At 41.1% G+C, this 103531-nt stretch overlaps 1 protein-coding gene across 3 annotated transcripts; it reads left to right on the forward strand.

The window, feature by feature from the left end:
* The first annotated feature begins 23795 nt into the window (after positions 1–23795).
* LOC124290232 (neuronal acetylcholine receptor subunit alpha-7-like) lies at positions 23796–69502 on the forward strand. Of its 3 annotated transcripts, none has more exons than XM_046726946.1 (8): positions 23796–23932; positions 43904–43979; positions 46837–47051; positions 55554–55663; positions 56635–57089; positions 60611–60697; positions 64872–64987; positions 66730–69502. In XM_046726946.1, the coding sequence occupies exons 2-8, from the start codon at positions 43925–43927 to the stop codon at positions 67174–67176; spliced, it is 1485 nt and encodes a 494-aa protein (XP_046582902.1). In that variant the 5' UTR covers positions 23796–23932; positions 43904–43924; the 3' UTR covers positions 67177–69502. The 3 variants fall into 3 exon arrangements, with proteins under 3 accessions (XP_046582902.1, XP_046582901.1, XP_046582900.1); XM_046726945.1 differs by lacking the exon at positions 23796–23932 and adding an exon at positions 31002–31384; XM_046726944.1 differs by lacking the exon at positions 23796–23932 and adding an exon at positions 37243–37631.
* The last annotated feature ends 34029 nt before the right edge of the window (positions 69503–103531 follow it).

Below are 103531 nucleotides of genomic sequence, written 5' to 3' on the forward strand. Positions count from 1 at the left end.
CCATACATTGGCACTTGCGGTGCCATGGTCTCTTTGACTTTCACCATGGCGATCACGCTGGGCCTTGTCGAGTCGGATTTGGCTTTAATTAGGAGACAAACATTACGTTTTTTGATTGGCAGGTGCTGCTGAGTATTCGTATGTAGCTGATGGTGTTGGCTGGGGGTTTCAAATGTTTTCATTTCAGGTCGTACTGGATAACGTTCGTAAGTCTGATAACAGGCAATGCCTCGACATAGTTAAAAATATAAAAACAAAAAAGAAACATTAAATTTTCTAAGCACACGCCGTCTCTCCGTGAGCCCTCACAGCTCTGAGGCTTTCATAGACTGAGTAAATAAGAAGGTGGAATGTCCTGACGTCATGATGTCATATACTGCTATGATACCTTGAGCTACAAACTCATTGTTAAAAATATACAGTTAGTACTTTATTCGTCATGGATTCATTTCGGCAATCTTAATTGCTCGTTTTTTTCAAGATGTTTCTCAAGACAATTGTTCCTGCTCAACATTTTGATGCATTTCCTTCCTGGATCTGGGTGCGAGTATCAACCAGACTTCAGAACTTACTTATAGTCGTTTCATAATTAACACCTTCTTTAGTTTTCCCGTTGCATCAGTAAAATCTGTAACAGTATTTTAACTGATAAAACCCCCTTAAACCGGACGTGAGTCACCATATGTGTCTACTGACACACGTTATTTAGACAAGTCTGGCACTTAATCCCGTTACATCTTCCTAATTTTACATCATTTACTGCTGATAACATACACATATCGATAAGAAAGGAAATAAATAACAAGTAAAGAAGACAGAAATTAGATAACAGAAGCATGCCACTTATTAAATGGCTAAATCGCAGTGATCTCATATAAACTATATCGGTATTCCGTTTTGCTCCGATGTGATTATACTGGGTCAGTTAGCGGATCCTCTACACATGCCAGTGTACTAAATTCAAACCGTCAACCTCCGAGAATTATCCCTAACTCGAATATCTGCCTCAACGAATTCCATATTATGAATATGGATGAAAGAATTACTGAAAGTCATTGATGAATCCAAGTGTTCTCGAAATGTGTAAGAACCTGTATCACCCGCATTTCACACAATATTGATTAACAAAGTATCTTTAAGTGCCAGTGAAAAACACTCAGTTTGAATGTCATGGCACTGAATACAATCACGCATCACGTTGACATGCAATATGTCACATTTTGTAACATCACCCGAATATCCACTATAATTGTTTTTAAATGACTTAACAAGTCCTTTGATTGTTTACCAAACCCTAATCCACAGCCCGGGCACTGTGAAACCTCAATTATTACTCCTCAATAATTACTGTCCTCTTCCATGTCTGAGGATAGGCAAATTAGCCGGCTCCTTCCTTCAATTCGTGCACATCCACCGCCACCTGGACAGCTTCAAGAAACATGAGATGTCTTTGTCTCTATACACGCTGAGTAAAAAGTAGGCTAACAAAGTGACCTCATTGCTGAGAAAGCCACTGTTCCCATTTAACACACTAGATTTACGATAGTCGGACATCGCTTTGTTGAAGGATGCACACATAACATTTTCCACGCCCGTCCCCAGACAGGAATTGTTCATATCACCGTACTGGAATCTAAGACATAAAGACTGATAAAAGACCATTAAGTGGCAAGTGTGAAGGAAGAGTAGACAATTGACCCCCCGGTTCCTATTTGTCTGCCTTCTGCTCAGATTGGCAGGATCGTTGTGGTTTCGTCGGTTGGCTCAAGTTGTTTTTACACACATATGTGATTTGATGCTTTGGTCACTAATTAAAACCCTTTCTTACGCAAGTTACAGCGAAACAAACTTCTCACAGAGATGTTTTATAATGTTCAAACCTTTTACAAAATGCCAACAGCGACAGCTGAAAAACATTTGAATATACTGAACCTCAGTCCGAGATATCTTTCTGTGCAGAATATGGAGAATGAATGACCGGAATACGAATATAACAATGTTCTACCATAGTAATCCAATTATATAGAAACGCGTTAAATATATTCCAACTTAGTGTCAATGGATGAAGTCTGACTTTAAATCAGTCCTCCTGAACTACACCCAAGACAATTTACAAGCCATTATTGTTTTACATAATTCCCAACGTCACCTCGTTTAAACGGCACCAATTTGTCAAATGCATGACAAGCTACCGGGGCTGTATAATCAACCTTGATGTCCTTATATGAAACTCACAAGAACAGAAGACATGCATGGACAATTTACTATATGAACCCCATGTCAGTTTGTGAACTCTTCACAACCAATGCTGACAACATGTGAGAGGGGATGAATAATTAATAATATTTATTACCTTCCTGAGAGTACTACAAAGCGATTGCCTTATCTCTGTAATGACACGTATGAAGAAGTGACGTGTGCGTTATATTGCTGCATTGATGGTGTCCACAGATTGGCCCTCACTCGAACGAGCGAAAAACCAAAAAACAAAACAAAAGTCCATTGTGAAGTTTATGACGACATAAGCCAGGGTTACTGTTCGAGGTTGAAAAAGGCACACATGATAACAATAATGGGAATCCTGTTACAGCACGTACAGCAGCAACCTGCTCTGTCACTCATGCACACACAAAAAGGCGGGCGACGTTTCTTTACCGTCTACGTAGTCGCTGGCGACGTGGCGGCAATAACAAATCCCACCACTGGCCGTACAATCCGTCCGCTGCTGTTGACTATCGAGGTAAGTCTGTTTACTTGACCATGTCGGTCAGAATTTGTTGGTAGAAGTCTTACATAACTTGGTGCAAACCTCCTTTCGGCTATGCACGCCATTTGTGACTCACTCCAATTTCCCCCGTTGTCAGACAAGGGACATGGTGATCAGTTAAGACAATGCTTACAGTTTAATGGAATAATCAAACTTACATCTAATTTGGCCAGTCTGCAGGAGATGTAATGCGACCTTCAGTCACGGTTTAGACAACTGGTCCAAACAGGAAAATACTATGCAAATTATACTAAAACATAGCTGAGATCCTAACATTCTCCATACAAGATCAGTTGGACGCACATCAAAAAGGTCCCCGAGTGCTGCAGTGCATAGGATGCAGGGCTTGCTCTACTTTCCCTGGACTCGTTCCAAGATGTGTGGACTGAACCTATGGACTCTTGCTCTATGGTGTCAACCATGAGACCAACTTCACCTATGGAAACAATTACTAGACAAATGACCCACGCATGAAACATCAACCTTGAAGGCTTCCACAACACAATGATCCATCATTTACATCGTCATCCCAAATTGTACAAATTCATCGAGGCCATACAAGGTCGAAAAACTCGACTCATATCAGGCAGGTTAATTACCAGTTCCAGTAGGGAACAAAACACCAAAGCATTACTTGGATGCCATTCTCACCTGCTAGAACTTGGTTAAGAACGAAAACAATGCTGTATGTCACTGTATAGTACTTAAGATTATCTGATGTAAGGAAGTGCTGAATTGTAACAAATTCGTCTGTCTGGACCACTCTTTTCTAACAGTCGTGTGAGAGGTAGGGGACTGGAGGTGCAGTAAACCCGGCCCTGCGTAACAAATGGGACCGTGGCATCCGTCTGAATCCTGTACGGGGTTGCCCTTGATTAGACAGCATGTATCAAATGTTGGCAGGTCATGTTAATAAAGGAAGACAAAGGAGACAGTGCACTTTGGGAGCATTGAAATAACTATGTATTTTGGACAATGAACTGGTTTCCACTATGACGAAAGTCCTGTCCTGAAACAGACTGAATGGGAGATGCACGGACATGGCAGATTTTACGTGTGTATCCAACAGTCGGTGAAGACGACAGTCACCAACATTTGTTCCAACAGTTGCAAATTCAAATTCTGGCTTTCGATTGCTTTCCCACATTTCATGATTATTATTTTTAAAGTGTATTTAGGTGTATATCAAAATATGATTCAACGTCTGAGTTGATGATATTTGATGATCACTTCATTTCAGAAATTATTATTACATTATTAAGAAATGAATACATAATGCAACACATGTTACATTTAGGATTGAATGGGCGGTTGAGTAGGTTAGACGGCTGACTTTGTGTGCTGGCAATTAGGTGCCTAATTCTGAAAGTGAGGGTTCGAATCCCCCAAGGGACTCAATGCAACAAAAGTACCAGAATCTTTACTGGGAAAGCGTAATCCCAAACATAAAATGTGTTACATTTGACCACTTTCCAAAGATGTCACATCAGCGCGACATGTACAATGCCGAACATATATGTGATGATGTTCATGTAGGTAAACACTTTCTGCAACTGTGAGTGACTATCTCGAAAAATATGATGTTCTATCACGGCAGATTTGCTTTCACGTGATGTACGTACCATAGAGATATTTCACTTACTACTCAACCATCTCCAGGTGTACTATACATTTCGTTGTGCATCGCATAAATAAAATGTTCAGTTGCTACGTGTTAAACGTTTGAAAGATCATAACCAACTGTTATGCTCGAAGTGTAATTTAGGATCTGTTGAAAATGAATTTCATTTCCTTCTGTTATGTCCTCATTATAAGACATGTAGAGAACTGTTTGCACCACCATAGTATTATAACAATCCATCCCAAGATAAATTTGTCTCATGAACGTCAACAACATATTTTGTACTTATAAAGAAGATATCATTGTTAATATAAAATATAATAATATTGGTAATATCAAATGTATTACGTTAAGTAGTCTTGCATTGTATATCAATATATCTTGCACACTGTATGATTTTTGTATCTTAGCACTATAGGCCATGAGGCCTCAAAATGAAAAAAACACACCCAAAAACTTGTCACTAAACTTGTCACTTGTCATCTCCAGGTGTGTCTAATATTGACATACTACATTATTGTATTCTTGATATCAAGAATCCAAAGACATGCTATGTTATTAAAATCGTCTGGCAAGATATCCGAACTGTATGCAAAAGGGAGGAATTAGTCAGACATCATTGAAAACACACCTCCGTTTCCGCCACGGTTACACCACCACGGACACTATTCATATACTGGAAGCCATTAGAAACGCATCACTGATAAATTAGCATATTTCTTAGGTGCGTTTTGGCATCCAATAATTTTTTAGAGAACTATGTGATAAGTGACCATTTAAGAAGAGAACGAAATGCGTTATGAAGTTGCACGCTGCATTTATTGACCAAGGCAACGTGGGTTAAACAGAGACGGGGTTAAATCAAAAGTTCACACAGGTAAACAACAAGAAGGAAGACAACGTCAGTATCGTGTGTGTCCACCATCAGCATCAATAACAGCCACAAACCTCCTCTTGAGAGAAAAGATGACCCTCCTGAAGAAATCCTGAGGGATCTGTTGCCATATCCAGCGGAGAGACGCTTCCAGCTGCTGCAAGTTGAGAGGTGGCGCCATATTGGCAATTTTCCTCCCCATCTCATCCCAGACATGGTCGATGGGTGCCAAATGTCAGGGGACATGGTTAGTTGATTCATACAACAGTTTGGGTTCGAACCATTCACGTCACTACAACTTATATCATCAGAATGGGTGATGCGTTTCTAATGGCTTTCAGTATATAATGTTGTCTTCAATGATTATTGCTTGTCAACGCCCGTGCTCACCTTGTTTTCTCTCATCTGTCTTACTCTTCAAGATAAATGGAAATTTTACTGTTCATGCAACGCACTCACACCGAGGATAATTTGAACGTACATGTCGAAATTCGAGTTTTTACTTCGATTTGACATCTGAGTGCAGATCCTTCATACCAGTGGTTCGTGACAGGACTAGTTGGTCACAAACTGTGAACATTCCTATACAACAGAGTTGCACGTAGTTTTCCTTTCGAAGAAGACGTTGAATCACTTTATTTTAACAGATATTTTCGTAAATATGGAAATACAGATCAAAGTCAATTTACAGTTTACAGTAATACGCGTGCATACCGGCTGTTATTGTGCTCTTCAAATAAGCGAATAGAAAATATTCAAACGAAAACGAGTAGGACATTAACGTTTTAATCTATGCATGGAACATACAAGAAGGTAATTGGAAAGAGAGAATTTATGGTTTCAGTTAACATATTTGGTAATTTTGTTCACTTCGATTTTTACTGAAATTATATTTTCAAATTGTGCTAAAAACGTGCGCATACATAATCAAGCATTATCCTACACTAGCAATGTCGTCAAATTTAAACGATTAAACAGCGTTGATTTTGTGTTTAAAAGCGCTGGGTTTAGTTCATTTGCATGACATTTCCTCAGTGAATGTAAATACACATTCATGAGCATCTGATGCTGAAGGTACTGTTATCTTGTTATGTCGATATGACGTCAAGGTGATGGCCTGAAGGTACTGATGTCTCACTGTGTGAATATGGCGTTGAGGTGATGGTGTGAAGGTACGGATGTCTCGGTATGTGGATATGGCGTTGAGGTGATGGTGTGAAGGTACGGATGTCTCGGTATGTGGATATGGCGTTGAGGTGGTGGTGTGAAGGTACTGATGTCTCACTATGTGGATATCGCGTTGAGGTGGTGGTGTAAAGGTACTGATGTCTCACTATGTGGATATGACGTTAAGATGATGGTGTGAAGGTACTGATGTCTCACTATGTGGATATCGCGTTGAGGTGGTGGTGTAAAGGTACTGATGTCTCACTATGTGGATATGACGTTAAGGTGGTGGTGTGAAGGTACTGATGTCTCGTTATGAGGATATGACGTTGAGGTGGTGGTGTAAAGGTACTGATGTCTCGTTATGAGGATATGACGTTGAGGTGATGGTGTGAAGGTACTGATGTCTCGTTATGAGGATATGACGTTGAGGTGATGGTGTGAAGGTACGGATGTCTCGTTATGAGGATATGACGTTGAGGTGATGGTGTGAAGGTACTGATGTCTCGTTATGAGGATATGACGTTGAGGTGGTGGTGTAAAGGTACTGATGTCTCGTTATGAGGATATGACGTTGAGGTGATGGTGTGAAGGTACTGATGTCTCACTATGTGGATATGACGTTAAGATGATGGTGTGAAGGTACTGATGTCTCACTATGTGGATATGACGTTAAGGTGGTGGTGTGAAGGTACTGATGTCTCGTTATGAGGATATGACGTTGAGGTGGTGGTGTAAAGGTACTGATGTCTCGTTATGAGGATATGACGTTGAGGTGATGGTGTAAAGGTACTGATGTCTCGGTATGTGGATATGGCGTTGAGGTGATGGTGTAAAGGTACTGATGTCTCGTTATGAGGATATGACGTTGAGGTGATGGTGTGAAGGTACTGATGTCTCGTTATGAGGATATGACGTTGAGGTGGTGGTGTAAAGGTACTGATGTCTCGTTATGAGGATATGACGTTGAGGTGATGGTGTGAAGGTACTGATGTCTCACTTTGTGGATATGACGTTAAGGTGATGGTGTGAAGGTACTGATGTCTCACTATGTGGATATGACGTTAAGGTGATGGTGTGAAGGTACTGATGTCTCGTTATGTCGATATGTCTTATTGTGTTCAGCATAAATACTTAAATGCAAAGGATATTGTGACACACAAACAGAATCAGTGCTGAACGTTACTTCCGCGACAGAAATATTATCACCTGGAAAGACGAATGTTTGAAGGTATGTTAACGATCGTTTAGAACAATGCCCCCCAACACATGCAGATGAACACATGAGGGGGATCACAGGCAAGGAGGTTCAAGCTATTGTGTGCAGTTTGCCACCGCTGAGGCCACTAAATGTTGAATAAAGTCCAAGGCAAGACCATTCCATGCCACCATATGGCTGGAATATGGTAGAATTGGCGGAGTGGAAGGCGCAGCCTTGTTGGAGGATTCGGATGACGTCGCAATCGTCGCTCCTTTTCATTCCCAACAAATCAGGGAAATCCTGCGGTCTTGGGTAGAAAATGTGACTCTTAGGTGAAGAGAACTCTTCTCAACTCACGTGTTTTCCATTCCACTTGAGACATCGCCGTTGATGTTCTTGGTCGGGCTGGGGCTGCCGTAGATGCGTAAAGGTCGACAAACTGTTCTTGCAGATACACCTCACCTCTGTTGCCAGGTATTGTACAGGCTTCAGGAGCTGGCTGGAACATGTGTCGGAGGTGCCTTGTCCGAATCCAGCGGTCCTGGCTGTCATTACCACTAGACGGCCATTACGGGTCCGGTCTATAACTTGACTGTTTTGCTGAAAACGTCGCCTTAAGTGCCAAATGGTGTTTTTATGGACGATGAATCGACCGTCACCGTCCATCTATAGCACTCCATCTGTCATTTTACCCGAGGTGTATCATGTCGAATTTGTTCCCGAACGATGAATAGAAATGTTTTTTCTAGCTTCTGCGCTCCTTACGACTGCATTGAGTGGGCAGAATAAGCTTCTGGTTATCTGGACTTTACAAGTGAACATTGCCGACCCTTTCCTCGAATATGTCATGATGCTTCTTGCAAATATCGAAAGAATTGAGATGCGTTTCTTCCACCATTTTAACAAACTGTTTCTCTGGTTTAAATTTAAAGACCTCATGCACATATTACCAATGAAAGAGTTCATGCCACAATACCTTTCGCGTCTGAGTATATCTGAATGTGATTTTTATTTTATGAACAGCTTAGAACTAAATTTCTATGAAATAAAGGCGCATCTTCAAGTCCATACATTTCATATAAAAGCCGTATAAGGTTCGTCCCCAACCTACTTAACCGCATGTACAGTTTAACATTTCATCGTAAAAGAAGACATTAGACAGAAATTGTCAGCATGATGAAAGAGAAATTGAAAATGATTGACAGATGTTGCTCCCTTATATGATGATAGTCTGTGTAGTATTCGAATCCATTTCCTTCAACCTGTCATAAGTTCCTAGGACTAATGATTTAACTAAACTTACATTATTATGCTAATTGCAACGTACTTTAAAAGCATAGTAGTGATTAGAATCTATGCTTGAGTATCATAAATTTGATTTGCTACAAATCTCAACATCCCTGAAACGTGAAACACGTTCGGCGATACTTACAGTTATATTTACTCCTAATACATCTGCCAACATTTACTCATCACTGTGAGCTTGTTTAACATTTTGTTTACCCAGGCATAATGGAAAATGACACGTAGTTATCAGCTTATGAAGCATGTAATCATACTGAAGCACAACAAAGGCTTTGAGATAGCTTAGTGGCAAAATCCAGAGCTTAATTATCAGCATGGGTACTGTTTGGGACCAAGCGTACCTAGCCTTGAATTGAAAATAGCTAATATTGGCATAAAACTCCCATAATTCAGTTATAAAAAAAGTAAAAGTAAAATATAAATGTAAACACGTAAATATAGGTTCCATTACCGGAAAAAACAATATCCGTTAATTGTGAAAATAGTTAATGTTTAACGCGCCTCGCTGGAAAGCGAACGTAAAATCTTAAGTGGCGCTTCAAGTTTGTACTACCACACTTATCTCCCTTCCACTGCTGTCGGCCCCTGCTGGTTCATCCTCTGGCAGACAGCCTCCTCTGTATTGCATCACATGGTAAGAGCATGCACATGGTGTCAAGGGTCGGGCGCTCCGACAGCAACAGGCTTAGATGTAAACAAACAGAGGGTTATCATATTATCTCGGCATTACAAACAGATGATCGAGCAATAACATGCCTCAACAGTTAACAAACAGCGTTAGAGGCTCATCGTAGTCTGCACACCCATGCTGCACGATGTCTTATTGAGGCACCAGCATGGGGTATTTGCCGTGGTGTAGAAATACCAACAGCTCAGCTGCACGCCGTGTTACTGAGACACCAATATAGGGTACATCCCAGTGTAGGGTACATCCCAATATAGGGTACATCCCAGTATAGGGTACGTCCCAATATAGGGTACATCCGAATACTAGTATAGGGTACGGCCTAATCTAGGGTACGTCCCAATACAGCCTCAATCCTAATATAGGGTGCATCCCAATATAGGGTGCATCCCGATGTAGGGTACATCCCAGTGTAGGGTACATCCCCGTGTAGGGTACATCCTAATATAGGGTACATCCCAGTATAGGGTACGTCCTAATATAGGGTACGTTCCAATTCAGGGTACATCCCAATATAGGGTGCACCCCAATATATAGGTACATCCCAGTATAGGGTACATCCCAACATAGGTTGCATCCCAATATAGGGAACAAATGATGAATAGACAATGTCATTTAGGTAGTGCTCAAATTTATCACGTTATATTAGGGATTACACTTTTCTTTCACTTCACCCAACAAAAGTACTAAAATCTGTACTTAGCCGAGAACGTGTAATCCCCAAAATAACAAGTGTTAAGTCACAAATGAGATCCGGCACGTGGTTAGGTTGGTTCCCCAGTACGGAATACACGACAGTTACACATGGTAAAGGACTTTGCGTAAACGTAAAAAAATGTTTTCTTACACTTACACTTGGGGCACTTCAATGAAACAGACGCATACACAACCGTAACAGATATCATCTTACATGTAGTTAGGGCACTTTCATAGTATCTAAATACACACAGAGGAATCACATGAAATATTGTACGTGGTTAATAGGAACTTTAAATTCGTCTGGATACAAATGATAAAACTGTTTTCTTACATGTGTCTGTTTGGTATACCTGCAATCGCCAGTCTACACGTAGTTCGGGTGGGTTGGCATGGTTTTTAGCAATACTCAATCAATATCACGGCGGGAGACAAGAAATAAATTGGCCTCACACATTGCACCCATGTGGGAAATAGAACACTGGCCTTTGGCGCTACGAGCGAACGCTTTAACCACTAGGCTACCCCACCGTCCCTTAACAGTAAAATTAATATTCAGCTTGTGATGTGCCAATGATTAGCCAGTGATTAGCTGGTGATAATCCACAAAATCTCAGGGGTATATTTAAATTTGCATTGTTTTTGTACTTGGATTGATTTTTATGAGGGTGGTTTAAGTAATGGTGGATGAATAAGTGTGAGTATCACACACAAAAGTAGCAGTACTTGTTACAACAGAAACTACACTGGTACTAAAAGTAACAGAGTTCGTTAACTATCAGTATCAGTGGGAGGAGTATAAACCGAGGTTGTAGAAGTAGCAGTATTGGCCTTGGAAGTAGCAATCGTGATCTTATATACTGATGGTAAAAGTAGCAGTTTTTTGTGGTTGTATTGGCATTATCCGTTATAAGTCAGTCGTGGTTGTTGAAGTAGCAGTACTGATGGTAAAAGTAGCATTTTGTGTGGTTGTATTGGCATTATACGTTATAAGTCAGTCGTGGTTGTTGAAGTAGCAGTACTGATTGTAAATGTAGCAGTTTTGGTTGTAGAAGTAGCAGTCGTGGTAGTTGAAGTAGCAATACTGACTGTAAATGTAGCAGTTTTGGTTGTAGATGTAGCAGTCGTGGTTGTTGAAGTAGCAGTTTGGGCTGCCCTACGAGCTGTAAGAGTGTTTGTGTTTTACTGTATCAGAACAGTCACCATCATTGTTGTTATAATCTCCCCTAAAAAGTAGTGGATTGTGAATAAAAAGAAATGTTGTGAACGGTCGGCAGAAATATGACTGCAAAAGACTAAAGTCTTTGTTACCCTCTAAAAGCCCGAGACCTTGCAGACTATGCAGTTCCTCCCTGCACTGCAGTAGGAGGTCGTTCCCGATGTCTGTCGTAGATCGTCAAATCGCCCTGAGCCATTGTTTCAGTATAGTGGTACCTACAACATGATGACAGGTTCAAAGGGTACTGGTGAGCTTCAAACTAGTAGAACTACGAGCGGTAGCAAATATGGTTAATATGTCTCAGTCTGTGATTTGCAGACTTTTGAAGAGTTTCTGCAGACACAAAATAGTCGGCCCGGCACAGGTCAGCAACAGATCCAGACGAACAAAGGCTTGAGCCCAAAACAGCCAATCAAATCGCTGTACACTCTTGTCATGCCATCGGCAGGTAACTGACCAGGCGTATGTCTTAGGGCAATTTGATGTGTACCATTATCACATCGACGCTCACTTGCAAGTTGGGTAATCGGGTAATATTTTCAGATTCGGGTAAGAGTCCAGATTGGACGTGTGGGTTAGGCCTAGACGTGTCGTGAGGTGTGCTAATGAACGAGATGCGAAGGTCAACGAAGGTCAACAGGACATACTTCGGGATTGGTTTGTAACGCTTGTTGCTGTATCGCCATGACTGTTTGGTCATGGAAGAGACAGTGGGCATTACGAGTACTCCGACGTCAAAGTGCACTGGCTACTTTAGCCGAATTGGGTCAGGTGCTGCTGAGTGGACAAGACTCCCTAACATTGTCTTTGGGAGATTCATACGGACCATGTCATCTTATCAACAACTGTTTGTAAAACTAGGCGACATGACCTTTTAATAATCAAGTCAACTTAAAAGTTTTGACGACACGCCCTTTTTCACCCGTGTCGGTGTTTTTCACCCTTACAATACCCCGCCGTTATGAGTATTGTCAATTCATTCCAATCATCAAACACACGAACGAATATCTGTGATCATCTGTTATTTCCAAATATTCCCTTCTTTTTTAGAGTACTGATATTAATATCAAAAATTCATTGCGATGATCCAGATCTTTGTTATCGACATTTGCACCAGTGCCTGTGTGAACAATGGTCAAATCAATTACAGCCTCACATTTTACGCCGCGGTATACTGCTCGGTTAATGATAATAAAGAACAGGGATACAATAATATACAGGTAACCAGGACCGCAGCGTGCGTCAAGTTGACTTAGCATGCAGGTGGCCAAACAAAAGCAGATATTCCGGTGTGGAGGTATGCTTCAACAGACCTTTCAAATGTGTCTCTAATGTCGGCTTCCAAACTACAGGTGTTGCTGTTTATGTACTTTCACAGGTTCCGCTAGTCTCGGGACCCTACACATATAGAAACAGTCTCCGCCCATATCTCTATGGATACAACAGCTCATGTCCATGTTTATATAAAACATTTACAGCTAATCATTTAAAAAGAAATATGTGGTGGTGGTGTTGGGTGTTGTGGAGAAAGTTTTAGTGATGGTGGTTGGTTTGGTCTTAACAGTTTTAGTGGCGGTGGTATTGGGTTTGGTGGAGGCAGTTTTAGTGTTGACGGTGGTGTGTTTGGTGAAGACAGTTTTAGTGTTGGCGATGGTGGGTGTGATGGAGACAGTTTTAGTGTTGGCAATGGCGGGTGTGGTGGTGAGAGATTTAGTGTTGGCGATGGTGGGTGTGATGGAGACAGATTTAGTGTTGGCGATGGTGGGTGTGATGGAGACAGTATTAGTGTTGGCGATTGTGGGTGTGATGGAGACAGTGTTAGTGTTAGTTTTAGTGGTGGTGGTGGTGGTTGGTATGGTGGAGACAGTTTTGGTGTTGAAGTGGGTGGGTGTGGTGGAAACAGTTTTAGTGGTGGTGGTGGTGGTTGGTATGGTGGAGACAGTTTTGGTGTTGAAGTTGGTGGGTGTGGTGGAAACAGTTTTAGTGGCGGTGGTGGTGGTTGGTGTGGAGACAGTTTTAGTGGTGGTGGTGGTGGTTGGTGTGGTGGAGACAGTTTAGTGGTGGTGGTGGTGGTGGTTGGTGTGGTGGAGACAGTTTTAGTGGTGGTGGTGGTGGTGGTTGGTGTGGTGGAGACAGTTTTAGTGGTGGTGGTGGTGGTGGTTGGTATGGTGGAGACAGTTTTAGTGGTGGTGGTGGTGGTGGTGGTTGGTGTGGTGGAGACAGTTTTAGTGGTAGTGGTGGTGGTGGTGGTTGGTATGGTGGAGACAGTTTTAGTGGTGGTGGTGGTGGTTGGTATGGTGGAGACAGTTTTAGTGGTGGTGGTGGTGGTTGGTATGGTGGAGACAGTTTTGGTGGTGGTGGTGGGTATGGTGGAGACAGTTTTAGTGGTGGTGGTGGGTATGGTGGAGACAGTTTTAGTGGTGGTGGTGGTTGGTATGGTGGAGACAGTTTTAGTGGTGGTGGTGGTGGTGGTAGTGGTATGGTGGTGGTGAGTGGAGTGTGAGAGACAGTTTTAGTGGTGGTGGTGGTGGTGGAGACAGTTTTGGGTGGTGGTGGTTGGACAGTTTAGTGGTGGTGGTGGTGGTGGAGGGTGTGGTGGGAGACAGTTTTGGTGTTGAAGTTGGAGAGACAGTTTTAGTGGTGGTGGTGGTGGAGGGTGTGGTGGAGACAGTTTTGGTGTTGAAGTTGGAGGGTGTGGTGGAGACAGTTTTAGTGGTGGTGGTGGTGGAGGGTGTGGTGGAGACAGTTTTGGTGTTGAAGTTGGAGGGTGTGGTGGAGACAGTTTTAGTGGTGGTGGTGGTGGTGGTTGGTGTGGTGGAGACAGTTTTGGTGTTGAAGTTGGAGGGTGTGGTGGAGACAGTTTTAGTGGTGGTGGTGGTGGTAGGTGTGGTGGAGACAATTTAAGTGGTGGTGGTGGTGGTGGGTATGGTGGAGACAGTTTTAGTGGCGGTGGTGGTGGTGGGTATGGTGGAGACAGTTTTAGTGGTGGTGGTGGTGGTGGGTATGGTGGAGACAGTTTTAGTGGCGGTGGTGGTGGTGGGTGTGGTGGAGACAGTTTTAGTGGCGGTGGTGGTGGTGGGTATGGTGGAGACAGTTTTAGTGGTGGTGGTGGGTATGGTGGAGACAGTTTTAGTGGTGGTGGTGGTGGTGGGTATGGTGGAGACAGTTTTAGTGGCGGTGGTGGTGGTGGGTATGGTGGAGACAGTTTTAGTGGTGGTGGTGGTGGTTGGTATGGTGGAGACAGTTTTAGTGGCGGTGGTAGCAGTTGTCACAGTTGTATTTTGTTTCTCACCCTGTTACAAAGTTACCGTTATCTACATTAATTAATATAATTAATACGCACGTCATCGTCTATTTATGTATCAAGTTACAGTGCGCTTTGTAATATTTCATGCAACAAGATATGTACATTTAGGTGAATAGCTGACGTTTATATTGAAAAAAAAGAAGCTTTGTAATCTGAGTCTAGTAATCTTGCTTCTTATCTATACATACGTTCCATCTACATTTACCAAACAGTGATAGAGAAGCATGTGGTTTCTGCCATATTCACCGGCTGGCAGTAAACTACATTTTGTCCGAACTAACACTCAGTGTGAATTTCTTACACTTTCCACGTATCACGAACACACTAGATGTACAATTCTTTCATCCAAACCTCTTCGCAGATGGAACAGCATTTTAAATGATTTTAGTTTCTTGTAATACATAATTGAGCATGACAAAAGTCGCTAAATAGATTATTCTAGCGTGACTTTGAAGAATGCGTGGTTCTGATTGGTTAAAAAGACTAATCTTTTTTCCTACGGATACCTGTTTTGAATCAAGCCTATTTCACGCAAGAAAAAGAAAACGTGCGTATGAAAACGATCCATCTATCGACATCCAACGCGTTGGAGCATGTAACAATGGTTGCCAATAACCCATTGTGATGTTGTATACGTTCAATAACAGGAGAAAACAGCTCATCAAACATGGTGGAATCTATATTTCATAACACACTCAATCAAATAAAGCACACCCTAAGCTCTGTGACGGGGTCATGCAAATCATCGGTCACAAACATGAACAGTGTCTCTCGTCTTTGTCCCATGTCGCTGCGGTAAACGTCGGTGATAATAATTTTAAAATAATCTGCTGGGTAAAGTTAAATCCGTGTTTGAGGGTTGCTAAGAATGACATAAAGAAGAAAATGTCATTCGATCGTGGTGTATTTGATGCGGGTATGATACGTGTGTTTTGACCTTAAGTTGTCAAGAATGACATCAACAAGAAACTGTTATACGATCGTTGTGTATTTGATGCGGGTATGATACTTGTGTTTTGACCTTAAGTTGTCAAGAATGACATCAACAAGAAACTGTTAAACAATCGTTGTGTATTTGATGAGGGTATGATACGTGTGTTTTGACCTTAAGTTGTCAAGAATGACATCAACAAGAAACTGTTAAACAATCGTTGTGTATTTGATGAGGGTATGATACGTGTGTTTTGACCTTAAGGTGTCAAGAATGACGTCAACAAGAAACTGTTAAACAATCGTTGTGTATTTGATGAGGGTATGATACGTGTGTTTTGACCTTAAGTTGTCAAGAATGACATCAACAAGAAACTGTTAAACAATCGTTGTGTATTTGATGAGGGTATGATACGTGTGTTTTGACCTTAAGTTGTCAAGAATGACATCAACAAGAAACTGTTATACGATCGTGATGTATTTGATGAGGGTATGATACGTGTGTTTTGGGCTTTAAGTTGTCAACGTGCGAGCCATCCTTTTCAGTCTATTAACATTTCCAAATTTTCGACCACATTTGTAAGTGTACATTTTCTTTTGCCGTCAGTTTGATCAATGTGAGTAATGAACAGTGCTAACGTTGGGAATCAGCTAACAGTACGTCGAGTCATATTATCGACTTAGATTTGATTTGGATAGGGATGAAGAGTTTGTCGATGAATAATTCACTCGAAACAAAAAAAAAGAAGATTTACACTTTTTCGGTTGTAAATAGCAATATATCAACATCAAAAAGATGTGTTACATTATGACTGTTAATTCTTCTCTTTATTCTTTGTTTTCACTCTGTTCATTAATTTCCCTTGTTTTGTATGATGCTAATTGCACTACTTGTAAATAAATTCTGACTCTCGCTGAAGGTGTGAAGACCGACCCCTTTCACGTAATGTGAATAAAATATGTTTAAAGTAATTAAAGAGTAATTTAGTGACTATACTTGGCCATAATGCTGTTGTTGCGTGTTCATCCTGCAACACATGCCCAACTCTTCAGGGCCGATGATGGCTGCAGATAGGCCCTGCACGATTCACACTTGCATCCTGCTGCTCTTACAGTGATTCAATTAAAGCTGATGTCAATAAGTGAAAAGCGAACGTCAGACGCGCAACTCCAACGTCACCAGTACTCCCCTGGCTTCTTGATGCAAGTATAGGTTTGCATATACTTTGACATATGTCACCAGGAATTACTTTCATGAACCATAACGAGTCGTGGTGTAGTGCTTGTGTGTATATGTGGAGCTGTGTAGTGCTTGTGTGTATGTGTGGAGCTGTGTAGTGCTTGTGTGTATGTGTGGAGTCGTGTAGTGTGTATATGTGAAGCGGTGTAGTGTGTACAGGTAGGGTCGTGTAGTGTGTATATGTGGAGCAATGTAGTGTGTATATGTAGAGTCGTGTAGTGTGTATATGTGGAGCGGTGTAGTGTGTATGTGTGGAGCGGTGTAGTGTGTATATGTGGAGCAGTGTAGTATGTATATGTGTGGATCTGGGCAGTGTGTATATGTTGAGAAGTGAAGCGTGTATGTGTGGAGCGGTGTAGTGTGTATATGTGGAGCAGTGTAGTGTGTATATGTAGAGTCGTGTAGTGTGTATATGTGGAGCGGTGTAGTGTGTATGTGTGGAGCGGTGTAGTGTGTATATGTGGAGCAGCGTAGTGTGTATATGTGTGGATCTGGGCAGTGTGTATATGTTGAGAAGTGAAGCGTGTATGTGTGGAGCGGTGTAGTGTATATGTGGAGCAGTGTAGTGTGTATATGTGTGGATCTGGATAGTGTGTATATGTTGAGCAGTGTGGCGTGTATGTGTGGAGCAGTGTAGTGTGGATGTGTGGAGCAGTTAAGTGTGTATATGTGGAACCGTGTAGTATGTATATATGGAGCGGTGTAGTGTATGGGGAGAGGTGTAGTGTATATGTGTGAAGCATGAAGAGTGTATAAATTGAGCGGTGTAGTGTGTATGTGTGGAGCGGTGTAGTGAGTATGTTTGGAGCAGTGTAGTGTGTATGTGTGGAGCAGTGTAGTGTGTATGTGTGGAGCAGTGTAGTGTGTATGTGTGAAGCATGTAGTGTGTATGTGTGGAGCAGTGTAGTGTGTATGTGTGGAGCAGTGTAGTGTGTATGTGTGAAGCATGTAGTGTGTATGTATATGTGGAGCAGTGTGGAGCAGTGTAGTGTGTATGTGTGGAGCAGTGTAGTGTGTATGTGTGAAGCATGTAGTGTGTATATGTGGAGCAGTGTAGTGTGTATGTGTGGAGCAGTGTAGTGTGTATGTGTGGAGCAGTGTAGTGTGTATGTGTTAAGCATGTAGTGTGTATATGTGGAGCAGTGTAGTGTGTATATGTGGAGCCGTGTAGTATGTATATGTGGAGCGGTGTAGTGTGTATGGGGAGCGGTGTAGTGTGTATGTGTGGAGCAATGTAGTGTGTATATGTGGAGCAGTGTAGTGTATATGTGTGGAGCGGTGTAGTGTGTATGTGTGGAGCGTTGTAGTGTGTATGTGTGGAGTAGTGTAGTGTGTATATGTGGAGCGGTGTAGTGTGTATGTGTGGAGCAGTGTACTGTGTATGTGTGGAGCAGTGTAGTTTGTTTTTTTGGAGCAGTATAGTGTGTATGATTGCAACAGTGTAATGTGGAGATGTAGAGCAGTGTAGTGTGTCTGTTTGGAGCAGTGTAGTGTGTATGTGTGGTGTCGTGTAGTGTGTATGTGTGGAACGATGTAGTGTGTATGTGTTGAGTAGTATAGTTTGTATATGTGGAGGAGTGTTGTTTGTATGTTTGGATCAGTGTAGTGTGTATGTGTGGTGGAGTGGAGTGTGTATATGTGGAGCAGTGTAGTGTGTATGTTTGGAGCAGTGCAGTGTGTATGAATGAATGAATGAATGTGGAGCGGTATATTGTATATATGTGGAGTCGTGTAGTGCATATATGTGGAGCGGTGTAGTGTATATATGAGGAGTCGTGTAGTGTATATATGTGGAGTCGTGTAGTGTATATATGTGGAGTCGTGTAGTGGATATGTGTGGAGTCGTTTTGTGTATATGTATAGTCGTGTATTGTATATATGTGGAGCGGTGTAGTGTATATATTCGGAGCGTTGTAAGGTATATATGTGGAGCGGTGTAGTGTATATATGTGGAGCAGTGTAGTGTATATATGTGGAGTCGTGTAGTGGAGTCGTATATGTAGCGTAGTGTATAGATGTGGAGCAGTGTAGTGTATATATGTGGAGCAGTGTAGTGTGTATATGTGGAGCAGTGTAGTGTTTATATGTGGAGCTGTGTAGTGTGTATATGTGGAGCCGTGTAGTGTGTATATGTGGAGCGGTGTAATGTATGTATGTGGAGCAGTGTAGTCTATATATGTGGAGCAGTGTAGTGTATATATGTGGAGCAGTGTAGTGTATATATGTGGAGCGTTGTAAGGTATATATGTGGAGCGTTGTAGGGTATATATGTGGAGCAGTGTAGTAAGGGTGAAACGGTACGCTCTTACCACGGTGCTGTACGTATTGCGGTACAAGGTCTTCGGTTCTGTCCGTTTCGGTTCTGTATATGAGATATGATCATAATTCAAAAATGGACAATAAGAGGTAAACCTTACATTGTTTAATGACATGGAAATAATAATCATAATCTTTGCTATTTTGAATGAACAAAACTGTCATTTCATGACTAAATTGAAAAAGTAAAGTATCACTGGAACCTTATAGCTCACAGCAGTGTGGCAAAATAGCAAGTAGCCAAGTATGATTAAAAGTCACTAACATCACATCAGCATTTGCTGCAATGAAATCACCACTATGTTCCAGAAAAGTTAACGTTTTAAAATCATGATACACAAATCAGAGGTTGCAGAATGTGACTCTGTTGACGATATATCACAGATAAATACATTGAAGAAATTAACACTACACATGTACAGTTGTCATAAGACAGTGACTGTTTATACATGACTGATCATTCTCACTGTTCTAAGTCATTGTCTATCTCTCGTTTCAGCTTGTTAAACATTTAGAGACTTTCCACAGTCCTTGGGAAGTACTGCTACACAATCTTGGAACATTCCAGAATGTTGTTTTATTAAATTTTCAAATTCATTCAAAGGCCAAGTAAAATCGTATTTTCCATGGATATAACAGAACTGCTATTTCGTGTATTGTGCCCATTCAAAACTATATCGTATCGTCGGAGGTGAAGAAACAAACTTTGCAAATGAAAATAGATATGTGTATAGGAAACCTGCAATCAAACATCACAACACATGATAATTCAGTTTTATTTCCTGTTATGCTACCTGTTATTCAGCTAAGCCGGAAATGTTTTGCTCCAATCTACCGGTGATTCAGTTAAAAACGAACTGAAAATATAACATCAAAGAATTTTTTCATTGTTTTCATTACCAGAATAATTATATCTCAAGCAGTTATTTTAACAGAGATAATATATACATATTGCTATCGTATTAGTATTACGCATGTTATTCAAAATAATAATTAACATAGGCTCAACACTTACGTGGCTGGATACATTTTACGTCTGAGACAGTTTCATAAGTCACCGTTGACTTCCCACGGAGCATGCCACTTTAATTGTAAAAACAAAATGTTGGCAATTAATTGTCTAATATGACTTCAGTGAGTCAGTAACGCTGGTCTAGGGGCCCATGGATGATGAGGCGGTGATCGGTTAGTGATTGCTGAGAATAAGATGAAATTGGTGCGATCGCCTTAGGCGCGAAAAGTGGACCCTCATGAACATGGTAAGCGGAAGTGGCACGCGTATAGAATGAGGTGATATGCATTTGCTATCGAGGAAGTTTTATTATGAGTTTTTACATCATACGTTTTCTGATGTCATGTTTACTCGCTCTATATGACGCTGTGTGTTGCATCAGAGCAAACACGGTGAGTACTCGGCTGATAGTATGTCTTTATGATAAAGTTGTCTTTTATAAGTTATTACAATGTTCCCATGTTCGTCTGATTTGAAATAACTGAAAAAGAATCAGAACCCAGCTACTGATCTGGTATCTGCATTTGCTGTCATGCTGACTTTGTAAGTTGACGACTTGAGGCGATCTCGAACTTACTTCCAGGAAAATAGCGGCCGTCCAGCAAAGAAATGCACAGATTTTGATGTAATGATTCGATTTCAAGACGTTTTAGAAAAGGTTTAAAGAGGTGAATAAATACAGTGTTGAATTGTGTATGTGATAAGTGGTGTAGTGTATATATACATACAGTGTTGAAGTGTATATGTGATAAGTGTTGTAGTGTATATATATAGTGTTGAGGTGTATATGTGATAAGTGGTGTAGTGTATATATGCATACAGTGTTGAAGTGTATATGTGATAAGTGGTGTAGTGTATATATATATATATATATATATATATATATATATATATATATATATATATATACAGTGTTGAGATGTATATGTGATATAGTGGTGTAGTGTATATATACATACAGTATTGCAGTGTATATGTGATAAGTGGTGTAGTGTATTTATACATAAGTGTTGAAGTGTATATGTGATAAGTGGTGTAGTGTATATATACATACAGTGTTGAAGTGTATATTTGATAAGTGGTGTAGTGTATATATACATACAGTGTTGAAGTGAATATGTGATAAGTGGTGTAGTGTATATATATATATATATATATATATATACATATACAGTGTTGAAGTGTATATGTGATAAGTGGTGTAGTGTATATATACATACAGTGTTGAAGTGTATATGTGATAAGTGGTGTAGTGTATATATACATACAGTGTTGAAGTGTATATTTGATAAGTGGTGTAGTGTATATATACATACAGTGTTGAAGTGAATATGTGATAAGTGGTGTAGTGTATATATATATATATATATATATATATACATACAGTGTTGAAGTGTATATGTGATAAGTGGTGTAGTGTATATATACATACAGTGTTGAAGTGTATATGTGATACGTGGTGTAGTGTATTTATGTACAGTATTGCAGTGTATATGTGATAAGTGGTGTAGTGTATATATACATACAGTGTTGAAGTGTATATTTGATAAGTGGTGTAGTGTATATATATATAGTGTTGAGGTGTATATTTGATAAGTGGTGTAGTGTATATATACATACAGTGTTGAAGTGAATATGTGATAAGTGGTGTAGTGTATATATATATATATATATATATATATATATATACATACAGTGTTGAAGTGTATATGTGATAAGTGGTGTAGTGTATATATGTACAGTATTGCAGTGTATATGTGATAAGTGGTGTAGTGTATATATACATACAGTATTGCAGTGTATATGTGATAAGTGGTGTAGTGTATATATACATACAGTGTTGAAGTGTATATGTGATACGTGGTGTAGTGTATATATGTAGTGTTGCAGTGTATACAAGTATAGCATTGTAATGTATATGTGATAAATTGCGTTGTATATATATGTATCGTATTGTATACGTGGTGTAATGTGAATATGTGGAGTGGTGTAGTGTATACATGTGGTGTAGTGTATTGCTGATAGGTAGAGAGGTTTTGTGTATGTATGTAGAATGGTGTAGTGTTTATATTTGAAGCTGTGCTGTGTATATGCGTGGATTAGAGTTACGCTTATATGTATAGTGGCATATTGCTGATCAATAGAGCAGTGCTGTGTATATGTGTAGAATGTCTGGTGTAGCTTGTTTTTGTTTGTGTGTATACATGTAAAACATGCATATCGTTGTTTCAGTGTTTATGACGTTTATGAAATGTGACACACACGTTAATGTGTAGAGTGCTCTAATGTGTATGACATATTCAAAGTGAGGTACATATGTTTAAGTGTTGAGAACATAAGTGCTCTTCTTCGACGTAGCATAATATTTTTGCAGAGTGAACAAGTTTAAACTTAATGAATGAAAATAAGTTAATACTCCTTTCCAGATACATTAGCGGTTGACAACATTGGAAACGATTCATGTCGTCAGATAACAAGAACAGATTAACAACCTACACACTATGCCAGGAAGCTTGTATGCCTGGTATCCCCACGGGAAGGTGCGATAAATAGATTATATGATCAAGACACTGGTAAGTCATGTCAACTCAGTTGGCTGGTCTGACGATGGATGACATACACTATCAACCCTACAGCAAACTACTAATGCACTCGCGAAACAGAACCTATTTCATATTTTACGTGAAACTGTCCCAGAGGTATTTCATGGTACAATAGATCATGTCCTCGAGTGGGTGACTGAATCGTATTTTGTCCCTGCAGTCTTCAAGGTTCCAGCTATGTCACAGCGGCCTGTTAACAATTCAACCAGGATACGGAACCAAGGTGGCTTCATATTTTAATTAAAGTATTGTTTCATGGCTACATTTGTACATACGGAAATGCTGGTAATGAAAACAGTGTGTACCCGTTGTCTACGTGGGAGCTGCCTGCCTTGGCCACACTACAATCAGTTAGAGAGGGTTTAAATCCAGATTTGCTCTAGTTCAGTTTTTTTCTGGTCTGAGTGCTCTGCGTGCATTTTCCTTCCGGATGAGGGTAACTGAATCATTTCTCGAAACCTAACTTACTCATTCACTTGAATATATCACAGCCCCCAGACCTCATGCTTTAATCGTTGAAGTGATTAATATAAACCCTCGGGCCTGGAATCTTCATTTGGACGATTAGATCAGGGGTTCACGGGCTCTAACATATATACTTAACATGTACTTACTTAAATCGAGAGTAATGGTGTATCCCCAGTCTGCCTTGTGCTTATTATATTAAGTGTCTAGGAATCAGAACAATGTATTCACGGTCGTAGGTTGAAGAGACCCCTGGAGCCTATGCGCAGTGTATGTAACTTGCAAGGTGTCGGTTGTCTGCCTTAGTGTGTCATGAAAGGGACGATGACAAAGAGGCGGTTAGCTGTGCAACATTTCTTCAACACTCGACAGTCCCGGCCGACGTCAGGCTGTTACTAGGCACAACGTGTATTGGCGAAGAAGCCCGTCCTGGACGAGCGGTAGAAAAGGAAGTTTAAAGAAACGATTTATTGACACATTTGTACTTTGCTGAAGTTTGGTTGAACCTGGAGCCAACAACGTAGGTAAGATCTAAAAATTGGTAGTTCCCGTTCTACAGAAATGTTCTTCGCACTTACGTCGTCATTACCACTCGTAGCATTTAACTAACCTCCGCTACCTATGCACCTATTCACTTCTTGCTTTATTGTTTCTGTATTATTTCCCCCAAGGGATGTCTGTATCTTAGGAGTTTCCTCAGTTGACGTGAAACATAAGACGAAACTGTCCCGTTGACCTCCGCCTTGGGCTGACTTTTCACTTTCAACTTCCTTCTTGGACTGCTCCACACAAAGACGCTAGGACGTATGTCATACTGACCACCTTCACCTAGGGAAATATGCTTACCAGTCGTGTTCATTTAATAGATGTATAGTCTCCCAACTGACCTTCACCAAGGGAGGTCTGTTTCCAGTTAACTTTCTCCAACGGATATGTTTCTTAGAACCGTCTCCAGGGAAAGCATTCCTTTCATTCGAACCTCCATTAGGAAAGCATGTCTCTCAGTCGCCCGTCCCGTAATAAGGTAGGCCTCTCAGTAGACTCCCTATTAGGCAGGTACGTCTTTCATGAGGCTCTTTATCTTGAAGATATAGCTCATGTGGACGGTATGCCCCTCAGTCGTTCGTCTAGTACGCAGGTATTTCTCTTAGTCGTCCGTCCAATAGGCAGGTATGTCTTTCACTCGACGCTGCATTAAGAAGGTATGTGTCTCAGCCTTGGGAGGTATGTTACCTCCATGTCTGTAGGCCTGCCAGTCGAACTTCACCGGGACTGAACTGATCTATGTGTTGAGAGGGCCATTAACGAACTGTTTCGTTTCTTGACCACGATTGTGAATTAAGGCATGATAATAAATAGGATGTCTGGGTAGTAGAAAAACATATACGCTGCGCGATGAAATCGATGGCTTTGTATTTGTGACGGTTGGTGCGAGCGAGAACCAGTCTTCCAATCGCCTTCAGCAGGGAGTTATGTCCCAAGTACTATTCTCGTTGACTGGAGAGCTTTGAATCTTGAATGATCTTCGAATACAATATTAAAGAAGGACTACGCAATCAATCCACCGTGTTAGTCCTATTAGTAAAAGAAATCAATAATTAAAGGCTCCTGGTGGCCTGTTTGACTATCCATCTCAGCACGTCTGTAGAACGTCCACAGGAATGTTGCAATGTCATCAATAATAAAAGAGGTTCTGCTGGAGCTTATGGGTTAAATCGTCCCCTCGTCACGCCGAAGTCAAAGGTTCGATTCCACACATAGACACATTGTATGAAGACTGCTGCCATTGGTTCCCTGTTTGCTGTTCCTTGCAATGTGCGAAGCAGATTTTTGGTGTCCCTTGTCTTGATATTGCTGGAATATTGCTAAAAGCGGCGTAAAACTAAACTCAATCAGTTACTATTTGCTGTTGCTGGAGTATTACGTACACCAGCGTAAAGATCAACTTACACACCCACTGTTAGGATAGAACATGATACACAGGGAGTCCAATGGGTAGACAATGATAGGAGAGTGTTAATGATATATGACTCAGTTGAATATTATATTGAATTGTGTCTATAATGTTGCATGCCACTTCAATAACACTTCCACTGATGGTGGAAACTGCGCAGTATGTACATTACAACCGTAACAGTTTACATGCATCATGCTCAATACTTTCCATGAGTATGTGCTGCACAACCAGGAAGCAGTCCAATGGCTTATCAGTTGGTATCAAAATGACTATGTGCTCTCTGATGAAAGCGAACAAAGTTAGCTGTCATGAAGTATCAGGCTCCAAATGCTCCAACCTTAGGGGACGCCGCTACTTCCTTTACCACTTTGAAAAGGTGCAAGTTGAGTTCAAGAGGGGAAGAAGAGGGGTTCGAAGACGATCCAAGATCAAGAAGACCTTCAACTGCCGCAACTAAGGGCTTTATGATGGCAGCGGAGTTCAGAACAGCAAGCTCCAATCTGAGGAATGTTCTGGACATGCCAAATGTTTCAGCATGCTATCGTCTCACTAGAATTCAGGTCGCACACTCAGCCGATTTCGTTGAATTCTTTGGAACAATATTACAGTTGTTTCCCCACCACCCGGCAAGGACTAAACAACAATCAAAACTGTGGAAAGGTCTAACCTCTAAGAAAAAGTTTCATCGTTTTCTAAATGAATAATGCTGGTGGACTCCCATAGAAAAGACCGAATTACGCGAATAAGTCCTGGCAACTGCGTGAGAACATCAAATGTTTCATCAGGACGATGCACCTGTCTATTGTCGTCATGGCAGGGCGTCTTGAGTATTGCTTCGACCTTGTTAAACAGCCAGATTTGGCACCCTCAGATGTCCAGCTCTTTCCAAACCTGAAGGAAGAGCTGTCTGAAAAACATTCTATATATTGGGTTTGGGGACCACGGATTGGATAATGCTGGAAAACAGTTACCACCAATGTTACGTAGTCCATCATAGTAAGACCCACAGTTAGAAATGTTCAGCCACCCTCGTGTAATTACGTAATTAGTTCAACCAACCATGTGACAATGGTTCCTTCTACAGGACCAAAGCGTGTCAGTCGTGTGTCCTGCAGGAACGACATGTATCGATGGTCCATCCTGCAGAAAACGTAATGGTTGTCGTTCCTGCTGCAGGAACATCTTCTATCAGTGATTTATCCCACAGGAACAAATTATGGCAAGGATTCATCACACAGGAACACTTTGTGTTTATGGTTCATCCATCCTACATGAAAAGAGTCGTCAAGTTTTTCCTCCTATAGGAGGACAATGTGTTAGTGGTACGCCCTTCAGGAACACGTTCTGTCATCAGTTAATCAAACGGGAACACTTGTCTCATGGCTTAATCCTACAAAAATACTTTGTGTTACTGGTTCATTTTACAGGTACAAATTCTGTCCGACATTCATCCCACAGATATACTTCGTGTTACTGGTATATTCTACAGAGTTATCAGTGGTTATTCTTACTTGAACACTTTCTGTCACTGATACACCATTCCGGAAAACTGTGGGTCGGCGGTTATGGGACACTATATATCGGTAGTTCATTCTACAGAAACAATTTGTGCTCGGATTCATCCTACAGGAACTTATTGCGGCAGTATATAATCCTACAGAAAGAAAGTATGTTGGCATGACAGCATCTTGGGAACACAACGCTTGTTTTTCTGAAACACAGCGTGTCTCTAGCTATTTCTGTAACTCCACATCAAAAGCTGAGTTGCAAAACAAATTAGTATAATTGCTTGGACAATCTAACATGAGTATTACAGGACATTAAACGTATAACCAGGTGAAAAAACATTCTTCTTTGAAATTTTCTGTTGGCACGATGTGTGAAGTCGAAATGTGATGCATACGTCTTCAAAGGCAGACTAAAACTCATTAAGTTTCTAACGGAGTAATGCGCCGACCGGCATCCCATAGGATCCTGACTTCACAAAGGGTCTTTTCAAATACATGTACAACAGTTTTCTATTAAAAACAATTACATAAATGATAATCGATGCGTAAATGGATGCACTGTCATCTCACCAAAATATTCAAATAAACAGAACCAAATACAAAATATCTTTGTTTACGTTATCCGTAAACATTTCCTACAGCCACGTGGTAATGTTAGTTCTACAGCACTCCAGGAACAAGAGTACCTGCCGCCATGTAAACAGTCTGTCAGTTAACCCAAAGCAAATGTCCGACTGAATGATATGTTTGGAACTTGGGACCCTTTTGAGTTCGCGTTTATTTCTTCTGGTGATCTGGTCGACACGGGTGACCTCAATCAAAACCAACCCAATATATGTGTTTATATGAATGTGTATTCTACTGATACACAGACTGGTTCGCCCAGCAGCTAGAGAATCGGATACGCATATACCTATACCGGAAGTGAAAGTTGCGTAGCAACAGCACGATAGTTCTAACGGTAAGCCAACTATCCAACTATGTATAGGAACGCCATGGAACCTAATTTAAAACCACATAAGAAATACAGCACTTCTGCTAAACATGTTAGAACTATATAGAGGAGAAAAAAGAATAAAGATCCTCTTTCTCTTCCTAAAAATAAACAAAACGAACATCAAAACCGATGAAAAAGATAACGTAAACTCAAGCAGTGCATACAAAACTGATTGCTGGTGTGTAGACAGTGAAGAAACGACCCAACTGAGGAATAATTTACACTGATGAACAGTTATTAGCACTACTCACAGTGTGTTGGAGACAGCACAGATATCGTACACCAGAGTTTCGCCTACCTAAAAAAGAAGAGAAGCTTACACAAGAATGACGGCACTGTCTAGTGATGATGTTAACCCATCTCTCAGTTCTCTGGCATTTAAGGGTAATTAAATATGGAATAGTGCGGTTCTGTCCTTAGTTAGCAGTGTTGAGTGGGCTCGAATCTCGGATGGGACTCAACCCAATGAAAAGAAGTAGAATATGTACTTCCTGAGAAAATGTAATCCCAAATGTGTTAGATTTCTAATCCCATATAGAGCTGGCGCGTCGTGATATTACAGAAATACTATTCGAAACGTCATTAAATCCATACACTCACTCACTTGCCCCTATGGTTTCGAAATAGAAAAGAGTGAGTGTGAACTTTCATTGCAGCATCACCTAGATATTTCATTATAGTGTACTAGGCATATGGACAGGAACACCTAACCGAGACATACCTCTGTCAGACTGACTTATATTGGAAATGCATTTGACGTGCGTTATGTGTTAGTGTCGCAAATATAACCTTGAGGTATACCTGTAACAGGGTTATGTATATCGACCTCATTCTGCCTATCCGATGATGTGTTGCTACACGCAAAGTTCTCTTTAAAGCTGTTACTTCTAACATCCACACAGATTTATATAGTCCGTCTAAGGTCCCATAATTCCGGTCCTCCATTAGAAAAAAGGAAAACTTTTGTAGCCTGATACATCACGCTCTATGTAACAGCAGTAAATAAACACATCGCAGATGTTGGAGTAATCATATACACATCCCCAACTCACGTAAAGAATACAAAAAGTAACGCGGAATAATGCATAAACAAACGAATCATTGTTGACTAGGTAATTGCGAAACAAATGAGCATGTCCAACTGTTGCAGTGGAAAGTAAAGGTCGAGGTCTCTGAACTGTTGAAATTCAGTCCGGGAAGTAATTAGTGGGTGTCGACTTTCTGAAAGTTTCTAACTTAAATTGGCAGGTACATCCTCGGGCTGTCTGTGATAGGCAGCTCTTCAGAGCAGCGATAGCTTGGAAATGTCACCGGCACACTTTAGGCACCAATAAATGGAACACGCATTCCCAGGAAGAGTTGATGATCAGTACAGGTGCCGGAAACGCTTGATGATCTGTCCCCGTGTTCATCTACTGAAGGATACTCTTGAAAGGTTTCTGGACAATGCTGCGCAACGACTGAAACATATAGAAACATAGAAATCTTCAACAAGATCAAATGTGTTTTTCCTGCAGCTATGGCGCGGTGTACCCCTATTTGTTAAGCCTGCAGATTGTCTGAGGGTTTGTCATACTTTCATATGATCCTTACATAAATTTTCTAACCAGCACGGTGCGAAGTACGCTGAAATCAACCTGAGAGGACATTAAAGGCTAGGGCATAGGGTATGGTGCGTGACATGAAAGGAAGATTGACTATTGGGAAATTGAAATCATCCCTTTTGTGCGGAGACTTTAAGTATCTTAATTTTCTATGCATAGATCAAGGTATGAAACTGATGCCCTGGGTTCCCCCTGGGCGTTTTTAATTACTATGTGAACGGATCTACCGATCAATATTTTTTACAAACGTTGAGTAAAATTAAATTTTCAAGAACAACCCTTTGTCTTCCAGTCAAGTCTGTACGAATTTCATTTATGAAAACCCATGGATCAATATTAGATACATTAACTGTTCATCTTTTTGTTCGAAAAGTTTGGCTCTTTCTCATATTTCTTGAACGTTCGACATATTCATCACAATGCTAAAAAGACGTTTGTTAAAAGTTCGGCAGCACAGTCATGACTGCTATAAGGATGCAGGCCATTGAAAAACATACCTCACACATGTATAGTGTTTAATGTTAATTAAATACTTTGGTATATGCATGTGTCAAGTTTGAATATGCATTTATCTTATGCAAAACATATATCAGATTTGTCACACCAAAGTATATTTTTAACCATATTCAATTACACTACAAATGTCCCCCCACCCTGAAGATCTTGGTTTGACTTGCCTTTAGCAATTTAGCAATGCATGGTTGTCGTAAGAGGCGACAAATGGATAGGTTGGTCATGCCCGCTGACATGGTTAATGCATGACGTCGAATCCCATTTGTTTATACTTATGTTCATGATGTCGATCACTGGATTGTCTACTCAAGAATCGATTGATTTAATATAGACGTCATATAGCTGGAATTGGCGTTAATCCACAAACAAGCGCGGATATATTTGTCCAGTTAGGTTACACTTGTTTATTTTCACATCTGTGTTTATTATACCATATACTTCCAGTATACTTTCCATTAAACGTCATAATGTCCCATCGTGCTTCATATATTTCACATCTGTTTTTATTATACCATATACTTCCAGTATACTTTCCATTAAACGCCATAATGTCCCATCGTGCTTCATATATTTCATGTGTATGTACAATTGTGCCCAATTAATTCAAATTAAATTTCCAATTATCCCAGCTGTATTCACTATATATTCCATTATACGATTGGTTGCACCTCAAATGTATGCAAGGGTATATTGGATATGTAGTCATCTGCATACATTGTGCAGATCCAAAAAGCTCAGGTGAAATTAAGTTCGCTGATGATAAGATATGCATAGTTGAAAAGACCTGTTTTGAAGCCCTGCATTGTCTCGAGTACTGGCGATGTGATGCTTGTAATTTGATTACTTCTTGTTTAGGAAGATAATTGCATTTCGGTTCGTTCTTTATGCGCTTTGAGCTGAAGGAAAAAATGCTATATTTATATTATGGAAGATCGTAGAAGCGGAGAGTGTACAGTGGCTTCGGCAAAGACATCCCCCGAGAGTGTGGAGTATCGATCAGCGTGCCAGGGTGTCAGGATGTGTCGGGAAACTAGGAGCTGTAGAGGGAACGTTTGTACTAAATATAATAGAAGCCCAACACTGAACACTTGTGATGGTCCTAATGTGTTGTGAGGAGACCTCAAGCGAACAGAGCCGTGAGCAACGGTAGCATGACCTGACTCTCGACAATTACACATGAGGAATGGTTCTTGAAATCAGACAAAGTCAGCTGCCCGTCTTAGTATTTGGTACTGTGGACTCTGATAATTATCGGCAAAGGAACAATGTTTGACCTGTTAGCACTGGTCCCCTTGAAACAGATTAGCTCCACCATCAACAGCATCGTGCATATCGACGCCGCTGCCGCTGTTTCGGGTATCCAAGACTGCTGACTTAGCACACACAGTCGTGCCAATGTGGGTACATTAATCCTTCATATCATCAATTGTTTGTTCAATTAATCGTAATTGTCCACTGAAACTGTTATCAGTGGGTTTATGGATGTATAATCGTGTTTAAGTTTCCTCCCTGACTGTAAAGTTGTAGCGTTTCCTTGATTATCTCCATTTGTTGCTATGTGGAACAAAGACAGCTAGCCATCAATCCTGTGTATACCAGACATTGTAGCCCAGGCGATACTCTGGAGAACACTAAATACATTTAAGGGATCCTTACTATACTCTTACGTATTGATAGTGTGGTTAATAGGCTGTAGACTAACATCAACCACAACTGGGTCATGGAAAGGTTCACCAAGGATAGTCGGGCACACGCCAAGTGAAATCTGCCCAGTGGGCTGTGAACAATTGCTGCACAATGGCACTACTCTAAATTGAAACAACAATCGTTAGAAAGGCTCATAGCTCTCATTTAATAGAAGACGACTTGTCCGTTGGGACCTGGGGATGCTGACAGCTTTAGTTTAAATTATTTGAGATAAAGAACCTTTGTGAGAGCTAATGTCAGCCTATGTCACACAAACACTGGCTTACTTCCATGGATAAGTGTCAAAATTCAGGAGGTGTTTGAAGAACTTTTGCAAATAAAGATGGCTGGTAATTAAATAAAAGACAAACATAGCTGCTTCAGTGTGATTCCTAAAAGCACTTCGATCGGGAAAACGTGCAAATATACGTCCCGTGTTTTAGAGCGCTCTGAATTTACGCATCTCGTTCAGTTTAGTCGGACAGAGTTATTTCTGAAGGGAATATAGGATTTTCCGTATGGGAATAGCGATCAACATTGCTTGGATTAATGTCTCCTTACGCCTAATGTCCCCGTTTATTAAGTAACCAAGTACAATAACATTCACTTCTTTGTACAGCGTTCTTTCAGTTTGACCAGCTTCTTGCAGGTCGCCTAATAACACAAAGCGCCCCGCCAATGTAGCCATGTGTGACGTGGGCTGTGTACTGTGTTCCAAGGCGGCCGCTGTCTATATACAGATCCTGTTATGCACCGCAATTGTGGTTTTATATCTGCTAAGACAATTATAAAAACAAACAGAGTAATGGTGCTGTGTGCGATGCAGATCTTGCCAAGGGTAGCACGAAAGCTTTAAGTAACAGAAACATGAGCTATTAGCTCTCTTTCTTGAGTCACGGTTGTTTAAGGCGCGCTCTGTTGGAACACAACATGCTGGAATAAGCACAAGCTGTAAATCCACACACCCACTCGATGTACATGAAATAGTACAGTTACTGGTAAATAGGAGATAACGTTCTCAAAACAGTCAGTGACTAAGTCTGGCAAGAAGGCTAAGCAACGAAAGTTCTTCTTTATGTGTACAACGTATTTGGGTACAATGCTGTGCACATCCCTTTAGTTTGACATGTATATATTTTGTACGTAAATTGCGCCTCATGTATTTTGTCGTATCCTATATAGTATGCATGTTTTTTTCTAAAAGTAAATGAAGTGAGTTGACCGGATCAGTTAATCCGGAGTTTGAATCCCATACAAACTTTAATTATCACTCTTAATCTGTTAGCACCCAATCCGTATATGTTTTGGGCATTAGTTCTTGTCTCCGATGCTTCCTGTCACATCAGCCATTCACGCCGTCTAATAACTAAAAATAATATTCATCGTGGCTATCAACACCATCCGCTCACTCACATACCGCATTATTGTCCAAGGTCGTCTAGAGTGACAAGTTGGAATTAGATGGGAGCTTGCAGCCTATTTCCAACAGCTACTCACCTGGTCTGATGGGTTACACAAATTGCAGTATGCACGCCATGGATGTTTCATTTATTTGATAGATGTTTTCTTATATTTGATGTGAGACCAGCGGTCAGTTTCTACCAGAAATATTTCATATTGGGCGTGACTAGCCAGCAGCAAAAGTGATTTCCAAAGCAAGCATCTGACACTTCTCACCTCAAGGAATATCAACTACATTAATAAAAGTTAGCCAAACTAATCAAGCTGCCCGAAGAGGTCGATATTGCGCCATGGCGTGCCTAAGCTTGTGTCTTCTAATCTGGGCCCACTTGCTCAAAGCAATCTTCGCGCTAAGTCTGATTTACTTGTACTTTATGGCACACTTTGAACAGGCATAGGACTAATATCCTTTGTAATACAGAAAAGTAACTCCCCTACTATGGAATACTCCAGCGAAAATCTTGGTGTTCAGATTTGCAGTGGAGGCTACTAGCATATAGGCGTGAATTGAATCACACTTACAAATCGATTTGTACTAAGATCGGTAGTAACGAATAGTGGCATGTAATTCTCATACCTCAAATCACATTTATTATATACAGGGCTTAGATCGGTAATATAAATGAACTCAGTTACTTTATTACACACTAAGGACAGGCTCAACAATAACATCTGTTTGTGCAAGTGGACCCAAGTGATCTAATAAGCATTGATTTTTTTAAACGGGGGATATTGTATTTAAAATAGCACATTACCGCCTACCATTTCAGCGGCTGGAATCCGAACATTTTGACAAACAAATGTGTATTAATTCATAATTACTAGGTTAGGAATCTCATTAGTTGCACAATACTAAAACATCAGACAAGAGTGATATGTAAAATACCCTCTTTGGTGGATTGGGAATCAAATGTATGGTAATATAACAGTTCATGCAATAATGCGTGACGTTCACTTTCCTAGGCGTATCAACTTTCTGTACATTATTCACCAATTTTTTGGGAATAAGAATCAATATCAGTCATAAAATTCCCGAAGGTACCATTGCGTTTGATCTCTGTAACACTGCATCAGCCTATATACTTGTACGCGTCTCTGACTCTCCCGCTTGAGAGGTTCCTTCTTTGCCAACCAAAGGCACGCACAGAACTTGGGTTAATTGTAATTCATCTTTAATGTTTAATACCCTAGTTCGACCTCTGGAACGGATTTTTTGGGTGAACGTTGAAAGACATTTCAGACCTTGCTCTTATAAGCGACGTGTCCTTCGAAAACTTACTACATGACAAGAATGTGGACTGCGAATCTACTTCACTCGTTGTATCGACTTCATGGGTCCCGATTGGGTGACAATGTCATTTCCGATCTCTTGCTGGTACTGGCGATTACCTTCCATCTAGACCGAAGGCTATGTCTGTTACTTAGCCATCTGAATGTCCTCATTTGAGGATAGCATAATCCACAAAATACGTTAGTTAGAGAGCTATTTCCTTGTCGAATGACTATCTGTTTCGTGTTCTTGATGCTTACTCTCATTTCCTGAACATCTGGTATGATGGCGGTGGTTTGTAGTGTTTGGCTTTTACACATGTCGTTCCATTTTGTCAATAGTCTCCTATCCTGTGGCAGAAGTACTAAGACCCTGTGGATATTGTTATTCCTGTCTAAATGAAGTTAACTTTCATAATTGTACTTTTGTTACCCTGATTTGGTTGAGATGGGCCCTCTTGGACACATAATCAACAATCTCCTTTTGGCAAGAAAACAAATCCTCGAGATAACTGTCAACCACTTTATGAAGAACAAACTACATTATGTGAAGAAAATGCAAATGAAACCAGCCATTAAGAGAGATAAAAGAATCTATCTAACAAATGTAAACTCGGCTGAGTTATTGGCAATTATCGTAACCTACTGACAGGTTCTTATCAGATGGATCGTAACGTAACGTTGCTGCCTTACTCAGACTAATTACTTTGTTAGCGCACTTAGCTTAATTAGTCTGCTGTAACAATATCAGCTCATTGCCTCCAAGTGATTACTCCCATTGGCTCCCCTACCCCATACATGCTTTCAGTGTCTTTATTAATTAACCCGATCTCCCTATACCACTGTGTATATAACTCTCCATATAATTAGGCCTCTCATTCACATGAAGGGGCAATTTTTAACCATGGCATCATTGAAAAAAGGAACAAAATCCACATACGTTCACGTTTGTCTGTCTATCACCTTCTAATGCAAATGAAAGGTCTAAGCAATAAATTGGGTGCAGATATGAAATCCACGTTTAGGTGTTGACTTTTCAGTATTCTGGTTTTGTAATGTTGTTGTTGATGTTGTTAGTTTATGTATTATGTTATCAGTCTTTTCTGGCTCAGGCCATATCATTTATCAAACAGCATGTGATTAATTATATTTATTGGAACTGATTAAAAATATTTACTGTTTTCCAGCATTAAAGGTACAGATAATTCAAAACCCCAACCTGCCCCCAAATAACCAACGATTATCCTCAACTCCCTTAACATTAAATATAATATATCTTCAAATGAATATCACACGGTGAGCACTTAGTCATTCGGCAGTATGCCACTGAGGCTTTAAAACATTCTGGTACCGTTGCATTGCTGATACTTTGAAGAGCATAGTGACCAGAGAATACGTTGTGGCAATACTTAACACGGCCAGCCATAACACCTCTGAAATCTATACAATTTACCAGTACGCCTGGGTGAAGGTGGTATGCTTGCAACAATGTAGCATGGCATCTTCGAATCTTGTTTTTGTGCCTGGAACAAAATGCCATGCTAGAACGTCAACACTTGTACAACATAGCTGCATGTTGAGTTGAATGCTATACAGTCTCTTTGAACCTGTAACATGTGTGAATGAATAAAATTGTCAGTAAACGCCAGAGACGACAACGGGAACCTGTTTAAGAAAACCCAGTTGATGGCTGTCGAAACTCATGGAGTTATAATTGAGTTAACATTTTACATTGAATACATGAAAACCTCAAATCATGTTACTTTTACTATGTAGTCAGGAGCAGTGGATATGAAATATTTACCGCGACATAACTCCCGAACTAGTCAGCATGTTGTGACCTATGCTGTATCTTCGTGATAGATCAGTACATCCTGAGCTCAGACGTTGGCTAGTTCTCCGAAGACGCATTGTTCAGCCACGTAAGGAACGACCACCTGATCCATAGACAAATTTACAAATGAGCATGCCAAAGTGCAACGTTGGATGTGATAGTCGGTCAACGCACCTGATGAGCTGACCAAGAGCCAAACCAGAGCTAAACCAGAGCAGAACCAGAGACGAGCCAGTCGATGAAATCCCACGGTCGACGCCACATACTGTCGACGCTACACCTGACTGGAAGTATGTTCTGTATATGCAAAGCCAAAGAACAGTCAGTAGATGCAGCCTGTGTGTTGTCTCAATAACCCACTTAGTCTCCACGTCTCCAATATTGTTCAAGCGAGTAGTAATCATCTCTTGGAAGACTCAGTGTTCATGTTGAGTTGGAGTGCGCTGAAACGAACCGTTGGAGATACGTCACACCTGCTACTCTTCAGCTATCTTTACACGTCGTGCACCAAGCAAGCGATTACGAGCACCGCTTGATCATTTACCGGAATTCAATGTTTCCGCAGCAATTAATTAAAGAAAATAGGACGATTAAGTTGAGATTATTACCAGCCATGCCAAATGCATTAGTTTCATAAATCACACCAGTCGTTAAATCAAAATCTTCTAGCGGCATATTCGTGTAGCTGGTCATAAATGATTATTTCATAAAGAATGATACAAAGGAACGGTTTTTTAACAAATCATTATGCGGCGGTATTCTCCCAAATATAGCTGAATGATTAAAGTTCCACTGATACCCACACATACCATAGAAGTAATTTGAGCTGGATATAAGATTACAGCCTGTAAATCGATGTGGACGGGGATATCTTATGTGGCGATATAGGAAAAAGCAGGTTGTGGTAACACTTGCATGCTGTATTGAATAAACAGATAGCTGCACGGGCTGATTGGGTATAAATATGTGATAGAGTGGGGGCAATGAATGCGGCCTGCGCAGTGGCCAACGTCGGGGCTGGGTGTACTGGGTTGTTCGTTCTCCCTCCCACATAGCTCCATGTGCCTGGCAGTTGATGACGCGCACAGGTGCATAGGGAAAAAGTTTTGTGATAAGCTCGCTTGTGAAACTGTTGGCTGGTGCGGCACCACTGGGCAAGAGAAGCGAAGCGCTATCCAGCTGACTCTAATGTTGAACGGGCGAGAAATGAACAGGTAGAGAACGCTGGAATACCAAGCAAGGGAGGCACGTATATGCACCACTCAGAGACATGTTTCCAGGCGGTAAATCGCGGGAGAGCCAGTAGCAGGAGAGTCGGATACACCTTGACGCCACGTGGAGACAGAAGAAGCCCACGTTCTTCAAGTTGACCGCTGCCTCGCATCGATATCTAGGTTCGTATGTAGGTGGTTTTCTCGAGTAGCTGACCCTGCTTTCAGGTACCGTACACAATCCCGAGTCATGCATGTGTTTCGCATCCTCAGCCACATACTAATTTCATTTTGTGGCAATTATTTAATGCTAACTTAAAGTTGGCTCGCGAGACCGCTTGTGCACAGCAGAAAAAGCGACGGATCGATTTCCATATTGGCCAAACCAAACTTAACTCTCGCTGCTAAGTCATTAGCTATATTGATGTATTCGCACAGGTGAAAGTATTCGCAAAGATATCTGCTTGCTTCGAGTACCCAGAGGGTGTTTTGATGGCAAGAGACGACGAGTATATCTGGAGGAATACGTCAGATCGTCTTGGTCATTTACTGGAGTATTTCCACCGGTTTAAATAGTCGCCTGGAAGAGGACGGTATTATTTTGCCGCCTATGTTTCGGCACAAACTCATCGATCAAACCTAGTTGACGTAAAAGGCCTCAGCGAGCGCGTCAATAGTCTCAAGTTTGAGGTATAATATATTCCGAGTGTTCGAAAATCCTCAAACCGGGCTGTATCCTGTCCTTTATAGAGAAAATCGTGGAGGTAGGAGCGGTATATCAGGACCCCGGGGGAGGGTAGTAGACGGGTGAGGGGGTGACTGAGATGTGGGGGAGGGTGATCATATGGAGGGGGTACCTTCACTCCAGCACATTCCTTCGCTGTAAATAACATATTACCGTCGTTCGGATTTTTCGCTTTTTACACTTTACTCAGTTAACGTAATGATATTTTAGCTATGAGAACGCTATAAATTCCACAGCTAACTATCCCACGGTACGCCCAATCTTGGTAATACTTCACTCTACTTCTGACAACTCGCTGGAGAGACGTAAGTTATCTGTAACTTACTTTTGTATTTGTTTATTTTTGTCACAACGTTGTGGAACGTGCCCCAGTTGATCGTCGTCATCACCAGACAACAACCATTCTCGATTATCTGGCAGCAGATACCATAGGTTGTGGAGGCAATGGCATTTAATCTACACCTTATTTAGTCATCCCCTGACCTACCATAGTCAATGACAGCTAATCCATAATCTACTGTATATAACAATGTGTCAGTTAATCCACATGCTAGCATCCAGTAAACATTATCTGTAAATCCAATTGCTAATCTTTGATTAATATTGTATGAGTTAATCTAACTGTTGAGCCTAAATTATTGTTCTATCAACTATTCATTTCGCTATGCTGTTTATACATTGTCAGTTAATCATTCTACTTTTCATGAATATTGTACTAGTTAATCCAGCTGCTGACCTTACATGAACCCTTTATACGTTAACCTACCTGCTGACCTTATATACTTTGTCAGTTAGTCATATCAATGTAACTGTTAATGCTTATATACTTTGTCAGTTAGTCATAATATCAATATAACTGTTAATGCTTATATACTTTGTCAGTTAGTCATAATATCAATGTAACTGTTAATGCTTATATACTTTGTCAGTTAGTCATAATATCAATGTAACTGTTAATGCTTCTGGTAGTAAACATTCACTACACATGCTCTTTATCTTATTTGACTAAACTAAGTATTATCATCGGTGATACATACTTACACTGCATCATTTAGTAAGTCTTCTAACCTGTAATGAATTGCATGAGTGATCATCCATCTGTTGACCTTTAACCCAGTGTGGTAGTGAATGCATGCACTGACCACTAATACCCTGTGTTAGTTAATATACCTGCCGCTCTGTAATACATGTTGTATGTATATAACGTTAGAGCAACAACATAACCTGCAGGTTAATCTCTCTGTGAACCTGTAACACATGGTGTCATGTAATCCACATGCTGACCTCCGATAATGCAAAGCTACCTACAATACAAAGTGCTCGTTAATTTATCTAATCCATTATGCATTGTTAGTTGGTCCATCTGTGATGCATTTTCTTAGTTTATCCATCTCTTAACCTATTATACATTGTGTCATTTAATCCAATTGCTAGCATATATATAACAGTGTATGGGTTAATCCATCAGCTGCCCTGCAATGCTTTATGTGAGTTAACGCACATGCACATCGTGACCTGTAATATTTTGTGTTTATTAATCCATCTGCTAATCTGCAATGCTTTGTGTTAGTTACCCCATATACTGATCGTGACCTGTAATGCTTTGTGTGAGATAATCCATCTGTTGACCAGTAATACCTTATGAGCTAATCCATCTGCTTGCCTGCAATACTTCAAGTAGTTCTATCATCGTTCTCGTTTCTGCATTAGTCCATGCTTTATACAGATTCAATGACAGAAGGAGAATATGTTTAGTTAGTTAAAAGATTAACCTCGTTTTTAATTTGAATGTGAAGTATTTAACATATAAATCTGAAATAACCACCATGTTAAGCATTTTTCATTTGCATATAATACAATTACCATCCAGATGTGACATTTTTCGTTTCTATGTCATTGTTCATTTAGAGTGCAAAACAGAAACTGCTTACAATGGTGCGTGGGCTGGGATATTCCAATAACCTCCCTTCCTGCTAAGATAAATAAGCTGTAACTGAGATAAATAAAATCTGTTACATGCCAAGTTATTCTGTAGTTCAAACCAAGTGTACTCTGATCTAGGCTAATTCATATATAAATGGACGTAATGTGCACTTCGTTTCCAGGGCAAATTGATCCGTGCTAATATCTACATACAGATAATGTGCAACCCATTCTGAAGGAGCATTGATTGCTACTAATACCTAAATAAATGCACGTTGTGTGCAGTTCCTTTCCAGGGCAAATTGCTTCTATCTCAATGGATATGTAAGTGCGGGATAAATGCAGTATTGTCTCAGGGCATATTGTTCTGTGTACAACACACACGCACACACAAAAAACACCCCAAAACAACACACACAAAAAACACACACAGCACAGCAGAACACAACACAAGACGCGCACACACACACACACATATATATATATATATATATTCATACATATACACATACACACACAGTCTGCATCTCTTTAACAGGGTATATATTTTATATCACATATATAAACATATACTAGTAATGTGATCCGTTTTTACCCAGTTATACCAACTAAAATACGTTTTCTTTCAAATGGCACACTTCTGTGCAAAACACATACACAAGTAAGATACTGTTCTTTCCAAAAACAAATGATGTTTTATTGAATCAACATATAGGAGAAGGGACAAGACCATTTCCTTAATCAGAAGTAATGTCTACTGAAACAGAGTCCACGGTACGATTCTGATCAGCTTATGTGCCATGAATCACTAACAGTTGACAGCAGTGATGATGCGAGAACTGTGCTGTGCCTTCTCAGGGTAAATGGTAATCTATTAACTAATTTTTAACTCGTAAAGTAATTTGTAGTTTTTCTATATTACAACTGATCGTCTAGTCACTTACAGAGCATGCGTGTGTGCTAAATATCACTCTGGCACAGCTTGTCTACATCTAGGTGTTTATTCTTCTAGTCTCTCTGTAGTGTTCTATGTATATATACTGAACCGCAAAAGAAACGCAAGTTACTATTTTCAAAACATACGTTCCAAATGCATTCCTTTTAGGACAACAAAGTATACCATTATAGAACCAAGCATTCGAAGATGGTTTTGCCGTTGTTGCCGCTGATTCTTGACCATATCGCCCAAACGCAATCATTTTCATGTTTTTCGTGTTTTTTGCATGAAGTTTTTGTGTTTCACGCAAAAATGCGTGCATTTCACTCCAGTTTGAAGCTTTATAAGGCAGGTCGTTCAAAAAACACCATAGAATACAAAATTGACTGTGACAACGCGGAGAAAACATGCCACGTCTAACTGAACAGCAACGATGAATCGCCGTTGGAATGTTGCAGACCGGATCCACACCAACTAAAGTGGCCAGGCACTTCAGATGTCACGTGACAACAATCACAAGACTATCCGCAAGGTATCGTCAAACCGGTAATGTTCCAGACCGACCACGTTCAGGACGTCCCAGGGTAACAACGCCAGCGCAAGATCGTCACATCCGGGTTACTCATCTGCGTAACCGACAGCAACGAGCAACACAGACAGCTGCAACCATTCAAGGGCCACAACGTCACATCTTTGCAGTCACTGTTCGTCGTCGTCTGAGGGCAGCAGGGATCAGATGTCGCCGTCCTTACGTCGGACCGATTCTGACGCAACGTCACCGCCAAAATCGTTTACAGTGGGCGCAACAACACCAGCGTTGGCGACGTCAACAATGGCAACAAGTGTTGTTTTCTGATGAGTCCAGATTCAACGATTAAGTGTATGGAGACGACGTAATGAACGTTACGCCAACTGTTGTGTTGTGGAACCTAACCGCTGGGGAGGTGGAAGACTCATGGTATGGGGTGGCTTCAGCTACCACCACAGAACACGTTTACACGTGTTTCGTCAACGTGTGACTGCTGTAGTCTACAGAGACCAGGTCTTTCAACTACACGTTGTACCGCTCTTCCAGGTCCAACCTCAGCTCCAGACGTTCCAGCAGGACAATGCTCGTTCTCACACTGCACGGATCTCTATGGACTTCCTCTGAGGGAACAACATTGCTGTACTGCCCTGGCCCTCTCTGTCCCCGGATATGGCACCAATCGAGCATGTGTGGGATGAAATTGGTAGACGGATACAGACAGCTGCTCAACCTCAAAACCTTAGAGATTTGGAAGCCATATTGGTCAGGGAATGGAATCAAATTCCCCAAGCCTTCTTTCAGACACTTGTTGACTCGATGAGACGTCGTTGTGCTGCCTGCATTGCAGCCAATGGTGGTCACACGCGCTACTGATTGACACACTGTTTCGTGACATTTTTTGGTGTGTGAGGGTGGAGTGATAACATATGCTTTTACAGTAAACTTGAGTGTTGTTTTCACCGGAGATCACGACTCATTTCTTCAACAATCACTTGTCTGTTGTTTTTTCGTAGTGTTAAGATTGTTTGTTCCACAGATTCAGAAATATTGACATTTCTAAATCAACTTGCGTTTCTTTTGCGGTTCAGTATATTTGTTACTGTCACTGTTTCTAATGTGGTGTTCTATATATGTATATGTTGCTGTCCCTGTCTTTTTTTGTAGTTTTCTGTGTATATATGTGTTTATCCTCCATGTCTATCGATGTATAATTGCGTCCATACCCATGAAAATCTCTCCTGCAGTACCATGTGTATGAATGCTTCTATCCCCTGTCTTTAATACAGTGCCATGTGTATACATACACGCCTCCACCCCTTGTTTGTCCTGCGGTGTCTTATGTACATATATTCATCCTTCCAATCTATCCCGCCATTTCATGTAAAACTACATCCCCGTATTTAATCTCCAGTGTTCTGTGTAGATGTGTTTAACATCACGTATGCACATGTAGCTTCCGATGTATATAAATGTTAACCTTCTGTCTTATGTAGAATGGCCGGGGTGGGTCTGCTTACATTTCTACTGCTTATGATATAGCGGTCTGTGCAAATTCCCCCGAGCTGTATAGTTTACACTGGCTCAAAGTGTAATCTCCTCTTGTCTCGATGAATCTCTCTATGCCTTGTTGAATGTTCTTTTTCAACCAAAAGGCGTTTAATGTTCTCATTATTGACACCGACTGTTTCATTGCACTCTGAAATAAACACACTACTTTCACATTACTTTAGTATCACTTGCTTGATAACGGTGTTAACATATTACACCGAAATCTATTGCAATAAAGAGGTTGTCTAACCATAAAACATATTCCTCTTCAACATAACAGCTTCTAAATGCCAGTTACAGAAAATATATAAGGTGTTAAAGTGTGATCTAAGTCTGATGGACTATTTCACAAAGTTCAAATTTCAAAGGGATGATGGTCATTGATTGTGGCTGGGGGCTAGTAAGTCTGGTCTGTGTAAAGGTTGGGAGTTTGGGAGTGTAGCTGCTGTTCGAAGGAGATGTCTGTCTGTGAATGTGATTTGGGGTATGTGAGGTGTTCGAGGTAAAATGTTGCATTGAGACTAGAACTACAGGTACGTGGGATGTTCCGATGGAGCCTCTGCGATGCAGCACGTGAGACCACTTGAGATGTTTGAAGGGCGTGCAATACTACCTCTTTGTCTTCAGTCGCTACTCAACAAACACTGCAGTTTATTGCTAATTTAGTAGAAAGAAAAATATGAATATGAAAGGAAGTTATTTCTAATGTAACAGATTTAATTGTTTATCAGAGATTTGATAGATTCACTCACCAGTAAATGTCTGTTTTTCAGAAACAAGCCGGAGGAAGCAACATGGACGTGCACCATGCCATCTACTGCCTGGCGGTTGTGGTGCTGTCATTAATCAGTAAGTTTTAACCATTCTTCGCTTAGTATCACACACTAGGTAGGCTTACAATTTGATGCGGGGACGCAGACGGCGTATAGCTCTGCACAGTTGCGTCCCTTAGATGTTGTAGGAAACAAACGATCATGGTTTCGGATCCCAGAATCACAATGATCAATGTCTTGGTTTGTCTTGACCATATCCATACTCATAGGTTTCATGAATGAGGTGAATGTCTATCAGTTCGTGCATCCCTTCAGGCTTTCATCTACATCAAGTCGACATGCGGTGATGTAAGTGAAAGCAGCTTTAACTCACTCACTCACTTTGATTGTACATGACACTTACAACGTCCCTAAAAGTTTCCTCATCACGCCATGTCAGACATTATGTGCACTCAGTAATCATGTACTGTGGTATAATGATACATATTGCTGAAAATCATCACTAAATTATATTTGTCAACGCTCATCACTCTTGCTTGACAACGGTACAAGAATCTGTACCGAAACGTCGCACTGACGAAATAAAGAAGTTGTTATCCAGAAAAACATTGTTCTATATTATACGTCACAACTTCTAAAATGCCACTCAAACAAGTCATCTGTAGATGCTGATTGGGAGAAATTATTAACGATCTCATTAACAAGCCGACTTTCATTTCTGGAATAATCGTGGTTGAGATAAGACCCTTTCTTTCCATTTAAATTCCACCCCGGGAAGATTCTTTCTCAAACTGCCAAAGCAACTCTGTTATAATTTACAAAAAACGACTGCGAACGTTATGAACTGGAGTACACATATTTATTGACGATTTCTGAAATAATTATGCCGTCACTTGGTATATAACCTGGAGAGCCAAAGAGAGGATACTTATATTTTTTATGAAAGATCTGTTGCCAAATTTGATTATATCGACCTAGCAATTACTCATTCCTGAAACACTTTGTAAAAAACACGAGGCTGGCTAAATAGTGTGTAAAAATACATTGGTTCAATGCAGACTTTGGAAACAAATGAATTGTAGCCACTTGTCCACTACCATGGCTGAAGTATTGTACATTTGTGCCAATATCTCTGATAAACTCTTCCAGCGGTTGTATATTATGCGAATGTTTTAAAATTTTACATTCAGATATAGTTGACAAAATAAACTGAGTGCTGACAGTTCATTTTTGGATATGATCACGCTAATTTCATATTTCATATAAAAAATAATCCATCATGAGGTATAGTTTCGTTTGCTCCTCAGAATTTACAACATTGTATTTTTCTTAAATTTTAAAAATAATTTTATCTCATGTAATATACATTCACAATGTTGAGATAATTATACACACACACACACACACACACACACACACATATATATATATACAGACACACACATATATATATATATACACCTATATATACATATATATATATATACATATATACATATATATATACACACATATAAATACACACCATATATATATACATATATATATACACATATACACACACACACATATGTATATATATATATATATATACACATATATACACACACATATATATATATATACACATATACACACATATATATACATATATACACATATACACACACACATATATATATATATATATACACTTCTTAGTACAGTTCATATATATGCACTTATTAAACGTTCCTCCATGTCATATCCTAACTGTAATATATACACTGTCTATTCTTCAATACCCTATAATCGATGTGACACACACAGTATGTACTCCTTATCATACAACGCACACATTACTACACTCAGCTTCAAAAGTGTCAAAACCAGAGACTGCTCTCTCGAATATCTGCCAGTGTGACTAAAATTACATCAAGGAATCACAACATATGTTCTTTAAGTTTATGGAAGAACTATCAAGGGCCTTTTTCCTATCATTTGAAAGGTGAAGCTTGTTTATACTTCAAAACATCATCATGGACACGTGTTTCAGAATCATTATTGAATAGTGATGACACCAGGTGTTCGCGAAATGAAAAGAAACGCTCTACATCCGCCACTCACACAGTGTTCATGCAACAACTCTCTCACGTCTCCATGATGAAGATCCCTGAGAGCATTTGTCCCCTGCAGCCGGACACGGGTTAAAGGTCTGCATCCCCCTAATGGTGGCTGCAGGTATTAAGGAATACAATCAAGCGTCATTATCCTGTCATTTTGCTGTGTTTTGAGCAGTCACGTTCCGATTGCATGGGACGTTGTTCATGTTTTGAATCAGAGGTTACCTGAATATGTTTGTTTCAGGTTGTGTATAGAATAGCTAGAATATTGTCTGAGGGATGCTATGATGTACTTACAAACTCACTCACTGAGTCATGATATTACAGTAGCAGTACAGTTTCATGCATTCCGTGACATTTAGTTATGAAATGTCACTGGCAGTCAAGTCTCTTTCAACTTGAACCATAGATTCATACTATTATTACACGACAGGAGTAGTCTTATCTGCGTAAACAGTTCTTCTAGTTTTCTTTATGCTTTTAACACTATACATTTCACGCCACACACCTTTTCCCCACTTAACCGGCTGTGTGAAGCTTACGAAGGATCTCAAACGGATCTACACAGTTCCAGTGTCACTACTATCCTCAATGAATGTTCTTACACAATGATTGAAAAACCTGAAAGTCTCCAACTGACATGTAGAATGTTTTACAGCACGGTGTGTGTTTCTTTCAAAGTAGGATCTTGAGTGTTCTAGTGAATAACTAAATAACTAAAGCCATATCGCAACGTTCCGCAGGCAGTTCGAGAGGGACGAGGGATAAATATGAAATCTCGTTGCTGACAAATATATGAAATAATTGTTTTTCTTGTTTCTTCCTCCCCAGCTACTTCCAGCGGTAATCGTGGAAGTGACACGCTCTCCTACGAAGACCAGCTTGTGAAGCAGATCCTGCACAAGTATCGTGTACGTGGAAAATACAGTCGTCCAGTTCGGCATTTCAACGACACCCTGAAGCTTTGGTTTGGTATACAACTGACGCAGATCATGGACTTGAACGAACAAGATCAGATACTGACGCTGAACGTGTGGGACGTATATGTAAGTACAAACAGGATGACTGAAACAGACAATATGTCTGTCTGTCTGTCATGCATGCATGCATGCATGCATGCATGTCTGTCTGTCTGTATGTCTGTCTGTCTGTCTGTATCTGTCTGTCTGTCTGTCTGTATGTATGTATGTATGTGTTTGTGTTTGTGTATCTCTGTGTGTGTGTGTGTGTGTGCATGTGTGTCTATAATTATCTATAATTGGTCTAAGGTGTTGCCAGTGAGCATACAGGATCTACGTTTGAAGGCACTGCTGAGGAATTGATACCAAGATATCTCGGAATTACTATGTATACATGTGTGTAGGCTGGACCCACTGACAGTACATGCCAACAATCTCCAGGTTACATACATGATAAGTTGAGGAACTGAAACTGCACATCTGTTGAGGAACTGGCACTCAACAAAAAGTGCACATCCATATAATGATTTGAGGCACTGACAACAAACAGAACGGATTTGATAGGGTCACATTTGAATGAATGAAACACAAAGACAGTTTGTAACTAACCGCTTTGCTGGAACTTGAAGCAACGCAGAAACCTTGTGTGTAACCGACCTTCCAGAGCTACACATGTTTTGCACTGGCAACAGGTGTGAAAGATCAAAATACCAGAAGGGTTGAGGCTCTACCCCGAAATATCAAGTTTCTAAAATAGTTGTAAGATTGAGACCCTAGCCCAATATATATATAATCTCTATATATTGGGTCAGGGTTTCAATTTTGCAAGTAGTTTAGGAACTATATATACAGTGTTTATACTAAATACAAAGGGTATAACGGCGACCAGAATATATCCTATAGATGCCAGGGGTATGTGGACCAATACTATATTAAAGACCATGTTCTTAAAAACTTTTTATAGTTTGCTACTTAATATTCAGGTTGTAACTGAGTTTATTTGCGCTATTTCCTTCATTAGTATGATAATAACATTGTAATGTATGACCAAAATAAAACAAATAAAGATAAAAACAAACATTAAAAAAACACACCTACAAACGTCAGGGAATATCCAGCCTCGACTATGTGCCAAAACAGGCTCTTGTGGGCGCAAAAGGAACAGTACATACATGGATAATTAATGATCAGTGATGCCACAAGGTGTTCGTGGATAGGATAAGCATATCCTGCCTAGCCGGGAGCATCAACACTGGCACAGTTTGTATAACAGCAGTACTCCTTCATAAGACCGCGGCATGAGGTTTTAGTTCTGTGGACTTCTATCAAACAAAAAATATCATCAGAACGAAATGAATGACCGAGTTGTTGGGTTATCATTATAAAATTATGATGTATCTCAGGATGCAGTTAGCTTCAACAAGAGGAGACTCATGTTCATTGCTATAGTATGATGCTTGGCCATCGAAATGTACATTTCCCCGGCAATGTATAAGTGATGACTTAGATGAACTGTTGGTATATGATGATATGCTAGTGTTAACTGAGGACATACACAGGATCAGATACACTGGGTTCACTATAAGTTGTCACACAAGTGTCAAATATATACACACACACACACAGGCGAACCCGTTAGTGACACACAAGTAATGAAGTATAAAAGCAAAACGATACAAACGGTAGCGACAAACCATTTTCTTAAGAAATCTCTGCTAAACGCATACTTGTTAGCTGCATCCCAAGTATCAAATTACGATAATACCACGTGTTCGAGAAAAAGGTGAGCACTCTGCGTATCCTGCACCCTTGGTGGTGCCAATTACACACACGTGCAAGGAAAAAATGCAAGTAAAATGACTTATGAAAAAAATCAGGAATATGTGATATAAATTAAAACAGGCTATTGCTACAGGCTATCGGGCATATTTATTTTCACTGACTCGTCAAACTGGGAAATGTCCTCCACATGTCTAGCATGAAACGTTATGGAAGCTTTACTGAAGCTTTGAATGTGCTAATTTTGATTAAAAATCTTTTGAGAAAGAAAAGAGACAGTATATGCTAGATTGTAAAAAGTTGGAAATGTACACACCAGACAACAAAGTATAGGCGTTAGAGTATGCTCAACTTAAGGTAGTAATATGCTAGATGTGACATATGGGTCATGCCAGTTCATATAGTTATCACCATTAGGTGATATGCTCATCATAGCATGTAAGTATGATACACATATAACACATGTAACTTTCGCGATATATGTGGTGACATACACGTGATGACATGAGAGATGACATACCACTGACGGCATTCAGTGATGACATGAGAGATGACATACCACTGACGGCATTCAGTGATGACATGAGGGATGGCACACCACTGTCGGCATTCAGTGATGACATGAGGGAGGGATGACATACCACTGACGGCATTCAGTGATGACATGAGGGATGACATACCACTGACGGCATTCAGTGATGACATGAGGGAGGGATGACATACCACTGACGGCATTCAGTGATGACATGAGGGAGGGATGACATACCACTGACGGCATTCAGTGATGACATGAGGGAGGGATGGCATACCACTGACGGCATTCAGTGATGACATGAGGGATGACATACCACTGACGGCATTCAGTGATGACATGAGGGATGACATACCACTGACGGCATTCAGTGATGACATGAGGGATGACATACCACTGACGCATTCAGTGATGACATGAGAGATGACATACCACTGACGGCATTCAGTGATGACATGAGGGAGGGATGACATACCACTGACGGCATTCAGTGATGACATGAGGGATGACATACCACTGACGCATTCAGTGATGACATGAGGGATGACATACCACTGACGGCATTCAGTGATGACATGAGGGAGGGATGAAATACCACTGACGGCATTCAGTGATGACATGAGGGATGGCATACCACTGACGGCATTCAGTGATGACATGAGGGATGACATACCACTGACGGCATTCAGTGATGACATGAGGGAGGAATGACATACCACTGATGGCATTCAGTGATGACATGAGGGATGACATACCACTGACGGCATTCAGTGATGACATGAGGGAGGGATGACATACCACTGATGGCATTCAGTGATGACATGCTAGTGATAGCGTATAAATATATATGCATCATTTATAACATGAAAGAGATGTTCGAAGTGATGATTTGTGAGTAAAACTGAGGATATGTATGCGATGATATCAAGGGATGCGATACAAGTGATGATTTGTGAGTGAAACTGAGGATATGAATGCGATGATATCAAGGGATGCGATACAAGTGATGATTACATATGTGGTAGTGACAGCTCAAACATAATGGCATATAACTAAATTATAAATGGCGCCTACTTACAGATATACAAGCTATAGTATGATGACATGTACGTTCTAGCATGAAAGAGCTGTGCGGGAAGCGGTGATACGTTACTGTTGACATAACATTAATAACTCCCATCACTGTTCTTTTTGCCCCCAGAGGAATCATTTTTGGCATATAAGCAAGAACATTCTCTGGCACTGACCTTTTGAATTTGAACTTAACCTTTATGCTAAAGGTAATTTGCATATACAATTAGATATCTCGTCACTTATTATCACTGGTAATCGTCTAATAAATCTAGTTAGAGCTGTAAAGTACATAGCTTCTTGTATAGAGGCAGGTATGTTGGTTCTTATAATCCGACAATTTCTTGTCATTTCATTTCTTGTACCAGTAAAGTGGAAAACATCATCTGGCGGAACAAATTAATAGGGAGCCAGATATGAGTGTACATCAACACGTGTTAGGTAAGAAGTGGGCTGGTATACTTACCTTCGTGAGTAACACATGAAGCGTAGAGCCAATGTACTGACTGACTGAATTCATGTACATACCAGATGTGACCAACATGCTTTACAGTAGTGGATCCTTCACTCTCATGTCGTTCAAATCATAAACTACCAAAACATAACACTGTTGCATCGTATACTTTTCAGGGCTAGTTTTTTTTGATAGACTGGTGAAAACATTTAGCATACATAAATCACCAAAACATAACACTGATATAACATATATGTGAGGGTTATATTTTTTTAGATAGACTGGATGGCTGTGGATACATTTCCATGCAAACTCTACCAAAACAAAAAATCTACATGATGCTAATACCTGCATCCAGACTCGGGATGATGCGCTTACGTGTGTGAAAAACAGAGTCGCATTTCCTGCCTCTTTCCAATAGAAATACACTTTGAGAGACATCAAACCCTTTGGAGTTTAACAGCCTCGTCTGCGAGCAACATTTATAGGCCTTAAGATATTCATATTCAGATCTCTGTTGCAAGAAAGGGAACAGAGTGCAAATAGTCTCATAAACCAGGCAATCAATATTAAAATCAACATTTAGAGGCGGCAGGCGCATATCATACAATTCATTGAACACGAGAGACGATTTTTATCATTTTCGATTCTGGATGACATTGAAAGATTGCCCAATGTACGCATGTCATTGGTTGTCATTTATGTTTTTGGTACTAATCGGAGGAATATATTCACCTCGTTCATCGTGATATGACGGACATACAAATAAGAAGCAAGACTTGCTCAAATGCATAATTTGTAGTATTTCCATAAAGAATCTGTGAGAAGTTTACCTGATCTTGCTCGTGAGCCACGGCATGTTACACGTGACTTTGGTGGTATATGCCTGTGGTGTTCATGGTTGTGTAAGGTAGTGGATGTATGATGGAGGTCCGTATAAGGTCCGTAGTGTAGATGGTGAAGTAAGGTCCGTGGTATTGATGGCAGAGTAAGGTCCGTGGTGTTGATGGCAGAGTAAGGTCCGTAGTGTAGATGGTGAAGTAAGGTCCGTGGTATTGATGGTGAAGTAAGGTCCGTGGTTTTGATGGCAGAGTAAGGTCCGTGGTGTTGATGGCAGAGTAAGGTCCGTGGTATTGATGGTGAAGTAAGGTCCGTGGTGTTGACGGTGAAGTTAGGTCCGTGGTGTTGATGGCAGAGTAAGGTTTGTGGTGTAGATGGCAGAGTAAGGTTTGTGGTGTTGATGGCAGAGTAAGGTCCGTGGTGTTGATGGCAGAGTAAGGTCCGTGGTATTGATGGTGAAGTAAGGTCCGTGGTGTTGACGGTGAAGTAAGGTCCGTGGTGTTGATGGCAGAGTAAGGTCTGTGGTGTTGATGGCAGAGTAAGGTTTGTGGTGTTGATGGCAGAGTAAGGTTTGTGGTGTTGATGGCAGAGTAAGGTCCGTGGTATTGATGGCACAGTAAGGTCCGTGGTATTGATGGCAGAGTAAGGTTTGTGGTGTTGATGGCAGAGTAAGGTTTGTGGTATAATGGCGCAGTAAGGTCCGTGGTGTTGATGACAGAGTAAGGTTTGTGGTATTTATGGTGGAGTAGGGCCTGTGGTAGTCATGGTGACATAAGATTCGTAGATATCTAAGGTGGGGTAAAGTGCGTGGTATTTATGGTGGTACCTGTTGTAAAGTGTAAGGTCTATGGTAACTTCTTTGAGTGACAAATTTAGAAATTGGAGAGTCAGATAACGACAAACTATTTATCCTGTTTTCTACATGTTTCATACCTGCTTGACAGCAATACAAGAATCTGTATGGAGTACGGTCCGTGGTGTTGATGGCAAAGTAAGGTCCGTGGTGTTGATGGCAGAGTAAGGTCCGTGGTGTTGATGGCAGAGTAAGGTCCGTGGTGTTGATGGTGAAGTAAGGTCCGTGGTGTTGATGGTGAAGTAAGGTCCGTGGTGTTGATGGCAGAGTAAGGTCCGTGGTGTAGATGGTGAAGTAAGGTCCGTGTTGTTGATGGCAGAGTAATGACCGTGGTGTAGATGGTGATGTAGGTGAAGTAAGGTCCGTGGTGTTGATGGTGAAGTAAGGTCCGTGGTGTTGATGGCAGAGTAAGGTCCGTGTGGTGTTGATGGAAGTAAGGTCCGTAGTGTAGATGGTGAAGTAAGGTCCGTGGTGTTGATGGTGAAGTAAGGTCCGTGGTATTGATGGCAGAGTAAGGTCCGTGGTGTTGATGGCAGAGTAAGGTCCGTGGTGTAGGCAGGTGAAGTAAGGTCCGTGGTGTTGATGGCAGAGTAAGGTCCGTGGTGTTGATGGTGAAGTAAGGTCCGTGGTGTTGATGGCAGAGTAAGGTTTGTGGTGTTGATGGCAGAGTAAGGTTTGTGGTGTTGATGGCAGAGTAAGGTCCGTGGTATTGATGGCACAGTAAGGTCCGTGGTATTGATGGCAGAGTAAGGTCCGTGGTGTTGATGGCAGAGTAAGGTTTGTGGTGTTGAATGGCAGAGTAAAAGGTCCGTGGTGTTGATGGCAGAGTAAGGTTTGTGGTATTTATGGTGGAGTAAGGTCCGTGGTAGTGATGGTGACATAAGAGTGGTGTATCTGGTGGGGTAAGGTGCGTGGTATTGATGGTGGTACCTGGTCCGTAAAGTGTTGATGTCTAGTAAGGTCCGTGGTGGTGATGGTGAATTAAGAAATCCGGCAGTCAGATAACGACAAAGGTCCGTGGTACATGTTGATGGCAGAGTAAAGTCCGTCTGTTGATGGCAGTACGGTCCGTGGTGTTGATGGCAAGTAAAGGTCCGTGGTGTTGATGGCAGAGTAAGGTCCGTGGTGTTGATGGCAGTAAGGTCCGTGGTGGTCCGTGGTGTTGATGGTGAAGTAAGGTCCGTGGTGTTGACGGTGAAGTAAGGTCCGTGGTGTTGATGGCAGAGTAAGGTCCGTGGTGTAGATGGTGAAGTAAGGTCCGTGTTGTTGATGGCAGAGTAATGACCGTGGTGTAGATGGTGAAGTAAGGTCCGCGGTATTGATGGCAGAGTAAGGTCCGTGGTATTGATGGCAGAGTAAGGACCGGGGTGTAGATGGTGAAGTAAGGTCCGTGGTATTGATGGTGAAGTAAGGTCCGTGGTTTTGATGGCACAGTAAGGTCCGTGGTATTGATGGCACAGTAAGGACCGTAGTGTAGATGGCAGAGTAAGATCCGTGGTGTTGATTGCAGAGTGAGGGCCGTGGTGTTGATGGTGAAGTAAGGTCCGTGGTATTGATGGCAGAGTAAGGTTTGTGGTGTTGATGGCAGAGTAAGGTTTGTGGTGTTGATGGCAGAGTAAGGTTTGTGGTATTGATGGCACAGTAAGGTCCGTGGTATTGATGGCAGAGTAAGGTTTGTGGTGTTGATGGCAGAGTAAGGTTTGTGGAATAATGGCACAGTAAGGTCCGTGGTGTTGATGACAGAGTAAGGTTTGTGGTATTTATGGTGGAGTAGGGCCTGTGGTAGTCATGGTGACATAAGATTCGTAGATATCTAAGGTGGAGTAAAGTGCGTGGTATTTATGGTGGTACCTGTTGTAAAAGTGTAAGGTCTATGGTAACTTCTTTGAGTGACAAATTTAGAAATTGGAGAGTCAGATAACGACAAACTATTTATCCTGTTTTCTACATGTTTCATACCTGCTTGACAGCAATACAAGAATCTGTATGGAAACGTCGCATCATCTGAATAAAGAAATTATTCATCGATAAAGTTTGTCCTTATCAGGTCTATGGTAGGGATGGTTTAAAAGATCCATAGTACTTTTGATAGTATAATGTCCCTGGAATATTTGGTGGTGTACGGACCATGGTGGTTATTGTGTTGTATATGTTACTTTACGGCGTTGGAACATTGGTATGAGAACTGTGCTCCAGTTTCTAGTTCACCAACACTGCAGTATCGCTCCTTTATTGTCCGGTTTACTGTCTGTCTGTAATTCTACTGAATTAAGTGTTTGAATGTAACTTGGCTGTATGGCCAATACACAATACATACCGCTGTCGCTGCTCGTATTAAATATCCAATGCTGAAAGATGATATATAACTATCAGTAGTTGTACATTGCTGTCAAGGCTGAAATATGACGTATTATAACACTACATGCACCCCATCACCTTCATAAAATAAGGACCGCCTCCGTGGTGTAGTGGTTAGAGCGTCCGCCCGGAGAGCGGAAGGTCGCGGGCTCGATCCCCGACCGCGTCATACCAAAAGACGTTAAAATATGGTACATGCCTGGCGCTCGGCATTAATGGGTACAACAAGGACTGGTCGGCTCGGAGTCAGAATAATGTGTCTGAGTGGGATATTCATGCTTCACTGCGACATGGCATCTCAGTGGGCTAGCACTATAAAACCAGCTTCAGTCTGGGCTAGTACAAGCAGCCGCCCATACACATACACACGCATGCAAGTCGTCATATGAGCGAAATATTCTCAAGCACGACGTTAAACCCAATTTCACCTCACCTCATAAAATAAGAGATATTATTACATACACCTCTGTCTATAACCGTAAACCATTGCTGAGAGATTTTATAACACTATCTTAGTGTCACCCTGAATGGGGAGATATGAAATAGTATAACTGCATATACCAGTGCCTGAGACCGTCCCCCTAAGACTGAGAGATAAGGTATTATTGTCTAATATACATGTGTTTATGTCCGTTCTTGACGCAGAATGTTGAGATATATCATAGCATTAACATACGTATCAGTGATGGTCCTTGATTCCAGTGGTGGAAAGATGAACAGGCAACGTGGAACGTGACCGAATATGGAGGCGTCGACAAGGTGCGCATTCCCTGGAACAAAGTCTGGTTGCCGGATATAAAGCTTTATAACTAGTAAGTCATACCGTACACCTTTAACTGTGAGGGGTTACCTCCCTGGAACCTACCTCCCAATACTGAATTAGATCATGGATAACTTTTCTGTGTACCATCCAGGATATTGTGTTTAACATATATACTATTAACAAACGACTGGCACAGACATTACCTAACAAAAGTAACTTCCAAAGTCAATGTGTTATTGAAAGGATGTGCAGCTTTTGTTTCAGGGACATGTATCTCGCTTGTAAAATGCTAAATGGTAATGTACATACAAGTGTGTCTCGGTCACTTATCATGTTATATTCATATGAACGGCTGTGTTCGTGTTAGGGTAACAAATCACTCTGACACTATGCAGACTTCATGTTAAGAATCTAACAAGAGAGTCCCCGACATGCTCAGGAAGGGAAGATTAGGTTTCATCATCTGTTGCTGATGTTTCTCTCTCCCAGTGTCTCGACATTGTTCTGTTGCAAGAAGTTTCGCACATCTTGTTGGGGGAGTAAGGCAGGGAAAATGGCAGATATATGGTTATATCCATCCTCCATCATCCATCCATCCATCATCCATCCATCCACCATCCATCTATCCAATCCATCCATCATCCATCCATCCATCCATCCATCCATCCATCCATCCATCCACCATCCATCCATCCATCCATCCATCCATTCCATCCATCCATCCATCCATCATTCCATCCATCCATCCATCCATCCATCCATCCCATCCATCCATCCATCATTCCATCCATCCATCCATCATTCCATCCATCCATCCATCCATCCATCATTCCATCCATCCATCCATCATTCCATCCATCCATCCATCATCATTCCATCCATCCATCCATCCATCCATCCATCCATCCATCCATCATTCCATCCATCCATCATTCCATCCATCATTCCATCCATCCACCAACTCATCCAATACTCTACCAATCTGTAGAGTCTGACTATTTGTATTGTCTTTGCATCTAGCGCTGACTATCGCCTGCAAGAACAGCGGACGGTGCTGTGTGTGTTCCACAACGATGGCCGAGTCCTGTGGATGCCCCAGGCGGTGTACCGCAGCTCCTGTTTGATCGACGTTACAACCTTTCCATTTGATGTTCAATCGTGTGATTTGAAATTTGGTTCCTGGACCTATGACGGTAACAAGCTCGAAGTTCATTTCAACGAAGAAAAAGACTATATAGATCTTACTGAGTACGTGACAAGCAACGCCTGGACTATCATCGATGTCCCTGCTAAACGCAACGTCAAGTTCTACAGCTGCTGCCCTGAGCCCTATGTGGACCTGACCTTCACCCTGATCTTCCAGAGACGAGCCACCCTGTACAACTACATCCTGATCCTGCCGTGCGTCCTCCTCACCTCCATCACCCTCATCCTCTTCTGGATTCCCCCGGAATCACCTGCAAAGATGATGCTAGGTCTGTAAATCAGTTGTCTCCCAATGAGGGACACGTGTTACGTGTAGTCTCCCAATGAGAGACACGTGTTACGTGTAGTCTCCCCATGAGGGACACGTGTTACGTGTAGTCACCAGAGTGCTGATCAAGTGTGTATGCATGGAAGGAGTTGCATTCCACATTATTCAGTCATTATCCTCACACAAAATATGAAGCAGTTTTCTGATTTAGCGGCAACCATTAGAACCGTGTTCTCTGAGCCAACCTTACCGGAGCCTGAAGAAACGGTTTCGCATCTGTTAAGTGAGTACGTGAGTGAGTATGATTTTACGTCACCTTTAGCAATATTCCAGCAATATCACGGCGGGAGTCATTGTCCGCACACATGCACTCATGTGTGGAATCAGACCAGCTTCTTCGACGCTTTTCGCATCTGTTGACTGAAGCTTTCTGTAAATTGTTAGCGCAAATGTTCCTGGAACTTATTTTGCGTGTCTCTTGAGTGTAGGTGTCTCTTGAGTGTAGGAGGAATGCCAAATATTCAAACAAACCTGTGTAAACCGGCACCCCACGGGACCGAAATATAATGCCGGTTTAGACAGGGTGCTGGATTAGACAGTGACGATCATTTTCCAACATTGCTGCCATTTACACACGTCAATCTCTCAATCTAGCGTACTGAGACAGGTGCCAGTGTTGGCAGGTTTCACTGTAATCTCTGTCTAGTATTTGGTGCTGAAAAACAAAACAATTTCACTTCGTTAATGCGCGGCTATAGTGAAAACTGAACGTGTGCAGATTAAGATCTGTAAAACATGCAGTCATTATGTTTGGAAAAGTCAACACGAATGCAGCGACATTAAGTTCAGTCCGCAGCAACTGTAGGCACTAAACGGAACTGTAGATATTTCTGGAACTATGGAAATAGATATACCGACCAAATCGTTAAATTGAGTCAAAGTATAAGGTCAAACAGTAAATGTAGACGTTACGATCAACAGCAACTGTGGACCTGTAGTGTCTGTCTGCAGCCACGATAGACATTAAAAGACAATTTTCAGCAACTATATAATTACATATGTACTCACAATCTGCAGCGACTGTAGAACTTAAAGCGCAATTTGCAGCAACTAAAGAAGGCTGTAGACGTTAATGGTCGATCTACAGCAACAATAGACATTTAAGGATCTGCAGCAAATATTGACGTACAACTAGCCACTAAAGGCGTTGAAGCTCATCCTGTAGCATATTTCGACATCAAGAGGGATATTCAGCAACTAAAGTCAAAACAATCGGCGGCAAATGTAGCTGCAGCAACTGTAGACGTTTGAGACTAACGTGCAGCAACTGCAGATATTTAATCAATGTCCATCTTCAGCTAATCCAGATATTTATAAGCAGCTCTTAGGAACTGCTGAATTATATATATATGAAAACCCAATCTGCAGCAACTGTAGACAAATAAGGAAACAAATGCAGCAACTGTAGACCTTCAAGTCCAATTAGCAGTAACCGGAGACATTTTATGTCGATTTTCAGGAACATTAGATGTTTAAGGTCATGCATTCCCTGAAATCCTCATGGGGGTTGTCAGCGCTTTTGCCAAATCTTCAGGAACTGTAGACGTTTAAAGAGAATACGAGGCAAATCTTCGTCTACATGTTCCTACCCAATCTATGGCCACTGTAGACAAGCGCAGTCAGCGGCAACTGTCAAAATGTAGTCTACGTGTGGGTAATTGCAAACGTTTGACGTCAATCAATGGCAACTTTGCTTCAAACATGAACATTCAAGCTCACCCGTTTAAGCATTTTGAATTTGACCAAGTTTGTGAAGCAATTGAAATACAATGCGTCGCCAATAAAATACAGTGACACAGAAGGCATGCCAATGACCTTCAAGGTTCTTCTAGACTTACTGGTTTTTGTAACGCGGCAGTCTCTGAGTCGATGTATTTAGAGCAAATTGTGAAGGTAAAGGGGGGTAATTGGATTAGCTAAATAGAGTAGTCTTCTCCTGATAATAACATCAGAATCCCAAAAAGAAGTTGACGTGTGATCCGGGCATGGGCGGGGGAAGAAAGAATGATTAGGTTTGTTCTATATGAAAAAATGAACTACAGTGAAAGATGAAACACAATCACTCCAATCGTTCTGTCTGAGACGATGCACGCCGGATGTAATCAATTTACTATTGAGTATCCATAATAATGTTACAACAATGGCCATGTTCGGCTTGTTGCTTTTCACTATCAGGTACATTCTAGGTATTTGGGCTCACCTGACTTAACGTTCAGGATGTCAGGTTGTGGTTGTTGCAGTTGCCTGAGCCGGGAATCCCTCGACCATTTGGAACATGCAGCTTGTACAATCAAACATGTCGCATATATATTCTTTAACCAAAAATACGTATAATCGAGCTAATGCTTAATTTATAAAGCAAAAACGCAACACAATCACAATGCTTGATTAGGCGTTAATAAAAACTTTTAATCATGACAAAATAAAAATGTAAATAATGATTGGCACAAATGAAACAAGGAAAGGAACAATTTAAAAAAACGGAAATATCCGAAGATTTCCGAGTGTTACGAAGTTTTCCGAATGCATGTCAAAATACCGGTTTTCGATCAGCGTATCGCAATACGTATCGTGTTCATGTCTGAACCGGTAAATACCGGTAAACCGGTTATATTGCGCAGCCCTAATATATATGTCATTATGCAGAATTACAGTGAACTATATATAGTATATACCGGAAGTAGAATCCACTTACCCCCCTTTGCCAGCGTTGATTCATCTTCCAAAATCAGCTAAATCCCAGGATTCTTCCGTTATAAAACCATTCGAACCGGGAATTCCTCGACCCTTTGGAACATGCAGTTTGTACAATCAAAACTGTCGCAAATATATGTCATTATGCAGAATTATAGTGAATCATCTGATTTAGATAGGGAAAGTAGAATCCACTCGCACCTTTTGCCAACATTGATTGTACTAAATCGGGAAGCAATATCAACTCACAACTTCGGGGTCGCTGAGTTTACTTCCGACATTAACAGGTTCACGTGATTTCCCTACTACAGAGAACATTGCTTCAATGAACTGAACTCTCACAGACAAGTTCCACTAATGATATACCCCCATAGTGTTCATGGGGTTCGAACCCGAATATTAGGATGGCCATTACAGCAGCCAAAATGCAAAATAGTTTTTCAGTGTTTGATCGGCATTCTAGAAGTTGATGAGTCAGCAAATGAAACATACAACTTTATGGATGACAACTTCTGGTTTATTTGCTACATCGAAACGTCGCTCAACGCAAATAAACCAGAAGTTGTCATCCATAAAGTTGTATGTTTCATTAGTTTTGCATTGTTAGTGTTTGTTTCGGTTTTTATGAAGAGTTAAATATCTACCTTGCCATTAACATGAAACTGTTGACTATATACCCAGGTGAGCTACAGCGCCGATGCGTCTTAAGCATGCTATGAAATATGAAAATAACTGTTTTAATTCAAAAGTGTTATATTTCATTTTCAGGTTTGACAATCTTCATTGCCTTCTTCATTCTGCTGAAAATATTGGAGAAGAACCTGCCGCCTGGTACATCCAGCATGCCATTGATAGGTGAAGTATAGACCGTGACACGAATTTCAAACGATTCCGGGATGATCGGAGGTCTAATTGAACTTATATGATGTTCTGTTACATTTATCTTCAAACTTACTTTGATCATAACTGGCCAAATAGGATGCTGCTTGTGTAAAGCGTACTTATGAACATTATCCAAAAGCACCGTCTACTCATACACGGCATCAGATGATAGACCAAGCCATATTTGTCAAATGCTTGGAGCATTTCCGAAAGCTCCTCACAGCGGTGTCTCGTCAGCACTAAGAGCGAAGCCAGCATGTCCCGCGCTGGGATGGAAATTGGTATTTCAACCGATATTAGCAAACTCCCGATATAGTTTGATGTGTAGAGGCCGCTTCCTAATTAGCATTACAATAATCAGACGGATCTATATTTAGCTGGTTTCACACAAAATATCAGCGCTCAGCGCACGGTAATTTTATACTTCGTTATTAGCTTCAGATAATCATCTTTAAATATCTTTTCGGAAGAGCAGCTTTAATATTGATTTTTGTCACATTGAGAAAGGGCACTTCTTAAATAAAAAGTGTGGAAGAACAGAAACGTTCCTTAGTGACATAACAAAGGGTACGTAGAGGAATACATGATGAGGTACAGTAGGGTAGGAGTACAGGGTGAGGTAGTGGATAAGTACAGGATGAGGTAGAGGCAGTGGAGGAGAACAGGGCGAGGTAGTGTAGGAGGACAGGACGAGGTAGTGTAGGAGGACAGGACGAGGTAGTGTAGGAGGACAGGACGAGGTAGTGTAGGAGGACAGGACGAGGTAGTGGAGATGAATAGGACAAGGTAGTATAGGAGAACAGGACGAGGTAGTGGAGGAGAACAGGACAAGGTAGTGGAGGAGAACAGGGCGAGGCAGTGGAGTAGAACAGGGCGAGGTAGTAGAGGAGAACAGGACGAAGTAGTGTAGGAGGACAGGACGAGGTAGTTGAGATGAACATGACAAGCTAGGAAAGGAGAACAGGACGAGGTAGTGGAGGATAACAGGACAACGTAGTGGAGGAGAACAGGACAAGGTAGTATAGAGAACAGGACAAGGTAGTGGAGGCGAACAGGACGAGGTAGTGGAGGAGAACAGGACAAGGTAGTGGAGGAGAACAGGACGAGGTAATATAGGAGAACAGGACGAGGTAGTGGAGAACAGAACAGGGACGAGAGGTAGTAGAGTAGGAGAACAGGACGAGATAGGAGTAGGAGGACAGGACGGAGGTGGAGAACAGGATGAGGTAGTGTGGGAGGCAGGATGTGAGGTAGTGTGTGGTACAGGATGGTGTAGGGTAGAACAGGACAGGAGAGGTGGAGTGTGGGGAGTACAGGTAGAGGTGGTATGGAGGAAGTGAACAGGGACAAGGTAGTGGAGGAGAACAGGACGAGGTAATATAGGAGAACAGGACGAGGTAGAATAGGAGAACAGGACGAATAGAGTAGGAGGACAGGACGAGGTAGTGTAGGAGAACAGGACGAGGTAGTGTGGGAGTATAGCGTGAGGTTGTGTGGGAGTACAGCGTGAGGTAGTGTGGGAGTACAGGATGAGGTAGTGTAGGAGTACAGGATGAGGTAGTGTAGGAGTACAGGGTGAGGTAGTGTGGGAGTACAGGACGAGGTAGTGTAGGAGAACAGGATGAGGTAGTGTGGGAGAACAGGACGAGGTAGTGTAGGAGAACAGGACGAGGTAGTGTGGGAGTACAGGATGAGGTAGTGTGGGAGTACAGGACGAGGTAGTGTGGGAGAACAGGACGAGGTAGTGTGGGAGTACAGGATGAGGTAGTGTGGGAGTACAGGACGAGGTAGTGTAGGAGAACAGGATGAGGTAGTGTGGGAGTACAGGACGAGGTAGTGTAAGAGAACAGGATGAGGTAGTGTGGGAGAACAGGATGAGGTAGTGTGGGAGAACAGGACGAGGTAATATAGGAGAACAGGACGAGGTAGTGTGGGAGAACAGGACGAGGTAATATAGGAGAACAGGACGAGTTAGTGTAGGAGAACAGGATGAGGTAGTGTAGGAGATCAGGATGAGGTAGTGTGGGAGAACAGGACGAGGTAATATAGGAGAACAGGACGAGGTAGTGTAGGAGAACAGGACGAATAGAGTAGGAGGACAGGACGAGGTAGTGTAGGAGAACAGGACGAGGTAGTGTGGGAGTACAGCGTGAGGTAGTGTGTGTAACAGGATGTGGTAGTGTGGGAGTACAGGATGAGGTAGTGTAGGAGTACAGGATGAGGTAGTGTAGGAGTACAGGGTGAGGTAGTGTAGGAGTACAGGGTGAGGTATTGTAGGAGCACTGGGTGAGGTAGTGTAGGAGTACAGCGTCAGGTAGTGTAGGAGCACATCGTGAGGTAGTGTAGGAGTACAGGGTGAGGTAGTGTAGGAATACAGGATGAGGTAGTGTAGGAGTACAGGGTGAGGTAGTGTAGGAGACACTGGGTGAGGTAGTGTAGGAGTACAGCGTAGTGTAGGAGTACATCGGGGAGCACAGTGTGGAGCACATCGTGAGTGTAGGAGCACAGCGTGGTAGTGTAGGAGTACAGGGTGAGGTATTGTAGGAGCACTGAGGTGTGTGGGAGGGGTGAGTAGTGTAGGAGTACAGCGTCAGGTAGTGTAAGGAGCACATCGTGAGGTAGTGTAAGAGTTAGGGTGAGGGTGTGGGGTACAGTGTAGGTAGGAGTACAGGGTGTGGTGGTGTAGGAGTACAGGGGGTGAGAGTGTAGGAGTACAGGTGTAGTGTAGGAGTACAGGGTGAGGTAGTGTAGGAGTACAGGGTGAGGTAGTGTAGGAGCAGAGGGTGGGGTAGTGTAGGAGCACTGGGTGAGGTAGTGTAGGAGTACAGGATGAGGTAGTGTAGGAGTACAGGGTGAGGTAGTGTAGGAGTACAGGGTGAGGTATTGTAGGAGCACTGGGTGAGGTAGTGTAGGAGTACAGCGTCAGGTAGTGTAGGAGCACATCGTGAGGTAGTGTAGGAGTACAGGGTGAGGTAGTGTAGGAATACAGGATGAGGTAGTGTAGGAGTACAGGGTGAGGTATTGTAGGAGCACTGGGTGAGGTAGTGTAGGAGTACAGCGTCAGGTAGTGTAGGAGCACATCGTGAGGTAGTGTAGGAGTACAGGGTGAGGTATTGTAGGAGCACTGGGTGAGGTAGTGTAGGAGTACAGCGTCAGGTAGTGTAGGAGCACATCGTGAGGTAGTGTAAGAGTACAGGGTGAGGTAGTGTAGGAGCACAGGGTGAGGTAGTGTAGGAGTACAGGGTGAGGTAGTGTAGGAGTACAGCGTGTGGTAGTGTAGGAGTACAGGGTGAGGTAGTGTAGGAGTACAGGGTGAGGTAGTGTAGGAGCAGAGGGTGGGGTAGTGTAGGAGCAGAGGGTGAGGTAGTGTAGGAGCAGAGGGTTAGGTAGTGTAGTAGCAGAGGGTGTGGTAGTGTAGGAGTACAGGGTGAGGTAGTGTAGGAGTACAGCGTGTGGTAGTGTAGTAGCAGAGGGTGAGGTAGTGTAGGAGCACAGGGTGTGGTAGTGTAGGAGTACAGCGTGTGGTAGTGTAGGAGTACAGGTTAAGGTAGTGTAGGAGTACAGGGTGAGGTAGTGTAGGAGCAGAGGGTGTGGTAGTGTAGTAGCAGAGGGTGAGGTAGTGTAGGAGCAGAGGGTGAGGTAGTGTAGTAGCAGAGGGTGAAGTAGTGTAGGAGTACTGGACTATTCCATGATTTGATGCTGAATGATTGTGTTTGATGCGGGTGAACGAGAGCATGTGCTGGTCCAGTGAGGTTCTGTAAGAATCAGTCGTTTGTTAGCATTTGGAAATATTATAAAGGTGAACTTTGTTATACATTTATTATTTCGTATTTATGCAAATTGTGTCAATGGCGGGTGTGAGTGGCAGTGGAGCACATTGATTACTCCCTGGTGTTGGCGTTTTACATGTACATGCCAGGAGTTGTGGATATGAGGGATGTCTATGGATTTCTATTACTAATAAAGCACCGATGTGTAATAGCAAGTGGTCTATCTACATGTGACCAGTGGTTACAGCCCTATGCTCGAGTCATCTATTTACGTTTTCTTCACATGTGATGCACAAATCATAATGGAGTTAATTATTTCTTTTATAACGGCTTACGTGAGTAATATTCATAAACCACATGCTTGACTACTGTTGCAGGTACTTATTACTGTCTCAATATGATCATCATCACCTTATCATCATTCCTCAATGTGCTGGTGGTCAACTGGGCAGCATATGGACAGAGAGCAAACATTCCTCCTCCTATGAAGGCGGTGAGTTGCCCTGACAAGAAACACTAACTACGTCACTGCCAACTTCTGAATTAACGACCGCCTCCGTGGTGTAATGGTTAGAGCGTCCGCCCGGAGAGCGATAGGTCGCGGGTTCGATCCCCGACCGCGTCATACCAAAAAGACGTTAAAATATGGTACTTGTTGGTCCCTGCCTGCACTCGGCATTAATGGGTACAACAAGGACTGGTCGGCTCGGAGTCAGTATAATGTGTCTGAGTGGGGTCTTCATGCTTCACTGCGGCATGGTATCTCAGTGGGCTAGCACTATAAAACTAGCTTCAGTCTGGGCTAGTACAAGCAGCCGCACATACACATACACACGCATGCACGTCGTCATATGAGCGAAATATTCTCAAGCACGACGTTAAACCCAATTTCACCTCACCTCACCTCACCTCACATCACCTCACCTCACCTCTGAATTAACATACCCGTGAAGGTCCGGATAAGAATATTGATCTTCAGCAACCCATGCTTGTCGTAAGAGGCGACTAACGCGATCGGGTGGTCAGGCTCGCTGACTTGGTTGACACATGTCATCGGTTCCCATTTGCGCAGATCGATGCTCATGCTGTTGATCACTGGATTTTCTTGTCCAGACTCGATTACTTACACACCGCCGCCATATAGCTGGAATATTGTTGACTGACTGACTGACTCACTCTGAATTAACATATTTAAAATATCAATAATTGAAAACTATTAATCATAATGATTCAAAAATCACGAGGAATAAGTTTTCGACATTTGTGGTGAACTGATATCATATTGTCTCTTGTTGTAAGACGATGACATTGTAAGTCATTGTTGGAAGCAATTGTAATGCCGTGCATTTTTGTAATTTATTGTCCCCTGGGTAATGTTTGACATTGCCACACCGCATCATTTTTGTAATTAACTCATTGGGTCATTGATATCAGTGTCTCACTGTGTAATTGTTGTAAATAATGTCGAGTAAAACACAGAAAGCCTATAAAGTAAACTCCGGTTGTGTTAATACTAAACAACAACCCAGAGCTTGTATGAAATATCTAGTTGCCTGAAATATTTACATTTTAGCATTGACGATTTCAGCAACTCGTTCCAGTTTGATTGAGTACGTTGTCTGTGTCACTATCATCAACAAAAACAGAATAGGACAGGCTGGCAATAATATGAGCCATGGTCGGGTTACGCATAATAAGAGGATCTAGTCGCCTGATGAAGGCTATCCTCACATTTGTTTGACCGCTCTAAGCGGATTTCAAGGTTCTAACCTGTTTCAATGTTAATGCTAACTGGAGATCATCACTATATACAGGCTCCTGAGGACGGCGACCTCTTGTGTATTGTAGGAGATCAATACTACGCCGAGACTTATGTGTCGGCGACCCTGAGCGTTGTTATATAGTACATCAACACTTTGGTAAGACATGATTATAGTGAGTGTGTTTGGTGTAACGCCACTTGGAGCAGTATTTCATTTATATCGTGGCTGTCAGCTTGATGTGTGAGGCAATAACGAAATCATGCGGACGTTACCCACGTTTATAAAACCAGAGAGCACCGGCCGTCGTTAAGGAAGTCAGCATAAAGTGTGACGTATGGTGGGGGAAGTCCCATATGTTGTATAATACAACATCGCCACCATTGCCACCATTGTAGGAAGTATACGACAGTGACTGTAGGTGTTGTATTACACGAGATCAAAGTGCTGACTAACACGATGCTGTGTGTTGTAGATACTGTTTGACGTATGCGCCAAGGTGCTGCACATGGAAGACCTTGTCCGACCATTCCAGAAGAAAGACAGAGGAGAGGAAGCAGCGGCTACAAGCAGCAACCCTGGTGAGGAAGACACCAAGTGGAGCCAGGACCCTATGGCCTCAACTGAAGTACTTACACATCTAAAATGCACCCATACTACTGGCCCAATTGCATCAATTGACTCCAAACTAGGAGAACTAAGAGATTTTATTCGTGCTCACAAGCAACGTTTGGCGGACAAAGACCGACGCGAAAGTATGGTGAAAGAATGGAAGGCGTCAGCTTTGATCCTCGACAGAATTATCTTTGTCGTGTACTTCCTTATAATAGTAACCTCCTTGGCTGTCATCTTGCCATCTATTGTCTATAGTGCTGATTATAAGAGCACACGACTTAAACAGGCGTTGAATGGAGAGGAATAGAACCCTTATGATGAATCTTAGAGGCTCTTGGTGGAGTTTTCTTCTGGCGGTCACTTTGAAAACCCTTCATTTCATGATATGAGGGTTACACAAACACAGGGCAGATACTAGCTGGGCTTCACAAATATTGATAAAGACAGACCTTCCAACTGTTGCTTATCAGCAGACAGGTGTTTACTTTAACGCACATCTTTGTTGTTTCTAGCCAAGGTGTTTCAATGCAGCATTGTGCTCAGATGGACATAACAAACAGCTGAAGAATAATTTGTCTTATTCAAATCAGCACTTAATCGTATGAGTGCATGGTGTGAATATTGGATGTATGGTATGGAGCATGCAAAGCGCGATTGTTTGTTCAGACACTGGGATTGGGAATGATGTTGTGTGGTTGGGCTATGTTTCTCCAATGTTGGTTGTGTGAGAAGACTGGTGGTTTGTGTGACAGGGCGATGTTAGTGGGATTTTGGCTTTATGGTATGAGGCATCCTCAGCGTTATTATTGATTGTATTTCTGGAGAACTCAACGTGTGCATGTTGGCTGTGTGACGTGAATCAGCAGTTTCAGACGTTAAACGATTAAAGATGCACTAAAGACATTCACACCGTGAATGGGAACTCAGTGCTTGCATTGAGAGGTTGGTATGGGCATTCACACTGTGAATGGGAACTCAGTGCTTGCATTGAGAGGTTGGTATGGGCATTCACACTGTGAATGATGGCTCAGTGGCTAGAGACATTCAACGGTTGAATGTGTAGTAAGGACACCCACAGTGTGAATGAGGGCTATGTGTCTATATTCAGCAGCTGAATGTCTGGTAGGGATCTTCGGAATGTGACTTCGGCTTTGTGATAGGGGGCATGATGACGTGGGGTGCGGCGTCGGTTGTGTAGAACAGGCATGCAAGGTATTGTACATAAATGAAGATACGAACTTGACATATCATTATATATTGCTGTTTACTTTACCAAGTACATATTCTCACAGCCCAATGGGTGTGGTTTAGGAACAGCCCCTATCACTATTCACTATGCATAGAAGTAAAAGGTATAGTTGTTACATTGCTACATTTACTTAAGGTTGAATGTCCCTCTTTCATTGCACTGAAATATATATGCAAATATGTTGTATTTGTACACAAGGTCGCTGTGTTAATCTTTATAGAGGTCTGATTTCTGTGATTGTATGGAACTGAAAGAATAATGTTACGGTACATGATAATATTTATTTAGTGCACATCTTGTACAGATTAATGCATTGTTACCCGTTACTGACGGGGAAAAAGCAACGACATTAGTAGTTTTTATACTGGTCAAATCCCAACAGCATGTAGAAGTATAACTTCAGGATAAAATATAGTCACTTTCATTTAAATATGTATAAATAGAACCTTGAAGCTTTTTAAGCGAGTTAACATTGTTATATTCTTGAACAATGTTGTTATAATATTGCCATTGAACTATGTATGTACATATATGTAAATACAACCTATGTGTTTTCTTAGTGGTTACTTGGTAAACCATTATGTGAATGTACTTTTCCCCTATTTCCTCAAGTCAACGAACGCTTTGACAATTGCAGAATCGTCACATATGCATAATGTCACAATATCACATTGACATTTCGTATAATAGTTCCAGTAGGTTTATACTTCCTGTTGATATGAACATGTACTTCGAATCAAGTGAAGAAGAGGGTGTTGGTTGTATGGATGATGTTGTTGTGATGTCGGCGGGGAAATAGTATCGCATAAACGTTTAGCGGTTACATGTGTAACAGCATTGTGGTTACAGGGGAATGGTTACAGCATTGTTTTATCAAGTCAAAGACTGGGTTCCATTTCCAGTGTGGTGGTGAAGTCCATTCTTTGGCCCCCCTCTCCCCGTCATGGCTGAAATGTTTATGAAAACGGCGTAAAATCTTTTACTCGCTTACCCTCATGGTTTATTTCCTGACATATCCGTTTAACGACATATCCATTTGACGTTTCTATATGTGTCTGTTGATCCCAAATAGCAGATTATTTTGGCTAACACATAATGGTATGAACCTTTTGTACGTCGGAGTTTCTTGAATGTACATTTTTACCTATTTATTTGTTTTCTTCTGCCAGAGTATACTATATTATAGGGATACTATTTGCATTCCACTACCATACAGCTATAGAACTCATTATAGTGCTCTTCCATTGCTTGCTTACATTTGTCTCGGACAACACTGTCAGACGAGACCAGCAACGTTTTACACAGTGATATGATAAGCAGGATTTGACCTTTCATACGCAGTTGTTATCAGATGATAATGTGTATATTACAAAATAGTTTCATTCATGTATCTTTTGTGTTTTTTATGCCGCCTAAGGAGGTATGTTTTGTTCATCTTCACTCTCCAGTACAGCGGTTACATGCTGGCATCAACAGCTTGAAACTTGGCAAAGCTGTAGTTTACTTCAAGTCGGCGTGCGCCTGACCTGATGGTATGTTTCAAATGCTCATAATATGTTCCTAACACGTCTGTTTACTGTGGCTGCATATATTAGGTATGTGTGTTAGGTTTAAAGCCGCTTTGCGCAGAATGTCGGTAAAGCGGAGATGTGTGTCTCACACGTTTGTCATGGCGATGTGTGTCTCAGACGTTTACTTCTTTAAGGGACCCAGGAACAGAAGTATAGTACTGACAAACAGATGCATATGTGTACTTGCTTTGTCGAATGGTGCGTTTGTATTCAGATGTATGATAGCTCTATTGATCAGGGCCTAGATTTTCGAAGCTCTCTTAGCGCTAAGATAGTCGTAAGTGCCATACATTAACATTAACTTACGACTATCTTAGCGCTTAGCGAAAATCTAGGCCCTGGTGTCAGTGAGTGAATGTTATTTTACGCCCAACTGCATCACTCATCCTTTCAAACAAATCTAGTCTATATTTGACACACGGGTGATCGTGCTCTTATCTTACCAGTGATGAAAAGAACGTGCCACGAAGTCACACCAGCAGATTCAATTATGCACACATTGTACCCATGTGGGGAATCGAACCTGGACCTTCAGCGTGACGAGCGAACGCTTTAACCACTAGACTACCCCACTGCCCCCAATTATGCATGACATATATGAAGCAGTCATGGGGTGCTTGAGGACATCCGTGTCAGTGTTCTATGCTGCTCTTGTAGTGCAGTCGTCAGATGTATGGTGTAAGGTCAGTGTCCTGTGTTTGTCTGATCTGTCCCTTGTCGTGGCCTGTCTGCAGATAGCGTTGATTCTGGCGACATCATAAGCGTTAGTTTAAGCATATACGCCAGCGGGTGTATTTTTTAAATTGTTTATGCTTTAACTCTGTACTCGGAGCGGTTCCACTAGTATGAAAGTGGCCAGTAAATAATTGAGTCTGGACCTGACAATCAAGTGACTGATATGAGCAGCAGTCAAAGCAACTGTGGCACGATGACATGCATTAATAAAGTCAGCGAGCCTGACCGCCAGACCTTCGTCAGTGTAATAAACCGAGCCATAATGCTGGATGCAAAATATCTGACGATGAAATAGTGATCAATAGCTGTTTTCTTACTGACAATGCAGAAATGTTGAAGATGCTTTGAATCTGTTCTTACACGTCTAACACAGCGTTGAACCAATGATATGTAAATAAGGATACCGGCGTTGTTCACTCGACAATGAAAATACAGGAACATCATAACGTTTGCAAAACTTCCAACACTATGTAGAACCAGCTTTAACATTCGGCTATCTAATCAACGTTCCGCCAATGACATGCTGCTTGCCATGCTTGCGTCAAATCACAATTGAAACGTGTGAGAATGTTTTTAGTAGAGCTGATAAGAACGCGTTAATGGCAGGAACAGAACTGATATGGAATTGAACCAGGGATACACATGTCAGAAATAGGACGCTAAGTTTCGTCCGTGCCTGTGGTGAGATATCGTGGAATCTTCAAAGGTTATTGATCTCTCGGAACGGATTTGCACAGTCACGGCACTGAAACCTACATACGTCCGCCACTGCATACTTATCGTCAATAATAACATTTGTGATTTCAGTTAGAGACAGGGGCAATCACAAATCACGTTAGCTACATGGGACTTAGAGAATAGAGAATCAAATACTTTCAGAGTCGCTGAAAGACCCCAAACATCAAACTTTCAACTAGACATTTTTGCTACGATTACCCGTCGAATTGCAATTACCGATGCTTGAATTTTATCAACTTCAACTCAAGGTTACGAGATGAAGTTCTTCAGATCGTGACATAAAAATAAGAGAATTAAGATGCATATGGACAATAGTTTAAAACCTCTAATTCATGATCAGACTTCAGATCTATCTGGATAGAATAAGAACAGAATAAATCTGTCTATCTAGCTATCCACCAGCCTACCCTATCTATCCATCTATCCATCTCTCTATCCATCAAACTAAATCACTCAAGCACCAATTCACGTATTCATCCAACCATCCAACCAGTCATCTGACCATTCATTATGTCTCAGTCAACTTATACATATTAAACGGAGACCGTCAGGTTTGAATTATCTCCCTTTGACTCATAAGTGACTCACCGCTAGAAAAAAAACCGATTTTCGTGGAGCTGAAACACAACCAAGTATTTACCATCACATTAATTCCTGGCTCGGAATGCTCCTACGTTTACTCCCCTACACGACGATACAGATAATTTGATTAGTATGCAGCAGCTGAAACTTGTGGCTATTATATTCGCACAATCGACTCAGCCTTCATGTAACATTTAATCAATGTTGAACACGTCGTCACAGAGCCACATTATCTGCTTTGCACTTTTCCAGAGCATGGCACTGATCAGAGGTAGGAATCTCTCTCTAGGTGCGTTCCCTGACTGTGTGGCACTAATGTGAGATGCGATTCACCGTAAAAGTGTACCCCGAATCTTCACAGCTACGGTTAACTGTGAGGGTGTTCCGGCTGTGTGGGACTGCAGTAAGATATATCTCAATGAAAGGGTGTTCCCGGAGTGTGTAGGACTGAGAAGAAATTTGATTCACTGTGGGGGTGTTCTCCGGCTCTGATATGATTTATGAGTATCTGAAAGGGTGTTCCCCGGCTGTGTAGACAGTGGTATGAGGTATGACTGACTAAAAAAGGGTGTTCCCCGACTTTGTGGCACTGATATGAGATATGATTGAGTGAAAGAGTGTTCCCCGACACTGGCACTAATATGGATATGATTAAGTGAAAGAGTGTCCCCCGACACTGTGGCACTAATATGCATAAGATTGAGTGAAAGGGTGTCCCCCGACACCGTGGCACTAATATGCATATGATTGAGTGAAAGGGTGTCCCCTGACATTGTGGCACTAATATGGATATGATTGAGTGAAAGGGTGTTCCCCGACACCGTTGCACTAATATGGATATGATTGAGTGAAAGGGTGTCCCCCGACATTGTGGCACTAATATGGATATGATTGAGTGAAAGGGTGTTACCCGACACTGTGGCACTAATATGGATATGATTGAGTAAAAGAGTGTCCCCCGACACAGTGGCACTAATATGGACATGATTGAGTGAAAGAGTGTCCCAAAACCCTGAGGCACTAATATGGATATGATTGAGTGAAAGGGTGTTATCCGACACTGTGGCACTAATATGGATATGATTGAGTAAAAGAGTGTCCCCCGACACTGTGGCACTAATATGGATATGATTGAGTAAAAGAGTGTCCCCCGACACAGTGGCACTAATATGGACATGATTGAGTGAAAGAGTGTCCCAAAACCCTGAGGCACTAATATGGATATGATTGAGTGAAAGGGTGTTATCCGACACTGTGGCACTAATATGGATATGATTGAGTAAAAGGGTGTTCCCCGACACTGTGGCACTAATATGGATATGATTGAGTGAAAGGGTGTTCCCCGACACTGTGGCACTAATATGGATATGATTGAGTGAAAGGGTGTCCCCCGACTTTGTGGCAATAATATGGATATGATTGAGTGAAAGGGTGTCCCCCGACACTGTGGCACTAATATGGATATGATTGAGTGAAAGGGTGTTCCCCGATACTGTGGCACTAATATGGATATGATTGAGTAAAAGAGTGTCCCCCGACACTGTGGCACTAATATGGATATGATTGAGTGAAAGAGTTTCCCAAAACACTGAGGCACTAATATGGATATGATTGAGTGAAAGGGTGTTACCCGACACTGTGGCACTAATATGGATATGATTGAGTAAAAGAGTGTCCCCCGACACCGTGGCACTAATATGGATATGATTGAGTAAAAGGGTGTTCCCCGACACTGTGGCACTAATATGGATATGATTGAGTGAAAGAGCGTCCCCCAACACTGTGGCACTAATATGGATATGATTGAGTGAAAGGGTGTCCCCCGACTTTGTGGCAATAATATGGATATGATTGAGTGAAAGGGTGTTCCCCGACACTGTGGCACTAATATGGATATGATTGAGTGAAAGGGTGTTCCCCGACACTGTGGCACTAATATGGATATGATTGAGTAAAAGAGTGTCCCCCGACACTGTGGCACTAATGTGGATATGATTGAGTGAAAGAGTTTCCCAAAACACTGAGGCACTAATATGGATATGATTGAGTGAAAGGGTGTTACCCGACACTGTGGCACTAATATGGATATGATTGAGTAAAAGAGTGTCCCCCGACACCGTGGCACTAATATGGATATGATTGAGTGAAAGGGTGTTCCCCGACACTGTGGCACTAATATGGATATGATTGAGTGAAAGAGCGTCCCCCAACACTGTGGCACTAATATGGATATGATTGAGTGAAAGGGTGTTCCCCGACTTTGTGGCACTAATATGGATATGATTGAGTGAAAGGGTGTTCCCCGACTTTGTGGCACTAATATGGATATGATTGAGTGAAAGGGTGTTCCCCGACTTTGTGGCACTTATATGAGGTATGATTGAGTGAGGGTGTTCACCAGCTTCTTGGCAGTGACATGAGATATGATTCACCGTTAGGGTGTTCCCCAACTGTGTTGCACTGAACGGAACTCAAACAGAATATGTGCAAACAATTGGAGCCTACATGTAACAATATGGACGACATACATACAACGCAGTCTGTAACCGGAAGCCGTGTGAGACAGTGGTATCTATGCCTCGAATCTACATTAGCAACACTGATGCCATACGCATATGTTTCAAAAACTCACAGAGATCATAGCAGGCAGTGGCCATGAATCTACAATCAGCTGTTACGATAACACATGTACCAAAGTGATATCAGTATCAGCATGGTCGGGACTCCATCATACAACGTCATCTCAAGCTCGAGTACATTGAGCAGTGTACAACGGGTCGGGTCCCGTTAATGATGATGGATGATTCCGCTCTACGATGGGAATGCTTACATATGTACCAAGTGATAATAACATTACTTAATCCGTACATCGGTTAATACAGACGTTATACAGAAGAATTCTATCGTTTCTGATTAACGGGGTTCAACTCTACATGTCACACTATACGGTTCCAGTTGAAGATCGGAAGACGTACAAATGCACCAGCTCTATACAATACTGCGCATACATTCCGTTTTGCTAAATACCCAAGGAGTATGATGAGTACAACAGATTGTTCAACTGTAAATAAGGGCAGTCTTTTTGCGAAGCTCTTTCAGATTCCTACGTGCATGCCGTTCACTGACTGAACACCGCTGAACAGAGTATTATAAATCTGTATTGGTTTGTCATCTAGGCTTATAATTTTCTTGCACTGCTCAAAGATATCAGCAATGCCCACGGGAGAATGATCTGTCATATTTGTATGGATTTCACAAAGATAATAGCATTGCAATACGAAGACGACCTGTCACCAAGAGCTCATATCGTTTAAGCGCTTACGAAATGTGTCAACATTTTCGGAGAGAGATGATATTCTGACTTGTTTCCGTCACACTGTTTTATGTATTGCACTGCCATAATAGCCAGTTCCGTTTCAAGACGAACGAAACCTTCTCCTTTTCCAGTTCAGGGGCCATGGGCGCAGCATTTCGCCGCGTAGAGTTACGTCCCTTGGGCATTTCAGGATCCTTTGATCGGGGGTTGGATTCCCGGTTGGTGCTGAAAACGTTTCGTGATTTGTCAGCATCAAACCCGCAATTGTGGGTTTTAACAAACTGGTTCACGTCGTACACCTACATTACTTGGAGCTTTCCTTCTCTTCCTTTCAGATCATACGTCTTTATAATATATAATTAAATACAGTCAAAAGCGGCGTTAAAAATAACTCACTAACTCACTTCTAATTTTCGGGTGTGCAAAGTACTGCTTAGGCTATGTGAGTTGTGTTTTCATACAGTGAGACATCAACTATATCCCAAGAAAGTTTACACTTTTATGAGCCGTTTTACTATTTACGCCGAACTTTGTATATTTTGTATCAATATTTATTTTACCACCAAGCCAACACCACAAATCAAATATCTGTAAATATAGATATTTATAAGTATCAGTGCATGGAATGATCGACATCAAACATAGATATTCACTGAATGGTATTTAGGCTTGGGAAACCGAAACATCAAATTTGTTATATCAATGTTTCACATCTCGGTTCATGAATGATTAAATCACATTTAAATAACTAAATTGCTTGTCAACAATAATGTCTGCGTCGTCTATCACGCATCAATGTATTGCTATCATATTACGTGTGTGTTTGTGTAAAGTAATGCTAGAATCTTTCAAGACGTTGTGTCATTGTTACGCTAAAATCCAGTGCGTTTAACAATATAACATGTGAACACTCCTCATAAGTAGAATCAAGGAAACGAACCTACTTGTCAAAAGGCTGTTGATGAAAACACAAATTCTATTTACCGAGATTGAGAATCATTTGTAAAATAAAACAAACATGTTGAAAAACATAACAAAATAAATAACTCGTTAAAAAATCCTATATCATATCACAATGTATTGTTGATATAAATATTCGATTATATGATGTCATAAAAGTAAACTTGTGATATGAAATAATTATTAAATTTTATACATGATATGATAAGTTTTAATATTTATTACAAAATACAAATTTGATATTATCAGTGTATTGATACACGTATTTAAACATCGACTTTGCACTAACACATATATAATAGATCGTGAGATATATTATTTCTGAGTCATTCATTTGTTATCGATGAAGTAAATATTGATTTTCTGGACAGAGAATAGACAGTAAAACGGCAACATGCACCTGTTTGAAGTAAGTGACTGCGTTATAACATATACACATGTAACACAGTTTCTAATCCCTGCTTATCTACAACTATCAGCTCCATCCCCTGAAAAACTAATGTGTTTATAACACACAAAGAGGCAGATCCTCAGCAAAATAATTATAACAGTTAACACAATGAGGTGTGATTAAACTTCGCTTGTAATAGACAAATCAGGGCGAAAATATACCACTATAATAACAATTATGAGACAGACTACACATTGGTACCACCAGCTAGTTGCCGTTAATACGGCAACACATGGGGTTGTAAAATGTCTGACATGGCGATTAGTTTGCACTCTTCAGCAGGAGAATAATGAGAAACAACCGTAGCCCGCAAAGCTAATCACCATTACCATCCTCCAGTTTCCTAGCAGAATACATCTCTCGGAGAAACTTCAGACCACATGATGTAAAAATGTGATAAACGACAAAAAGTAAACACTGAAAAACAACTTTATACTTGACAGATATTTTTTCCCCTACATGCTTGCAATGCCAAACGATGCGTAACAACACTGTCATGTGCATAAATACGTACGTCATATTGAAGAACTTTGTTCCCACGGAAATGAGTTAGGTCTGTATATCCTTGGTTTGTGAAGATAAATATGAAATATGTCTTTGAGAAATGCAACCCAATTAGTTCACAGACGTGCTTGTAAAGTTTTAGCGTATTTGCTTCAGCAGCCTCTCAGACGAAGTAAACAAGTACATCTTGAGCCACGACCTACTTGAAACTTGAGTTAACAGTTTCATAAATTAGGATAACATTACAAAGTAAAAAAATTGGTTGTCAGCGCCCTTATTTCTTCTGAGAAAAATACGAAAACAAACGTTAACAGTGTATATCATTAGTGGACCACAAACGACAACAGATATCGTCGGTGATGTCTGAAAACAACTGATTCCATGATATCAAAAAGCTCAGTTGAACCATGAACATCATACTACGATTAACACAATCCCTATGAAATGAATGAAACAAACAGGACATAAATAATGACACTGTTGTGCACTATGATCAGTGGCCATGAGCATGAACATCGATCTACGCAACTGGGATACAATGACATGTGTCAACCAAGTCAGCAATCCTGACCACCCAATCCCGTTAGTCGTCCCTTACGACAAGCATGGATTTCTGAAGACCAATTCTAACCCTGATCTTCAAGGGTTGACATCACTTCTCTCGGGTATCTACCCTGGGTATCCTGTTCTGACTTACGGGATGGGGCTGTCAACCACATGTGAGTGAGTGAGTTTAGTTGTACGCCGCTTTAAGCAATATTCCAGACACCAGAAATGGACTTTGTACCAATGTGGGGAACTGAACCCTTGCCTTCGGCATTACAAACGAACGCTTTAACCACGAGGCTACCCCACCGCCCATTCAACCACATGTACACGTACATCTACTCTGGAGTCTCGGAAAGTGGATAACAGTAGTCAAGCATCATGAATCCCATATATCATCACAGTCAGTATTATTTGGAAGGGCGGTGGGTAAGCCCGGTTGTTCGTCTCGTCGAAGGTTTGGGTTCGAATCATCACTTGAGCACAACGTATGATTCCCGTACTGCAAAAAAGCGACAAAAGCTGTACCACCAATTTGGGAGAACCCATATTGTATTTTAGTCAATAGTTCCACCAGGACACCCAACTAACACCCCATACAAATCACGGAATTATGCATAACATGTTTTCTCCTTATTAAATTGTATATGTAACTTAAAGGAACCATTAAAACGCTTTCTGAGAACAGCCGTCATGTTACTGACTTTATGTCCGTGGGAATACGGTGATGCAATGCAATTTCACTTCTCCATTACATCTTTCATTATTTTGTGGGTAACGGAATGAACCCACTGGCCCCAAGTGACCTAACCTCAGCAACCAGGCATGACTAGACATTGGCCAACACCTTACTGGCCAAGGCTGTACAAGAGCCGTACATTGTAATTGCACTGGTATACCCCAATCAGTGACTGTAAAGTCATTAAATTTTAAGGCTTTGATTGAAGATAGTCCAGATAAAAAGAAGAGAGAAACGCTTCCACCCACGTGGGATATCCCACTAAACACTGTATTGAAGTGCACGTTGGTCCTTTGAAGTTATCTGATTTATAATGCATAAGAAAGAGATTGAGAAGTTTACCTTTGTTAAGTTGTGTGTTGTTTAATGTCACACAATCCTCCATCGTCACTATGGCAGCCTGTACATCAGTCATTGATACACTGAGCAGCGGTTCATACCGTTTGACACCGCTTGGGTACAATCAGCCAAGTCACCGTTACCACAAGCATAAGTTGAGGCATATTTTATATCGGAAAACCAAGAGAGTGACTTGGGTAGTCATTGCCTGAGTTAGCAACATGACAACACTGTTTCCATGATATAAAATTTCAAGTAGTTTGAGTGAGCAAGTGAGTATAGTTTTAAGCCGCTTTTAGCAATGTACCAGCAATATCACCGCCGGGGAGAGTAGAAATGGATTTCACACAGAAATGGATTTTGACACCGCCTGGGTAGTCATTGCCTGAGTTAGCAACATGACAAAGTTGTTTCTACGATATATAAATTCAACTTTGTTTCTTTAATAGTTTGAGTGAGTGAGTGAGTGAGCGAGGACGGTGCTACGCCCCCTTTAGCAATATTTCAGCAATATCACAGCGGGGGTACATCAGGGGTTTCGCACATTGTTCCCATGTGGGGAACCGAACTCCACGTCTGTTTAATCTACCCTCGCATCTTCAAAGTTCGCTTCTTCATCATGGCGTGGTCCATTCTGAATCCCAGTCGATGCTATTTGTTGACATTACATCTTGGATGCAGACAGTCTGGGGACGAACGTGATCGAAATGGTGTGTAATTGTATATCTTATCACACTGAAGACAATCGATAAGATTGTCATACAAGTAGGATTCGCTTGTACAAATAATGTACATTGTCTCCTGGAATATGGTGTGACATGAAATTATCATTTTACTTAATGTTGGTCTCTCTGGAATAGCACGTGAGAGAAGGTGATGTTCCTCTTTGTCATTGATCGTAGATTAGTCTGGTGATATTTGGTGTGACATTACATCCGGGTAAGCTGTCTCGTATCGGCGTTGTGTCACCGTTCTTATGTCGGAGTCAAAGTAAGGGCAAATAACTTTAGGAGGTTCACATGTATGTTTACGGAATGTCCCATATTTTCGGATATCTATTGATACAATATTTTAAGTTCCAACTTTTATGATTATTTAGTTGTGATCGCGTCATTAACCAACACCTTAAACTACATTCTTATAGAACATACTTCAAAGTAATATATAGTTATAGTGTATCCAAAGTTTATCGTCCGTTCATAAATAGTCCGACTTTCAGATCAAATGGTCTTTTTAATGTGATTATCTATAACATTCTCCATGTTATCTGTTGGAGTTCAGGACCGTCTTCTTTTTTGTGGTCATATTACATCGATTACTTTCTTCCGACAACATATTAGGAGTAAATGATTGCCGAAAACAAGGAATGTCCCTCGGTGTGAGTCCCTTGGTTTAGTCATGGTGTTAGAGAAGGACGCCTTCACACTCGATTACAGGATAGCTGGGATGACGTATGTGTTATAGCGTGCAACTTTCCCAGGGTGTCAGGCAATAAAGTATCAAAGTGTAATAAGTTACTTTCACGGAAGTAGAGGAACTTCAAAGCACGTTACTTTAATGATAATGTCAATAAATGTCAACATCTTGATTGTTTGTCAATCAGTTGTATGAAATCAAGGGAATTATCAAAGGTTCAAGACATTTGATGGTAAACACTCAAAGCGTGTTTCTAGAGCTCCATGTATGTTGAAAATGTGTCTTACGCAATACCCTGCTTTAGCCTTTGTAAAGAATCTCATTTACTCACTGAGGCGAAATTTGACTGTCTAAAGGATTTTTCAATCTCCAACGGTCCATCACATTGACGCATTTGTTATGTCCATAGCTCACATTCATCACGACAGCTGTATAAGGTCAGTTTCTGTTGCGGTCCTCTTATAATGGGCGTCTCTCGTGTTTCCAAGAATTTTTAAACCTTTTTCTCCATTTCAGTCTGGGTTTAGGACTACTTTTTATCACCTGCGACCCAGAGGTATGGCTATCAATCAGTTTTAGGGACACACCGTGCGTAGAGCATGGTAACCGCGTCCTCAACCATACAGACCATTTCCTTTCACGTGGAAGACATCAGTTTGGATGGAAGATTGTTCACCATAAGATCATAATGGCGAGTTAAAAATGTCTTATCTCATCGATTTGTGTGTGTTTACATATGATACACATTGGGTATAAAACCGTAAGACCCAGGAAAAGAATTAAACTGTAGCAAGGACTTTTTACCCAAACCAAGACAATCTCCTTTTTCCCAGGTAATTTACTTTAATGAAAGCTTTCTTCACCTGAGGATATTTTCAAAGAGTTCAACATTTTAAAAACCCAACATTGTCGTTCTGTGTAGACACAGAAGGTGTACAGGTTTCGAAAGATTAAAGAATAATCGAAACGCTCCAGTACACAATGTGTAAGTGGTGTTTGAACACCTTTGCTTGCTTGTTGTTTAACGCTGCACTCAGCAATATTCCAGCTGTATCTTTAAATAATCGAATAAGGACCAGACAATCCAGCGATCAACATCATGAGTATCCGTCTACACAACTGGGATACGATGACATGTATCAACCAAACCAGGGAGCCTGTCCACCTGATCGCCTCTTACGACAGGCATGGGTTTCTGAAGACAAATTCTAACCCTCATCTTCATGGGTTGACATCACTTGCTATTCTCTCGGGTATCTAGACTGGGTATCCTGTTCTCACTTACGGGAATGGGATGCCAACCAGCCACATGCACAATTTATATCTACTCTGGTAGGTCTCGGATAGTGGATAGCTGTAGTCAGTCATCTTAAATCCCATATGTCATCATGGTCAGTATTGGTTGGAGGGGCAGTGGGTGAGCCCGGTTGTTAAAGCGTTTGCTCGCTCGCTGAAAGCTCGGGTTTCAATCATCATTTGAGTTCAACACATGAATCCCATACTGTTCAGAACAACGAAATGCTCTACGCGCCCAATAGGGAGAATCCATAGTATATATGATTTAGTAGTTTCACCAGTTCACCTGACTAACACCCCATACAAACCACGGAACATTGCATACATATTTGCTGGATATCAAATTGTATGTGTAACTTAAAGGAACCATGAATACATCTTTCTGAGAAATTTCACGAGATTACAAAACTGTATGCACGATCAACTTATTTATTTCACAATAGCAACGTTTCGGTATAGCGTATGCTTGAAAACGGTATAAGAATCTATACCGAAACGTCGCTATTGTGAAAATAAAGAAGTTGGTCATCCATAAAGTTTTGTCATCTCTATACCGCCTACTTCTAGAATGCCACTCAAACAAACTAACATAACTCCGCGGGAATACAGTGATGCAATGCAATTTTATTTCTCCATTACATCTTTCATTATTTTGTGGGTAACGGAATGAACCCACTGGCCCCAAGTGACCTAACCTCAGCCACCAGGCATGACTAGACATTGGCCAACACCTCACTGGCCAAGGCTGTACAAGAGCCGTACATTGTAATTACACTGGTATACCCCAATCAGTGACTGTAAAGTCATTAAATTTTAAGGCTTTGATTGAAGATAGTCCAGATAAAAAGAAGAGAGAAACGCTTCCACCCACGTGGGATATCCCACTAAACACTGTATTGAAGTGCACGTTGGTCCTTTGAGGTTATCTGATTTATAATGCATAAGAAAGAGATTGAGAAGTTTACCTTTGTTAAGTTGTGTGTTGTTTAATGTCACACAATCCTCCATCGTCACTATGGTAACCTGTACATCAGTCATTGATACACTGAACAGCGGTTCATCCGTTTGACACATCCTGGGTACATTCAATCAAGTCACCGCAACCACAAGCATAAGTTGAGGCATATTTTATATCGGAAAACCAAGAGAGTGACTTGGGTAGTCATTGCCTGAGTTAGCAACATGACAACGTTGTTTCCACGATATATAAGTTCAACTTTGTTTCTTTAATAGTTTGAGTGAGTGAGTGAGCGAGAACGGTGCTACGCCCCCTTTAGCAATATTCCAGCAATATCACGGCGGGGGGACATCAGGGGTTTCACACATTGTTCCCATGTGGGGAACCGAACTCGGGTTTCTAGCCTGAAGTGCGGACGCTTTAACCATTGGACTACCCACCGCCCTTCGAGTAGTTTGATAAAACAATTAAAACGTGAATTTCAAGCATCATTGTAATAATTGATTCTTATTCTGCATGAATGGTATACCACGTCTGTTTAATCTACCCACGCATCCTCAAAGTTCGCTTCTTCATCATGGCGTGGTCCATTCTGAATCCCAGTCGATGCTATTTGTTGACATTACATCTTGGATGCAGACAGTCTGGGGACGAACGTGATCGAAATGGTGTGTAATTGTATATCTTATCACACTGAAGACAATCGATAAGATTGTCATACAAGTAGGATTCGCTTGTACAAATAATGTACATTGTCTCCTGGAATATGGTGTGACATGAAATTATCATTTTACTTAATGTTGGTCTCTCTGGAATAGCACGTGAGAGAAGGTGATGTTCCTCTTTGTCATTGATCGTAGATTAGTCTGGTGATATTTGGTGTGACTTTACATCCGGGTAAGCTGTCTCGTATCGGCCTGTGTCACCATTCTTATGTCGGATTTACAGTAAGGGCAAATAACTCTAGGAGGTTCACATGTATGTTTACGGAATGTCCCATATTTTCGGATATCTATTGATACAATATTTTAAGTTCCAACTTTTATGATTATTTAGTTGTGATCGCGTCATTAACCAACACCTTAAACTACATTCTTATAGAACACACTTCAAAGTAATATATAGTTATAGTGTATCCAAAGTTTATTATCTGTTCATAAATAATCCGACTTTCAGATCAAATGGTCTTATTAATGTGCTTATCTATAACATTCTCCATGTTATCTGTTGGAGTTCAGGGCCGTCTTCTTTTTGTGGTCACATTACATCGATTACTTTCTTCCGACAACATATTAGGAGTAAATGATTGCCGAAAACAAGGAATGTCCCTCGGTGTGAGTCCCTTGGTTCAGTCATGGTGTTGGAGAAGGACGCCTTCACACTCGATTACAGGATAGCTGGGATGACGTATGTGTTATAGCGTGCAACTTTCCCAGGGTGTCAGGCAATATACCAAAGTGTAATAAGTTACTTTCACGGAAGTAGAGGAACTTCAAAGCACGTTACTTTAATGATAATGTCAATAAATGTCAACATCTTGATTGTTTGTCAATCAGTTGTATGAAATCAAGGGAATTATCAAAGGTTCAAGACATTTGATGGTAAACACTCAAAGCGTGTTTCTAGAGCTCCATGTATGTTGAAAATGTGTCTTACGCAATACCCTGCTTTAGTCTTTGTAAAGAATCTCATTTACTCACTGAGGCGAAATTTGACTGTCTAAAGGATTTTTCAATCTCCAACGGTCCATCACATTGACGCATTTGTTACATTAGGGACACACCGTGCGTAGAGCATGGTAACCACGTCCTCAACCATACAGACCATTTCCTTCACGTCGAAGACATCAGTTTGGATGGAAGATTGTTCACCATAAGCTCATAATGGCGAGCTAAAAATGTGTCATGGCATCGATTTGTGTGTGTTTACACGTAATACGTATCGGGTATATAATTGGAAGACACAGGTAAAGTATTAAATTTTATTAAATTATTCTGCTTTATCCCGGAAGCTGTATTTCACTTCAATGTAATCTTTTTTCGTCAGAGGATATTTTATCTGAAGATCAATATTCTAACCCGGACCTTCACGGGTCCGTGGAGGTTTGAAGAATAATTGTAACACTCCCGTGCAATATTTTGGTGTTTAGACATATTTGTTTGTAGTTCAACGCTGAACTCAGCAATATTCTAGCTGTATCGGTAAATAATCAAATCTGGACCAGAAAATCCAGTGATCAACATCATGAGCATCGGTCTACGCAATTGGGATACGATGACATGTGCCAAACAAGTCAGCCAGCCTGACCACCCGATCCCGTTAGTATCCTCTATCGACAAGCATGGGTTACTGAAGATCAATTCTAATCCGGATGGATCTTCACGAATGCGTTAAGACAGAATTGACTTAAGGGCATGAGGATATAGAAGTTGAAATGACGTGGTCCTTATTTCAAATGTATGCTTTAAAGTACGTTTTGAAACATTCACGGAATGAAAATCCTTCAAATGAAATTTTACAGCCAGCTGTACATCAGCACCAGGAAAATATTAGAATGAATGTATATTCCACGTTCTTTCCTTGCCTGGTTGCAAGCTATTCCAGCAGCAGAGAGTCCCATCCCTAGATGGCTAGAGGATTACTCTCCATGAAATCATCGTCATACAACGGCCGGAGGTCTTGTTGATAGAACAAACGCTGGAGAGGCGGCAACGCCAGCTGCAGTGATGAAGATAATGGCTTATATCTCAATAGAAAGTCTTGTTTATAGAGAAGGTAGCCCATCAAAAGACGGGCGTAGAGAGCAGACAACATAAATCTCAATTAAGAATGTTTACGAGCAGACCCTACCTATGTAGGATGTGTGTAACGCCCGAAAGGCCTCTCTCTACGGAAACGGTATCTTAGAGAAAGACTGTTCTCCCATAATTTGTTCCATAATATTATCTTCAAATAAAGTAGTTGACATTAATGATATAGAACACCCAATTGATACTATTGCTGTACGCTGTGAACATATTTACATTGGGTTTAAGGTAATCGATCGTGGTGGTACGTTCGTGACCGAGATTGTGAGAGACGTTTCTTCCTTCACCTGTAGTGTATAATATAGTTGTAAAAAGACATATACAATAAAGTGTGTATGTTTAACCAGTAGCTGGTTAATTACTGAAACTGCATTATGGCTTTTAGTTGCACACAACTTGAAAAATTGGTGACTCCCCTGCAAGAAAACCCCAAAACCCTACCACCACCTCCCACCCTCGCTCACTCCCTCTGGTGCTAACATACTATACCAACCTAGTGGCATAAACAGAGCGGACCGGGCTTCGAACCCCAGACCAAAGATTTCTGGTGAAGCTAAGGGACGTATCTCATTCGACTGGGTTACTCGCCCTTTGAACTTGTTCAACAGGGAGCGTGCTTGTTGGTTTAAAGCTCAGCGGTATCCGAGATATATGGTAATGTCTGTAAATAATGGCATTATGAGCATTTCCAGTTTGTTGAATTCGCGAGTTCAGGATGCTAATAATCCAACCATCACTGTGAGCACTGATCAGATATTTGAACCAGAATCAACAGATCCAAGAGAGGACTAAGGCACCAGTACATCAGTAGTTTAAGGCATAGTCGCGAGGCAGCATCCAGGCATGACAACAGTGAATATCAAACTTGGATAAACATCCCAGACAGGCTACGACTAACACTATCAATGTTTCTGTTTTGACGCACTTGTGTGCAGCCATGTGATTACTGACATCAAAACCATCAAACATAATTCTGACGTAAATCAACTGCAGTATTTGCCGTGGCGGCATCTCCAGTGTCTGGGAAGTAGACCACACGGTAATTTACACAAAAACTAATGCCAGATGAATCTACCGTGGTGATCATATCACTAGTTTCACTTAATGGATTTGATGGAGACAGGCGTAGAACAGATAATACAGAAAGCAAATTCCAGCGTAAATCGCACGATCAAGGAGGCAGTTGGTGTTTACGTTAACATTACTCAGCCTGCTCTACAGGTTTAAAATTGTAGTTTCTGTTGGAAGGTGTTTATCTAATCCCTGTACACGTTGTGCCAAATTGTGTGTTATTTTTGAGAGTACAAATGTGTTTCTTCTTATGATTGTTTCGCAACCATGAAACCATTTCTTCCATCTTGTTCAGAGAACACATGGAAACATACACTAGCATAACAAATATATACATAAGGCGTGACGCCCTACATATGATGGTGGAATATAGTATAACGTTGATTCGTGCTACCAAGACTCAAAACGTACCGCTCTTAACTCATTGAAACCGAACTTTGAAGACACAGTTATTGTTTTTTATTAAACAGTGTAAAAATAGTTTAGCGCATTTATAATATCTCAACCTCTGGGTGATTCGTCTACATGTCTCACCAGACATCCGCGAGTGAAGGGAAGTACAGAACAGATGCTGATCACACTGTCTATATAACTGTTTCCTCAAGGCAATAAGCTGCTGCATGATATCCACATGCAACAACCTGAGACCTGACACTGTAGTAGTTGAAGAAGCTTCCTTCTCTGTGTTGGCAATAATCGACTGGAACTTTTATATTAACACTGTCATTAACCCGATACATTACATATATATGATGCGCGGAAGTGCTAATTCAGACATAAATAAACAAAACACGAGGATTACTTGCGTTGTCAGCGCAATCACCGGACGTTTTCTTCCCCACATGATGATAATGATGATGATGATGATGATGATGATGATGATGACGACGATGATGATGATGATGATGATCATCATCATCATCAACAAAACTCACTCACACATGTTTAGTTTTCGTTTTCGCTAATGTTCCGATTTCTGTTACTCACATGTGCACAAGGGTGAAGCCTATTACGAATGGTCCCCAACGTGTAATTGGTAGAATGTTGCTAAATGTGTCGTACAACCATACTCACTTACTTATGATCATAATCATCATTATACATTAAGTAGTGTGGAAGTGCTTCTTGCAATGGCCACGTATGTTCTCCCATATTATGTCCCATTATATTATCTTCAAATAACGTAGTGCCCCCGCCGTGATATTGCTCGAATATTGCTAAAAGCGGCGTAAAACACAACCCACTCGCTCACTCACTCAAATAAAGTAGTTGACATTAATGCTGCAAAATACCTCATAGAACGATGTTCTAACCATCAGAACTGACCATCACATGGAGTGTCAAAAGACAACGTTTTTATTTGATGTCTATCATATTTACATCTCATACAAAACAGTCACCGTGTTGTGTGACTTTAGAACATATATTGAATGCAGAGATTATACCAGTGAATATCATTCTGAAGCCAGGTAGCAGGACCAGAGGTTTTGTTATGTGTTCCATTGAGTGGCGTTGTGGATCTCTCTGATGAGATCTGTCTGATGATGTTGCCTACTTTTGGAAGAAAAGACGCAACTACAAGAGACACACATCGATTAAGGCGTATATCTAATTTAATCTGTTTGACAGGTCTTAACGTCATTATCATCACGTGCTTCTGATCACCGACCAGTTATTCAATCTAAACGAAGCTTTGAGTTTGTCACCAGGGACAAGCTCTGCTTCATGGTTTCTATCCGACCTTTATGAATAAGAGGTTTAGCACAACCAAATAGAATGTTGACTTCGTGTCTGGCTGTCAACATGTGTGCATCCCTAACATCTCAATACGTAATTTATCACAGAGTGAGTGAATGAGTGAATGAGTGTTTCAGTTTTACGCCGCTTTCAGCAATATTTCAGCAATATCACGGCGGGGACACAAGGAATGAGCTTCACACATTGTGCCCATCTAGGGTGAGCGAGTTTAGTTTAACGCCGCTTTTAGGAATATTCCAGCAATATCACGGCGGGGGGACACCAGGAATGAGCTTCACACATTGTGCCCATCTAGGAATCGAACCCGGGTCTTCAGCGTGACGAGCGAACGCCTTAACCTCTAGGCTATCCCAACGCCCCGTACCCATCTAGGGAATCGAACCCGGAACTTCAAAATTTGTACCGATTATTCTTACACATTAGTTATTATCAACAAAGGTTAGACACACCCCGTGATGGAACAGTAAGTCAAACACCCTCATACTAAAAGACCCCAAACCTTTTAACCTCACTAACTCGCCCGTAAGCTGTGTGTGACTACCAATGGTGCGACGCTCGTCTGCAACCAACCTTTTTCTTTAACCAGCATTGTTCAGAGTCTGTAAATGAAATATGTAAATATCACATACATTTAACGCTCCTTTACGAATGTTTTGCTTTTTATAAGAAAAGAAAATGACAAATTAAGTAGACGTATCCACATATATTAGTCAGTGTAACGAGTATATTGACCAAGCGTGGAGCTGGATCGTGACAGATGTGGATTCGAGAGTCTGATAAGCACTTCACGGTTGACTTCGTTCGACAGCAGACCAAGAGGCACGCAAACGTAAATATTTTTTCCATCTTTCCAGTTAGTTATTTCAGTGATAGAGTACATCATTGTTTATTTTTAAATTTCGCTGTTTTACGTTTCAGCCACGTGAATATCGTGCAGCACGTACACTACAGTCGCTCCGATTTATCACGACGCCCTCTGACGCTGGTGCCAGGTTGGATCAACTGTATGGTATGTGAGCCTCTGAGCTGTATGTTGATGTAAACTCCGAAATTTGACATGCAATTCACAAATGTGATTGCTTTAGGGCGTAAATGTTTCACAAATTATAACTTTATTTTCGTCTTTGTTTCATGTTTCATTGGAAAACAAATTGGATTCGTTTACGTATCTGCGTTCTAGCCAGCTGGGAGACTATAAACAACGTGGTGTAGTCATGACCACCTCGTTGTTTCGCCGCCGAGAGCGAGGTCACACTCGAGCTAGAAACTCTCAAGAACGGTTATGTTGAGTGAAAGACCGGTGTTCTAAATAACTCAAACATGTAGTAATTGGTCAGACGGACTTGCAGCTTTCCAAAAATACCGATCTCGTAGCTAAGATCTCCCGACAAAAAGAGTCTTGAATACACACATCCTCCCTGTGTGTTGAAGTGTGGGGGAGGGTGTGTGGGGGTGTTGGGATTCAGGAAACGCATCGCCTGACATGAAAATACCCAAGCCAGTATTTTACAATGACTATTATCTTCATGATGTAGTAGGTGCATATCCCATTATTCAAACGTCAATTGTGAACATTTGAATTAAAAATTAGAGAAGTTCACAAGTATGGTGATACATGTTCTGAAATACGTTTGAAAAGAAATCCTAACCCTGAGCGATAGATTATTGGTATAATCAGTGATCTGTCTGGTGTGAGCCTGACGATGGGAAGAGGTGGCGATTTCCTACACCGTGAATGAATAGGAATTTGGAAAATGAATTCTACCATGACATTTTTGAATTTATGATTGGTCTGCGAACGCTATCGACTGCACGTTTGACGACACCAAGCTTGTCGCTTCACTAGCAATGATTTCATATGCACTCAGTGGCTTTTCGTTTGTAACGCCATAAAGGATGGATTCTGCTTCTAATCTCGCGTCGATCTATTTTGTTATGGGGTAATGACGAGGCTGTTATAACGATGTTGTCTTTCATTACTCGCGTGCACAGAAGTTTCCCTCATAAAGTGAGTGAGTGAGTGAGTGAGTGAATGGCGCCTTGTAGAACGGTCGGGAAACAAACCGTCATCTCCATACATGAACCAGGATCTTCGATACGACGAACGAACGCTAACAACTAGGCTAGCCAAAAGCCTGATTTTGATGATTTTCACGATGACGATGATGATGATGATGATGATGACGATAATAATGATGTTCATGATGCTGAACACACCTTATCATTACGACAACATGCTGAAAAGTCTTGGGGTAGAGTGGGATGGGTGGAGGGGACGATTTCAGCAGGGGAAGATGGGGAAGAAAGAGAGATGCCGTGATGATACTGCCATACTCTCTCACTCTCTCGTCTTTCGGGTCAATATTAACATCTCAAAGCTGGTGAAACCAATTATTGCTTTGACTGAAACAAATTCCATGTTTAGAGATAAATTAATGTTGCAAGAAACAATCAAAAAAAGACTTATCGATAAACATTCAGATAAATATCGCAATCCAGTCAATTTCAAACTATATCAGTTCTCTGTGGGGACACGGGTCGCTCTGTTCTGTATCAGTGAACAACACAGTACCAGGAACAAATGTTACACATCTTCTCAAACTGATACTGCCGGGGGTGCTATAACATAATTATTTCTTTTTTATAGTTTTCCCAGAAATTATTGAGAAAGTCTTTGTTTCCTAATACAGATAATAGAATTTTGAAATAGGTGTGACAGTTATTATATAGTAAGGTACTCAATATGGGAGGCAACTCTTGTAGGCTTAAGAATGAAACGTACTACATCAAGAGTTATTTCCCCTGGTGTAGCAGACGGATTCCTTTGTTGACATGGCAGATTGACAGCAGAAGAGAAAAGAAAGCTGGTTCTAGATCATTTTGAAAGGGGTGTGACTAATGCAAAGAGTTAGCGGGTAGACATGCCATTTCTCTGTCTACAGTATACAGAACTTTGAAGAATGTTCGTTCAGGAGGAGTTGGGATAGAGCACAAGACATGGGACAGGGAGGCCAAGGAAGTTCAGAACTACGGATTGCCGGCGATTTGGTCAGGTTGTGATTAAGGGAAAATTGAAAACCGTTGAGACTATCAGAAATGAGATGATTAATAGAGGATGTCCTCAGGTATGTAATGAAACACTTAGACAAGAATTACAAAGGCTTAACTGGGGGGAAAAGCGCGGAATTCCCATTGATGAAAAACGCACAAAAAGAAAGACGTTTAAACTGCAGGGGGTTCACGAAAGTCAAGACTGGAAAAAAGCTTTCTTTTCTGATGAAAGTTCTGTCTGGCTTTTTCCGAACTGTGTGAAAATTTGGACAAAAGATACCGTGAAACCTATTTACCAACGCCCAAAACAGCTCGAAATATTACATGTCGGGTGGGACATCATCACGTGGAGTGACGCCGTTGTGTATTTTCACTGGAAATGTGACGAAGGAACGATATGTTAAATGATCACCTCCCTCCAACGGCCCGAACACTGTATGAAGATAATTGGATTTTCCAGCATGATAATGACCCAAAAACATTCTGCGGGCTACACAAGTTTTAGATTGGCCCCGCTGCATCCCAGATCTTACCCCTATTTAGACTGTGTGGGGAGTAATGAAGGAGATAATAAGCCAAAAAGGACTTAGAAATATTGAGGATATGAAGAAAGAACTGGTCGAATATTGGGATATGCTGTCACACGATTTCCTACAAACTTTCATCGGTAGTGTACAGATCGAGGCGCATTCAGTCTTGTATTGCAGGGCAAGGAATTGTCACAAAGTACTGAAGAGACACTCAGCCTGTAAGAGGATCATATCTCAACAGTGAAACTTCTATAGTTTCTATACATGTATTAGATGTTTGCCATAACAACTTTCTCAATAATTTCTGGAAATACTGTATGAGTGGTTAATGGCTTCGTTGAAAATTATTTAACCTGTAATGTTAACTGACAAGCAAGCAGATCATACCGAAGAGTTGGGATTTTCATGAGTGTGTGCTTCTGCTTGGGCTTAGATTTTATAACTGTGTGGATGACAATATAAACACAAACTGGTGGACGATGACGAACTTGTGGATGACAGTGTGAAGACATACCTGTTGTGACATACCCGTTGGTGAGAGTGTTGAGGTACACACTTGTTGATGACAGTATGAAGACATGCCTGTTGTTACATACCCGTTGGTGACAGCGTCGACATACACAAGTGCTGCGACATACCGGTAATAGTGTGAGGACGACGTTGTCGCTAGTGAATATATTTTCACATTTTGTTGAGGGCTTAAATGGTCAGAAAACAATGATGACAGTGTGAAACCAAACATGAACCTGCTGGTGACAGTGTAAAGACAAATATGAACATGTTGGTGACAGAGTACAGACAATATCAACCTGTTGGTGACAGTGTACAGACAAACCTGAACCTGTTGGTGACGGTGTAAAGACAAATATGAACCTGTTGGTGACAGTGTGAAGACAAAAATGAACATGTTGGTGACAGTGTAAAGGCAAACATGAACCTGTTGGTGACAGTGTTGGTGACAGTGTGAAAGCAAATATGAACCTGTTGGTGGCAGTGTGAAGACAAATATGAACCTGTTGGTGACAGTGTGAAGACAAATATGAACCTGTTGGTGACAGTGTACAGACAAACATGAACCTGTTGGTGACAGTGTAAAGACACACATGAGCCTGTTGGTGACAGTGTGAAGGCAAATATGAACCTGTTGGTGACAGTGTGAAGACAAATATGAACCTGTTGGTGACAGTGTAAAGACACACATGAGCCTGTTGGTGACAGTGTGAAGACAAATATGAACCTGTTGGTGACAGTGTGAAGACACACATGAGCCTGTTGGTGACAGTGTAAAGACAAATATAAACCTGTTGGTGACAGTGTGAAGACACACATGAGCCTGTCGGTGACAGTGTGAAGACAAACATGACGGAGTGAGAACATACATGTACCTATTCCCATGACGGAGTGAGGATATACATGTACCTATTTCCATGACGGAGGGAGGACATACATGTGTATTTGGTGACAGTATTAATACAACGGAAGCCAAGCGAAGTTTCGGTCGCTTCAGCTAATCAGGCACGTTTGTAATACCATTTATTGACATATTTTTGTTGTTACCCTGTCTGAAGCCTGACATTAATAAGATAATGGATGGTCGGCTCGGAGTCAATCTACTGTGTCTGAGAGGGAAATGCATATTAAAATAAAGACATGGTATGTCAGGGGACACATGCTATAAAGCCTGCCTACTTTCGATGTCGCACACGAAGTCTCACACACACGCACGCACGCACGCACGCACGCATATGCACGACTCCACAAGCACGTACACACCACCCAGACGCACACGTTCACGTCGCTATATAAGTGTAGTAACTTGAATCTCGACGTTAACCCCTTTTCACCTCACTTCACCGGTTATTGTTGTTACATTGATAACATGGACCCCCCCTGTAGCTATGTATAAAAGAGCCGTCTACCACAGACGTATCAGCCTTCCCGGGCCCCATTCACACGTTGTTCACGACGTCAGGTGTAGTAGTACTGCTTGTTTAAAGTCGATGTTGAAAGAGGTATTATACGAGACCATGTTTATGTCCATGCTTATCCTGGAAGACCTAGGATTTCATCAATACCCTTCTCAAGCTCACGAGCCCATTACACTGAACGCACCTCTTCTCTGCCAGAAAAGGATCACTTTCTCCGTATACACAAACGCTGGGCGTTGTTTAGTAAACACTGACACGAGCTACACCTGGTAGGCCACGGCAGTCACCACGTGTTTATTGCGATTAATAATAAGACTATTTATTTTCAGTTTATCCCTTCATAAGAAGCGAGTTAATGTCCTGATATATACATAAGAGTTGGCAGGGCACTCTAATCGGAGTGTTGACGTGCAGGGCTAACAGAATGATGAGGTATCACTTGTACATCAATTGAAGTAGATCAGCTGATTTGATGTAATAGTTGGAGAAGGTGGAGCGCCCTTCTTCATCTGAAGTGCTTTGTTTCGCCGCTGTAGCCACCAATGTGAGATTACCACCTGTGATCACTGTGATATCCAGTCTCAATCTCTGTATCTAGTCTTCATGCTCATGAGTGTGTAGTATCTATGCCCTGTAATATCTGTATGCTATATGCTCCTTTTTATGTAATATCTGGACCTTTTTGTATAACAAATATTAAGCTTACAAGTCTTTAGCTGTGTACCATGTTGTCTCTTGTCATTAAACGTAGGGCTTGTTTTTCAGAAATGACTGAATTTATGGTGCCTTGGTGTCAACTGAACATCCGGCGAACGTGCATCAGATGGCAGTCCTTGGCAGGGTACAAGAGACGTGCAGGATCTCAGCATAAATCAGCCATTATCGTGAAATCAGTCGAGTTGAGTCATTATGCACCATCACATCCTCGTCGTTTGGTGTTCAGTTAACAGACCAACGTCTGAATATGCGGACGTCTTTGGGCTATTAGGGTGCTTCACATGGGTACAGTAGAAAAACGACCACAGAACACAAACACAAACCGTTGACGGTGGACACACACGAGTGACGAGACCCTAGATCCCCACTGACCACGGGAGGGTAAAGGGCATTTGTAAATACTAACGCTTACATCCCACTTTGTGCACACAACGCTGGTCGTTAGTTTGGATTCACGTTTCGGCCGTTGTCAGACAGTCAGCACGTACTCGCAAAACACCCGGTGACTTTGTGAGAGACATTAGACATCAACATCTCCAAGGTAGACTTAATGACTGGGCCGTGATCTTCAAGAACAGTTGGACAGTTTGGGATAGTTTTAACATTTTCTCTACGCCCTTTAGTCTCCATTATATATGCCCTGTTCTGTACACTTTTTGCAGTTTCCAATATTTGTGCTTTGTAATATTTTATGTTCCTGCTCTGCGGTACATTTTCTTCGTGGGAATATTGCGACACGGGTCGTAAAATCATACTCACTCATTGACTCACTAACTGGTCTTGTGCTGTGTAGCGTCTGTCATATATTCAGCTGCAAGAATCTGGTGCCTGTTATATAATTTCGTAGAGTTTCCTGAAACTGACGATATCAAATTTCGAGAAACCTGTAACATGTTTATGGTGCAGTGGCTTTTTTCAACCTTTAATCAAAGAGGATTCCGGAAAGTTTCTGGACTTGGCTTTCATATTCTCTTCTATAGGTGTTTGATCTCCAGTGAGAGCGCGTGGGGTTGGTTCACACATTAAACAGTATTCGAGGTTTATCGCGGCGGAGCAGGCCCATAGCGGGTTGCATCATGGAAAGTGCCCATGAACGGGACTATCAAGAAGACTTCTTGCGACAACGTTTGCTTGATTCATTCACGCTTTAGTGGCTGTGATTTGCTATACAGCTGAAGTATATAGAATGATCCCCATTTGACAAATTATAGGATCACATAGTTTCCACAATCAATATAGACTGCTGATAATGTCTTCATACTGCACATATATTCCAGTCTTCTTTGTATATATTCCTGTTGAGATAGACCACAAGCTATGCATCTCTACTGAAATACTCATCTCTCATTCCTGGTAGACCGAAAGCTATATATCCCAACAAACTATATATATCCCCATTGAAACACTGATATCACATTCCTGGTAGACCACAAGCTTTATATCATATTGAAACACTGATATATCATTATTGGAAGACAACAAGCTTTATATCCCCAGTGAAACACTGATATCCCATTGAAACATTGATATCACATTCCTGGTAAACCACAAGCTATATATCCCCATAAAAACACAGATATGTCATTACTGGTAGACCACAAGCCATATATCCTCATTAAAACACCGATATCTCATTACTAGTAGACCGCAAGCTATATATCCACATTAAAACATTGATATCTCATTCCTGGTAGACCACAAGCTATATATCCCTATTAAAACACCAATATCACATTCCTGGTAGACCACAAGCTATATATCCCCAATAAAACACCGATATCTCATTCCTGGTAGACCACAAGCTATATACCCACATTAAAACACCGATATCTCATTCCTGGTAGACCACAAGCAATATATCCCCATTACAACACCGATATCTCATTCCTGGTAGACCACAAGCTATATACCCACATTAAAACACCGATATCTCATTCCTGGTAGACCACACGCTATATATCCCCATTAAAACACCGATATCTCATTAAAACACTGGTAGACCACAAGCTATATATCCCCATTAAAACACCACATTCATTCTGGTAGACCACAAGCTATATATCCCCATTAAAACACCGATATCTCATTCCTGGTAGACCACAAGCTATATATCCCCATTAAAACACCGATATCTCATTACTGGTAGACCACAAGCTATATACCCCCATTAAAACAGCGATATCTCATTCGCGGTAGATCACAAGCTATATATCCCCATAAAAACACATATATGTCATTACTGGTAGACCACAAGCCATATATCCCCATTAAAACACCGATATCTCATTACTAGTAGACCACAAGCTATATATCCCCATTAAAACATTGATATCTCATTCCTGGTAGACCACAAGCAATATATCCCCATTACAACACCGATATCTCATTCCTGGTAGACCACAAGTTATATATCCCCATTAAAACACCGATATCTCATTACTGGTAGACCACAAGCTATATATCCCCATTAAAACACCGATATCTCATTCCTGGTAGACCACAAGCTATATATCCCCATTAAAACACCGATATCTCATTCCTGGTACTGGTAGACCACAAGCTATATATCCCCATTAAAACACCGATATCTCATTACTGGTAGACCACAAGCTATATATCCCCATTAAAACACCGATATCTCATTCCTGGTAGACCACAAGCTATATATCCCCATTAAAACACCGATATCTCATTCCTGGTAGACCACAAGCTATATATCCCCATTAAAACACCGATATCTCATTCCTGGTAGACCACAATACAAGATTATATATCCCCATTAAAACACCGATATCTCATTACTAGTAGACCACAAGCTATATACCCACATTAAAGCAGCGATATCTCATTACTGGTAGACCACAAGCTATATACCCCCATTAAAACTCTGATATCTCATTCGCGGTAGATCACAAGCTATATATCCCCATAAAAACACATATATGTCATTACTGGTAGACCACAAGCCATATATCCCCATTAAAACACCGATATCTCATTACTGGTAGACCACAAGCTATATATCCCCATTAAAACACTGATATCTCATTCCTGGTAGACCACAAGCAATATATCCCCATTAAAACACCGATATCTCATTCCTGGTAGACCACAAGCTATATATCCCCATTAAAACACCGATATCTCATTCCTGGTAGACCACAAGCTATATATCCCCATTAAAACACCGATATCTCATTCCTGGTAGACCACAAGCTATATATCCCCATTAAAACACCGATATCTCATTCCTGGTAGACCACAAGCAATATATCCCCATTAAAACACCGATATCTCATTCCTGGTAGACCACAAGCTATATACCCACATTAAAACACCGATATCTCATTCCTGGTAGACCACAGGCTATATATCCCCATTAAAACACCGATATCTCATTCCTGGTAGACCACAAGCTATATATCCCCATTAAAACACCGATATCTCATTCCTGGTAGACCACAAGCTATATACCCACATTAAAACACCGATATCTCATTACTGGTGGACCACAAGCTATATATCCCCATTAAAACACTGATATCTGATTCACTGGTAGACCACAAGCTATATATCCCCATTAAGACACCGATATCTCATTCCTGGTAGACCACAAGCTATATACCCACATTAAAACACCGATATCTCATTCCTGGTAGACCACAAGCTATATATCCCCATTAAAACACTGATATCTCATTCCTGGTAGACCACAAGCTATATATCCCCATAAAAACACCGATATCTCATTACTGGTAGACCACAAGCTATATATCCCCATTAAAACACCGATATCTCATTCCTGGTAGACCACAAGCTATATATCCCCATTAAAACACCGATATCTCATTCCTGGTAGACCACAAGCTATATATCCCCATTAAAACACCGATATCTCATTCCTGGTAGACCACAAGCTATATATCCCCATTAAAACACCGATATCTCATTCCTGGTAGACCACAAGCTATATATCCCCATTAAAACTCTGACATCTGATTCACGGTAGACCACACGCTATATACCCTCATTAAGACACCGATATCTCATTCCTGGTAGACCACACGCTATATATCCCCATTAAAACACCGATATCTCATTCCTGGTAGACCACAAGCTATATATCCCCATTAAAACACCGATATCTCATTCCTGGTAGACCACAAGCTATATATCCCCATTAAAACTCTGACATCTGATTCACGGTAGACCACACGCTATATACCCTCATTAAGACACCGATATCTCATTACTGGTAGACCACACGCTATATATCCCCATTAAAACACCGATATCTCATTACTGGTAGACCACACGCTATATATCCCCATTAATACACTGATATCTCATTCCTGGTAGACCACAAGCCATATATCCCCATTAAAACACTGATATCACATTCCTGGTAGACCACAAGCTATATATCCCCAATAAAACTCTGATATCTCATTCACGGTAGACCACACGCTATATATCCCCATTAAAACACCGATATCTCATTCCTGGTAGACCACAAGCTATATATCCCCATTAAAACACCGATATATCATTCCTGGTAGACCACAAGCTATATATCCCCATTAAAACACCAATATCTCATTCCTGGTAAACCACAAGCTATATATCCCCATTAAAACACCGATATCTCATTCCTGGTAGACCACAAGCTATATATCCCCATTAAAACTCTGACATCTGATTCACGGTAGACCACACGCTATATACCCTCATTAAGACACCGATATCTCATTACTGGTAGACCACACGCTATATATCCCCATTAAAACACCGATATCTCATTCCTGGTAGACCACAAGCTATATATCCCCATTAAAACACCGATATCTCATTCCTGGTAGACCACAAGCTATATATCCCCATTAAAACTCTGACATCTGATTCACGGTAGACCACACGCTATATACCCTCATTAAGACACCGATATCTCATTCCTGGTAGACCACACGCTATATATCCCCATTAAAACACCGATATCTCATTACTGGTAGACCACACGCTATATATCCCCATTAATACACTGATATCTCATTCCTGGTAGACCACAAGCCATATATCCCCATTAAAACTCTGATATCACATTCCTGGTAGACCACAAGCTATATATCCCCAATAAAACTCTGATATCTCATTCACGGTAGACCACACGCTATATATCCCCATTAAAACACCGATATCACATTCCTGGTAGACCACAAGCTACATATCCCCATTAAAACACCGATATATCATTCCTGGTAAACCACAAGCTATATATCCTCATTAAAACACCAATATCACATTCCTGGTAAACCACAAGCTATATATCCCCATTAAAACACCAATATCTCATTCCTGGTAGACCACAAGCTATAATCCCCATTACAACACCGATATCTCATTCCTGGTAGACCACAAGCTATATACCCACATTAAAACAGCGATATCTCATTACTGGTAGACCACAAGCTATATACCCCCATTAAAACACTGATATCTCATTCCTGGTAGACCACAAGCTATATATCCCCATTAAAACACCGATATCTCATTCCTGGTAGACCACAAGCTATATATCCCCATTAAAACACCGATATCTCATTAAAACTGGTCAGATTCACAAGTTATATATATATCCCCATTAAAACACCGATATCTCATTCCTGGTAGACCACACGCTATATATCCCCATTAAAACACCGATATCTCATTCCTGGTAGACCACAAGCTATATATCCCCATTAAAACACCGATATATCATTCCTGGTAGACCACAAGCTATATATCCCCATTAAAACTTTGATATCTCATTAACGGTAGACCACACGCTATATATCCCCATTAAAACACCGATATCTCATTCCTGGTAGACCACAAGCTATATATCCCCATTAAAACACCGATATCTCATTCCTGGTAGACCACAAGCTATATATCCCCATTAGACCAACACCGATCCCATCTAAAACACCGATATCTCATTCCTGGTAGACCACAAGCTATATATCCCCATTAAAACACCGATATCTCATTACTGGTAGACCACAAGCTATATACCCCCATTAAAACTCTGCTATCTCATTCACTGTCGACCACACGCTATATAACCCAAGTGAAACACGGATCTCGCAATCCATGTAGACAAGGGGTCATACACCTTTTCTGAACATTGCTATCTTATTCATTACACAGGCAACACCATTAAGACCTCTATTGAAACACTGATCTCTCATTTCTGATTGACTCCAAGCTATGTATTCTTACTAAATCACTGATATCTTATTTCTTATACACAAGGGGGAATAAATCGTTTCGGACATTGCTCTCTTATTCACTATGTAGGCAACAAGATACTTATCCCTGTTATACTAGAAGCTATATACTCCTGTAGAAACGTTGAACCCTTGTTTTAACGTGTAAATCCATGTTGGTAGACTACAAACTGTTTATTCCTGAAATACTGATATCTTATTTCTCATAATCTATAGACTATATAATGAAACTCTGATCATGTATTTCTGATAAACTAAATGCTATATGTTCCAACTAAAGCACTCTCTTATTCCTGGTCGACTGGAAGATGCCTGTCTAAACACCGATTTCTTTATTATAGGTAAGCTATATCTCAGTATTAAAACGCATATATCTCTATTCCTTCCAGACAACAAGCTAGGTCTCTATATTGAACGAACACTTATCTCCCTATTCCTGACAGACTAGAAACTATGTCACGCCACTGAAACACTTGTACCCCACTCCCCACAGACTACAAGCTATATCTATCAACGCGAAGACTGGTACCCTATTCCCGATAAACTAATAGCTGTATCCCTAGTGCTTCATAGACCACTAGTTATATCTCGATATGAACCAAGCTTTACCAATTATAAATGGCCTCCTCTTGTATCAAAACAGAGTTCCTCTGAACACCCTAGCGGATTCTCTCGTTAGTCAAGCGAACACTGTATGTGCAAGTTAATTATGTTTGTAAGGTACACAGTCAGGAGGATGTTATTTTGTGGAACACTTTTAATCAAAACACTTTTGCAATCTGCGTTTGCTTTGAGCACATATGTGAAATTTTGATAAAGAAATGTGTCGTATATTTCTGAAGAGCGATGTACATTTGAAAATATGTTTTTGATAAACGATCCTTGAAAGTCAATTGGATCAAGCAATCGTGATGTGTTACATTGCTGATTGTGTCAGAGATCGTTGAAAGTGTAGATTGGTGCTTATGTTATCAACCATTGGTTTGTATAACCCAACCCTGATAATTTAATGCGATATATATTAGATATACATGACATCCATCATATTATACCAATATATATCATGTGCAAATATTTTGGTCTGGTGTTTTGCTGGAACATTTTTGCCGATATGTAAGTATGCTGGTCTGATGTATGTGCTGGGAAGATTTTATCGAAGGTGATATACATTTACTTGGAATAATCTAATCAGACAGGTCAGTGGGTTGTACATTTAACACTTAATGCAGGTAAGACAGCAGGGTGTACATTTGCCAGATCCTTCATCTTTCATCAAGGGAAGTCGGCATTGCAATGTATATAGCAAGTTGGGGTTATATACAATATCATGTAGATTTGGTAGATTAGGGGGAAGCGAGTTCTCAGGATCAGTGAATATAGAGTTGGTGTTTCTGTAATACACTGGATGTAGTTTAAACTATCGCTTATTAACATCGACAAATCACGCATGTTAAATTTTGTTAAATATATCAACAGATGATTACGGAGATGATGAGGCTGACGTGATTATGCTATCAGAACACATTGACACTGTTGGTCCAGAAGGTCACACGTGCTGCTCACATCATTTCGTAGAAAAAGGCCGAGGAGGCTATTGGGAGGGTAGTCCAAAACATATTGCAAAGGAGCAGGTAAAACATGCCAACGGTTTCAGTTTCTGATGACCAATTTACATAGAAATATATAGCAAGGGGTGTTTCACCATTACAATTGGGAATACCACATATATAAAAGGAAATAGTTTTTCTCTGTAGATATAACTGTTCAGCAAAACAAAACTTTATCTTAACTAAACACAAAACGTATATTAATACGGTTTATAATGAGATTAAACCACCGACATAGCGTAATCGGTGTCTGCACAGGACGTCGACCATTGGGTGAAATGTTATGGTTCAGGTAAGAAAAAAGGTCGACGTCCTGTCCATTTGACCTTATACCAATTAACAGGGGATTAAACAAGACAAAGAAATAATCCAGTGTTTACACAATGTGATAATCCGGATTATGTGGTTGAAAGCACGACCACAGGAGAAAAGTATTATATTTCGTCCATTTTATATCATACAAAATCATCCCACATGAAGGAGGTGAGATGCAGCATCTGCAAACTCTCTGGTGTTGATTTGTCCACTCCTCAGATCATGCCTAAGGACGTCCAGGCGACGTTCCAAGTCCCTGTATTACTTTTTCTTCAATTGATGTTTTTGTCCACCGCTTAACTGTAACAGGCGGACTTCAGTGTGAGTCTGCCATTTCGAACATGAATGTAATCTACCTCGAGTTCTTTCCTTATAAATCCAAACTGAATGACATTGTAAAAATCACTCTCATATGATAACATTGATGACATTGATGACATTTTGTGTGAACTACGTGGTGAACTACGTTCACGCCTTACGCGATGCCCACATTATGGACAATCTTAAAACAACATGTACGGGCGGAATTAGCGTGACTCTAACAACACCTTCGACATCAAAGTATGCCGCAGGTCGACTTCGTGTCCATAGCGAAATTTCAAAAGGTCGACTTCGTGTCCATAAACCGCGTAATCTTACCGAGTCTCTGTTGTTCGGAGAAAGATTTAGAGTATAGTAAAGCGAAATTGGTAATTGCATAGATTCTGAGTGTTAAATTAGATAATTTGTCATGCTATGTATGTTTATACATTGACCTGGTATTGTCTTCTTTTTGGGGGAACCTTTTAGTTCATTGAAATCACAGCTTGATATGTAAACCCCCCCAAAAAAACAAGAAAAAAACGCGGAGTGGTGCAAGTCTTAGACATTTACAACAGGAGTACGGTTGTGATACATGTAACCAGAAACGATAATCAAGGCAATCGTGGATTCGAACCTATAATCAGAGGTTTTTGACGCGCAAAAGGTAGGCAACTGGGCAGCGACTTGCCGCGCGATGTCCCACCGGCCATACATACTTCCCTTTGTTTCAGGTCTAAAGATCCTAATTACAGGTGGGATCGGCGGTTTATATATTAAGGTGAGCCCAGTAGTCAATTATACAGACAAAGAAACCAGGCATCGGTTGTTTTATCATAGAGATATGCATCCTGATCATAGAACGTTATACAGATATTCATATTAGATGTCTGTATTCATTACAGACAC

Source organism: Haliotis rubra, unplaced genomic scaffold (assembly GCF_003918875.1).
Source record: "Haliotis rubra isolate DU_JTF1 unplaced genomic scaffold, ASM391887v1 Scf46, whole genome shotgun sequence".
In the NCBI taxonomy this organism is placed as follows: domain Eukaryota; kingdom Metazoa; phylum Mollusca; class Gastropoda; order Lepetellida; family Haliotidae; genus Haliotis; species Haliotis rubra.

Bases quoted from the DNA above. Each gene is read 5' to 3' on its own strand.
- LOC124290232 (XM_046726946.1), top strand. From the start codon at position 43,925: ATGGACGTGCACCATGCCATCTACTGCCTGGCGGTTGTGGTGCTGTCA. The intron at 43,980-46,836 runs GTAAGTTTTAAC...CTTCCTCCCCAG, and splicing joins TGTGGTGCTGTCATTAATCA to CTACTTCCAGCGGTAATCGT. The intron at 55,664-56,634 runs GTAAGTCATACC...CTTTGCATCTAG, and splicing joins GATATAAAGCTTTATAACTA to CGCTGACTATCGCCTGCAAG.